Source organism: Cheilinus undulatus, linkage group 3, assembly GCF_018320785.1.
Source record: "Cheilinus undulatus linkage group 3, ASM1832078v1, whole genome shotgun sequence".
Classification (NCBI taxonomy): Eukaryota; Metazoa; Chordata; class Actinopteri; order Labriformes; family Labridae; genus Cheilinus; species Cheilinus undulatus.
In genome coordinates, this window is record NC_054867.1 from 33,136,395 (window position 1) to 33,258,290 (window position 121,896).

A 121,896-nucleotide genomic window follows, 5' to 3' on the forward strand; every position below is an offset into this window, starting at 1 on the left:
TAATAACAATGAATTAAACAATGTAATATATGCATCTTTTTGACATTTGAACTGTTTTTAAGCATTGAAAGGAATCATACATTTTCATTTTATTTTTAGACTATAGAATAGTGTCCATTGATTTGTCTACTCTAACCTTTCTTGTCACTCTTATAACTGGCAGAGATACCTTCTTCTGGAAGGTTCCTAATGCCCAAGCTACCTTTCATTATTCCCAGCTGACCACACGTCTTTAGAGCACTGAACTCCAGTCTTAGATAGAACAACACAACACTAAAAGTGCATCTTTTCACCTGCTCTATGGCTTTCAAAATAAATAATAATTAAGATCAGATGGAATTGTCCTCAGTTTGAGTCCGTCAAGGGAGCTCTTCAAATAAAGTAGATTCTGAAATTGACTCATTGAGTATTACAAGATAGCGTCATCCAAAAGTTGTCAAGAGATATTCGATTTATAGAGCACAAGAACTCCAGAAAGTCCAAACCCTAACTGGCAATACAGAGAGAGAGAGAGAGAGAGAGAGAGAGAGAGTAGTCTGCTAGAACTCAAACCAGACAGCTTCCTTCAGGAGGGGAGGGGGTTACTGACATCGGTCAGACACAGAGCTCGGCTGATGAGGGCTGCAGTGCTCTTAAGTTTCCAATGCAAGGTAAGTTGTCTTAGAATAACATCTTTTGACATTTTAATGAGGTATGACGTAACTCAGTTTAAAGTTTTGTTATCCAAAGGTTTCAGATCGCTGTGCAGTAACACTTGTTAAATTTTATTTCTTTGCAGCAAAGAACGCTGACTTTTGGATTATTATTATACCTGACGACGATTCAAAAGAAACACTGACGTTTTCAGCTTAACAGTCAGGCATCTGAACCATCACAGCTGTCCTCGATCTGTTTGTGATGTGACCGCTTGCTGCGCCAAAGCGGCGCTTTTACGCACAATGGATGAGCTTTTACGCGAGCCCAGTAGTTGGGCGCAGAATGTTTCCTTGGGTAACTCAACTCGTGGGGGTGTTAGCCAGCTCGGAAACAGCACGGTAAATCCTCTGAAACGAAATGAAGAAGTGGCTAAAGTGGAAGTTACCGTTCTGTTCCTCGTGCTGCTGCTCGCCCTGACCGGCAACCTGTGCGTCTTGTGGGCTATCCACGCCAGCAAACACAGCCAGTCCCGGATGTATTATTTCATGAAGCATCTGAGCATCGCGGATCTTGTGGTTGCAATCTTTCAGGTGTTACCACAACTCATTTGGGATATCACGTTTCGCTTCTACGGGCCGGATCTCCTCTGCAGGCTGGTGAAATACCTCCAGGTCGTGGGGATGTTCGCCTCTACCTACATGCTCGTCCTGATGTCCGTCGACAGGTGCTTAGCCATCTGCCAGCCGCTCCGCTCAGTGCATAAGAGGAAAGACCGCTACTGTGTGATCGCATCCTGGATGCTCAGCCTGGTCTTCAGCACTCCTCAAGCCTACATCTTTTCTTTAAAGGATGTTGGACATGGCGTGTATGACTGCTGGGGGGACTTTGTGCAGCCGTGGGGCGCCAAAGCATACATCACATGGATGAGCCTTAGCATTTACATTATCCCAGTGGCAATTTTAAGCATCTGCTATGGCTTAATATGCTTTAAGATATGGCAGAATTTCAATTTGAAAACCAGGAGGGAGCACTTCCTTTCTCTGACTCCTAGGCCTTCCAAAGGCGCGCATCCTCTCTCTCGTGTGAGCAGCGTGAGGCTCATTTCAAAGGCGAAGATCCGCACTGTGAAAATGACATTTGTGGTGGTCCTTGCGTACATTGTGTGCTGGACTCCCTTCTTCTTTGTCCAGATGTGGTCTGCGTGGGATCTTGCTGCACCGAGAGAAGGTAAAAACACACACACACACAAAAACAAAAACACATTGTGCATTAATCAAAGGAAGAAAATGTTCTATGTATTTACTGGGCAATTCCACTTTTGGCGTGGGGGAAGTGCTTAGAGACCTATCACAGAGCATTACTTCCTGTGCCATCCATAAACCCTGTCCTAAGCCTCTTGATAACAATATTTAAAGTATAAGTGGCCCCTGCACACATAGGTCATTCTTCTTTACTAAATATCTCAGGGAATGTTGAAGCAATCCACTTCACTTCCAAGGCAACACAATGGTGTTTAACTTCAGACTTCCCCTGAGTAGACACAGATGAATGGGAGTGTCATTTGCAGTTCTTATCAGCTCAGAGAAAGTCGCTTGCAGAGTAAATTGTACCAGGACATCAAAGAGTTTGCATCTCTGTTCCCAGTAGTGGTTTATATAATTTTCATGTAACTGTACAGCTTGTTCACATTTGATCTCTCATATCTTCTGAATTTGTCATCAAATACGTAGAAGAGCAGGGGAGCAGATGTGCTCTGTAACCTTTTGATTGTTGTTATTGGAGCTAAAAGACTGCAGAGCACTAAGAGATTCAGAGATATCTGACTGTAAATAGGTCTTGAGTAGGCACAGTAATCGTCTTCCTGTTTCTCGACCTCTTCCGAGCAGTTTTACACAAAATTAGGAAAACAAACACATTACAGGCAAGAATGCACGCCCTGTTTACAGATCTGAGAGTGTGTCGTAACAGGGGCCCCCATCATGTTTGGATGGATGAGCTTATCCATCGGAGTGTTTCTTATTACCTTACAGCTCTGTAAACAGATTGTGACCTTTAAGTGTTCTGTTTTGCAAAACATTGAGAAACTCATTGTTGACATTCATACGCTCAGATCAGCACTTTTACTGCTTTTTTGACTGCCTTTTGGCTTTTGATGGCAAACCTGTGAGGGCTTTTTAACAGGTTGTGAAAGAGATGTCCTGAGATCTGCACTTTTGTTTGGAATATATTTTTAGTTTCTCCCACTTATTTGGGATAAGTAAAACCTTTTAAGTTCAAAAACTCAGCCTTGTCTTGGAACAGGAATTAGATTTGACCAAAAATAACATCCACATATCTCCTGATGTTCCTGTTTCAGCAGAAAATACAATGTGCATCACTGGGGTTTTTACTCCATAAGAAATGGTGTCAGTCGTTGAGAGATGTATGGTGAGGTCATTCTTCTGTTTATTTTTAAGATGTACCACAAGGACATCTTAAGGCCAAGCATGAACAAAATTTCTACTTTAAAGTTCTGAAATTGTTGGAAATTTCTGGTTCCAAATCCACACAAATTCACTAAAATTTCAGAGAAATTACCAAAAATTTCAGTGAAAATTTGGAAACACTCTTTTTTAAAAGTATCCTATAAAAAGAACCCCAAAAATTCTTCAAATATTCCCAGTGGGTTTCAGTGAAACTTTGTCCCAAAGCCTAAACTTTCCAATGTAAAGCAAAAAGAAGAAAAAAATGACTTGCCAGATTACTTGCAGTCATAATGATGTCTGCTGTTGGGATTTATGCACAATGCCTTTTCAATGTTGACTTTTGTCATGTGATTTGGTCACATGACATTAAGTTTTTATTCAACGCCTGTTCTTTATCTGCCTTTTATGTCCTGATGAAGACCCGTTGGAGTCAAAAAGCGTAGCCTGTTCAATAAAGGAATTTATCACATGAGGTTGCCTCACATTTTCAGTTTTGAATGCCGTTTCTACCATGGACTTTATCTGCAAGTAATCTGGCAAGTCGTCATTTCTTCTTTTAACATTGTGTCCTTGTCCTCTCTTTTCTGGAAAAGCATCTGATCCTGGTTACCTATAGTTTAGACATTTTGACCCCATGTAGCATCCTCACTTTTTCAACATTCCAATATAAATCCCCCCCCCCCCCCCCAAATCCCATGTAGATTTCTGAAAATTTTCAAGAGAAACCCCAGTGTTCCATATCAAATTCCAACCATAATGGGACCCCCCCCCCCCCCCCCACACACACACACACAGAGTTCCCAATCATTTAGAAATATATTAACCTTGCAAAGCAGATGGATACACCCGTTTCCTTGTTTTTCACTGGCAAATCCATCTTGCAAAGCTCCCATCTGAACCGTTTGGGCCTGGTTAGAAAGTGACAGGACCAATCAGCGACGAGGGGCAGTACTTTCAGGCGCAGCAGAGTCCTGACGTAAACAAGCAGCAGCAAGAACTGGTGCAGTTATGGAGGAAGAGATTAGCGTGGATACTGTTAAAGCACCAGTTTTATCAGAACTTGATGACATTTCTTTGTTAAAAGAAGAACAAAGAACAGCACTGAGTTTTCTTTTCAAAACGACAAAAGTCGAGTACTGACATGTCTATAGTCGCCATTTTTTGCGTTATTCCTCAGCAGCTGCACACGCGCAGCTCAATAGCGGCTATGTCACGTGTTTTGTTGCTCTGGTTGGCCCGTAGAGATGTGACAAACAGAACGTCCACCCAGTCATACTCCTGAGTTTTTTTCAAAGCCTCTGCCTTTTCTCAGATGTTTCCTATTGAAGCTTTACCAGATGGATGTGTGAAACACATCCATCTGGCGTGTCAGGTTAGAAATATAAAGGGATGGGTCTGATTTGATCCAATATCGATATCGGGTCCGATATGGATGTAATTAATAGATTGGATATCTGACTGACAGCGCCGATCCAAGTGACCAATCCAAATCCATCCTACAGTTTGCGGTAGATCATGAATGCACCGCAATCTAACACAAGACAGTCTGTCTGTAACTGAGCTAGTATTAGGTAGGGATGTTCTTAGCTGTATAATTACCTAGTAAATTAAACGTAAATCTATATTTAGAATAGTCAAAACTAGTCTAAAGATGAGAGAACACAAAGAAGAGTGGGAGTTATATCAGCCTGATAATACTCTCTACAGTGTGGCTAGCATTGAAAGCTAGTGCTGCCCGCCTTCGTTCCTCTTTGCAGATTAATATCTTGCTTTGATATTTGGTCTCTTTTCACTTCGGGTGAGTAATCATACGTGAGCTTAACCCTCGACAGTCCACATACCACTTTATTTCTATTTACTACTTTGGAAAACTGTCGTACCGCGGTCTTCCTACTATACACTAACAGCTTAGCCACCGCAGAGCTTCTCCTTGTTTACATCCGCTGAAGGGTCAGAGAGGAAGACTGCAACCATTAACTGAAGCTACAGCGGTCTCTAGTGGTGGGAGGTTCATTAAAGAGGATTATAGACAGGGATTTCAAGCCCCTGTTCATAAAAGATGATAGGTAATTAGTTTACTAATAAATATTTATTTTTAGTCGTTGTTCAAAATTAGTTTGGAATACATTTAAAATTCAATACATTTTTATATTTTTTTTTCTCTTGCTTTTTAATAAGAGGAGCTGGGTGGTTTACTACAGCCTCATGTAACCTCACACATTATACCAACAAAAATAATACCCGTATCGGCACATATTTATCGGAATCAGATCGGAACTGAAAAAAAGTGGATTGGTGCATCCCTAGAAATATATTCCCCCAAATTTCCATGAAAATATGAGAAAAGTTTAAAGCAAATTAACCCCCCAAAAAGTCAGATCAAATTCCCTCAAATTACAATTCAAACCCTAACCCATGAAAATGGCAAAAAATTTCATAACAAATTCTCACAGAAATTCAAACAAATTATTTTTTTTAAATCAAGCGTATTTCTTGCAAAACTTCCGATAAAACTCAAAAATATACAAACATATCCCCTAAAATGACCATGAATATACTTGAAAATGTCCAAGCAAACCCTCCAAAATATCCAGATACTCTAAGATTGCCAAAGCAGATTCCCCCTAAAACATTGTACCAGATTCCCAATCATTTATAAATACATATCACCGAATTACATGGAAATTATGAAAATACCCCCAAATATCCAAACCAATTCCCCAAATTCCATTAAAAATTTAAAATTTAATCCTCTGGGCACACACAGTGGACAACTCAGTCAGACTGTGAGACCACTGGGACCACACAATTGCCAACATGCCAGCAATCCCGCATGATCATGTGTCTTCAGAAGAATAATGTCTATCAGTACCCATTTTGCTTGTCCTCACTGGTTGTTGTGGGTACTCCATGGAAAGTATTACTAGAATCATAAATATAAAACATGTTTGATAATTATGATTCAGGGTTTGGGAGGTAATAACGTGATTTGGAGCAGTAATCCAATCAGGCATAAAAAATCCTGTGGTGTGTGACCAGCCATATTCACATCTATGGGCAATTTAGAGTCACCGGTTAAGGAAACCAAAATGTTTTTAGACTTTGGGAGGAAGCTGGAGTACCTGGAGAGAAGCCACAGGTAGAACATGTAAAGTTAACACAGAAAGGCCCTGAAGCTTCTTAGTGTGAGGTACAGCGCTAACCACTGCTCCATGATGCAGCCCCTCATTATACTAAGGCTGCATTCACAATGAAGTTAAAAGTGACTCAAATAGATTTTTTTTGTGGTCTCATGTGATTCATATCAGATTTTTTTCTCTGACAGTATAAACAGCACAAGTCACATTGAATCTAATCTCATCATATCAGATTTGGGCCACTTTCATAAGTGGGAATAAGTCAGATACATATCTGATCCCTTGGAATTTGACTGCAGTCTGAACAGCCAAATGAAAAGAATTTGAACTGAGCCCATGAGACAAGCAAACTTCCCTTGTTGAGTTGAAATGATGTGTTCTACCTAATTAAGAAAGTACTTTTCATTTCAAGACACTTGACTAGCAAAATTTGCTTGCTTGATTGGTGGAATTTTTTTCCCAACAGGCTATCCAGGCTTAATGCTTTGCATTTATATCTTATAATAAGACGTTTGTTTGCAATTCTTAAGGGAATGTGGCTAAAAATAAATGTAATAAGATATTTCTTTGCAGAAATTAGGCAGATATACTTACTTAGATTTAAGTTTTTTGCTGTGCAAGATTAGGAAATATGATCAATTTGACTTATTTTGACTTATGACACTGGCAGAAATCCCTTTTCATGTTCATTTCAAAGAAAACTTTTCAAAGAAAGGCCTCTATCTTGATTTATCTTGACCTCCACATCTGGAAGTCAAGATAAATCCCTTTTTTTGCTCATGTTTCTCACTTTTTGCCTTCTCTTTAAAGTAAAAGTTAAAGTCAGCAGGTGAGTTCCTTGTTGCAGAAGTAATCACATTGTCACTCTTTGAAACCTGCTGCTCATCCACTGATAGTGAAGAGGAATCAGATTTTGTTAACTCTGAGTGTTTGTCTAACCTTAGCATTAACTCTGACAGGTTCACATTTCTTATTAAATATATGATGGCAGCACCATCACAGTCCTCCTTTTGATTCCTCCACCACATTCTCCCCTTTCTACTAACCCCAGCTTCAGAAAATCTGCAAATCATGACTTTACAGAAAAGCTGCCAAGCTTCATGTTTTTGTACGTTTCTGGCTATACAAGAAAGCAGTGAACTCACTGTGAGTCAAAAGATCTGCATCAGGGTGAAAAGAAAAGTCTGACTGCCTGTCATTTTATGGTGTTTTCCCTGAAGAGATCTGCACTCCCTGCAGCTATTGACAGGCTATTTGACTTATCTGTTGGACACGTCTCATAATTTTGTAGAGCTGTTTGCTTGACACAGCACACCTCTCACAATAAGCAGCTATAGAGAGTCAGTGCACCAGGAACAGAGCAGGTCAGCATTTTCATTTTCATTGCACTCAATCTTTCTCACCCCATTAAGGATTAAAAAAAAGATCTTGGAAGTCTTCCACTTTCCACTGTTTTGTGCTTCTTCAATGTGCTCTGTACCTCGAATGGTTGGAAATTCAATCACTCGAGTGAAAGACGAAATACGGTGTATTATCCATTCAGGTTGGCCTTTTTTAATTGAAGTCATTTGTTATGTTTGTGTCAAACAACTCAAAGTCCTGTTTGCTTCACATCCATCAGCGCTCCTCCAGCCCTAACCCCAGATGTTTTTGGGGTTGTCTAAAGTGCTTTAGGTCATGTATTTTTCTTTAAGTGATGTGTGAGATACTGTAAGTGCAGCAGGCTTAACAGGGTCTTAAATTATAAAGTAGGCATGAAATGGAAAATCCCATTCCAACCAGAGGTGGCTATAATGTGCGCAGTCTGTCACATGACTGGATGTGTGGCTCACAGGGGTGCTGCAAGGAATTATGCCCCCCCCCCAGATCTGGCCCCGCCACCACAGCCCAAACCAAACCTGCACAACAGCATTTCAAAACACATGGTATTTGGCGCGCCGGTAGTCGAGTGGTTAAGGCGCATGCCATATACGCAGGCGACACGGGTTCGAATCCAGCCCGTGGCACTATTTCCTGCATGTCTCTCCCCTGTTTCCGACTCAATCCACTGTCCTATCAAATAAAGGCAAAAAGGCCAAAAATAGATCTTAAAAAAAAACAACATGGTATTTCAGAGTACCAGATATTTAGGACAACTTTAGTAGATAGAAATGTTGCCAATGTTTTTGCACAATTAAGACAGTATTTAGAAGTTTGTATGCAGTTTTTGATCATTTCAAAAGGAAATCTAGCCCAGTTTTGGGTGTCTAAGTCTTTACTGTTTTTGCTGCAGTATGGAGCTACCACAACAAGGCAAAGTCAATGGATTTGGCAGATTCTCTGTCTGTCATCAGGCAGATCCATCTTGCAAAGCTCCAGTACCTAGTCTAAGGAGAACAAGACAGTAGCAACAGGTGTAGTTTAGGTGCACTGCAAACTGGTAAACAATGGCTGCTTTTGGAGCCATTAACTGAGCTACAGTAGCAATTCTATCAAAACTGGACAATGATTATTTGTTTAAAGATGAACAAAGAATCACAGTTAAATTTTTTCTTAATGGAAAAAATGTTCATCAATGTCCATCTTGCCGACTCTGGCAAACATATTCTACTGTGTGGACAAACATGTCTGCTGAGATAAGATAAAATGGCTCTCTGTGGCTCAAGGATTAAAGGTGTGTTATTCTCTAGATTCTCTACATGTGAGATGTGGGACTCACAGGCATTCTGAAATCCTTGTCTTGTTAACACAACTCTAATATTCAAATCAAAACATGATGCAGCTGTATGCAGCCACCACGCACCCAGTCTGAAATGACCATTAATATTTGCCCTTACAAGTCCACTGTACAGACAGCACTTCACTTCAACAGGGTTCTTTAGTGGGATCTTTCCTTTATTCCATTCCTCCATGCTTGCTCTCATCACCCACCATGCCAACACACAGAGATTCTTTGTCCTACCAAAACTAAGCCAATCTGAGGCTGGAACACATCTTAGATTTTCTTTACTGGTCAAAAAAATCCTATGAAAACACTTAAAAGTAACGTTTTATTGTGTTAGTTTATACTGCTCTCACACAGTACGGATGTGCATCACTGATATGTTTTGATAGAGTACAGATGTAAATTCTCTCTATGTCTCTCCCCAGATGTGGCTTTCATCATCACCATGTTGCTGGCCAGCCTCAACAGCTGCTGTAACCCATGGATCTACCTGTTCTTTGGCGGTCACCTCTTCCATGACCTGATGCAGTGCTTCTCCTGCTGCTGCCCTCAATATCTCAAATCCTCCTCCTGCAGCTGCGATCGGCAATGCATGCACAAAAGCAACTGCTCCACATTCGTCATCAAGAATACCAGCAGTCAGCGGAGCCTCTCACACACATCTAGCATGGGGGGACCGGGACGCTGAAGGGCCAGCTGAAAACCATCCAGACTTCCTGTAACTGAGAAATTCTGGCATTTTGGGCATTTAATCTTCTGTAGAAGCACTACAGAGGCCTTTGCATGGGTTTAAATAGAGCAGGCAAAGTAAACCTGCGCTGCAGAAAAACTACCTTATGACAACAAAAAGGAAGAAAAAAGTAATTTTTGTACAGCGTGTGATCAAAAGTTATTTAAGTTGAAGCTTTTACATATGCTTTATGTCTATATATGTGTGCCATCTGCTTTTCTACAGCAGAGTTGTCCTTCTTGGGCTCAATCACACCGGATTTCTGCACATGTCCCTTGCCTTGGCTTAAGTATTACAAACTCTATTGTCAGTCTGTGCATACAAATATGAAAAGTTTGTAACTCCTGTTATTCTGTCATGAGATTTGTTCTAATTTGACCTTAAGAGTGAAGCTATTAGTTACAATGGAAGGCCTGATTCTAAGATGTGATGTAAGATCTTAGATATGATGTTAGATATTTGCAGGCAACCTTAATCATGCATGCAGACGGAATTCAGAGGGATTTGGACGAAAGATTGTATGGGATAGTATAACTTCTTATTATTGCTTTTCTCCCCCCATGAAAGCGGAGGTAGAGCCTCAACCCAGTAATGTGGGATTGAGAGCTAGCTACAGTCAGAGTACCTCATCCTGGCTCTGCTTTCTCAGCCATCTTGCTAAGATCTTTCTCCTCACAGTTTTATCTGTCTGTTTTATCTGGATGTTATGGCCATACGGAAAAGTAAGCTACAGTGTATCCATGTTTGCATGGGGGGGGGGGGGTGATGAGAGCTAGCATGGAGGAAGGGGGCTCTGGGACACTGAGTTGTGATGTAATGTTTCTATTCATTTTGAAGTAGAATTCAAAACAATCAAATTTTTTGTTAATAAGTGGAGATCTGAGAGAATTTTAACGTAATGTTTGGAAAAACTTGTATTAAAAAAGCATTTTTTTAAATGAAATGTTGAAAGTTGTGAAACATTCAAAATCTTTTTGATGGAAAAACTACAAAAGTTTCTAAACATTTTTGATGAATTGTGGGATTTTTATGCTGATGAAAGGTTCAAATTGAAAAATAAAAAAGATCTGGAAAAAAGGTGATTAGATTTTCTCTTTTTTTCCAAAATGATGGAAAATAGTTTCGGAAAGGTTAAAAAGATTAACAAAATGTTGAATTTTGAATTCTCCATAAAATGTTGCCTTTTTTTTTTTTGGCAAGGCGATGAGTTCTTTTCTAGTTTTCACTTTAACATCATAAAAATATCAATGGTAATAAGTTGCTTAAACCTTTGATGGGAACTTCTTTCTTTGCCTTTTTTTCCCACAAAGTTGTAACTTATTTTTGTGTTTTAGGGACAAAGTTTGAAAAGTTTTCCTTATGGATAAAATAATCAACTTTGCAACAAACTCTTGCTTACCAATAAAAGAACACATTTACAAAAATATGCTTCCAGTATCTGTAATCAGTGATCAAATATGCCAGGCCCTAACTCTTTAGACATACCTTCTTCTTTCCTGACTTGTCAGTGTTGCAGAAAAACATCATGTGTAAGGTATGGAAAACGCAAAGAGGCCAGAAAATTACACAGAAAAGTCTAAATATCCCCAAATTCACCATTACTGCACAACTGTACCTCTTGTGTTTTTTCATTTGATTTTGTATAACTTTAAGGAGTTCCTGCCCACAGAATTGGCTGGGCCCCTGAAAAGCCCAGAGAATGGGCCCTCCACAGCTGTGATTTATTGGAATCAGATGCATGTTTGTTGGATCAGTATAGTGCTAGAGTCCTGGCTAAAAATTACTTAATTTTTAGAGCTGAAAAGTGTGTCAAGCTATCATGGGGTTCTGATGTTCAAAATTTTTGTGTTTTTTTAACCCCCTTTTCAACACTGTTATGGCAAATTTTTTCAAAATTTTTGTACTTTTAACCAATTTTTGCCTCTTATAACCAATTATCCACTTTTTAACTGCGTTTCACCATTTTCCTACCAATTTTGCCCCTTTCTTGCTAGATTTGCAGCTTTCATCCTAATTGTGCCTTTTTTTAACCCTTTTTTATTTTTATTTTTTTGCCATTTTTAAAAAACTGTCGCCCCCTGTAACCACTTTTCACCATTATTTTCCAAAGGGTGGCCTTGCTTCAAGGTATTTTTATTCTGTTCCATTAAATTAGTCCATTCATTCAAAAATTAATCAATTAATAAACTGTAATGAAAAACAGAAATGTTCAGAATAAAACCCCAAATATTTACAGAAACACAAAACCAGTAAATGTTTTTCAGTTACATGAAATGTGTTTGCACTTTGTGGAATATAAATTACAGATAGTTTTCTTCGCATTTTTTAAAGTATTTTCTGTGACATGTTTCATTAAATATATTCTAGTAGTTAATTACATCATTTCATTTGTGTGAAAAGAAATTTTTTTGTGATATGTTTTTGCATATTATCATATATTTTTGAGTTTCATTTTATGTTTTGGAATTTTGTGAATTTTTTTGTGTTTGTTAAATATTTTTAGAATATATAAATCTTTTTTAAAAGATTTATGAAATGCTTTTGCATGTTGTGGAGTATTTCTGCCTTAAGTGATATGTTTTATACTTTCAGAGATATATTCTTTATATTTCACCTTCAGGGCCACCATAGCTAGAGATTGAAAAACTATAAAAATGTCTTTGCATCATGCAAATAAGCTCTTAATCACATGCTGTAGTTTTGTTTAGCTCATTAAAACAACAAACCTTTATCCATCGGCATTTTATTATTTGGTCATGTTTTATACTCTACTGTTGCTCATTTGAAGGAAAATGTTGATCTGCATGGATGCTTTAGCTCACTGAGAAGTTAATCCAAATAGCTCCACTGTAACAACACAACAAAAAGTCAAAAACAAAGAACATCTAAGGAATCCATTTCCCATCAGTCAGTCTGCTTCCAGTGTTTCCTGCAGACTTCCCTGTCCTGCACATCAGACTAAGTTGTAGTGTGATGTAATACTGAAATCACTCCATAAATACTTTCCACAGCTCCTCGTGTTTGTGTCTACATGTCATGATTTTATCAGCTCCATCTCCTCTTTTCCAGGATGCTGCTGTTATTTTGTACTCCTCAAGGACAGATTTAAAGCCAGCTGAAGCACGTGTTATCCAGTTGAGATCAAACTAGAATAATGGCTCCCTCTTCTGGCCAAACTTTTATCCTCTGCTCTGTTTCTTCTCTGTATGATCACTGGCAACATGCCAATGGTCATACTCAACATATGGAGAATTTTAGTGTCAACATCAGATAACGTGCATTGGCTTAACATGTGTTGTTAAACTGTCTTTTCTTTTATGGGCTGGCATGTTATCAAATGAAACACTGAGGTACAAAATGATATCCACAGGGAGCAGCTTTATGAAGTAAAAGAAGTCCCATTCATATAAAGTTTCAGTACGTGTCATGACACACATAAATCACTGATCATTTAGTTTTCCATATGGCTTGTGGGAGAAATGACTAATGTCTAAATGCAATGGAAGAAGTCATGCTGCATTAAATTCATTATTAATTTAAACACTGTAGAAAATATATTTTATCATTCTAATTATCTATATTGAATAAAAAGGGATATCATTGAAATTCATTTCAATGCCAGATAAAAGATTATTTTGAAGTATACACTAAAAGCACAGATGACAGCCTTCTACCCTCAGAAAGAAGGGATGACTTCATGAAGAGGCTTTTAGTTCAGAGAACAGTTATGATAGAGGGTTACTTTGATTTCTGTGCGGGGTTATAGACGTAAGGAACAGTCCACAAACATGTTTTCTCTCACACAAGGCAGTTTCATGACTGTCTTTACGGTTCATACACAGACACCTCTGTAGAGTTAAATTAACATTCCAGTTCCAAAAAATTAGAATTTTCTGGCTATTATTTGTGTTTTCAGGTTTTAAGGGGTTAATCCATTTTCCAATCGTTTCTGCTGCTAACTTAGCATTAGCCACCATATTGGTTTCCTACATGGGTTGTCACATGGGCTGTTCTGCCATCATGCCATGCTTTGCCAAACTGTGCACGTCTTAACAGTGGAGATGTCCTGAACAGCTCATAATAGAGAGACAGAGAGCCTGTTCTGTGGCCCTTTGTGTCAATGCAGACAGGAACTGCTTTAAATGATGGCACAAATTCAGCAAATTCAAAAAAGTGCAAGTCCTTTTTTAAAAAAAAAAAAAAAAGTAAATATTTAAAGACTTTTGGTCTAAAAGTGATTTTTTTTTTTTTTTTTTTTTTTTTTTAATTCGTGGTCCCCAAAGAGATGGGAGAACAAGTTTGTGCAAAACAAGACTTAGTCCATTGCTACATTCTACGTTTCTTGTTTTGTGCATTTCCTTGTGCTCTACCCAGCAGCTTTATATATCTCACAAAGCTTCTACAATATAAATGTCTGTTTTAGGGGGCATTTCAATAGGACACACCAACATGCACCCTTATGAAACCAAATCCCAGCAATGGATTATATGCACCTTTAGCACTGTGATGCTTGAGGTCCATTCATCTGTTGCTGATTGTGGGCCTGAGCAGACTGTGGTCAAATGTGCCCATGGTGCTTCTCTCTGACTGGAGCAGGCTGAAGCTGAGCTAATGAAACTAGAGAGGTAGACTGGTGGAGGCGCAGATGTCTGACTAGAGTCAGAGTCGTGGACAGGCAGTGGAAGAGAGAGATTACAAAGTGAAACACCACTCTGGATGTTACTCTAATCCAGGAATCTTAGCAGACAGCTGCTGCCATGACTAGAGATAGAGAGGGCACTGCAGCCACCACTTCAAGTACACACATGAACACAGAGAAACAGACTTACAGCAACAATTCTTTATTCATTTGTACAATAGGACAACACCCACTAAATCATTTTGTCAAGAATGTTTTATTCTCTGCTATGCAAAAGAGGAAGAAATTTTTGTATTATGTACTCTACCTCTGAAGCTCTATCTGACCCTGCTGAAACCTTCTATAGTCATACATTAGTGGTATAACAACATTTATTTGAATAATGATGCTTAAATGGAGAGTTAATGAGTGATACCATGCCTCATTTGCACTTAATGCATCTGTTCTTGACTGTGAGATCCCGCTGCTTCCCAATGGCCCCTCTTCTATTTTAACAGGATAATTACATTTAAAACTAATCTCATTTCAAAGAGAAAATTTAAAAAGCTGTAGCTTTAATGACGTTAATTCACTCAAGAATTCACCCAGTGTAATTAATCTTTTTCAAAAGAGCTAATTATTCTTAGGTTTATGACCTTTGATAAAAATATTATCCTCTGCCATGCACTGGATGTTGCACATGCTCAAATTGTTAACTGCTATAAAACCACTAAAGTCTTATGTATAATCATGACTTTATAGTCTGACATTTATTTAAAAAAAAAATAACTGAAACATTCTCAGTTTGTATAAAAACATTGCAACCCCTCTATGCCTGGGAAAAACTTCAGTGTGTTGTGCAAAAAGAGACACTTTTCAGAATCCTATTTTAAATTTATCTATGCAACGTCATTCACCAACAACAACCCTAACTGTTGCAAACTCAGATTCTTAAAAAAAAACTGTATATTAATTACATTTCCAGTCCAAATTCTTGTTCAAAATCTTAATTGCTGAAATTTTGTGGGAACAGATGTCTGATTACATATCAAAAAGAGTCAAATAGTCTTGTCCACTTGAGATCAGTCCATCTGATTGACACCAGTGCAAAAAGTAAATATCCCTCTCTGGATGTGTTATTCTTTGGCCAGATGGATGCTGAAGCCTCCACAGCATCTTCCTGCACTCTTGAAGAAAGGACGCACAATGACGCCCAGCACGATGCTCCATAGACTCTGCAGCCAGCGTGTGCCGATGGAGACACACTGGATACAAGGACTTACCATCCTGTCAGTGAGACAATAAACACAATTACTACTGCCTTTTATATAAAAAGTACAGATATGCTCAGAAAATAATTAGATTCCCCAGGAGCTTTGTTAATTCCAGGCTCTCCAAGCTTCAGGTTTTCCTTTTTTTAAAATTTGGTCACATTTTTTCAAACATCTTTGCTTATAAATGGAATTATGTGGCAATATTACCAGGCCTGCCCACAGATTTGGCTGGGCCCCTGAGAAATCCATTAAATGGACCCTCCCCTGTTGTGATTTATTGATTATATAAATGCATGTGGTTTGGATCTGTAGCATTGGTGTTAACATCCTGGCTAACAGTTGCGACTTTTTGACTGCTTTAAACCATTTTCCCTTGCCCATTTTTACATTCCTTTGCCCGTTTCTGCATTTTCCCCGCCCGTTGTTGCTCCTTTTTGCTTTTCTCAGCTCATTTTTACTGCTGTTATCTCATTTTTCCCAGTTTGCCCATTTTTGCCACTTTTAACCAAGTTTGGCCTTTTATCCAATTTTGCCTCTTTTTACCCATTTTTGCCACTTTAAAGCATTTTTCACCATTTACCCCCCGCAGTTTTGCCCTTTTTCACCTTGATTAACAGTTTTGCTGCAACCCAATTTTAAACTCTTTAACCCAATTTGCCACTTTTTAACTGCTCTCCAGAACTTTTTTCTCTGCCACATTTTGCTTTTTCAAACCCCTAATGGCCATTTTTTTTTAGCTTTTTTTGCCTTGTTTTGCAATTAATATACTAATTTTCCCTTCAGTTATTCCAGTTCCTTCTACTTTATACTCTGACATCCTGACTTGACTGATCATGCTTAGCTGAAGTCTGACATCACTTTCCAAATGATTTAGTTCAAAGTGCCAATCAACATTGTGAACATTACCAAAAAAGGCCATTCTCTTTTATGAAATGGGATTTACATTTTGAAAAGGTTGTACTATACCAAAGCATAAATGAATACATAAAATTCATCTTTGTTGCTTTCATAAGAGTGGATAGTGTTTTTGTTAAATATAAAATATTGTTATCACAGATTAACTTAACAATGGATCATATTTTCCCATCCTCCATGGGCCCCAGAAAGCTCTCCCCATTATCCCCTTTTATGGGCCACCTTGGATATCATGGCAGATGAATCAGATGAATCTGACTTTGGTTTTACCCTGATGTACCTGAAGTGCCATCAGAAGAGTGATTTTTCATGCTGTCTGTGGGAAATTTAAACAAGAAAGTAGGGATTAGAAATTCTAAAATGTATTTAAAAAATGTGAATGATCTCCTAAATTTTCCTTATTTTTTTCCTTGGACTATTGTTCAGGATAAACAGATCAGAACTCCTGAATGGACAGCTATTAAATTGTGCACTGATATTCGTGTTGATTACCTTCACCAAGGAGGTTATCGTCATGGACGGATTTTGATGAAATTTTCAGGAAATTTCAGAAATGGCATAAGGAAGAACTTATTCGATTTTGGGACTGATCTGAATCACCATCTGGATCCAGGAATTTTTTAAAGGATTCTTTACTATTGGGAGATAGAACTAATGGCGGAGGTCTGCGCTATCCAAGTGCTTTTCTAGTTCCTCATGTCATCATTAGATCAGAAGTATCTTTGCATTCAATAATCTGGTTTGGAAAGCATATGTAATGGCATTTAGCGATGAAGTTGCAGATTCCAATAAACAGACATGAGCCTACTTAGATGGCTGAAAACTCAAGAATAGATCGGAAGGCCTACTTTAGATTCAGTTTTTGCCCTTTTTAGCTGTTGTGTAACCTGCAGTGTAACGCTTTATGAACCAACACATTACAGTAACTCCGTTACTTTTATGGTAATGCGTGGTGTAATGCATTTCTTTTTAAGATCACTAATGCAGTTGCAATTACTGAGAATTGAAATCACTCTTTACTCCATACATTCTAGATGCATCCCACACAAAGTGAAACATTTCAAGGCTTTTTTACCACATAACTAGTTACTTTTACAAAGCAGTAACTCAGTTACTAACTCAGTTACTTTTTGCAAACAGTAACCAGTAACTGTAACTAGTTTCTATTTTTCAGTAACTTGCCCAACACTGGTAACCAGACACACTAGATAGACTGTCTCGCATATCAGATATTATTACCAGCCTGTTGGTGAATCAGCCTGGCAGAAGAAGAGCTAAAACATCTTTTCTGCCAAGAAAAGCTTTCAGTACAGTTCTTTGCTCTTCTTTTAATAAAGAAATGCTGTCAGGTTCTAATAAAACTGCTGCTGTGGCTACATCCACATTGCTTCACTGGCACCCATTGTTTACTGGCTGGTTATCAAATGATGCTGAGCAATCCAGCCATTCTTAGCAGGCACAAAATTTTCAGATTGAAACTTTCCAAGCTGAATGAGACAGTCTGACTGCTGACCATAGATCTCAGACGCCCCCACCCCTTACAGACAACTATAGTGAGACGCTGCATGTATCAGAATGGAAATGCACACTAAAACTTACATATAAAAGGTTGGATTTAACTTCCAGTTAGGGTAAGGATATGAGTTAAGGTGAGGTTTAGTATACAAATAGGTTTAAGGTCAAAACTTGACCTGCAAAACCTAATTAAAACATTCAGTAAAGTCAAGTAAATTGTCACTTTCAGGAATAAAGCTTCTCCATTAAAACACTCCAACACAGACTACAGTAGGTGAGACTAAAGCTAACGAAGCTTCATTAGCTATATACATAAGATAGCCGATGTAGCAAATGTAGCTGAATTAAAGCAAGTGAGGCTATATTGTCTATGTTAGATATATAGCTTACACAGCTACATAACTAATGTAGATAAAGCCAAAGCAAATGAAAATTAATTTAATTATGCTACGTTTGCTACAGCTAGACCTGTTTGAGAAGTAGGTATGCTCGTAGCTACATTGGCTTACATAGTAGCGTTAACAACATAGCTAGCAAAGCTATGTTAGCTTTGGCTAAAGGTAATGAACTACTTCTAAAATGGGTCTCTAGATAATTTAACCCTGTAGTAGTAGGTGTGTCCTGAGAGAGAATTTGTTTAGCTCTGAAAATTGAGAGTTGCATAGTGATCCTTAAATATATGAAGAAATGCATAATCTAAACGTACCAAATATGAAGGCAGCTGAGGATGGCAAAGAGCAGACCCGAGAGAATGGACACAGGAATGGCCAGAATCACTGTTACAATCCTGTAGATCCAGACCCTTGACACCTCAAACAGGGCGTTACTCCAGATCCATACTCTGTCCCCGCTGCGTACTGACACTGGCTCAGCAATCACATCCTCAAACGTCACCTGGAGACATACAGAAACAAAGGTACAGCTGCTGCATGACCACCCACCCATCACTTCAATCACCTCAAATAATTCCATAGTGGGGCAGCACAGTCAGCCAAGCAGTGTTTTTGTTCTACGTGCGAAGTTTTTCTTTGTGATTTATGCAAACTGCATGTGACAAATGTGCATAAATGACCCACTGCAGAAGAATGCAATACCTTGAGGCAGTCATTGATACCTCGGGGGTCTCTGACATTGATCAGAGGCTTGGTGTCACTGATTTCCACCAGTGTAGATGTGTGTATGTTTTCATCTTCTTCCATTGCAGGAGGGGCCCTCCACAGTGTCTGAGGTTCATCTCCGTTATCATATTCCTCAGGGTCACTGGAGTCTCCTAAGTCGATCTCCACTTCCTCTGAGTCTTCCCCCTTCATCGTGTAGTCCATCCTGACATATAAAGAAATTAAAACCCAGAGAGCAGAGACTTCTTTTTCCCTGCAGTTCAGACTGACGCTGCTGACTGGACCCCTCAGCTGGCCGAGCACTGAGGTTATATTAGGAACGTTACGGTGCCCTGCATGGTATTTGCAGATGGTCTTTCAAGTCAAGATCATTTTCATGTGCAGTAGGTTATAAATACTCTCAGCATGGAGATACACTGATTCACTGTACTGGGAATGCAGTCACTTAGACACATACAAAACATAAGATAAACCTGCAGGGGGATATCAAGATGTCCAGTTTTAAATTGTATTTACTTTGATTCATTTAACCAGAAAAACCTCACTGAATATGAATCCAATCCAAGGTATTAATAAGACAAAATACACTCAATCACATCATCCTGAGACTTAATAAAGGCAGGTTTAGCTCCTTTTTTTAATTTAAAAACATATTGGTTTTTGGGGTTTTTTTTAGGAACATTTTAACTTGTTTCCTGAACAATATCAAAGGCTTCTCGTAAGTGACAGAGAGCCTGTTAGGAGAGGCACAATAAGTGACAGTGTTATCGGCATATGAATGAAAATTTCCATTGGGAACATCGTGACCAGTGCTGTTAATGTAAAGAGTAACGGCCCCAAGACTGAGCCCTGAGGCACTCCATTTTTAACTTCAAGATATTTGCAAGTAAAGCCTTCGGCTCACACACAGGTCTGTTTGCTACATAAGTTTCAACCAGTGGAGAGATTGTTCTGACAAACCAAAACAACCTGGCTAAATTAAGAGAAAGTTTGAGTTTCTGCTTCTTAAGTTGAATGGCCTTGATTTTTGCACTCTTACATTGCAAAAATACCCACAGTTCAACACAAGATTAGTCAGGGTTGATTTCAATCATTTGGAGGCCCCAGGCAAAGACCAACATGATGTTTTTTTCTCATTTTGCAAAAAAAGCAGATATAGCAAAAAAAATAGAAAATATAAGAAAATAAAAATAAAACAAAAACAGCTGTTTTGTACCAGAAAAGACATCTTACTATGGGACATGTCTTAATCTGAAATGTCAATACCCTACAGCAGGGGTCATCAACTCCATTTGCACGAAGGCCAGATTTTTCTTAATAGACACTGTGGGGGGTGGACATTGAAACTAACTACCATAAAATCAATGTTTTGGTCTGATTAACATATTCTTGTAAAAATACCTCCTTTAACAGAACTTTTAGCCATTTTAGATCAGCCCATGTCACCTATACTGCAGCAAGCCACAAGGGGGCAATTGAAATATTTAGCTACATATTTCTGGATCCTTCATGATGTCCATGACTGAGTATGACACTAATATGATATGTCATCATTAGCCAAAAACACATAGAAGAAACATCTTTTGTGTAGATTCTCAGAAAGGGAAACTGCACCCTCGAAGAGACGTGTGTGGAACATTGATGTGAAAAATAACAGCTTTAATCAAGACAAGACTGTTAAGTATATGTTTACCATGCCAACTACAGTCTATCAATAAAGGCAATTTTCCAATATAAAGATATTTTGGGGTTCTAGCCCTGCTGGTGGGGCCAGGGTCTCCTCCTGAGACTCTTTAAGATAATCAGTATCAGTGTTGATAGCGTTTCATTCATTTAAACCGTTTTAAAACCCAAAATAAACATATTTATCATTGAAAATAATATCAGCTGTGTTACACCACATTATTTGGTGCAGACAAATCCTGAGGCCCCTTTTGATGCCACAGGCAGTTACTATTATCTTTGCCTAATGGTGAAGTGTTTCAGTGTTTCTCCCCAGCTTCTCTAAAAGAGGCACTATGCTCTTATTAAAGGGCAGCTAAGACCATTTTGTCTAAAAATGAGAGCAATGTTTGAAAATGTTTGGGTTATTTTGTTCTCAGTGCTCACCCGCATGTCAAACAATGATTCTGAGGCCAGAGGCTGGCTTTGAGAAAGCCAAGCAAAAGATTGCTCTGCCTGATCTGACTGTATGGAGCAGATCAGAGTGTCCTTGAGTTAGGTTTAAGTCACTTTCTAATTTGTTGTCCCACATGTATGGGTTTTTCAGTTTGTACAGCTCATATAAATTGCCCCCTCAGTCCTCTTACTGTTTGGACCTTTAATAAAAGGGAAATTGATTCAGCTAGGTCAATGACAGATAAACAACTCTGGTACATTAAATAAGTAAACTATAAATCTTTTGCTTATATACCCAAACCTGGCCTTCTTCATGACTTTATATTACACATTAACCTATCTTTACCTCTTCCCTGAGATCTTTTAGACCACCTCTACCACTAAACCGACACCATCCTCTGTTCCTGTCATAACCACTACAGCCTCTAGAGGTCACTGCCTAACAACTAAAACTACTGCCTGGACCCATTCAAGCTGCTTGAGCATCACTATGGTCTTGTAGAGCTGGATAAGACCTGCTGTATGCTTTTTATCCTCTCATGATTTCTCGGAAGGGAAAAGTTTTATCTAACAGCACAAAAAGCTGCAGTAACTATATCGAAAATGTTTCCAACCAAACAGTATACATAGTGAATAGTATTGTGTTTGCTTAGTTACCCATGTAAAGCTCCAACAGATATAAAACAATAGAAGCTTTTATTTTGACCTTTTCTTGGTAATAAGAGGATTCTAATGTTTACCAAGTATTTACCTGCTTTTGACTGATTTTACTCTTTATATGTCTACTACTAATAGAAGTAGAGGTAGAAAAAAAGACTAAATACAAATACACTGTAAAACAAATCTGGTTGCTTTTAGTTTCTCCCTCCCTTATTTGTGGTAAGTGGTGCCTTATAAGTATGAAACCTAAGCCCTGTCTTTGAACAGGAAGTTGATTTCATCAAAATATTATGTTTTCATATGACAATGATGGACATAGACTGTCTTACTACACAGCATAAAACAAATTTATTTCTCTTTACTTGTATGTAGTCATTTTGTCAAAACATGTTCCCCAGTAAAAGCTCTTCAATTATTGGGAAATTTTCTTTTAAAACATTAGATTTCCAAAAAATGAAAAACCCTCAAATTTCCCAGGTATTACCAAACATTTCTGAGAAAATTCTTAAATATATTTCTACAAAAAATATCCTTAAAAATTCCCTAAATGTTTTATTAAAACTTCCAAAGTATTTCAATAAAAATTTTCCCCAATTAAAGAAAAGTGTTCTTGCAAATGAAGCTCAGCATTAGTTCTTGCAGGACATGGAAGTCATACACCCAGCAGTGATCAGCTGATAGTCAGCTGATAGCGATGATCTCCTCCCACCTCTTGCAGCCAATCACAGCTTTTTTTCTCAGTAATCCCTGCTTGCATCAGTGCTGATGAACTGAGCTGCTGCTGCTGGCAAGCTTCACCTCCTCCACCCCAGCCTCCTCCTTTATAGCATAAAGCTTGTTGAACCTTCATATTCAGATTCATGCTTCTATGAATTAATTGAATTAAAAACTGAATTAATTATTTTCAATACACATTGTGATAAACGTATCTATCCATATGGGGGTTACTAGTCATGCGCTCCCTGGAAAATCAAAGCATGCTGCAGAGAACTCCCTTTGGGCAGAGCTCTCTCCACCTAGTAAAACTGTATATCACTTTTGCAATAAAATAGTTAAATGCATGACGAGTGTTCTTCCTGACTGAAATTTCCCAAAATTCAAAAGCAAATTCCCAATCAAATTTACAAAAAATTACAAATAAATTTCCACAAAATCCATGAAAAATTATGAACAATTTCCAAACATACAACAAATTACCTTACATTTTTTATTAAAATTTAAGAAAAATTTGGAAATGTACCCCTAAATTTCCAATCATATTTAAGAAATAACAGATAAATTCCCCAAATTTCTATGAAAATACCTAAAGGTTTCAGAGTAACCTCCCAAAGCTTAAAATCAAACACTCCAAAGTATACAATCATGTACCCCAAAATTTCATGAAAAGTTCCTAAAAGTTTAAAGCAAATCCATCCAACACTCAAAGCAAATTACTTGAAAAAAATAATTTTAGATATATTTTTGAGGCTTTTAATTGCATTATTCATAGTGTGACAAGGAGAGCCAGAAACAGGGATAAGAGAGTGGGGGGGCGGGGGGGCATATGGGGAAGTAGCCACAGGCCAGACGTTAACCTGTGCCGCCTGTGTACATGGGGTGAACCACTAAACCACTAGGCCATCTGCGCCCCATGACTCAAACTTTTATGGACATAACAGACTATTATCTAAAAAGTTTTAATATCAGAAATTATAACTATGTTGTAGGCAATCCAAATGCGTCCTCATTTGCGCGTGCAGGGTCTCAAGAAAATGTGACTGAATTTATATGAACATAAATTCATAATTTTCTGTAAGTTTTTAAAGAAAAACAGCACAATTTAGTGACCATTAAAAGGCCAAGAAATGGATGAAGGACTCTTGTTTAAGTTACATAGTTGAAAATCACTCTTGTGTTCACTTTGTGGTCATTCTAATAAAGACTTTTCTCTTTAAATATAAAGACAAAAACTGATCTAAAAGGAAACTTCAGGAGTTGTATTTTATACAGTGCTTAACAAATTTATTAGACCACCAACCCAAGGTAAGGTTTATGCCACAGCTGCCCTGAATTAACAGCATTGGTAATTACCAAAATCATTTTTTATGTTTCTGCAATGGTTAATACACCAATATGTAGAAGCTCTTTTTTTTGTTAAGTTTTATTTTTGGCCTTTTTGCCTTTATTTGATAGGACAGTGGATAGAGTTGGAAACAGGGGAGAGAGCGGGGAGAGACATGCAGGAAATAGTGCCACGGGCCGGATTCGAACCCGGGTCGCCTGCATATATGGCATGCGCCTTAACCACTCGACTACCGGCGCGCCCATGTAGAAGCTCTTTAACTGAAATGATATTTTTAATGCTAAAATATAATTATTATTGTTCTCCATGAATTTTCAAATTTACTGATTTACAAAAAAACTGAAAAAATAGTAAAACACATTATTATTTCTTGATTAATATGTCAAATTATAGTTATTTATTTGCATTTATGCTTCATTTATGCTTGATTCATTTCTGACTTCTCAGAGAAGCCCAGTGAGCCGGCTCAAATTTGGGTAGAAAAAGGTGAATTCAGTTTGAAATTCCTCATTCCTGTTCAAAATGGTAAAACTTGGAGAGCTGACTGAAACTGAAAGAGTCTGCATTAAAGCACTTAATGATCCTGGATGGTCTCTGAGACAAATATGACAGGTGGTCTAATAAATTTGTTAAGCACTGTACATGTGTTATCATGTCATCCTTTGCGATACAAATGTATCATGAAGATCATTCTCCAGTCTCTGCAGTCTGCCTGATGTAAACTGGTTTCACAACATGCTTTTAAGACTAAAACCCTCTCACCTTTGTCAACCTTTGGACCCATTACCCAGCCATCCCCACTGCTATTAATAGGTCAGCTCTAAACCTATAAGTGAGACCTTATCAGACTTTTCTCAGCAGACCTTAACACAACACTGATGTGTCATCATCAAATAATGAGCAGCTATCAGCTTGCAAATTTACCATGTAATTACATAAAGGAAGGCCTGCAGAAAGATCTGCCACATATTTTAAGAGTGACAAGTTTGACAGCTGCACTAGAAACTTGAATGCAGATGGTCAAAATAAAAACCAGAGATGGTAGTTTACAGACAGAAAAAACTTAACAGACCATACATCTGTTAGCTGCTCTGCAATGACCCCTTCACTGTCACCATGGTAATGACAGTTTCTGTCAGCTTGTTGAAGACCAAGAGAACAAAGTGTTTTGATGACAGAGAGTTTCCTGTGTCAGTGCCGGTGACGGCGGTATGCTAATGGACTGAAGACCTCGCCAGATGGAGTTTGTTTGTGTCCATAGACGTATGGCTGAGGTCAGCGGACAGTGTGAGTGTGTGTTTAAGAGAACGTGGCAAAGAGAGGAGAGAGGTGAAAGTGATAAAAAGAGAATGCCTGTATCCAGTAGTTCTCAATATCACACCCAAGGTCTTCAGGATTTGCCACAAAAACAGTTTACAGCTAGAAAAGTTACTTTTCTGTTGTGAAATTCATGTTCAATTTAAGCTTTGATTACATGGAAAACAATTCAGATTAGCTATTCAGGTCTTAGAAGTAAATTTACAATCTACCTATGAGATGAGTTGGATTTCCATTATTCAGGGTCTTTTTTCAAGATTAAACATAACTTCAATATTCAGTGAACATATCAAAATCATGAGTATTTCTTTGTAACATTAAGTGGTCATGCCTAAATATGCAAAAACAAAAAGCAAAGATAAATTCTGTCAAGTATCCTCCATGAGAGCCTTGCTTGCAGTTTCCACAGGCTTCATGTCTGCGACATTATGTTCAAGCCATGGTTATAATCAAAGCTGTCCATAAGGGGGGATAAAGGGGAGTGCTTTCTGGGGCCCAGTCAAATTGAGGGCCCATGGAGGCCGGCAAAATCATGGTCCATTGCAAGGTTAAGCTGTGATAACCATATTTTATATTTATTTATTCACCAAAATAAGAATTGCTCCTATCAAAATTGAATCATGGCGCAAAAGTGGGAAAACCGAGGCAAAAAAAAGCAGAAAGTGGCAAAAGATGGGTTAAAATGTGGCAAAAATCGGCAGAAAAAAATGATGAAATATAGTATAATTGGAAAAAGTGGACATAAAAAAGTGGTGAAGTGGTGGGGGAGTTTAGTGGCAAGATTGGTCAATAGGGGGAAAAAAATAGGCAGTAAATGGCAAAAATTGATTACAAGTTGCAAAAAAGGGCATAAAAAGTTGTGGAAAGGGATGAAAAGTGAAAATATGGCTTTGAAGTGGCAGGAATTCTTGGAAAAGGTGGTGAAATGAGATTAAAAAGGCAAAACTGGTTTTAAAGAGGACAAATGGGATTAAAAGTCAAAGGTGGCAAAAAAGGCAACAAAAGGTTATAATGGAAAAAACTGTTTAAAGCAGAAAAAATGAGAAAAAAAAGGAAAAAATGAAATAAAATAATGCAAAATTGATGAAAAGGGGCAAATATTAGTGACAGAAAACCAGCAGAAAAGTGGTTAAAGGGGTTAGAAGGTGGCACATATATAAAATTTCAACATCAGAACCTGAGGCTTCTCTTTTGTCCAGGCCTTTTAACCTCTGATAATTCACATGCAGACTACCAGCAGTTTATTGGCCCTTGTGGACATCCAGGAGCTTATGGCAACCCTATATCTGCCCAGACAATGCCCTAGGCCACTCTTACTCGCCACATCCACCTCTTACTCCACCCTAAAGTTGTGGACTTTGTTTTTTATTCATCTGATTATTTTTCCATGCCCCTGGTAATATGCAAGGACATCCAGAGCTTGACCTGGGTTGTGTCAGTCTTCCTACTTGCCTGATGGTGTGCTTATTCGCCACATCTACTCTTTACTCCAGCTTCAATATTGGGCCCAAACATTGCTAAAATTTTGCACAGTCTATCAGGTTTCAGGACTGAGGTTGATAGATGAGGGCTTAGATTAAGGAAAATAAAGTACCCATACAAGACTCACTGACTTGTTCATGCATAATTTGATTTTGTTTTCATAAGCTGTAGTTGGAGTCAGTTAGAGCTACAGACATTTGTGAACTCCAGATAGAGACAGATACTTTAATAATCCAGAGGGAAATCAAGAAATTTAATTCTGACGTCAGACTGACAAATCTGATAAAAGTCCAAATTCTTATGTCATATAAACTGCATATATCATTACATGTATGTATTCTGATGCTGGTTTGTGTGTGTCCAGTGCTGGCTGTCAGAACAGGTGACATCTGTATCTTGAGTCCTGACAGCTGACTTCGTCATTTTCTTCATATCATTGTAAGTGACATAGCTGTAACTTTACCTCAGTCCAGGGTTCACACACTGTTCCCGACATCGGCAGCTTATCCAGGCCGTGAGGGATGTAGACAGTGTTTTTGTTCAGCACCTGTCTGTCCAGCTGTTTCCAGTACAATAGGTCAGACTGATTATCTGTCATGTCTGATTTACAGAACAACCACTTATTCAGAGCTCCCTCTCTCACCACAACAGAAAGAGGCAGATAAATTAGAGTCCCCTCTGTCCTGTTGTAGTTGGAGAATTTCAGGTAAACCTTCGATGGAAGAGTCCATTAATATTTATTGTATGGATGTCTGTATATTTGTAAGGACTAAGAGTCAAACATACGCTTAGATAAGGCTTCAAGATTTAGTACTTGCTGCTTCTACTTAAAAATATTACCCACATTTATATCATTTGGTCAATTTATGGGCAACAGTTTAACCTCAAGGCATTTCAACACAACTTATTATGCAACTTTAGTTAACTTTTCAGCTGTTGTGAAAGTACAGCACACTACTGAGAAAATCATTGAAACTGATCCACAGTTCCACATACAGACTGAAAATATCACCTGACAGCTGGATTGTTTTTTCTTGTAATGATGAAATAACTCTTTGTCACACAGTTAAAAGTGAGCTATAAACAAAATTAAAGGGAAATCAAGAATAGAAAGCTGTACAGGAATTTCATATCAAGGCAGTTTTTGGCATAAATGAGCAAATGTATACACTAAACCTTTCAAAGCAAATCTGGCTTAAATTTAGGCTTGGGGATAAGTTGTAGGTTACGATACCAAAAGGTAACAAAAACCTAAGCTAATGATTGCAGGTCTGTAAATTATGTTTAATAAAGCAAAGTAATCAATCTTCTTCAAGCAATCTTCAACAATAAAAAATCTTGTACTCCATTGAAACACACTCATTCAGCTAATGTAGCTAGACTAAAGCTAATGAGACTGTTAGCTATATAAGCTATGTAGATCACATAGGTAATGTAGCTAAAAACCTAAAGTAGCTAAAAACCTAGCATAGCAAAACCTAGCAAAGCTATGCTAGCTACATATGTGATGTTGCTTCAAACCTAGCATTTTGAAAGATATTGAAGCTACATTGGCGACATAGCTACATTACCTATGCTGATTATGTAGCCATGTTAGCTGTAGCTTGGTAGCAAAAGCTCATGGTTATGCTTAAGCTAACGTAGCTACACAGTCTGACATAGTAAAGTTAACTGTGTAGCTTGCATAGCTAATGAAGAAAACCACTGTTGGCATAACCACTGCTAAAATCAGGTCTTTACATAATTTAATCCCAGATTAGACCTTTGACCTTTTTTCCGTTTTATTTTAGAAATGTTGCTTCTTCTGTAATGTTTGCAATGCTAGATTCTCAGGTTATTTCAGATTGGCAAAAATAACAAACAAACAAAACCCATTTTTACTGGTTAAATGTATTCCTGTTCTGTACTTGATGCTGTGCTCAATTGTAAAACTGTTGGACCTGAATGTTTTGAGGAAAGTTTTGCAGTGAATAATAGAATAATATTTCACCCAGACAGATAGCACCATGGATCAGACCTCCTCTAGCAGTGGTTCTCTCACCATCACTGTCTGTGTGTTCATCAGGTTTACAGTAAACAGACAGAGGAAGCTTCAGCTCTCAGAGATGAAAATTTCCAGACTGACTGTGACAGCCAAACACCAAACCTCACTCAGCTAGCACAAATCCTTATTTTCTGCCGAGAGCACATTTGTGTTTGATCTCCAAAGCATACACTTTACACAGAATATGTGATTGTCTTGATTAAATAGAAGCTGAGGAGGGAGGTCCTTCACATTGATTAGCACCTTAAATAGACTGCACAGACTGAAATATTCATCAGAGTGAATCACTCACTTTAAAGCGGGCTGATGAAACAGGTCTTTGAACTGTACTGTGATCAGCCTGATTGTCCCCCTTTCATATCAGTCTATTACATAACAAATACAATATTTAAAAGACTAGTTACTTAATTGTCAGGCTTAACTCAATGAAAAAGTAAATAAAACAGCAGATGTAATGGCGTTTATTTGTAGTTTACCTTTTCAGCTGCTTTGTAAGTACAAGATGTTCTTTATAATAATATCTTATTTAATCCCTTATCATTGTGTTTCCATATATTTACCCCTTTTTGGCTCCCAATGGTGGAGAAATACCCTTACTCGGACTCAAATATATGAACCCATGCCTGTTTGTTTTTTTAATATCTGTGATCTTTGGCATCCTCCCATGGGATCCTAGATCCTGTTCTCTGCATGTATGGAGTGCAAGAGAGAGACAGCATGAATTTCTCTTAGTATAAAAGTTTATTTTTTGTTTTGTGTTTGTTTGTGTATCTCCAAGCAAGTGTCATATCATATATCCAGTTCTGTACATTACAGATAATTCCTGACTGCATTTTAGTACATGCCATAAAACTTAGAATAAAAGCCCATCCCGGCTTATGCTGGCTATAAAGACAGAAGTTACAATAAAATCAAATACTCTTTTTATCACTCAAGTAAAATGTTACCAGTGTGTGGCATACATATAACCTTACAAGGCAGATGGATTTGCCCATTTTCGTGTTTCTCATTGGCGAATCTGTAAACGAAGAAATGTCATCAAGTTCTGATAAAAGTGATGCTTTAGCTAATGTCTTCCACCACATCTGCACAGGCCTGTTGCTGCCTGCTTACATCATGACTCTACCGCACCGAAAAGCACTGCCCCTCATCGCTGATTGGTCCTGTCACTTTCTAACCAGGCCCAAGCGGTTCAGACAGGAGCTTTGAAAGATGGATCCGCCAGTGAGAAACACGGAAACAGGCGTATCTATCTGCTTTGCAAGGTTAGCATTGAGTTGTTTTCTTTTCAAAAACAACAGAAGTCATGTGCTGACATCTCCAGAGTCGCCATGGTTCGCATTATATAGTTCTCCATGGAGTTTACTCCTTCGGTAGGGGCACAGCTCGGGAGCGGCTACATCATGTGTGCTGTTGCTCTGATTGGCCAATAAAGATGTGACAGACAGAACGTTCATGCAGTCACCCTCCGAGTTTTTATCAAAGGCTCTGCCCTTTCCAAAACGCAGTCTATGAGTGGTTTATGAGTGGTTTGCCAGGTTAGCATACGTAGCCTAGTGGTTAGGTTGCGCCCTATGTATGTGGGCAGCTAGGGTTCAAGTCCATGCAACACTTGTGAGTCAAGGACAAATCTCCCCCATTGTATTGTAACATACTGCATTGTACCATACCGTATCATACCGTACCTTATATCGTATTGTATCAAACTGTATCCTGCCATGTTGTGTTGTATTGTACCAAACCATACTGTACCGAATCATACTGTATTGTATTGTATTGTATCATATTGTACTATATCATATCATACTGTATCGTATTGTATCAAATTGCATTGTACCATACTGTATTGTATCATATCATATTGTATTGTATCATCCCCTATCTTTCTTTATTGTATCGAACCGTATGATATTGTGTCTTGTCATATCGTATTGTAACAAATCATGTTGTATGGTAAGATATGGCATGTATTGGTTTGACCGTGTTGTATCATATTGGTCATGTATTATTTTATTGTATTGCATTTATTTGTATCCCATGGTATGGTATTATATCCTCTAATGATTAATCGTATTGCATGCCATGGCAAGTTTTGGTACGATATCATTTAAACATTTCATCATATCTTGATTTATTAGATGGAAACCTATTTTATTGCATCATCTGCATCATATCGTACCATATCCAATTTATCTTAAAGTATTGAATATTCTCATGTCATATTGTATCCTAGCGTAATGCATCATGTTGTATGGTGTTGTGTTATAAGGTATGACACTGAATCATGTTATACTTTATTGTAACACATCATATTGGTTATAAATTGTATTGTATCATATAGTTTAGTATTGATCTTATCATACAGTATTGAATCATATTGTATCGTATTGTAAGGTATCAAATTGTATCATATCGTATCATATCCTATTGTATCCTATTGTATCCTATCATATCATGCCGTACTGTATCGTATCATTAAACATTGCATACTATGGTATAAAATGGTATCAAATTGTATTGTATCAATTGTATTTAATTGTCTGATATTGTATATATCATATTTTATGTGCAAATTAACTGAAGACATTCTGGTATAATTACACAGCTTGTCAAGATCAGTTTAATTATTGGAAATTTGCCTTATGTATTGATATCCAAATTTTGTACATGTTAAAATATCCTCTCTACAGTTATACTGTGCACAAGCTTTGTTTGAAAACAACAACATGCCCGTTTTGTATGGACACCTATCCCAAAGGAAGTCAGGGTCATTTTAATGACTGAATAAGAGCCCAGGCTATTAATTCAGGCTTTAATCAATAAAGGCTGTATTGCAGCACTGAGTGCAAATGACAGCTAGTTGACAGCTAGCGACTTTAAAATGACAGTGTAATCTCCTTTTTTAAACCAGGACATGCATAAAAGCCTTTTAGTCATGCTGCTGGATTTCAGTGTCAGTTGTGTATAGGATGTCCTCTCTTCCGCAAGTTCTATACAACTGTCACTCCTGCTTTTGTTTGCTCTGTTGTCGATGATTGATCGTGACTTGACCGTAGCCCGATTAACTTTCCACACATTTCCTAAATTGTGTTAATATCTCTGAATGGGGTCAGTGAAATGTTTGCTGACTGTCTGTCTTCAGTTGCCACTATGAGGAGTACTAATGATGAAGGGAGAAGAACAAACTGTCCATAAATGTGGTGGCGGTATTAAACAAGTAGGTCATGCTCTAAAATAAATGGTTTAAAGTATAAATTATATGTTGTTTATGTGCCGGTATATTGAGAGGATACTGGAATCAACCACTTTTTCTGTTATGAAATGGTATTTTGTCCTTATATAATCATGTGTTAAACTGGGTGTAGCCTTAGTCACAGGCTTTTTATAAATGGACATAAGGACAACATTGAGGTCAGAGAGCCAGAGATGTCGGCACAATAAGCCAAAATGTCATATTGAACAGGTGCACATGCAGGTATACGGTGCCACTGCAACAGATGGCTTGATTTGTGATTGGGTAAGGATAAGAAAGTTTCATGTTTGAGCATTTGTGTATATTTAAAGGCACAGATATTTTTACAGAGCATGCGATTGACTTTGATGAGTCCGATGTTGATCTCGTGGTTACTGGGCAGTTTCTCCACCCTGTTGCCCCTTTGGTGCTGGAGGTTTATCCAGTAGGATTAATAGTTCTAAAAGGACAGAACATACAGTGCTTAACAAATTTATTAGACCACCCTAACCCTAACCAAAGTAAGGTTTATGCCACAGCTGCCCTAAATTAACAGCATTGGTAATTACCAAAATCATTTTTTATGTTTCTGCAATGGTTAATACATCAATATTTAGAAGCTCTTTAACCCAAATGATATTTTTGATGCTAAAATATAATCATTGTTGTTATCCATGAATTTTCAAATTTACTGATTTACAAAAAAAACCCTGGAAAATAGTAAAGCACATTAATATTTCTTGATTAATATGTCAAATTATAGTTATTTACTTGCATTCCTGAACAGAAAAATGAGTTTAAGTGTTTGAATGTTATGCTTGATTCATTTCTGACTTCTCAGAGAAGCCCAGTGAGCCGGCTCAGATTTGGGTGAATTCAGTTTGAAATTCCTCATTCCTGGTCAAAATGGTAAAACATGGAGAGCTGACTGAAAATGAAAGAGTCCGCATTAAAGCACTTCATGATGCTGGATGGTCTTTGACACAAATATGACAGGTGGTCTAATAAATTTGTTAAGCACTGTATAGTTAATCAGTCTCTATGTACAGACTTATTGATGGAGAAAAATATACCCATTAGAGGAGTTCAAATGGTCATAAATGTAATGTCTAACTTATAGGATTGAACATGTTATATAACCACTGTATTCAGCAAACATGTACAGGTTTCACGCTGGTAATAAACATAAGGATTACATGCTGGCTCATTCAAAGTGACCAGTCTTTATTTGCACATTTAAAGTAATAAGAAAAATATCTGAGAAAAGTGGCATGTCTCTTAAGTGCAATAAATAAATAAATAAAACCTGGAAAAAATCATACAAAGAACATTGATTCCTCATATAAAAACATATATGAATTTACAAGAAAAGAAAATGTACTCCCATTTTCAGTCATAATCCATTATTTCTGAGATTTCTCACATTTTATCAACTTACTATTCAGGAACTACAATTCATGTTTTTAAAGCTCCTGTACGTTATTTTTTGTACATCATATGCACAAAGTCTCACCTCTTATCTGTTAGCTAATTTTGTCCTTTCAATGTACAGAATATTTTCTTCATATTCTTCTTACTTTTAACACTTTTAATCATTGCTGTCAAAAATCTTAACAAAGACTGTTTCTGCATGCTATGACTCACATGATCTGACACTAGCCCTGTGGCTGCTTTGGATACAAGCATGACAGGCTACCACAAAGACTTTATGAATCACCCACTGGTAGCCTTGTTTGATTTTATAGTTTACGACCTTCAGTATTCATTTCATATCCAGCTAACCCCTGATAGGATCTCTGAAAATAGATGTATTTATTCATTTTATTTAGTTAACATTTATTTAACATGGACACAAAGTAACATTGATGCTGTGAAATGTATTTATGCCCAGGTTCATGATGCACTGCTTAAGTGTTTATAGAAGTGTTGCTTGAGATTATTGTGAGACAAAAATAAGCAGAAATATATTTATTTTACACTAAGATTCCCATGCACAGCCCAGGTTGTAAGGTGCCAGTTGGCAGCAGGTTCGTAATGTCAAATACATTTATTTTATTTAACTTTTTTTCCAAACTTTATTTAACCAGGAGAACAAATAATTTCAATGAAAAAAATCTCTTTTTCAGGAGTGTCTTGGCCAAAATAGGCAGCAGCAAGATCAAATAATACAGTAAAAGATGAGAGTTATCTTATAAGCCACACAGTGGTGCAATGGTTAGTGCTATTACCTCTCAACAAGAAGGCTATGGGTTTGCTTCCCACTCAGGGAAGATAAAACTTTATTAATGTGTATTTAAATTGACGAATAAAGTTTATGCGAAAGATCAATTTAAGTTTACTTTAGTAACTAAATTAACACTTAACCTTTATGCTAAAGTTTGCATAACTCTAATTCAATGAAATATAACCCAAGATACTTAATTATTTCACGCTGTCTCACCAGGGTTTTAAGCATGACTTTAATATAGTATTTTACCTTCAAGTAATGTAATAAAAATACATGGAAAATTTACATGTAATTTTGTCAATTAAAGTCCAGGTTTTTGGTTAAAAAAAAAAAAAAAAAGTGTAGCAAAGAGCTAATTTTAATTGATGGAAGGAACAGCATTGCCCTTTTTAGTGTAAAAAAATACATTGTACTGCCACAGGTTTTACCACAAACTCTAGAATAATAGAGAGAAATGATGTCCAGTGTGTAATCTTTCATTTACCGCGTACAAATACATTACAGTTAATTAGATCACACTTTTTAGGTTATCTGAAGTACGTGTCAATAGTCCCCTTTTTGAAAAAAACAATCCCTCTTGGCCAAGGGTCAGTTTTGTGTATCAGCCACAGTGAGACAGTGGTTGGACAATTGGCATTAAGGCAAGGCTATACATTGCTACAGACAGGGCCACTGATAAGAGCAATCTGTTTAGGTACTCTACCCAAACAATGTCGGCCCATTACCTTTCTAGGTGACAAATCACAGCAAAATAAATGGCAGTAATGGGAAACAGAAAGTCTTTAGGATTTATACACTTAAATTACAAAAATGGAAAGTTTGATAGTTATTATGGGTCCATATCCAATGTCCAGTGAGTTAACATAAAAAAGCCAACTTTTCTGAACAGGGGCAGAAATTATGACATAAAATTATAGCTGTACGTGAGCATTGCAAGACAGTCTGGCAAGACAATGTATTCTCAGTTTTAGATTTTTTTAAAATTCAAATGTATTCATAAACAAAGTGTGGCAGTTACATTCATTAAATAATCACATTGCAAAAATTACAGACTATGCAACATTTCAGAAATAATACAAGGATAAAGGTCAGAGGTCTAACATCAAAGTAAAATTATGAATAGACCAGTTTTAGAAGTAGATAAGCAAACGGTAGGTTGCTTTAGCTTCATTAGCTTTAGCTGAAGTTGACATAGCTTTGCTAGCTACCAAGTAAACCTTACCACGTAAGCCAAAGTAGCAAAGTTAGCTTTAGCAATGAGAGCTTTAGCAAAGGTAGCTAAAGCTAACATAGCTATACAAGCTACATAGATAACCAAGCTACATAGCTCACATAGCCTAGCTAACATTAGTTGCGTAGCTTCATTCGTATTAGTAGGTCCTTGATCTTTGTGAGCATTAGCTTTTGCTTTATTAGCTATGTATTTTGTTATATAGGTAGCTTATGCAGCTAACAGAGCTACGTGAGCTACATTTGCTTTGTAATTTTTTTCATGAAGGATGCACTTTTTCCATTAAGAAGCCTGTTTAGTCGGCTTTAACAAACATTTTATATTTAGGCTTTGCAGGCCAAGTTTTTAACTTTTAACTTTTGGCATCCTATTGTTACCTTAACCTGCCAGTCTTGGTCAGGTCTCCCTTGAAAAAGATATCTTTGATCTCAGTGGGACTAGCCTGGTTAAATAAAGGTTAAAAAAAAAAAAGTTTAAACCAAGTTTGTAAGTTTTAGCATGTATTTCCATTCTGGCAGATGCGGTGTCTCACAGAAATGGTCTGTAAGAGGGGGTGTTTGAGAGCTACAGTCTGCAGTCAGAGCCCTCTTAAATGTTCAGACTCACTCTGTTAAACTGAACCAATGCTCTCCTGTGACTGAAGATATCATAAACTGACATCACATACCTTATTTGTGTATTTTTAACCATTTTATCTTATTTGGATCTCAATTTTTTAATGTTGTTTATACACTGGTGAATGTGCAAGGCATCTGGTACCAGGCTGGCAAACTACAGGTCCTGCTGTCACAACCCCAGTCCCACATTTAATCACTTTACTCCTCAACAGTTTCAGCCTAAAGCCAGAGGGCTCTTCTTTTAAACTCCTTCACCAATTGAGGGTAAAAACATGTCATATGTATGGCTTCTTAATTGTTTTTTGGTACAAAACCCAACACATTAGCATTTAATCACCATTGTTCTCTAATCTACAGCCATTCATTCTCCAGGCCTGTTTTCACCTGCATAAAGGTCACTTTGAAATGTGGGAAGCAGTGTTTGTCCTCACCAAGTGATCTACGGTGCAAATAACCCCATCTGTAGTAGTGTAAAGCCGAGCTTCTAGGTCAGGCCCTCTCCTAGAAAATAATCTAACACTGAATGGCAGTGAGAGTGTTAACCCCTGTGAATCACTTAAACATGCTGCTGTAATAGTCAACCCCATGGCACAACAGTGAGGTGTATCTAACTGAACTCCTCTGGGATCTGTCCTGGTATCCTGAAACCAGTCTGTCCGCTCTGATCCAGAGTACTCCTGGGACTGGATGCTGCAAAGCTTGCCCGTGTCTCTATGCTGCAGCTCGTCCTGTGGAGGAACTGCAGGAAGTTCTCGTGACCTGAGCCGTCGTGGCTTGAGACCGCCAGCTCCACGGGACGAGCCGAGTAGCATCGCCTGAGCTTGCTCAGCTCCTCTCTGATCTGCCTGTTCAGAAGCCCATAAAAAAATGGGTTGATAGCAAAGGAGGAATACGCCAGCCAGGTGACTGCCTCCTCCAAGTCGTCTGGAATCTTGGGTTTTGCATCAAGTGTCAGGTGAAAGTGAAAGGCAAAGTAAGGCAACCAGCAGATCAGAAACTGGCCGACAATGACCACTAGAGTTAGGGCGGCTTTGCCTCCTCCAAAAGGTCGATCACGGATGACCCTACGGGGTGCATTGCGGGTTGTGATGATAGTAGTCTGGCTGTTTATAGAGTCAGAGCGATGCTTTAGTTGATTATTTGTCCACAATGGTAGAGGTCCATGCTGGCGGGCAGCCACACGGGCCACCTTGTAAACGTTACAGTAAACAGCAAAAATCACCACAGCAGGTAAGAGGAAACAGGTGACACTAAAGAGCAAGGAGAAGACTCGTCTGTGGTCACTGTGGCTCCAGTGTAGATAGCAGTGTGCAGCACTGATAGAGCTCAGACTTCTGTGTGAAGGCCAGCCAAACACTGTGGACAGCCCCAGCACCACAGAGGCCACCCACACCATCACTATCACAGCTGCAGTCAACTTCAGCGTCATCTTGACCTCATAGCGCATAGGATGGACTATATAATAGTACCGCTCCACGCTGATGGCTGTGATGGTGAAGATGGAGGCAGCGATGAGGACCACATTGAGAAATACATAGATCTGGCACTCCAGGACCGTGAATGTAACACCGGCGAAGTAAGAAGAGCTGGAGACTATCCCAAGAGGCATGAGCAGGATGGCACACAGCAGGTCCACAGCACACAGGTGGCACACAAAGGCAAACTTCCTGAGGTGTGGAGCTTTAATGACAACGACCAGGACAGCAGTGTTGGCCACAAGCGCCAGAGCGTTGAGGGTCACCATGAAAAATATCCCTGTCAGGTCCTTGAAGCGTGTCTGCGGGTTTGGGAGAGTGCCCAGCTGCCTGCTGGGATATGAGGGCAGAGGTATCCAAATGGTTCTGCTGTCATTGTGCTCAGAGGTTAGAAGTGAGCTGTTCTCCATGATTCATTGTAAGGGTTTCAAAAAACACATCTCTGGTCCACACACCCCCATGGTTCAGTGAAGGGACCAAAGGATCCTTTAGGCACTGAACAAAACTCCTTGTTTCTGTGATGGAAAAAATAAAGAATATTATAAGGAGGATATTATATTTAATAGTCTCTATCAATGCAAGCTGCTAACACAATCATAGCCTTTCACCTCTTACACATACACCACCAACATGTCAGTAAACAGATTACTATTTACACATCAAGCTGATTCTAAGCAACATGAGCATTCTTTTGCAAGTCCTGTGTTTGTTCTCCTGATGAATCAAAGTCCAATAATCATCTCTGTTAAATTAGTGTAGAGAAATAGAATCTATTGTTTTGTTTTACTGTTTTGTTTTATATGCATAGAGCTGTTGTAGAAAAACAGTATCACACTTGTGCTTGACTTGTACTGAATATTAGCATTGTTATAATTATTTCTAGCACTACTGATATTGCAAAATAATCACATCAGAGGGAAAGATGTTGTACTGGATATCAGCACTGCTGTGATTCAGGCATGAGGCCGAAGGGCTGTAATGTTAACTTTCTGCATTTCATAACAGCTGACTGAGGCAGAGTGATAGTATGTGTAATAGTGTAGTGAAGTAATGTTATACTCTGTATCAGCACCAGGGACGTAGCTCAGGATATTGAAGAAAGAATATTACACACACCCCCCCCATGCTATGCCCAGGATCAGCACTCATGAAATGTCTCATATCCAATCAGAATGCTTGGTTGAATCTCACATTTTTTTATTCAGCAATATCACAAGAAGTAGTAATGTTTAACTGAATTTCAGTCATATAGGCACAGACTCACAGACTGAGTGCCAGGGATACTCACAGTGCTGATATTCTCAACCTCAAGTGTTATGTTAATCTTTAACAATAGTTCAATAACTATTTTAACAGAAAATGATTAAAAAAAAAAAAGCAACACAATAAAAAAGGTCTATGTCCCGAGCTGGATCCTGCACTTTCTGTGATTAAACTGATATCACTGTTTTCCCCTTCCCTGCCTGATAGTCTTCAGCCACTAAGCGCTGTACCTCCACTTTCTAATGCCGGCTTTATGGAGGCTGAGATTACCCTGATGACATCATTATGGCACCATCATAGTTGACAAAGCTACCCCGAGCCGGAAAAAAACATGATGCTGAGTTGGACTTAAAAGATAAAATAGATTATTTTTAGGGGTTAAACTGGTAAAGCTTCCCTTACAGACCAAAGGGGATGAAAAAGAACCATTTCCTTACATTCATTCTATACTATACATTAATATTTAATCAATTAATATGAGTAAATCTAAACATCTAGATTCATACAGGCACCTGCGAGAGAACACACTCACACTGTACATACATTAAACATGAAAATAAGTTAACCCCTACACCATAATCAATATTAGCTCACATGTGTGGGATTATTTAAAAGGGATGCTCTATATCTTTTAGTGTGGCAGAGGGATGATCAATAGGAATAATTCATGGAGGACACCCTGTCTCTCCTCCATCCGTCCCCATCTTTTTGAAATGAAAGATAATGAGTGTGCTTGTTTAAGCCCAGCTGCAGGGAAGTGGCCGCATTGATTAATATGTGTTCAGTGTCACCCTGCACGACACCATCAAAGCAGAAACCCCTCACCATGACCCCTGATCAGAGTGTCACTCCTTATACTTTCAATCACCCAGAAAGATTTGACTGGATGTTTGGGCTTTCTAGAGATTTTAATTGAACTATATGCTGCATTAAAAATGTGTTCTTCAGATTTTTCTTTTCTCTGTATTGGCCTTTCTATGACTTTTTAAAAAATGTATTTCTATCATAATCATGTTGCCATGCATGACTGTGGAGGATGCTGTGCCCTAAATACATGTGCTCACTTGCTGCCAGAGATCTGCTGATGCTCTCCCCTGCTGTAATCTTCTCCAGTGGAAAAGCTATTGGCATGCCACGTTTGCACTGAGATTTATCCCCAGGAAGGACTAGTAGTACATGTACATTTTTAATGCATATTATATAAGTGTGTCCTCATTTTCATCATGTTCCAGTTGCAGCATAGCAGCATATGCTGAGTCCACGTTTTACCTTTGAGGAAGATAATCATTTTGAGCCTTCGCACTGTTTATTTATTTCTGCTGAAGCCTTTTCGGTTTTAAACTTCAGCAAAGACACCAGAAGTGAGTGGTTCTGCTGCTGTTTCTTCTTTGTTGCTACCTCTTTTAAAGGAAGAAATCACCATTAATGTATAATATTTCTGCATTATAATGAGGATTATGGAATTATGCAGGTTATTTAATCCCTCACAAAGCTGTACAGAGTATTTACTCTGGTCAGGGAAACCCCTTAATCCCACCCATTGTGATGACATTCTTAATTATGTTAATACCCAATTTAAATGCATTTTATTATTTTATCATAATTGCCATTTATGTTAAGCAAATGTAAGAGTGATAATAATGGCAGAATATCTCAATTTCGTGAATATATATGAAATAGTCAGTGTAGCTCTCTAGATTGTTTAATGAGAAAAACCACATTTATTAAGTCACATAATGATTATATACATCAAAAAGACCAATAATTGACATTATAAATGATCAATAACAAATATATCTTGGAGTGCAAGATCCAAGAGTCAGGGTGGTGATAAAATTTTGTCAATTCTCAGGTTTGTTTCTTTTTTAATCTCACATACAACAAAATTACTTTATCATGTTTGGGCAAAAAATTGAGACTGTAATAATAATACGGTGTGTCAGCCACCTGAGGGAACCATGGGGCTGAAGAAAGATTGACACAACTCTGATGATGTTTTGGATGTTTCTGCATATAAGTAGGAGCAGATAACAATGTCCAACCTTTAGGTGGAGTGAGGGGTGGATGTAAATGGACTCTAACTCTAGTTATCAGACTACTCAAAGCATTTTTACACAGCAGGCCACACCTACCCATTTATACTCATCACCATTCACTCCTCATTCACACACTAGTAGCAGAGGTTGCTATGGAGAATTGGCCATCAGTATTAGCTAATCTCATTCAATCGCATCCATACCCGTTAACATGCCACTGATGAAGCAGTGGGATCAAACTGGGGTTAAGTGTCTTGCCCAAGTGCACATTGAAATGTGACGGCAGGAGCTGGGGATCAAACCAACAACCTTCTGACTGAGGGGCGACTGACTCTACCAATTGAGCCACAGTCGCCCATCCAGTTGGGTAGTAGGGCTGCCTAGAGCCCTTTGTCGTGCTGTGGATGTCCAAAGGGCCCAAAAACTGCCAGCAGTCTCCAGGTGTATTATCAGGGGTGAAAAGGCCCGGACAAAAGAGAAGCCAGTGAGCTCGACCTTAGCTACTGACACACGTGTGTGTTAGCGTGTACTGAGCTTGACTCTGCCCAGCCCAAGTTTGTGGCACACCAGGCTCCATCCTTAGCACCCTATATGCCTCAAACTCATGCACATGACTGAATGTAAAGATGCTCCTTGGATTACTGGTTAAAAAACCTCACAATGCACCAAAATTCCCATCGGTCCAGAAACTTACAGTTTACATTGATTTTGTCACCTCAAAGCTCTAAAGCTCTAATCTTTTCACTGATGTTGTCCAGTGGTTCCCTAAGGGGGATCATGAGACACTGAGAGGGTAACAGATATTTTAAAATGGTTTTAAATTGTACATTTTTGTCAAAATATATACATAAAATTAGTTCATTTTAAAATGTAGTGATATTTATGCCAACATTAAAGTAATGTTTGAGAAAACCTTTAAAATGATATTCACAGGGGTGACAGGCTGAAATGTTTGTGAACCCATACTGAATGTGTGCATTGTATTTTGCTCTTTACATGTGTAAGTAGTGTTTCATGACTAAAAATCTCATCCTGTTGTCTCACACTGAATTCTTGCAGTGGAATATGTCAATAAAAGCTGTTATTGTCTGACACCTATGCCTGCCCTGAAATGGTTGCAGACATAAAAAAGACTATTGTGATAACAGTGTTATCACAGATGGGCTTTTTTTGTAGCTTATTTAAGGGTATCAGTATTCATTACAGTCTGTTTCATAAACAGCTGATAACTCCCAATGGGAGCTTTAACCCATTACTCTAAATCTTACTAATTGTTGTTGAGTCATGTGTCAGGACTTTAAAAATCTGAGTATGTGGCAATATTTCCCAATATGACAAAAATATCCCAGCTAAAGTCAAACCCAATTTCTCTAGCACATTTATCTTAGTATGATACTCCTTTTGTTAAAATTCAGTGACATATAAACTTGATATAAAAGTAAATGGTACTGATTTGGCCCCTGTGGAATATGGAGTAGTAACATCACATGGAGGAAAACCTTCAAAGTACTTCCTGTTTTTCTTTCTTGTAATTAGATTAACCACATCTTTTTGAAGCATTTATATAAATTAGCATTAATCATGAATGAGCATTGATATACTTACTTCTTGTTGCAGTTCCCCCAGAAAGTTTAAAAAGTTAAGTTCTTCAAAATAATGACAAGGATCCTTTAAAGTTCCTCCAAGTTCAGAGGAAGTTTTCAGGTAAATCACAATAGCGGTCCACCTTAAAGTGATCTGCCAACAGCTGAGAGACGGTCCCCAGAGAGAGCTGAGACTGACAGATAAAGAGAAGTGATGGGTGTCTGACTGTGAGTCCACTGAGACTCCACAGCTGGCTGAGTGAAAGCAGAGGGGAGGAGCCAGTATGTTCAAATCACATCTTTGAAGAGAGGGTGACTCTATCAAACCGCCACCCGCTGACTTAAAGCATGTCCCACACTCACACTCACTCTTTGAAGCATCAGTATGAGGCACTGACTGTCACACGCTGTCTGCTCTGCTGCTGTCTTTACACACACTCCTTTATTCAGCTTCACAGAGAGCGAACAGACGCAGAAGGATTTGTTCAGTGTGTTCACCAGTTTACACAGAGTATTTTCTTACTTACACTGAGTTCTTTGTATTTTTTGAAGTAACACTAACCTTCCTTACTCAACAGATCTGAAAATTGATGATTGCTTCCAGGAGCAGAGACATAGCTCAGTGCTGACATCTGTTGGTGCTTGTAAAAACAAAAAAACGATTCTCGTGAGAGCAAAGAGTAAATTCTGATATAATAAAGATTTTCAAAAACAGACTACCCTGACTGACCTGCCTGAGGAGGTATGGCCAGCATAGTCATGACTTCTTACAAGTCACCTCTTAAAACTGACTCTTACTTTTACAAACGTGTATGGCTTCAATTACACTTTGGGTGTATTGTATTCCAGTGAAAGTATCATTACTCTGGTTAAAACTTACTCAAATAGAAGTTAAAGTACTGATTTAAAAAGTTTATTAGCTCTTACACTGGCAAACACAACAGACAGATATGTGAAGTCACAAATTTTGTGGAAGCAGAAAGACTGATTTTCATTTGCAGCATATTTTGCAACCACAAGACACTACTCTAGTATCTACACAGTATCATGGCATAATGCACAGTTGTCCTTTGAAACATATAATCGAAAAAGTATCAAAGTATTGAACATTTAGACAAATTACTTTAACACATGAAAGGAATGCTGCTGTAAAAGTTAATCCAGTATGGACATTCAACAGACTAGACATCTACTACCTCAAATAAAATAAGACACTTAGTTGTTTCACCACTCATGATTACACATGACATTTGTAGTGCTCTTTGACCTTAACTGTGTGGTCGCCAGCTTTTTCAGACAGACAATAAGATGAGGGTACTGTCAAAGTACAAAAGGAAGAGTTATAAAAATGTGAACAAACTAGTTTGCTTCAAGCACTAGATCAGTGATGTATGGTTAAAAAAAAAGGCAACCTGCCACACATTTCTATAAGATATGAAATCCTGGTGACCAACACGTGAAGGCAGAGTCAAAAGGCTATAACTGAGAGTCACTTGTCATGGCTCCGTTTTCAGGCAGGAGTGAGGCATCTTGGCGGAAGCTCTGATCGATAACAGCCTTGTGTTCAGCTTTATTCAAACCCAGTCTTTTCTTTAACAGTTTGTCCTCATTGTTCAACTTTGTGCGGATTGCAGTTTTGATTTGGCTCCCATCAACACCGAACTTAGCCGCCACATGATCTGTAGGAACAAAGAATAAAAATCTCAATCTTTCTCACCTGTTTCATAAATATTAAGATGGTATGTGTGCTAAAATTCAATGATGATAATACCGACCAATTAAACTGCTCAGGATCTCAGGTGGGAGCTGAGGCTTATGGCAATCTTCTCCAGTAAAAGTGTTCCTGCGGCCCTGCAGAGAGTGTGTGGCCAGAGTTTCTCTGTCGAATAGGATCATAAGTAGTGCTGATGTGTACTTCTTGTAGTCTCCAATCTCTGCAATACGCTCATAAAGATTTTTTGGCACTCGGATGTTCTCAGCGAGATACAGAAAGTTGTGATCATCCTGAGGGCAAAAGAGAAATTATTTAACCATAAACAGTAAAATGCACCATAGGCTAAAATCTGACAGTAATATTTTTTTAATTAACAAATTAATCTGAACTTTATTAAATCTTGTAACAAAACTGACAAAACTCCTCTTACAATAAGAAAATATCAAGTGTGAGCGCAATCTGTGACACTTTTGCTGTTATAAGATAATGTGAAGTATACGAGCACTGACCTCTGGGATGTTATGAACCGCTCTCATCTCTGCCTCAGGCTCTGCCAGGAAAGACATGGTTTCATCTTGAGAGTTTTGTGGTGTGACAGCTGCTTCACCTCCCTGGAGAACGTGGTCCAGAGTGACTCGCAGTTCATGTGCCGTGTGCCTCATCTGCATCATGAGAGTGTTCATCTCTGTAAAAAGGGATCAGATCATTTTAGAAATGATGGAATAATAGGAAGAGTTTGCATGCTGACATATTATAGCAAGTAAATGGTATTTTTACAGTCTCAGAGCATCATCCTGTCAATATCTGATCCACACATCTATACATTCATTTCTACTCTGATTTATTTTATTCCATTCAACATTTATTGTGCTTTCATTGTTCATTTTACTCGTATTTCTAATTTCATCTGATACGTTGTTTTAAGCTAACATTGGTTAATGTGATTGTTTGAAATGTCTTATCTTACACAAATGGAGCTCAGCGAAAGTTCAAGCAGCTTCCATTATTCCTCTCTTCACACTTCGGCGATCAGCTGATTATGGGCATTCACTCTACTATGCTAGTACTATGCTTATCAGATTCTGCCACAACCTTGTTTGACCAATCATCATAGACCAGCCATATTTTAAATCTGTCATTCTTTCACAGTCAGCCTGTCATTTCAGTGTGGAAACAACCCTCCTCCACCCCAGCCACCACCATTCAGTTCATCAGCATCTAGTCCAGATCCTCACAGGTCTTCTGCTCATCTCAAACGGCATACCTCAGTCTCCTCCTCCAAGCCACCTCATTGGTTCCAGGTCCAGCTTCTCAGAAGTCTAATCCTCATCTGATCTCCATAGGGGGGTATCCTATTCCTGCTGTTTGCCTCACTACCCCTTTAAGTACATGAAGTCTTCATGATGGAGCCTTATCGCCAAAGACTCTGCACACTTCTCTTTCATTAAAATTTGTCAAATATATTATTGTTAAACTTTTATTAAAGCTCTCCTGATTGAAATAAAGTTTGACGTGACTTTAATTGACAGTTAGGGTCAAACAACAACAAAGACGTTTGTTATATTCCAATAAATTCCTTAAAAATTGTGTTTTTGTTGCAGTTGTAAAAAAATGCAATCTATGCATTGTATTTGCTTGATTCTAATCCAAGGAAATAACTTTTCTATTTCATTTTGTATTACCTAAACTTAATTCTTGTGGTCTGTTATATATATTTCTGCATTATTAGTTGACCTGCTGTCCACTGATTTAAGTTTCTCTGTGTAACACTCACAATTACAGGTACTTTCATCATGTTAAATTGATTTTCATATTAAATTTATAGCTGATTAATTAAACTTTAACAAATCAAAATTAATAATTTCAGGAAACTGTTTGACAACTTTCCAAATTGAGAGAGAGGAAATAGAATACTATGACCTTTATCATATAAATATCCGTCAACAGAGTATCCGAGTCAAACAGAGATGGGGCAGAGAGGGCAAATGCCCCCCAACTGCCCTAAAGGTAGAAAAAAAAGCAGGGAAAGTGTCCTCTTTAGTGCCCCTATGGTAGATAAAACAAGATGAAATGCCCTCTAGGGTGTCCTTCTAATGCAAGAAACCTGACATATGCATCCTTTTCTATCTTTGTAAAATGAATGGTTTAATATTAAATAATTAATTGTGTGTTTCATTTAAGAGATGCATTAGCTAATCCCAGCTGCCATTAGATGAGAGACAGCATACTCCCTGGACTGTCACTCACAGTCACTCACAGGACTCTCATTCAGAGACAAACAAGTAGTTGGTCTCACACTGGCACCTTGGGCCAGTTTAGAGTATGCATCGATACCTTAATCTCACTCTGATGCCATTAAACAACCAGATAAAATAACTTTGTAACTTTTATTGGAACATATGTGAATATTCTTTGTGTCCTTGATTTTTATAATTTTATTTTATAATCAACATTCCAGATTAACATTATCAGAGATTGACTAGTAAGTAGATCATCTGTCCTTGGTCTCTCAGCTTCTCCTGTATCAAAAGCTAGAAGAAAGTTTTGATGCCACTGACAGCACTGAAGCATTTCCTTTCAGATATTTGTGTTACTATTATCTTTAAATCTACCATTCAACATATGTTTTTAATTATGATTAATTAAACACAAGACCTAAAATTAAATTGATTGTTTTAATCGACTGACAGCAGTAAACAGAAAGTTTCCTTGTTTCAAATAAATATCTAGAAGACCATCACCTAAGATCTTTTTTAGACAAAATCTGCCATGTTTTATTATTAACTTTACAACCTCAAAATAAATATTCATAAATGATCAGAAAAAGGGTGCTTTGCTTTTCTGTTGTCAGAACATTGAAAACATAGTAATATTTATTTATAAATTAATTTCAATCCAATTTCATCATCAAATATAATAACTGTAGAAAGTTGTGATAAGAAGGCTTCCTGTGGTAAAATGCTTCACTTCATATGCATATTTGCACTAATTAACCTACTTACCATAATAACTACTAATTAAATTCAATCTGTTTACCATACTTAAATGCTGCAAGTAACAAGTCTATTTACGGTAACTCAAATGCTGTGAACAGTCTCCCTGTGGTAAAATGCCTCACTTCATGTGCACATTTGTACTAATCAACTATCTTAAATTCTCTTATCTACCTCATGTAAATCTGCCCACTTCCTTGCATTTTTTTGTACATCTGATCATCAACATTCTTGCACTCTTTGCACATCTTGCAACAACACTATTTATGCACCGTACTTGTATAAACAAACAAACAAACAAAAAATACCCACAAGAGCTTGTACAGATGTTTATTCGTTATATTCTTTTCAGTTTATTTTTTGTGTTTAATTTTTCATTCCCCTACACTGAGACCAAAGCTAACCAGAGTCAAATTCCTTGTTGTATAAGCATACTAGGCAAATAAAGCTGATTCTGATTCTAAAATCGTATCATTGGTTTGGTATTGTATTGTGAGTTGAATGGATCATTACATCCACATGACCTGGCTTGTATGTCTCCCTGCTCTGCCTGTGTTAACAGTGAGTCACCAACAATAGTTTCAGCGTGGTCTTCCTAGGAACTCCATAAAAACATCGTTAACAAAAGTAAATTAGTCAGCTTTTCCTCCCACCTTTCAGCTCCCTTAGCTCTCTCTCGGCCAAAATCCGACATCTGCGCTCGTACTTGAGTTGTGCCTGCAGTTGCTCTATTTTCATGAGGAGGCTGATGGTGTCTGTTCTGATGCCTGGACTTGAAATGTTTTCTTCATCAAATTCAAGGTTTTCGTGCTGCAGGATGAGAAACCAAAACAAATTTCAGTCATGTGCGTATACATTTGTGGGTTTTAAGCTCATTTAAAGTGTAGGCTATTTCTCACCTCGTTGTTAGGGAAAGGTGAGTAGCTGGACTCCTCAGCCATCCTGTACTTATCCTCCATTGAATCACAGCCAAACTCCTGCGTGTCAGAGCCAATTTTGATCATCTTCACTGGCGGATGTGTCAGAAGCGCTCCAGCGTCCCTCTTAGGTGGCATGAGGATGGAAATAAACCTGAGAAGATAAAACATTTGAGTTTGGACACCATCCATTGCTTGTAATGCGCAAGCTGAAATTAAACTTTAAGAGAAACTTTTTCAGTAGCTGTGTTTACCTTACATTCATTCATGCGAGACAATAATGGAAAGTTTGCTCACATTGCATCCCCTCCCCCCGCCTCTTCAACCCCTCCTACTAGCCTCCAGCTGGACCCCTGACCGCTAAAATATCTCACAATAATGACCCTAAATGTGTTAAAATTAATGTTGCACGGCTCAGGAGAGGCTCACCTGACTGTTCAGCTCGGTTTCAGTGATATACTGCAAGCACAGTCACTGAGGACAAAGACAGCACAGTAAATGAAAATACTGCGTAGTAGAGGAAGTAGTAGTACTACTGCAGTAATACAGCAAATAGATCCTCATACAATTATCGCTCATTTTAAACACCCGTGCAAATTGTTTCCGGTTCAATATCTGTGAAATACTGCTCCTACACTTCTCTTTTGCTGTGTGTAAAAGTCAAGTGTTAATGATACCTGTGTAGTAAAATATATATTTTTACAATAATATCCGGAACAAAGGTGCGAAAACTTATTCCCCGAGGGAAGTATTTTGCCCCAGTACAGTTTCCTGCTCATCATATCTCACAGTCTAACCAATGAGAATTAAGAATTTTCAGGAAAGGCGGGACAAATGGAGCACATGTGTATTTCAGCCAACCAGCATCCGCGTTCTAAACGTGCCTTCAACGGCCTGGTTGGGTTGCCTTGTACACATGTGGGTCCAATGTTGACTTGCTGTCTGTAGAAAGCTAACTATAGTAATATTTATAACATTAGCCTAAACTCTGCTTCTGGCGTTACACCATGTCTTCGTCTTTCTTTATAAAGAAAAAAGAAAAGCCAAATTTAATTAAAAAGGGTAATAACACAGTGGGACCAAAACGAAAGGTAAGGGAATTAGCCTGTTAGCAACTGAGCTAAACCTGAGGCAGCAGGTTTAGCAGTGATACATGCCGTGTAAGGCACTATTTCAATAACCAGTCATCTTCTCTCCTCTTAGGCTGATGCGAACTCGGGTGGAAAGAGTAAAATACCAGCGAAGAAGCCTTCAAAATACAACGAAGAGATTTCCAGTGACTCTGAGACAGAGAGGTTCATTTTCTTGATGCAAACCTGCAGCTATTTCAGGATGTAAACCTGATGTAAACACACCATCTGTTTGCTTTATTTTAATATGTGTGATTTTCTTCGCTGTCCCACAGTCCTGTAGTCCCCAAAAAGAGACAGTCAAATGAAGAAAATGAGTATGAGGAAACACCACAGGAGAAGAAGCTAAGATTAGCCAAACTTTACCTCGAGCAGCTGAAGGAAGAAGGTGAGCTCTTTTAAATATACATAGACAAGAGTTAATATTAAACCATATGCCTGTTTTTCTTATTATTGTGATTTGATGTAATCAGAGGAAAAGAAAGCAGAAGACGACTCCTTTGAGACTGATCTGATTGCTGGGAGACTTCAAGAAGAAGTGGTGAGGTTTCAACTCTTTTGTGGCAAATTGTACACTATTCATAAACTCTCTTCTGTTCACCATCATCAAATCACCTGAATATTAAAATCTCAGCAAAGTAACGCGCTCTGGCTACTTTTAGACCGCCAAAATTAGATTCACTTGTACTAAAATCATGATAAAACACTTATGAATAGTTCATGCAAAGGTCTCTTGATAAGAAACCCTTTGTGTGGGGCTGTTTTCTTATATAGATTTGAACAATGAAAACTTTTAAATTTGATGTTCATTTTTGACATCCATGTATCACCTTTTGTTTGTGGGGGTCCTCAGTCTTCTACGATACAAGTAGCGGGGGCTCATAGGACAACAGGTTGGGAACCAGTGCATCATGGGACTAATCCCTCCTCTTTAACTTTCAGTGTTGCATGTTGCTGTTTACTTTACCAACAAATTACCCTATGGATTGACACTGGTTGTAATTTGTCATTGGCATTCTTAAAGCTTTTGTCTAAACCTAGGTAACCACTGAGGTTAGGATGAAATATCACAGAATTTCATTTTGTCTGTTGCAAACTACTTGTTGACCTTGCCTTCATAAGTGATTTTCTAAGTAATGTTGGTATTTTGCTCTAGAATGTGTAAAAGGCCAGTTTTAAAGAAAGAGCACCATTTTCAAAAACTTGGAAAATCCCATTCATAGCAGCACATTAGCTTTAACTAAGAAGAATGAGTTGATTTTATGTGGTCTTTTCACCTGTGATTTGTTGTAATATGGGCATGAATTGTTTTGCTGGTACTGTTTGGAGACGCTAGATTCAACTTTAGACTTTAGCCTGGGTGCTTTCTCTTTTTTTTTTTTTTTTTTTTACATAAACTAGACCCATGTCTCTGCTGGTAAAGACAGTAATCCTACATAAAATCAGATGTCTTAGATGAAGTGACACATATGAGTATGTTACTGATAACACCGTGTCTGTGATTTTCAGCTTGAACAAAAAGGAAAGCTTCAGCGACTTATTGCCAAAGACGTATGTATTTTTTTTCCTTCTCTCTCCTGTCTAGTATTTAAGGATAAATGCTTCTTAAAAAAACAGTTGGACATTGATTGAAATTCATTTTGTCTTTAGCTCGTGCCTCCAGATGCTTCAGAGATCAGACTGTTAAGAGGACACAAACTCCCAATCACTTGTCTGGTCATCTCCTCTGATGACAAGTACATCTTTTCTGCTGCTAAAGACTGCTCCATCATCAAATGTTAGTAACTCCTTCAACCCTTAAAAACCCTCTGTTTTGTGTTTCACAAAAACATGCATATGAATAAGTCAAAGTATGTTTGAAAATGAATCTGTCCTGTCTGTCCTGTTAGGGGATTTTGAGAGTGGAAAGAAACTGCGCACAATACCTGGCGGGAGGAAAGGCACAGAAGATCGACATGTTGGACATACAGCACATATTTTGTGTATGACCATTTCATCCGATGGAAAATACTTGGTGAGTTGTTCTCTCTTCAGTATGTGAATTTTATGTTTTAGGAAACCTTTACATTTATATTCTAACAATAACGTCTTTCCTAACATTTGTAGGCAACTGGAGACATGAACAAACTCATCATGATCTGGGAGGCAGAAACATGCAAACATCTCTATAAATTCACAGGACACAAAGGCCCTGTGTCGGTTTGTACTCCCTCATGTTCTCCTACTTGAAAAGAGTAGTTGTGTTATGGTTCTTAAAAGTTTTCTGCAGTTCTGAGGTCCTCCTGTGAACCATGATGTGCCTCTTCTCTCTCAGGGTCTTTCATTCAGGAGGGGAACTCATGATCTGTACAGCGCCTCTCATGATCGCTCAGTAAAGGTGTGGAACGTGGACGAGAATGCTTATGTGGAAACTCTGTGAGTTCATGATTAAAAATCATTCAATCTTCTGTAAAATACAGACTTGTCTTAATTGTGCCACTGAAATTGTGACATATTTGTTGTAGATTTGGGCATCAGGATGCCATCACAGGACTGGACAGCCTGAGCCGGGAGCGCTGTGTGACTGCAGGTGGAAGGGACCGTTCGGTGAGGGTGTGGAAGATAGCTGAGGAATCTCAGTTGGTGTTTCACGGACATGAGTAAGTATCTAACTGAATCTGGTATTTTGTTTCTGTGATGCTGTTTGTGCAGCTTGAGGTTCAGATGTGTGGTCGGATACACACTAAACATCAAGGTGTAAATTAATTAAATAATAGTGCAGGAGCATAAGTTCGATTAACTTTCAAAGAAAGCATCAAAGATTGATGTAAGATAAAACAAAATTTACAAAGTAAATATGAGGTTAACAGTTCAAAAACCCTGGAGTTGGTGTGTAGAGATTAGACTAAAGGCTGTCCCAGACTACACAATTTTTTTGCTTGTTCACGACAGTGCCATGTCAGACTATGCAACAAAAATCTTGTCTTGTCTTGGCTGACAGCCTGGCCACTACAAAAGTGATCCTGACTGCTCACCGTATGCTGACGTCACCACTGTCTCTGCGACTGAGTGTGAGTTCACAGGGGGCGGGTCAAAGAGTGTCTGTCACTCTACAACAGAAGCGCTCTAAATAATTGTAGTGGTCTTTTGCTCATAACGAAGGAAAATAAGAAACAATTATGGATTGAATTATGGATAATTAGTATGGATGTGTGAAGAGGAGGACAATATGGACTGACTGTCCTTCAGATAGGACTTAAGCTATGCATGTAAAATTTACACATTAGTTTTAGGTAATAACAGGGGATAGAACATGGTAAATCTTGTAAATGATGATACAAAGATAAGGAGCAAATGTTCTCCTGTTATTAGATGTTAGATTCACGTCATTAATGTCAGGTCTGGGTGTCAAAGTAGACAACGATGTAAGAAAAACTCTGACATGCTAGTCTTTTTGAATCGTGGTTGGGGGCTTCGTTAATTATGTCACACTACAAGATCATTTGTCGTCCCCTGACGCTTTAAATTGGACCTGAGTTTTGACGATGAGCTGCGATGTTGCGGTCGGGCTAAAATCTGGCTGAATTTTTGTGGTCTGAGACGGCCTTTAGTCCATTTCTTTTCAAACAGCTATGGTCCTAATCTGAAATCACGTTTTCTTCCACAACTTTTATGCCACTCTTAACCTGGCACTCTGATTGGTAGGCTCCTGTCGCTTTCTCAAAGGGTCTCCCAAACTTCGTTTTTCACCTCAATGGTATGGCACAGAGGCACTCACAGATGTTGTTGAAGTTCAATGTTAGTATACAGGTGCATCTCCAAAAATTATAATATCATCTAAAAGTTCATTTTTTTTCTTGTGGTTCACTTAAAAAGTTAAACTTCCATATATTCTAGATTCATCCCATACAAAGGGAAATATTCCAAAACTATTTTATTTTGTTTTAATCTAGATTTTAATGGCTTACAGCTCAGAAAAATCTAGAACCATCTGAAAATATTAGAATAATCTGGAAAAAGTCAAATTTGCAAAGGTTTCCTTAGTCTTTATTCACTTACTCTGGTTCAGTACACACAAATACAATCATTAAGAAGACTGCTTACCTGTCAAATGTCCAGAATACATTCAACAACACCCTTCACAAGGAGGGTAATCAACAGAAGGTCACTGCTGAAAGAGCTAGCTGTTCTCAGAGTCTGTATCAAAGCATATTCTTGGGAAATAGACTGGAAGAGAAAGCTGTGGTTAAAAAAAGGTGCACAAGCAACAGGAATGAGCCCAACCTTCAGAGGACTGTCGAAAAAAGCAGATTCAAGAACTTAGGGGGACCCACTGTGCTTTATCAAGTCCAGATACTGATTTCCTTTTTCCAGAAGGACTTAGCACCTGCTCACAGTGAAGCCAAAACTACCAGAAATTGGTTTGCTGACCATTTTATTAATGTGATTGATTGTCCAGCCAACCTGCCTAGCCTGAACCCCATAGAGAATCTCTGGAGTATTGTCAAGAGGAAGATGAGACACCAGACTAAACAACACAGATGAGCTGAAGGCTGCTATCAGAGCAACCTGGGCTTCATAACACCTCAGCAGTGCCACAGACTGATTGACACACCACATTGATCCAGCAATTTGTGCAAAAAGAGCTTTAACCAGTTACTGAGTGAATAAATGAGCATAATTATCCAGAAGGTCAATATTTCTGTTATAAATCCTTTTTAGGGACCATTGTTGTGATATTCTAATATTTTGAAATAGGGGATTCTTGTGAGCTGTAAGCCATAATCATCAACACTGAAACAAAAAAGTCTTGAAATATTTTACTTCTTATAAGATGAATCTAGAATATATGGAAGTTTAACTTTTTGAATTAAAACAGGAAATACAAACTTTTTCATGATTTTCTGTTTCTTTGCACCTGTCACTGTTGGCATCCTGAAGTTGTTGAGGAGATAAGTTTCTTTTAATACACAATATATAAATTCCACCACAAGGGAGCTCTCAATCAAAACAATAACAAAAGATAAAACCGTAAACCACCATTTTCATTTCATGGATTGATTTCACGTAATGAGAGAGAAGCTGGAGGAGCAGACATGAAAGACAAGTCGCAAGTAAGCAGCACAAAACATGAATGAGATACAGCAGCCTAGTAGAAGTTCATACTTCCTCGTTGAATCGCTTTTGACGTAACATCAATCATTTCCATTTCAGTGACAAAAAAGTCATGTCTGTCTCTGCGGCCCTGATTTGGAGGCTTCTGTGACAACACAACTACTTACAACAGTAAATGTTGATATTTCTCTGGCTTTTAAATATTTGTCATAATGAAGGTATTCTACTAAAATTATATGCAACATCAGAGTAGTCATGTTTTTATTAATGTGGACGTTTCAGTGCTAAAATAGTACCTTTTGTACCCTTGACTCTTCACTCTGACCTCGTATCCACTTCTGTTTTGAAGTATCAGCTACAGCTGCACAAAACACCATCATTAAAATATTTGGCCGTTCTCCTTTTTTATTTTTCATCCTCTGCCAAAGAATTTGCTGACTTCCACGGCACACCAACTTAAAAATGTAGCAGTAAGCACTGACTTCTGTGGCCTTTTTGTTGCCTTATGAAAACTTTTATGTGTGAAGTCTTGCTCATGGAGGTGATTTTAGGGCAGATATCTAAAATCTCCCACATTTAAAGAACTCCACACAGTGCGTACAAATCAAAAGTTTTAGCAGTAAATTAATCACATAAAAAGCCATTCTAAAAGCAATAGAGGAGAACAGACAGTTAAATAAGTATTTGTGACCCTTACAGCTGGTGGCACAGTGTAAATAACAGAAGTTTAGAAAGGGCAGGTATTCTTTGTTTTACAGTTTCAGTCTAAATAACACCACACAGACAGACTAACATATTTTGTCCTTTGCCTCTATCCTGTCTTAATACAGAGGTTCTATTGACTGTATCCAGCTTATCAACGAAGAGCACATGATAACAGGAGCTGATGACGGGTGAGTCGCTGTCACACTTCAGTCTTGTTCCTATCAAATTTACATTTTGTTTTCATTTATTCTTTTTTGTTTCCTCTCTTCTAATCGGCCTAAGCTCTGTGTGTCTGTGGAGTGTCAACAAGAAGAAGCCTCTCAGCACAGTGAAGCAGGCTCATGGTTGCCATGGTGACACAGGGCTCGAACAGCCTCACTGGGTCGCCTCAGTAGCGGCGCTTCAGAACTCCGATACCGTAGCCTCAGGTGCCTCCGGCTGTGAGAGTCCTCCTTACCAGCTTTCTAATAACACTCGCACACTCACTCTACCAGATATGCAGGACATTTTCATTTGAAAAATTCAGTTTTCCTGCATAAATGCTAATTTTATTGATAATATTAATAAATCCCTCCTGATGAGAAGTCCCACACACTCATGAGTAGAGAAGTCTGAGCTCTTGTTTTTCTTGAAGCTTAACGTTTTCTGCCATTTGTGCTAATTTGAAGTTTCTTCTGTTCAGGTTCACATAACTCCCAGCTGCAGCTGTGGAAGTGTGGTCAGAATTACCGTGGGCTGGAGCCTCTTTTCAGCGTACCGATGGTGAGTTCTTACCCTCCCTCTCTCTGGGTTTTGAAAAGGTCACATTAACATAAACCGTTGTTTTTCATCTGATGATAAACTTAATTTACAACAACAAAATGCCTGTCATAAATTATCTTCATCTCATTCCTATTCCTGCCTCCTCTCTCAGTGCGGCTTCATCAACAGTCTCAAGTTTTCCAGCTCTGGTCAGTTCTTGGTGGCAGGAGTTGGACAGGAGCACAGGTAACTGAACTAATGAGTATGTTTCCATAGAAACTGCCTGGAGGCATCCTATCAACTACTTAATGTCAGAGCAGGTTCATACGTGGTGATTTAAGTGTCCACTAGATGGCAGTGTTCTCTCTTGCTCTGAGTTCTCTGGAAGAAGTGAGAGAAACTTTAGTTGGTTAGAAGCAATACTTATGAATGCTTATTGGTCGTCTCAAATATATTTGAATAAATATTTCCAATCCAAATTTATTTATCATCTCCATCTGCTGAAAAGTTTTGTGGAGATACTGATTTCACCAATAAGAAAAGAAAAGGGGTTGAAAAGGCACCTCAGGCAGAAAAGAAAGCTAAGGAATAGAAGTGTATCTGGAAGTTGGATTTAAACTGGCCAGCTGTGGGGGGCAGCAGTGCATAGGGCGTTCCACAGCTTTAGAACTGCCACTGAGGTGGCTGAGTCACATGTGAGCTTTATTTAGACCTTGAGACAGGTCCATGTTTTTAAAGATCAGACAGATAAGTTTGAGCAAGCCCATTTAACGGTTTAAATCAGACCTAAATCACACAGGGAGCCAGTGAAGGGACCAGCTAAAAGACAAGCCGCACCATTATGACCAAGCAGGAGAGGAGGAGGCCTGACAAACTCTGGCACAAAGTGCATTACAACAATCAGGATGTGTGGAGATAAAAGCATTTTTTAAAATCATTCAAAAATAAAGATTCAACTCTGGATAAAAGCAGCAGTTGGAAAAAGCTTATAGCTGAGTAAATCTGTTTGCCCACTTTGAAATCACAGTTTGATTTAACACCAGATTGTCTACCAAGGGTTTCAGAAAGGCTCCAGGGGGAAGAGGTCGTATTGGGATGATTGCAGCTCTCGCTGGGTCCATTAAAGAAATCTTCTGTCTTGCTGTCTTTCAGTTTAAAAAGGTGTCAGGTTATCTCAGATTTGATGTCTCTGACAAACTGATTTACTGTTAGGTTTTGTTTGACATTGAAAAATGAGATAGTGACTTTATGTTTAGTGGCATACTGTGGATTCATAAAATACCACAACATACATTGAAAGCAGTTTACAGAGGTTTGCTGCTTTGTCAGTAGATTTTTGTGAATTTTTATCAGATTGCCTGATGTTAGTCAATTTTTAAAGGACAGGCAATTCAAAAAAGTATTTAGAATAATAAAATAGTTTTGGCTCTACAAACAGAATTATAATCTGTAGTTTTTCTGTATTAGGGATGCACAGTATTGGGTTATTAAATTGGGTTTTAAATTTAAATGGTCCAGAGCTTAACCTTAAAGGGATATTTCTTTTTTTTTAAGTCCTGACAAAGCCTGCAGACTCAAACAGTTGAGGCTCATTTATTCTCAACATTTTAACCACATACACATCCGTACTCTTTGTTCATATCGTCTGTTCTCTTGAAGCTCACAGATATGGATCAAATGTTGTCATATTGCCGCCAATCATTTCGCAGTGTTGAGCAATGCGGCCAACAGTTCAACACAGGGTATCAAACACAACTAAGAAAAATCATTTAAAAGAACTTAATCGAGTTTTCTGAGGAAATTTAAATGGATAATGAGTTGGTTATTTGAAAAAACAAACATATGAATGATGTTGGCTCACCTTGGCACAAAGACAGCTAAAAGAGCACAGCTGAGCAGAGGACAGACTGGTCTTTCTTCACTCTACGGGACGGATGGAGCATTAATAAAGTAGCTTGGTGAGAGAGGACGACCTCTAACGGATCAGTTTTTCACTTTTCACTCCATAGATAGATATAAGGGTATTAAAAGTTATGAAGTTCGAAACTCAAAGATCTATAGAGCATGTAGCTGGTAGCCGAAGCTCACATTGCAAAATAGTGCCAAACTCAAAGGCTTTGTGGTTGAAAAATATAAGGCTTCTAAATTTTTCAAGTAAACTCATCTGCTATGCTGTTTTGCCTGGCTTCTTTATTGCACCTTTTGTTTGAAGGGACAATCCTCACTGAAACCACTGGAGGCCAATGCCACTACCAAGTCCTTGATACAGCCCAACTTCAAAAATACTGAAATCTCCTTTCAAGTACTTAGAGCACACTTTAGAGGTCAATGAATGATGATGTAGAAATTTCAATATCTGCTAAAACTGATATTTAACATTATAACCTATTTGCTAAAAACACTATTATGCTGATTAGATTGTGCATCCCTATTCTGTATTAACAAATACCAGTGTCTAATAAAGAGCTGCTGCAGTATGTGACCAGTGGACTGCAAACCACAAAGGAGAGTTCTGTTATTGCACAACTGTAATGCAAAACTCTTTTTTTTTTCACCAAACAATAAGATAGAAGATATAAAGCTATACTTCATGTTACAGATTTGATCACCTCCTTAGTCTGAATCAAACCTCAGTGGATTAACCCATGGACACTGACCTTCTGGACATTTCTTATCTGATTTAGTAACCACACTGCGACACCCACATATATAGTAGTTTGACCTTAAATAGATTTCAAATGGATCCCAATTTAAAAGGTTTTTTTTTATGAGGTGAGGTTTCTTCTGCTCCCTGAAGTCAATAAAAGCACTAACCATCACAGCTGACAGTCTGATCATAACCTGAAGTTTATTGTGCCTCCAGCAATTTCCAGAAACTTCTCTAACATCAAGCCTCATCACACCAAGGCTTAGGAGCTTCACAAGCCAATACAACTTTTCTTCTTAGATCAGTTTGCAATTTTATGATTCCATCATACATTTTCAAAACAATGTGGCTGATAGGAAAAGTGTTTACTAAGAAACAAGACAGAAGAGTTTTGGTCAGATACAAACAACATTAAAGCAGCTGTTTTTGGTCCATCAGTGTAAAACGTAACTGTGATGACATGATTATCTAAAGACAACAGAGGAGAGGTGATTATGAAGAAGCTTTCATCTCTGTTGTCCTGTGTTTGTTTCTGTTCGAATTCTCTCAGCCTGGCAAAGACTGTTTTTATCCCTTTCCTCTGATCCTGAGTTTGTTTCTCTGCAGGTTGGGTCGCTGGTGGAGAATAAAAGAGGCCAAGAACGGGATATATATTATTCCTCTGAAAAGAAAACCACCTAATCCAGAGGAAGCAAAGACAGATGAATAGTGGACTGTTAAGTGTCTTTTATTTTGTAAATTAAAGGTTTAAAATGGCAGTATATCATGTTTTTGTTCATCCTTCTTTGTAAGAAAATATTCTTCATGTGTCAAATAAAAAAAGTCAGTGGCATTTGACAAAGGACTTTAAAGCAAGTGTCTCTGCTGTGATTTTCTATTTTTATAGTTTAACAGCTTCAGGGAGGATTCTGCAGCGTGTGCATGTTGGGTGTGATATGGATTAGCACATAGCCGAAGCCGTTTATACACTCTGCCCAAGCTGACAAAAACCCACGTGTGAAAATCCAAACCTGTGCATTTAATTATTGGACTTGTTCTCTCTTTAGAAGTGTAGCAAGTTTTCTCTCAAAGTAAGAACACAGTAACCTGACACACCAGATGGATTTGTTTCACATATCCATCTGGAAAACCTTCAATACTAAGCATTTGGGAAAGAGCAGAGCCTTTGAAAACAACTTGGAGTGTGATTGGATGAACGTTCTGTCTGTCATATCTTTACGGGCCAATCAGAGCAACAAAACATGTGATGTAGCCATGGCCGAGGTGCACGTGCACAGCTACCGAGGAATAATGCGAACCATGGTGACTGTAGACATGTCAGCACACAACTTTTGTCGTTTTTAAAAAGAAAACAACTCACTGCTGTTCCTTGTTCTTCCTTTAATGAAGAAAAATATCAAGTTTTGATAAAACTGGCGCTCTAGCAGCATCCGCGCTAAGGCCGGCCACACACTAGATGATTTTTTAAATCTGAAACGATTTTAAAACCGTGGGAGACCACAGACTTCAGGACAATTTTCAAAGATTTTTCATCTTTAATCATCTGAAAGCACACACTAGACGACTCAGCCAGATTGTCAGATCACTGGAGACCACACACCTGCCAACCTGCCTACGACCTCGCGTGATCAATTGACTTCAGAATAAAAAAAAAAAAATGGATGTCTGTCGATACCGTCTTGCTGTCTCTCCACAACAGGCTGTCCTGGCATGCGTTACAGGTGCAGCGACTATCATAAAACAAGGGAAAGACTCAGGACAAAATCCTGGCTGGAATTAAGGTACCATTGTGTTTATGGTTGTGAACGGTGAAAGTACGTATGATTCGTCTGGTGACGCTACCCGGTGTGCTCGCTCTCATTGGTTGTTGTGGGTACTCCGTCAGTGGCACTACAACCTAAAATCGTAAATAACAAACATGTTTGATATTTACGATTCAGGGTTTGGGAGGCTACGACGCAATTTGGAGCAGTAAATTAATCGTGTTGACACTACACACATGCAGACTACTCAGACAAATAATCATTTGCAACGAGGCTCCACTCAGAATATGCCCCCACGATCGTCGGGGAAGGCAAACCTTACCCTAAATAGGGCTTAAATTCCTGTAGTGTTTGGCCAGCCTAAGCCATAATTGCAATGGCCTCTTGTTGGTGCTTGCTAACGTCACAACTCCGCCGTGCCTCAAAGTACTGCCCCTCGTTGCTGATTGGTCCTGTCACTTTCTAACCGGGCCCAAACGGTTCAGACACGAGCTTTGCAAGATGGATTCACCTGTGAGAAACAGAAGAATACCTTGATGCAGACAAGATGGTCGACATACATCCAATCCATACCGAAAGTCTCAGCTGGAAGTCCGCACGTCTAAGGTTAGGCTTAGGCATTAAAACCCGAGTGATTAGGTTCAGGGTAAGCAAGTGGGGAAGGCAATATATTTGACATCCAGCACCAAGGGTTAGGCTTAGGTGTGAAAAAGACTGACAAACACTGGCAGCTAAGTCCATCACGAAGAAGAAACTTCTGCTTGGGACTTCCGGCATGGATTGGATGTTATAGCGCCACCCATGTCGGCCATCTTGACTGCAGTTGGGTCCCTCTCGAGAAACAAGGACACAGGTGTATACATCTGCTTTGCAAGGTTAAGAACACAGCATCACTTTTGAAATCACAAAGAGCTCTTGATGAAACCAGATAACTGAGGTTTGTTTGTGCACCAACATAGGAACCGCCACAGCTCTGGTAGTTATCAATAACTCTTAACATTTAAAGGACAAAATATTTTTTTCAAGAGAAAACTAATGCTTACTAACAATCACCTTGCAATAGTTACCAATAAATATAACACTAATCTTTTAATTACATGTGAAATATTTCTGCATAAATATTACCACGGTGATCAGATGCTGTCATCTGACAATGGTATATTACAGGTGGGGAGGAAGTTGACATTAACATTAACAGTGCCTTTAAAAAGTATTCACCACCTTGGATGTTTAACCACTCAAAACGATCTCTTCCTAAAGGAGACATGATATCTTCTATGGCTAATTTACTCAGTATTGACTCTAAGAAGAAGCATTTGCTGGAACAGAGTCAGTAACTTCAAGTATGAAAAAAGCACAATGATATTTAATCTTTTAATATTAAAAAACATTTTATTTACATAAATTACAGAAAAGCACGCATTGTTATACCACAAAACATGTCCTTTATATTGTCTAGTTGTCTACTTTTCATCACGTTCACTATAATTAGTCACACATTTTATTTAACAGAAGGGCTAACTTTATTTCATAGCATTTTTATGTCAATGTCTACAACATCTGAATATATTCACAGCACTGTAAGGACAAGATAAGAACAGCTGTTTTTGTTTAACACTATTGCTTCACAAGCACCCATTTGACAACAAGACTCTTCATAGGACAAGGCACAGTGCATTTAATCACATCTATCTTTAAACCAAGGAGATCACAGCATATTAAATCTATACAAAAAAGGCTTTACAATTGATACACACTGCTCGCAGTGGGAACATCATTTAGCTTTCACAGTTAGACTTAGCCTTGCTGCTGTCAGTCAGTCTACACACACAGAGTTATCTCTCTGCAGCATGTTGGGTGGCAGGGGGGCTCCAGCACACACAGCCTTGTTTCATGGAGGGATGACTGAAGATGAGGACGGTCTCTTGTGCTTTGAGTGAAAACCTTTTTTCACAAAGACGATGTTGTTGAGTCCACCACCTCGCGGCCGTTACAAACTGCTGGCACGTAGTTAGAGGCCGATCCTGGGAGAGTAAATACAGAAAAGTTAGCCGAGCCAGAAGTTTTTCACTGTTGGAAAATACAACTGAAAAGTAGAGATAATAAAGGGACATGGGTGGTTTAAAAGATGCAGGTTTAAATCTCTACAATGTCCTCTGATGAGTAACTACACTTGTTTGTTTTAACTGACTTTAGAGCCTTTATTATGATTGCCTCAGTTTTTTATTTTATTATTCTAGTTCTTTCAAATTATACACTTTCTATTTAAAACTTCATTAGTGGTTAAAACTCCAAAACAAACAATAAGATTATAAGATATGATTAACTGCTGTGGATTTAATACTTACTAGTTTGTTAAACGCTGATTGTTTAAATAATGGACAGCGTCCCACCTTTCCTATAGTGGGGCCAAAAGAGTTAACTACTGGCTGGCTGCAGTTTAGATCGTAAACCTTGACAGGGGTCTGGCTGCAGACCATTCATTTCTCACAACCACTCCCACAGACCATTTATCTGAGATGCCGTCTCTTTCAGAATGAAACACACTAAAACCTTTGAAATAAAACTGTATTACATTTAGGGTAAGGGTTAGAATACTAAAAGGAATAAGTAAAAAGCCTGACCTGCAAAACCTAATTACTTAACATTTTGTAAAGTCGAGTAAACAGTCTGCTCGTCCTCAATAAAAACATCACAGCAGCAAGTGTTAGAATGTTCAGATGCTTAAGCTATGTAAATGATGAAGCGACTTAGCTAACGTAGCTATGTAGCTAAAGTTAAGCTCACAAAGCTGCTACCTAAGCAAATTCTCTACACAACTAAGTAAGCATTAGCTACATTTACTTAGGCCAATGTAGCAAAGGTAACTTAGCTACATTGGCCTAGGTAGTTACCTTTATGTAGCCAATATGTAGCCTGCATAGCTATGTTAGTTTTAGCTTAAGCTAATGTAGCTAAAGCCAAGCTCACAAAGCTGCTACCTAAGCACATTCTCTACATAGCTAAGTAAGTTTTAGCTATGTTTGCTAAAGCTCGTTCTACTATGCATTCGTATAACCCTTTTATAATCTTTGCAATGTGGTTATTTCATGAATGTAGCTGCTAGACTACTGTATGTTTAAGAATAAAGTGGAATTTAGAAAATTCAGACATTGTACTGGCAAATCATGGCACTTCCATTCTGAAATAGATGCTGTCTGTGAGAGAGGCCATCAGAGATGTAGCCTACAAGACAGTCTGTAGACCCCAACCCTAACCCTGACAGATGGAAAATGGGACTTACTGTGGTATCAAAATAGGCGCCTCATACTATACATAATTCTCAAATCAGCATGAAAGCCATTACTATTATGATGGTGTTCAAATCATAGTTTTTTCAGTTTTTGACAGTAAAAAAATGTATACAATGCTAGGACTAACACTAGGCTCCTGTGACATTTAACCTGAACATCATGGGGCTGTGTTAGGGGTATAAAACAGAGGGGAAAACAGGATTAGAAAGGCTTGTTACTTCCTCAGAAGCTAACAGGGAGGGGGATCACTTGGTTCGATTTATACAAGTTCAATTCAAATTTAAAAACAACTGTATAAAGAGTTTTCATCACAAACTGGCTCCACTGATCCACTGGCTGCGTATGCCTACTATGTCATCTGTCTTGTCTCTCTGATTGGCCCATAATGAATGCAGCATACACCCTTTCCAAACACAGACTATGCGAAGTTGCAGGATGTGAAATATTTTGGATGTTTGAAACAGTCAAGTTAGCTGAGTGGACTGTCCTGTCGCAGTTAAATGCTTATTTTTGTTGGTGCAACATCAATATTGTGGCATTGTAAAGTGATCCTTATTGAGCAGACTAGCTTCAAGTGCGTAATATGTCAGTGTACTCAAGGAGGTATTTTGACTTCACCTGTGTACGATTGGAGGAAGTAGAAGTGTGTTGCCCATCTTTATATACTGCTACTGTATAATGCATTTATAGTTACCTTAAATGAGGAAAGCAAACACTGTTTTATCATATTTACATGAATGCATCAGTCATAATAATCCAAAAGAAACTATTGGCAGAATAATTAGGACTGTGGAATTTCCACTCACATGTAGGCACATAATAATAAATCTAAATCATGGTACAGTAATAACTGATAATTAACATTTATTTAGTCCTGCTGAAGCTGTGCTGGTTAAATGGGTGTTAATCCTTGAAAGCAGAGTGGTAGTTTGACTTAAAGCTGTTCGAACTTTTCAGACCCTTAAAATGTAAGAGCAAAAGTTATTTGCACTGGACAAACTTTATGTGTTTGTGTTTATTTCTGAAGTTTGTTTCTGTGAATTAGCTGTCAGTTAATTAAGAAGCTTAAGATAAGACTTGCTGACATGAAAAGAAACTTAATGACTGGATTTTAATTGCTTGGCCACTCTAAAGCAAACCATAGGAGGAAAATACACAAAATTCAGTACATATATTATTTTTTATTCTCTTTGGTTCTCTGCTTATAGGAGATAGTGCTTCCATCCATTATTATCCATGCTGCTTATCCTGTTAAAAGTTTAGGAGTGGCTGGAGCAGATCCCAGCTGTTACTTGACAAGAGGTGGGGTCAACACCCTGGACAGGTGCTTATAGATTTGTTTCACCAAATAGTTATAAGCACTGCTTTGTTAAATACTCAGTGTTGATTGGCCAATTAGGCAAAGCAAACAAACAGTTACTGTGAAGAGCAGACAGCTGCTAGGGACGCAGCTCCCATCACAGAATCTGGAGGACTTACTGTAATCATAACAATTTGCATGAGGAGTCTGGTTGCATTGACGTTGGTTTGTTTACTTTGGAGACAAAATACAGTCATAGAGGAGCAAAGAGCAAAGATTCCAAAACTGTAGGCTGACAGAGAAATCTACAAAACTGTGCACAGTTGGATGAAGTAAATAACGGAAAATGTAAGGGAACGACCTTGTTTAAAAACTGCTGTCACACGCTCAGACAGTGACATGACAGGAAAATGCAATAAGGAGCTGCACTGATCGTGTGCTACTATTCTCTTTGTCTTACTTAAGCATCCATGCAAATGTTCAGGTTAAGAGCCTGTGTTTATAGCCACCGTTTCTTACACTGACCGCACACATTTTTAATTCAAAACCTATGAAGTCCAGCGTTCACAGCACTCGGGGTCCTGAGTGTGCTCACAATGCTCACAGCCTAAGATAGTTCAGCTTTTGGAAAAAGGCAGCACTGGTCAGTATCACTTCACCCTCACTGACCACACTAACTTACTAAGTGGCGAGATTTACGACAACCGCTTTGTCAACACCAATGGCGGTGCAAGGCTGTTCCCAGAATGCTACAGGTATTTCCTTATTTGGCTAAACTCACATTTAAATTATGTTTAACGGACTAGCCTAAAGTGGAGGAAGTGTTCAAAAATCAAATTTATCACTAGGTCATTGTGCCAGTAGGTATATGGTGTAAGGCTGGTATCCCGGTTAGAGCGTGGCTAAAGTTAGCACTTACCTCGCCAGACTTAGTTCCTCTTTGCAGATTATAATTGTGCTTAACATAGTTACTTATTGTTTTGGTTGAGTAGTTATATATGAGTATAACCCTCAACACCCTGCGTCCAACTTTATTTCCATTTTCTAGTTTAAAATATTGCCAGACTGATATTCCTACGACACACTAAATGCTAAGCTCCTCATGTTTATTTCCAGAAAAGTGCCAGGGGGTAGCTCTGGCAAGAAGGTAGCTGCCATTAACTGTAGCTACAGTGGCTACTAGTGGGGGAAGGCTTTATTACAGTTTTAAAAGACTAGAATTTAAGACTCCTGTTTATAAGAAATGATAGAAGTTTAACAGACTCAGAAATCTTGCACCAGCTTATTTGAAGGATTTCATTGTTAAGCCGGCTAAGCATGCACATCCCTTGTAGAAACCAATCTGACTCATCTTTTCAAGTGTTTATTTTTCAGGTCTAATGCTGCTGCTTATGTCAATGGTTCCTTTACATTGTTATCATGTTTTCTTGGTGACATTTTCTTTGATAATGGAACATACTTGGCACACAGAGATACCTAAAGTTGACCTCCCAGACAATACAGTAGAAAGCAGAAGTCAAACTTAGCAGTAATTGAGCTAGTGAAAAGACTCTAAAACTGGGACACAGGCCCTAATGTAAGAATAACAGCTAGCTTAGTTGATTTCATGAAACGACACTTTCCTCATTCAACAGAGCTTGCTAGCTTGCTTTTCAATGTGAAGATAGTTGTGCATGAATAAAAGCCATATCTATGTTTGAAATCTAATAGTCTGACTTGTGCCAACATGGAGGCAAAAGCATCCCACTTTTCTTTTAGGGATGTGTGCGGTTAGCTGGCTAAATGGTTAAATTTGCAAGAATTACAAGTCGATTAAACTTATTACCCATCACCACACGGGCCTGAAATCCCAGTCAAACGGTAATGGAGCCTCCTGCCACAATTAGCTGGTCTAGGTTACGTTAATGACCGCTGCCTTCCTGTGAGAGCTTTCCCTGGAACTTTGCCGGACGTAAACATGAGAAACTTAGCGTTTAGCATGTTATAGGAACAGGACGTTTTTTTCTTTTACTAGAAAACTGAAATAATGTTGTATGTAGACAGCTGAGGGTTAAATTCATGTACAACTACTCAACTTAAGTGTTGAATAACCACGATCTGCAAAGAGGAACATAGCCTGGCAGGGCTAGCTACTATTGTTAGCCTGCTCTACACAGCATATCAGGCTCACATCATAGCCACTGGTTCAATGAGCCTGTGATGAATTTGACTGTTTTCTAAGCATTTTTCCTCATAGACAAGTTGGTTAAACACTATTTACATGGGCGCTTAGCCAAATAAGAAAAAAACCACCTGGAAACATCCTTACTTTGTTTTGTTTGTGGATGTGGTGTGGACAGCAAGTCTGCAATATACCGCAATGCAGCAGACGATTTCTAACACTAGCACCCTTTTAGGACATGTTGGTGTAGATTCAGAGAGACTCAACGTTTAGCTACTAGAAAATCATTCTTAGATCAAAGAAATAATTTCCAAATTGACGTTTTGTTCAAAACTACCTATTTCTAATAAAAGAAGCCATGTTATCAGCAGAATCATGTAAAGTGAGCGTTGTGGAGGAACTCTTTCAGGGTGAGTGACCCACTCACTTCATTTCATCCCCTAATATAGATATCTTAAACTTGTGTTACATGTGACATACTGCACAGCATTTAAGCGTATATAAGTAGTCTTTCATGTACACGTATGTGAAGCTGCAGTTCTCCCTCTGGCCTGATTTGTAGAAACTTTTGCATATTTCAAAAATGAATTTGTTAGAATAATGTTGCTGCCAAAGTGATTATTTTTAGATATCTATAGTATGAATCAAAGTGGAATGAAAGTAAATAATCATTACATTTGATGTCTGAGCATTCATGGGTCTCAGCAGTACTACACAGAAAATAAGAATAAGCAACAGAAGGCGTTTGTACCTTTAGAGTAGCTGGAGCTGGGGGCGGAGGCTGAAGCAGACACTGTGGCACTAAAGCGATTGGCTGTGACTCTGAGCGAGGCCACGTTTTTCTGGGGTTGAAACAGGATGATGTGAATCTTGGGGGCGAAGAGGCAGCCGAGGACCACGGAGCCGCTCAGACTGACGGAGATACACATGGTGGTGGTCTGCACCTGTGAGGGCCACAGAGAGTAGGTGGGTGGGCGATGAATCCATCAGCCTGCACTTAGATTTTCTCCTTTTGTCTTCAAACGGACTAATGAAGTTTGTTCAAAGACCATCTGCAACCCACCCACACACGGACACACACACACACTCGTATACACACCTGTTAGAGTCTTTGATCACACACAGTTTATATTCACTCAAACTGGAACAAAACCTTTAATCCAATAAGGGGAATTTCCTCTTGCATTTTTTTGTTTTTTGGTTATCCCTGTTCTTTCCCCGTTTTCCAAATTATCCCTCTCAGTATCACGCTCTTTTTATCAAACCATTGTCTTTCAGCCAACACAACACCTCTGCTCCTACTTCTCTCACCCTGCCTGGCTTTAACAATACTCTTAATGCTTTTCTGCTCCTCTAAAATCTCAGAGAACTCAACCATGCCACCTAATTTTCCTGTTTTACAGCTAAATAAGTATTCACAGTTATCTATTTGAGTTTCCCTAACATTTTTTAAAGAACACATTTAGTTGGTTTCTTTTTTAAGTAATCACATTAAAGCCTAAAGCAGACACAAACACCTCATATGACTCTGCTTTCCTATGATAATATGAAATATACGCCTCACAGATGTAAATGTAAAGGGTAACTGAAAACATTTTAATTCAAACCTTTATTTAAGCCCTGCGTATCCACTTTTTTAACATGATGACAAAATTAGGTTTTTCCAGCTGTATGTACTACTTTAAAGCTAATGAAAGCCTTAAAAGGTGCAAGCTGTTCAGAATAATGAAAATAGTATAGTATCATCTGCATAAAGATGAATATTATGATGAAAAAAGGCTATTAATGATAGCAAATGAGACAGGACCCAGGTCCTATCCTTGTGGTTCCTTGGTTATTTTTTTTAAATCCCGATGAATTTGTTTTGTTATCTTACCAGTTTTTCCCATCTTTTTCCCTTGAGATCTCAACGTATCTATCATTATCTCAAGATCTTAACTTATTTCGTTATCCTATGATAACAATACTGTTTTCTCATGGTAGCAAGTTAATTTCTCAGGCCTTTCTGCAAAAAAAGGGCATAAGGCATTAAAAGGAACTTGTTGCAACAAGTAATCCATCTTTAGTTACTTTTGCTCATTAAAGTGATTCATTTCTGAAACAAAACTACCCTGTTTCTTTCTACCTTTTAGCTCTGATCCTCTGCTGGATGCCAGTACCAAAGGTAAGAACAGCCATGTCAGTGTACATGTGTTGCTAGCTGATTAAGCTAGCAATTTGAAGGGATGGCATTACGCTATGGAATTATCCCAATTGCATTGAATTTTTCATTGAATAGGACAAGAACATCATCAAAGCGAAAAAAATTTAAATGTGTCAGCTGTCCTGCACAGCTGTTTTAGTATGGCAGCCTATGTGTAATGCTGCATGCCTGTGTCTAGTTTGTTGTCAGATTATGAGCATATTAAAGAGCTCTAAAGATTATTATATGTTAATTTTTCAGGCTGCAGTGTTGTAGATTATTGGTTGTAAACTAAGCTGTTGAATGATGATAGAGTTGAGACATTCAGAGGCAGATATATAGTGGGCTGTGTGCAGGTTTTATATCTGACATGTAGAATGAATAGTTAAAGAGTTTTAAAGGGTTTAGAGGGTTTTAAAAAGGGCTGTCAAATGATTAAAAATCTTTAGTCACCATTCATCACAGAATCTCTGAAGTTAATTGTGATCAATCTTCCCTTTATGACATTTTGAAATTCCCCTTTTTTGCATTTAAAATTGCTTTTGTTTCATTTTGGATTTTTATACTGCCTTACACTTACTGACTTTTGTTTGTATAATCACCTGCTTTTACTTTGAAAGACAATAAGGAACTTTGGATTGATCAGAGATTATGGAAGACATCGAACCACAGACTTTTTATGGATTGAACAGGAAAAAAACAGGGAACTATAAAGATTGTAATGTTTGAAACACAAAGGGGCAAACGACTTCAAGATAGTCTGGCTGCAGACCGTATATCTGACGGCCTCTTTCACAGGCTGTTAATCTGAGACGCCGTCTCTTTCAGAATGGAAGTTCCGTAATTGGCTGGTACAACATTTACATTATTTTTCAAATTTAATTTTATTCATAGGCACGGTCTGGCAGTTAAATTAATGAAATAACCACATTGCTAACATTACAGACTGAGCAACATTTCATGAGTAAAACAGAGTAAAATGTCAGAGGTCTAATCTAGGATTAAATCATAGACCCTGTTAGAAGTAGTAGTACCAATGGTAGCTAGCTTTTGCTTCTTTTGCTTTAGCTAAATCTAACATAGCTATGCTAGCTAAGTAATTAATGTTAAGCCAATTTAGCTAAGTTAGCTTTAGCAATGTGAACTTAAGCAAATGTAGCTTTAGAAAATGTAGCTACATAGAAAACAAAGCTACATAGCTTACCTAGCCACTTTGTGGGCTTAGCTGTAGTAATTTTAGCTACGTAGCTTACAAAGTTACTTTGCCAGTTTACTTTTAGCTACATTATCTGCCTGGTTTACACAGCAAATGCAGCTACATAAAAGCTACACTTGCTGCATTAGCATGTTTTCATGGAGAACAAGCTTTTTTCCTGTTAGTAGACTGTTCACTTGGTTTCATTAAAGGCCAGGTTTTTAACTTTTAACTTTGGTATCTGACCATTTCCTTAACCCTTACCCTAACCCTAAATAGAAGTTGAGCATGACTGTTTTGAAAGTTGCAGCATGTAAAACCAGCTATTAGAGATGTACTGTCTGCAGCCAGACCCCTCTCAACGACTTTAAAGCTTCTACTGAGCTTCTGTGATTTTATTTTAGTGACTGAGACATTAAGGAGCAGTGGTGGATTTATTTCACATCACTGTAGCTGCAGAGAAAAGCAGTCTCACAGTAGCGTAACCAAAGCATTCTGAAAGGGACAATAAAGGATGCAATTAATTGGTATTTAAAAGAATGATACACTAATTGATGACTTTAAATAACCCCAATTAATCCATTAATGCTGGCAGCCCTAATTCTAATTTTTTGGTAAAGCAAGATACTTTTAATAGTAACACAACCAAACACTGATTGTTAACTTAAGGGACCAGTTATAAGTAAGTAAGTGAGATATAAGTAAGTCAAGATTGCAAGTAAACAACCAGAATTTGCAGGTTATCACGGGAAAACAAAGATAAGTGGATGCACGTCCCCCCCAGGCTTCTGTAGTATTCAGTTACTTTAAAACAAACCAGATTTGCTGAACTCACCCTAAGTAGTATCCAACAGGCATTAGTAAACAATCACGTCATGCCCTGATGTTGAATAAGGAACTATTCAACACTTAACATCTCCATGTTAAAATATTTATGTATTTATGTATGTGTGAAGATTTTGATGATGTTTGTTAGCAATTCTAACGGTGTGTCTGGATGTGCATGAGAAGGAGGTGGAGAATAAGGAGAGGAAGAATGTGGAATAAGCTCAGCTTGCTCTCCTGGAAAGCCCACACTTTGTTAGTCATATTTCAGCTGCTAATGTGAGCTGACTGCTGGGGTCATCTTCCTGAGTACCACTACCCTTCCCACCCCACTGGTCACCCCTGCAGTCGGGGAACTTCTATTTGCAGAACCACAGCATGAAGTGAAATCCCTCCTAAACATTCTGCACAACAACAAGGCTGCAGAAATATGAGAAGTCCTCACACATTCAAGCTTTAGCCTGAAGAAAAAAGCGGTGGAAACGCTGCAATGAGTGCTGGAAATATTACTGCACTTGTCTGCAGCTCCTGATCTCTTTCAGTCATAGATGTATTTCTGGCAGCTATTTCCATTCAACTGTTCTTTTTACAAATAATTTAACACTGTAAGGATGTGATGGCTTTCTTTGTAAATAATAGTGCATCAAAACAGGGCAGAAAAGAAAACTAGAATGCAGTTTTTTCTTTATTTAGAGGCTCTGATGGGCTTTTCTGGCCTGTAATGAATCAGACAGTTAATATTAATGCCTCCATATACCAGAATGTTAGAAGGAACACTGGTCATTTCCATGTCTGTAGTGTGGTTTCCATCCAAATCTATCATCAAATTGTAACATTTCTTTTTTGATTTGGCAAAATAATTATTGGTCGATAGCCTGTATTTTTGAACCCAGTGAAGAGATAACAGAATGAAGTAGGATTTCATCTGTGGAGAGGAAGAGTTTTGAGCTTATGTGTTCTTGGAAGAGTTTAAATAACAGCCCCTGTTTCTTAAGGGTGTTCTTCCAAAAAAGTTCCTTAAAGTAGTTTGAATGTCAGGCACATAAGAATTTAGTAATGCCCTGCTTTCCAAAATGTGCATTTTTCTAGAAAATCATTGAGAAATTGTTGGTCTAATAGGGCTTTTAAATGATCATGAGACTATACAGAGCTGAGATTATCCTCCTAAGACCCTGCATGTACATATGAGGAAATTACATTACAGCTTCTAACAACAACGTAGTAATTTAGTTAAGTATTAGAAATTTAAATCTATGGGAACTACAAGAGTCCATGTTTCTCTAAGGTTGTCAAATTTAGATCTGCACACATTAATTTATGAAGAAACACTTATTAAATAGTTTATACAAAGGTCTTTCAGCAAGAACAACTTGTGCTGACAGAATTTCTTAGGGCTTTTTTAAAGGAAACAAATAAAACTGATGTTTATTTTTGACTACAACCTATCGTTACGGGTTATGGAGGGGTCTTGGCTTTTCCTAGTTACAACTGATGGGGCACTCTGAGGAAAAAAAGGCTGATCTAGCTGACAAGATCATAGCAGATCCACAGCACGCCCTCTGGCCTCAGTGTGAACTCCTAACCTCGGGGTGCAGGTGCAGAATGGGCAGACTGAGGGCAAAAAGAAAGCCCAGGTAATTAACAGGAACTCACAGTCCTTGCAAGCATTCATGCAGTAGTTTAATGATACATTTTAGTGATGTGTGTACTCATTTTCTTTCACGTTATGTGCTGTTTTGTAAAGATGTTGACGTCTTTTTGTCTTTTGTCATTTTCTTTGCTAGACAGGGACAACAAAGTTTTCAATCATTTGTAAATTAAAATTTGTATCTGAAGTTTAGTAAAAGTTTCAAGAATATGAAGCAATGACAAATGAAGTGCATGGTTTTGAAATTGCACTGCCAGGGGCCCTAAATCAGAAGAATAACAAAAGTGAGTAGAGATGCACCACTTAGCTCCAGCCAGCACTGCTTCCTTCTTGTTTTGAACTGAGGACTTTATTCAGAATGCTCCATAAGATGTATTTACTAAACACACCATATAAAATCACATTTTCCTTTCGTGGATGAATCTCTCATAATGAGGAAGACAAGCTGTTAAAAAGTGCCCTTACTTATTTGAGCAGCAAGACACTCATGAAGCTAGAATCACTCGCAGCATTAACCAGGAAATCCACTTTTAACAGCTTTTCTCCCTCATGCCTTACGTGCAGTTTTTATTGAACAGATTATACAATAAAAAAAAAAAAGAATTAAGTGATGATGGAAGGAAAACTATGTTTGGTGCCTCTGCTTGACCTGGAAATGTGTGGGGCAGTCGCTACAGGGGTGGGGGCTTGGCCAGTGCCTCATGTGACCCTCACTAGCCTTGTGGAGAAATGCTCCTGAACTTTGGAACCCACTGCCTCTTGACGTGAAAATGGTGAGCTCTCTTTATGTTTTATATAATCTGGCTTTAATATGAGGTAAATTCATGGCCTTATTTATGGATTTTACCTTTCTTTTAATCGTTGTTTTATCTCTGGTTTTCATTTCGTCTTACTTTCACTTATTTCATCTATCTAGTTTACTCACATTTGTTTCTTAATGTTTCTAAATTTCACAATTTTATTTCTTTTATCTATCAACTCATTTTTAAGTATTTTCTTGCCTTATTTCTACTTTTGCTTTTTTTCTGTCTACATGCATTGGGTTGCACGTTTTTATGCCTGAAATGTGCTATACATATGCAGCTGAACTTAGAAGAGGGTAAGAGGGATGGAGTTACATATTACAGGAGGAGCTTGGGTGACAAGAAGCGTAGCCAGGGGCAAAGAAAATCTCAGTTCATCACAAAAAAGCAGCACAAAACATGAATGAGTTACATCAGCAGTTAAAACTTTCTGAAGGACTTTATTTTGGGGGCCTCCAATTCCCTGGTAATTTTATAATATGAGTGATAATTGCCTAGTCACTTCTCAAGAATAAGGTGGTAATTTACAAACATCTGCTGTGATTCTGAGGGTTTTATTTGAAGCACTTGCCTCTTTTGCCTGTTTTAAAGCACTTTGAATCCATAGGACAAAGCATTTCTTCATAAATTGTTTTTTATAGTCTATAATTTTTAAAAATTTATCTAGAGTCCTTGACATAGAGAGAGCCCCTTGAACCACTTTTATCAAAAACATATTAATAAAATACCTGAGGCTGATTTTGTAATGATTTACAGCACTTACTGAATAAATTATGATTTATTTAAGTAGTTAAAGGTCTCATCTTTTTAAAAATTAATCTCCTATATTTATTATTTATATATAAATAAATATAAAGACCTTTTAGTTTTTTTAATGATTGTGTTTTAACATTGTTTTTTTTTTTTTCCAAGCACTTATCCTATCTTACATTTTTGTTTCCAAATATTTTAGCTCTTACCATTTTTATGAGTCTATAATATGTATCAAATTTAAAAAATATATTTTTTAGTTTCACACACCAATTTTAGGCACTTATGATAAGGACATCTTTTATTCAACATTTTCTATGAATTAAACTACTTTATATTTAATTATTATACTCAATTTATTTATTTCAAAATCATTCATGAAAGTCCTTGGGTAATTTCTTCCAAGACCCTGGGTAGCTGGAGTATTTTGATAACAGAATAATAGAATAGAATAGATAGTTCCTTTTCCCCTGTTCATAATATATTTGTGGGAAAAGGCATATGAAATAACTTACACCAACGGAAAAGCTGTCTTCATCTGTGAATTCTTGTGTTCATCATTATTCTCTGGGCAACACGACCAGCCTCTCATTAGAATATTTCTGTGCTATCCAACCCTAATTTGAAATGTGGCGACTGAACCCAAAGCCATTATTATTGGTGTCACATGGAACTAAAGCACCAAGGTCTCTGATGCAGCTCCAGCCCTCTCATTCTTTAAATTAGTGTGAGTGCTGCCTCTCCAGCATGAAGCCTCATATTCTACAATGTTCATCTAGCTCCATTTATCCTGCTGAGGATCAGGAAAGGTGAAGGTTTTTTCGGATTCATCGTTCGGCTGCCAGAAAGAGTGATCACTACAGACATGAAAAGCCTGAGGTACCTCATGATGATACAAAGCTTGTGTGATCTTGGACCTCTCCCCATCTGTTTGCACAACAAAGGCCTTGTTGCATATCCCGGACCAAACACAGTGGCAGTACCCTTGAGTGTGCCTACGGGAACAGCACTCATAATTTACATGGTCTGTCAGCTTTATGCCCCTTGTTTTGTCTTCTCTGTCTTATTCTAAACTATGTGGAGAAATGCATGTATTCATCCTTGCAGCAATGAAATTTTTTATTAAAACAGGTAGACATTTAGATTCATGCCTGTTTAGTAATCTATGCAGATCTAATCCATTTATTCATCGTCTTCTGTGTGATGCAGGGCAAATGCTAAATTTGAGTTGAGGCTAAAGGCTGCAAAACTTTATCCCCATGGGACAAGTCTACAGCAGAAATGTCACAGTCGATTCAGCTATTAGGAAGGTTATGCCCCTAAATACACCATCACTCCATACTGCTTACTATTATCCTTACCACAGGCCCTTATAGCAGTTTGTGTATCATTATTCAAGGGATTTAACTTTTGTTTTCTGCAATAAAACCTTTAATTAATCTCAAGAAAATATGAATCTTTCCCTCTTAAATGTGCCATTAAGCATTTACTAATGCTGTGATTCAATGAATCAGCTTGACTGTCATTAATTATTTGCGTCTGTATATTCAAACTTGATCTGTCTCTGGTGTCTTTGTTCTCGCCTTGAAAGATCCTTCAACTGACATAAAAGGAAAGCTCGCTCTTTCATGGCTTTGGGTAACAGTGATCAAATGGAATCTTAAAGTGACACCTTCTTCAGGAATGCTGAACACACTAGGGATAGTCATTTATAGACTTTGTTTATATTATTCTTCCACTGTGGGCCGAAACAGTTTCTAGAAATATTACATAACTGACTATTAATAACATTTTCTTAGTATTTACCCTGTAGTCGCTGGCAGTGACATAGAAGATGGGCTGGAAAGCGAGCCAGATGATGCAGGTGGTGTACATGGTGAATCCGATGAACTTGGCCTCGTTGAAGTTTTCGGGACACTTTCGTGTCTTGAAGGCGTAGACAGTGCAGAGGACAATTAGGATGCAATTGTAGGTGAGGGACATGAGCATGCTCGAGTCCTTGCTGTTGCACTTAAGGGTGACCACGTTTCTCCTCTCAGGGCTCACCTCTTTACGAACTCCTGGCACCTCTACAAGCAGCCAAATCACAGCCACAAGCAACTGGCAGGAGATGAGAGCACCGCAGATTGCTACCTGGGAGGCAGGGCTGATGAAACGTGGCCTCTGGGCTCCGTCTTTCACCCCGCTGAAGATTCGAGCGATTCGATTGGTCTTGGTTAGAAGAGCTGAGTAGCACACTGCAAATGAGCTGCCCAGGCCTAGTCGTCGTAACGTGCAAACAACCGTAGAAGGTTTGGCAATGTAGATGAAGGTCATGAGGTAGCACATCAGCACACCCAGCAACAGGATATAAGAGAGTTCACGTCCACTTGCTTTGACCACAGGGGTGTCGTTGTGCTTAAAGAAGAGGCCAATGACTGACAGAGTGCAGAGGATTCCAAGGCAGGAGATGGTGACGGGGCCAATCGCCCATGCGTCTTCCCATCGGATGAATTCTTCAGGCAGGTCGTAGCATCCAGTCAGGTTCTCCAGTGGCCACTGACCAAAGCTGCAGTCAGCGCAGGTAAACTCATCATGCAGGTACTGGTAGGGCTGACAGGGGATACAGATCCAGCAGCAAACATCCCCAGGCTGCATACTCTTCACCTCGTTCTTCCTGCAAGGGTCACTGCACTGGGAAGTTGGTGGTACTTGATCTCGCCAGGGTACCAAAGAGGTGTTCAGGGTCAGATTCTGGTCCCAGTAGCCAACTTTCCTATAAATGAACTTTCCATCTTCTTGGTGGTAATGAAAGATGTTGTAACGACTGATGCTGTCGCCAAAAGAGTCGAAGCGAACCATGCTCTCTGTGTCTGCAGGTCTGAAGGGAGCTGGTAGGAGAAAACATGCAGCAATGTTTACTTAAAGCTGTAATACAGCCATATATAAACATTAGATTTGAAGTTCTTACCTTCAAACTTAGTCTTTAAGATGAACTCTTTGTAGAACCTTTTGCCATTACCTGGTTTCATGGCATCACAGACCTTGGATGTGTTGGAGCAAACAGCTTGCCTCATGTTGTGCAGAGCATAGGCCATGGCATAGACTGCATTCACCACAAACATGATCTTGGACTCCTGCTCAAAAGTTCCATCCCGTAGGCTGTGCTCACTACAGCCAGGTTCTTGTAGGCTACAGCCAAACCGATGCTCCCAGAACTCTTTGAACCATGGGTTCCTCATGTTGGTGTAGGGGTTCAGCTTGGTGAAGTAGTCTTCAAACTCTCTGATTGGGTAGGAAGCTAGCTCAAGGGTGAAAGCCTGGTCTGCTGCTGCCTCGCTCCCCCTAACCACGCTCTCCTGCGCTCCCCAACCATCGCTGGCGACCCAGGTAAAGTTGACGTTCATACGAGTAGCAGCCACCAGCAGCTCACGGGCATCCTCACTGCGGGTGAACAGGATAACCACCTTGGCATTGGACTTCTGTTGCAGAGAGCGGATCACGTTGTCATAGCCCTGCCGGTTCATGGAGCGGCTCACCTTGGCTGAGGTGGCGATGCAGATTTGGCGAGTTCGGGCCTCCTGCTGGAAGGCATCAATGCCAGTCTCTCCATAGTCGCCCTCTGATGCTACCGTTGACACATAGGTCCAGTTGAAGTAGCGAAGGATCTCAGCCATGGCCTTGGCCTGGTAGAAGTCAGGGGGCACAGTGCGGGCAAAGTAATCATAGCGGGATTTATCGCTGAGCTTTGCGCTGGTGGAGGCATAGCTGATCTGAGGGATTTGGAACAATCGCAGGAGGTTGGCCACCTGGAAATAAAGGAAAAAATCATGAAGTTTCAAGGCTCAGTGTTCTTTATTAGTACTTAAAAGGGTACATTTATTGTGCAGACAGGATTTTATTGCTCCTAAGACAGCCAAAGAGTGGCTTTGATATCTCAAAATATTTTGAGGCAATACCTGCTAACTTACACTTAAGAGACATGCATTTCCTCAGCATCAGACTTAGACTGTGCAAAACGTAGGTGTGGTGTCAGTGACATAACCCATCGGTTTCTGGAGTTGAATTTTAAAGCCCTGGGATGATGGATGCCTCTTTGGAAATGCTCTATCCCAACCAAGCAACAGGCAAAGAATTGGAGAAGCTAATACAAGCCTTAAACTCACTGGCAAATTACTACGACTTGAGGACTCACCTGTCTGCTCTACTGAATATTACAGCTTTATTTGAGCCACCAGAGAAACAATCACATTTACTGTATGTCATGACAGACAGTTTAGAGCTAAAAAAAAATCTTGGTTTCATTTTCCCATCCTGCATTTTTCACTTTCGGAATCCCTAATATCTAATTTTCTGAGTGATGTGAAGTGATGTTTCTCTCTCATTCATGAGACATCTGAGTTGTTAAGTTGCTGCTGAGAACACTCCACTTGCTGTTGTTGCTCTTCAAAAATAAATGTCTTTAATGATGGTTAGAAATGGAGACTTTTATCATGACAAACTTGGCAGGAATAAAATGTGTCTATCATTGGATTCTTTAATGGAACTTAAGCATTGCAACACTATCAAAGTAGAGGGATTTACTGTTTCTGCTTTGAGAGAGACAAAGCCACAGCTCACATCTTTAAATAATCCAAGAATAAAGACAAGTGAAATATGGATTAAAAAACATCTTTATCAAGTAAGATGTTTGTTCCTGCTGCCCTTGGTTCAAGTGAACCCCCTGATCTTAACGTGCACTATGGCCAGCGTGACTGCCTGGCTCTGAAGTTGGGGATTAATATTTCTGTTTTCTGTCACAAATTTCTCGGTTATGACACTTTTATTTATCTGTAGGCCACTGGAACTGGTAGATTTGGCAAATTTGCCTCACACTGAACAAAAACACAGAATTTAGCTGGCCGTTAATTTATCAGGGAAGGCAGGGACAATGGCTAATGACAGACTGTATTAGGATCATATGCTCTGTGATTGTAGTGTTAGAAGGATGGGATAACTCGCTTGATGTCCGGTGACATCATGGGCGCGCTACTTTTGTCCTGCCAAAAATAAATCTAGCCATGAAAGTGGTGAAAAACTTTCTGATGGTCTAAATCTAAAATTCAGTCACACATCTCACTGTTTTCGCATTTGCAGCAACCATATTCAAATATCTAGAGTGCTTTGACGCACATTTTTGGATTTTACTTTACAGGGACTTTAATGACAATGATAGCCATAAAGCTACCGTGTGTCTTGTTCCAGTGATTAGTTGCAAATTAATAGGGTCATTTTAGTGACAAACATCATAACAAATTGGATGTAGTTACAAGTTACAAGTGTGACTGCATACATTCAATTCAAACTCTTAGCCAGGAATATTTTCTGACACATTTTGGCCATGAATTTAAAGTGATTTCTAAAACTTTTTTCAATGCTTACTGTTCTGCATATAAACTGTTCATGAAATAGTTGGAAAGCTTTGGTTGATCTTGGTTTCCAGGGGTTTTTTAAAGGGCAAAGCTGCTGTTAAGTGTGATTCAGCTCTGTGGTACTGACAGACAGGCACTGAAAGCAACAACAATTCACTGTTCCTCCATTTCAAACTGTTTACTCTGTCAGCCATCCACACCAACAGCAGCTTTTTGTCACAAATCCTTTCACAGATAGAGCCAGATAAACACAGCAGCAGAGAGACAGAGGGTTTTATCTTTGTGTTTTTCTGTTTTCTCTTAAGGAAAAATTAAAGCCATGCTGCCAAGTCATTCAAGTCTCCTGACAGATGGTGCCAGGCATCATGATGCCCACCTAACCAAGAGAAACACATCGATTTCCTTGTTGAGATGATAGCTTGTGGTGCTGTGTCCAACATGGATGATCATGTTTGACTGATAAACATAGAGAAGCATCCATGCTGGGGGAAAAAAGCCTCCTGAAACAATAGTGTCAGAGTTATAGAATCACTGCGATTTTTTTCTCTCACTGAATTTCAAAGATTTAGTGTGACAGAGAGCTGGCAAAAACTTGTCGATTTGCAGGATTCCTCAGGGGACTCAGTGGTGATTAATGAATTCCCATGAGCTTCAATAGGACTTGCCAGCCTCCTCCCTCTGGCATCATTGTATGCCCGCAGGCTTTCCAAGCAATGGCGTCCCTATGGATATAAAAGGAACCCTTCACACTCACAGTAAGTCCAATTACAGTAATAATTCTCTTTTTCCGCTCACTTATCCCAGTACACACAGCTATTGATACTGTCTTAGGCATTGAATACTATACTTGCATAACAGCCGCAGTTTCTGTATGTGCTGCATGCCATGAACATGCTACTCAAGAATTTATTTTTAGTCATGCTAACGGCATGGCTGTAGGGTTACAGGGCCGCTATGTCAGTTTAATCCATCACTTTGGTCATGTTTGAATTATAATTCTACTGTGTCAAAATTTGATACACAGATTCATGACTCCAGGGTGACCTTACAACTATTGCCTCATTAGGTCTATGTCCTTTGGCAGGGAGATATTAACTTAATGGAGGTGATAACATAAGTTATGAACCAAATCGAACACTAACACAGAGCAGCACAGCAGCTTTCTCCAAGGTCTTCCTGAATAGCAACAGGATTTATCTTAACTTTCCTTGTTATTCACTCTTGACGGCACAGGGTATTCCTGGTATTGCCCTGCCCCTTAACACTCCAATGTATAAGATCACAGAGCGGTTAAGCCTGAAAGTACTGCCCCTCGTCACTGGTTGGTCCTGTCACTTTCTAACTAGGCCCAAAAGGTTCAGACTGGAGTTTTGCAAGATGGATTCGCCAGTGAACAACAAGGAATTGGGCGTATCCATTTGCTTTGCAAGGTTAGCAAAGAGCCAGACAGCCACACTCCGGCAATAATTTCACCTAAGGTCAGGGGGACGGCTAATTGCTGGAGTGCTTGTCTATTTTTCTCTTGAACCAGACGGAGCAGAAACAAACATCATACCTGCTGAAAGTGTGTTTTAATCCATGTTTCACTTTTCTTTAGTCCTGGATGATTAAAAGAGGCAGACTGTGGCTTTGTCTCTCTCAAAGCAATTCAATCCCGCCTGTCTGTTCGTGTTGTGATGCTAAATTTAGTACAGTATCTGATGACAGACATTGACTTTTCCTGCCATATCTCCCATAATAAGTCTCCAATACTAATCATCATTACTTTTATTTTGATGGAGAACAATAGGAAATTGACCTATTTAAGCAGCATCGTAACCATAAAGACACCTCATGAAAGGAGGGTAGAAGCATAACTTCACATAACTCAAAAAATGAGATATTAGGAATTGATTGATCTTGAAGCTTAATTTGCTGGTTCTCTGTTTTTCAGGTCTGAAATGTGGCCTAGTGGTCCATAACACAATGGCCTGTCATACAACGAACCTGAAATACAGATTTTTCTTCATCACTTTACAAGGACTTTAAGAGTCTTGTGATATTAAAGATGTTTAGTGAAGTATTCAGAGTAGGTAAAAAAAACAGATAAATATCTTCAGAACTGGCCAATCAACCTGGTGTGCAAATAACATATGCTCAAGCCTCTCAAGACTGAAGCTGGACTCTCTGCATCTGCCCACCACTCGCTGCTGACAAGTCAGAATCAGCCCTAAGGTTAACTTCAACTTTGGCTGCAGCAGACCAACGAGTTTCCCCTGTGCTTCATGGCAGAGGTCAGAACATTGAGGCAGGAAAGATTTTCACCATCCTCAGCAATATTTTTAAAATCAGAAACCAGTAAGGATTGGTGTATCTTCATGTTAGGATAAGAGGTTTAAGCTCATTAAAAGGCACCCCCTTCTACACATTATCACCGTTATTAAACAGTGTGGCTTATTCTTTATAAAGAAACATAATTCATTTACTATGTAAATATTTACTGTTTTATAACTATTTTTATTCTTGTGTTATTTTGTTGCCAATTGTTATTGTGCTCCAAAGACAGGCATTACGCGTATTAGGTGTGATTACCCACTTTCAACACAAGATGGATTATACTACGTAGTGAGCTCTTCTACACGGTATCGACAGTTGCTCAGAGCTCTAGTAGGAAGCTGTGCAGAAGCTTGATTACAGCAATGTGCTTTTCTGCCCTAATCAGACTCTGGTATGAGGCCCCCCAATGGCTGGATGTGCAGAGAGAAAAAAAAAAAAAAATGCTCAAAGTGAGTCCAGCCCTGGGTGATGAGGCCCTACGTGCTATGGGTAGTCTGGGTATAGGCAGGGACAGGCCTGACCTGACTGCATTGTTTTATTTTCTATCAATCAAAGCTCTGACTGCTATTTTTTTAATATATTGCTACCAATATCAATAAAGTTATAGGAATTTGTAACAAAAAAGGAGATAAGCTTATGATCACAGCCGGCATAAATTTGTCTTTTATTTGTTGTTTTGTTGTTTCGCTTGTCCCTCAACTCTTCCTGCTTTAGTCCACCTCTACCCTTCCTTCTAGCCCTTTCCAACCCCAGTGCAGCTTTGGCAGAGAGCTGTCAACATGAGTCTGGTCTGCTCGACAGTCTTGCCTGTTAGAGGGAAGGTTTTTGTCACCACCTGCCTGAGGAAATAAGGCTGGCAGATTCAGTAACATCTTTAAATCACTCCTTAAAACTCACTTCTACAGAATTGCTTTTATGTGACACTTCCTTTAATTTACTTTTTTAATCACTCTTGTACTCATTTTGCTGTTTTTAATCCTTTTTTCCTCAACCTTTCCTTACATTGCACTCTCAGTATCCTCTATTTTCAATATTTTAATAATAGCCCAAGTAATTTCTTTGTTTTGGCCCATGAAGTTACAGCAAGTCCTTCCTGAACAATTTTCCTTTTTTTTCTATTCAACCTTTATTTAACCATGATAAACCTTATTGAGATTAAAAATCTCATTTTCAACAGTGTTCTGGCCAAGACAGACAGAGTTCCAGACAAACAAAAAGCAGTCATAGATAACATAATTCAAGATATGTAGTCCAAATGCATTAAACACACACAATAACAATTTAAGAAGCAAATATCTACCAGAATCAGCCATATTTGTGAATAAATCAAAACATCTGCAGCCAGATGTGTCTGCCTCCAAGTCCTTCAACTTTCTCTTAAAAGTGACCAATGAGATCCGTTCATGGAGTTTCGACTCTTTTTTGTAAATCATTCCAGGCAGAGGGAGCAGCAAATTTGTTACTGCCTTTATCATTCATTCCCTTATGAATCAATAATGGTTTAAACGTTTGGATCCAAACATCCAAAACATACACATAAGTTATTTGATACCAAGTTATGACATCTCTGGTAACAATATGGTTTCATTTGTCCAGTTTAAAGGAGATAGTCTGACCAGACACTAACACACTAACTTTGTCATGCTAATCCTTATTTAGAAATGTCATATTTTTATGTTTTACACACTTGCCATTGGATTGCAGCTCTCAATAACCATTAAACCGTATGATTTTTGTAAGTTTAGCTTTGAAATCCCTAAAAGATCCTTATTTACCCTGTTTATTTTGATGGCCCCCAGGAAGGTACGGGGCTGGCACTGGGCAGAGTACTCGGATGGATTGCTCCAATCAGCATGAGGAAGTGTGAGCTGTAGGAGCTTCCTCATGTTGCTGTATCTCATTCATGTTTGTTTCATATGCTGCTTGTAATGAACTGCGATTCTTCTCTTCCATCGCCTATGTGCTCTGTTGCCCAGTCTGGCCCAATACAATGCTGCAAGTGAAACAATGCAAAACCAGCATCATGAGCATACAGCCTATCTTGATAATATTAGCTTCTAATAGGTGCTGATTGACACGGCATGGCTATGTTTCTGAATTTTCCCTCCAAGACACATTCACCTTTTTACAGCTGTCTTCAGCCTTAATACAAAGTGAATAATTGGTAAATACAACTTAATGGACTGAGACATTAACCCTTACCTACAAGCAACTGTGAGCTTAACCTCCTTTAGTGAAACGCCCCAAAGACAGCAAGCAAGTAGAAACACAGGCACACTGTCAGCTCTAGAGGGTATGAATGGAGTTAATGTGATGTACTGAGACAAGAGCACTTCAGCCAGCAGGAGCCCTCTCCACTGTAGGATATAGGCCACAGGTCTCATCACATTAACCACCATGAGATGTGATTTCTGTTGTTAACCTATAGAAGAGCTTGATTAGATCCCTGAGTCTACTGATTTATATATATTCATTGGTATATACGGTATTTTGTATGCAGTATGCTAACGTAGGAGCTGCCACACAGTCAGACAGTCAGTCACACTTGCATGGTAATAAGGTGGTTTCCTCTTGCAGGCTTTTCAGACAGGCAGTTGGCCTTCATCAATAGACTGTGGGAGAAGCTTGACAGCACACCTTTCAGGGCGGCACTGGAGTGTGTGACAGTAACCGTCTGTTTGTCCTCATGTGGTGTTTCCCTTCACTCTCTCTGACGACCATGCAGATAAGAACAGCACTGGCTCTGGGGTAAATACAGTAAATGAGCCTGCACTGCATGAGTTTATTTCTTATTTCTACCTTCCACTTTCACAGACTTAGACTTAATCAACCACTGCATACCTATAAACACAGAATTTAACCTTCCAGATAGTAAAGGCGTAGGAACCTTTAGCTTTAGCAGCAGTTTGAGGCTCCAATTAGGACCTCTTCATGGTCCACTGAGTCAAAATCCCAAAGTGGTCCCCAAATGTGATAAAAACTAACTCCTGACAGAAACATTTTCCACCACAGCCCTCCTCTATGAGGCTGTGATGAGTTTGTAAAGCACCCTATGGAGTACACTGTCATAGCAGAGCAATCTATTTAAAATTACCTCTGGATTCAGGAACACATCACCTGTTTTTTAATGTGGAGACTTATAAACACAATAAACTGCCAAATGCAAATGACTGCATTAATTAGACGGATGACCTGGTTACCTTTACAGCGCTATATACATCATAGTAAGTATGGCGCTGTGTTTCACAGAACCCCTTGTTTGAGTTTAATTTTAAGTAGGTCAATGTGCAACACTGATTGTTTTCCATAATGTCATTTATCAAAAAGAAGTTGTTTTTACTGCCTTCCCTATGAGATCTTTTACCCAGTGTGTCCCAGTGGAGGTTTATGCAGTATGGCAGTGACAAAGAACACCATCCTTCATATGTGCGCTGTTATTTCATCATGTTTTATACCAAGATGAATGCTACACAGCATATTTCACATGTAGGCATGAAGGAAAATGAGTCCTGCATTTATTTCCATATATTTCAGAGGCATGCTGGGTAGACTCATATTTAAAGTCTAGACTGAGATACAAAACAAAGTAGCCAATAAATTATGCCCACAGATTACAACATTTATTTGCATTTATTTGTTCCATATATTTACCTTTTAGTGGATCTGAACACCACAAGGGGGCCTCATAGGGCTTAGGCCCCTCAGATACATTTTCTGCCCCCTCAGTTTAAGTTAGATCCCATTATGGAGTGTAATAACATCCATGATTCCCTTAAGTTTCCCCTATAATTCATGATCAACTTGTGATCAGGTCTCCTTCCTTCATTACAGGGTCAGTGGGACAGCTCTGTCTGTTCTGCACTGTCATGAGCCTTGACCTTCAACGTGCACTATAGATTGGCATTATAAAAAGAGAAAAGACACTCTAGTTAGTCTGTCTAGTCTATTGATTTGTTGCTAAAAATAGTTTTAAAATGGATATAAGAATGTGGTTCTGTTGAAAACAACAACAATGGGACTCAGGTAAGTGCTAAAGCTCTAGAGGTAGCAATGATGTTGCTGAACTTTACATGCTCACATTAAGGTATGGAGGTTTAATGAAATGATTCAAGAAGAGTGAGAGGAGTGCTTGTGTAACAGGCACTAAAAAAGCAGGCCAGCATTCAGCTGGTTTATTTAGGTTTAGCATGTTGGACACAGACATTAAGGGCTCTTTTGCCAAAACAATTTTCTTCATCATAATTTATATGCAGTGAGCAGACTACCAAGCACACAACAGGTTTTGTGGCAGGGTTGGAAAGTAACCAGTTACAGTTACTCAAATTACAGTAACTGAGCAGTGTTTTTTGGTACTTGTTTAGTGAGTACTTTCTGAAATCAGTATTTCTATTTTTGCTTAAGTAAGTAAGGTACTTGAGTACAAAAGTTGTGTACTTTTTGAAAGTGATGCTGCGACTTCTTTTTTCCGCTTTTGGCAACATTTTTTTGCCATTTGAACTTATTTTTATCGCCACTTTAACCCATTTTCACCACTTTTTACCACTCAGATTGTGGCTTTTGCAAAGGTATTTTTCAAGAATTTGTCTCTTTGGTTGAGCAGGGTTGAGTAACACTCATCTATACAAAGTAGTTTCTGTGCAAGGTTTAAATCTGGAAACGTTTTTGCATATTTAGCAATGTTTTTCTCTGTGCACATTAAATCTTACTTTAAATCTAAATTAAATGCCACTTAAATCGAAATATTCTGCTAATTCATATATTTAGGATTCTTTAGTAAAATGGGGAGATGAGGCTTTAAGGATTTCTACTTTGCTGACTGAGGTTTTCTGTGGAAAATCAATGAGGCTTTATTTTAATCAAAGAAATGTATTTTTTAATGTATTTCGCAACACAAAAAATAATTCCTCATATGTTCCTTTTGTTTGCTTTTAAAAAATCTATTAAAAATACTTGACACAGCACACACCCCATGACCGATATCCTACATGTCCCAAAGCTGAGAAGTGGGGAGTTGTCTTCTCCCCTCTCACTTTGTCACAATGCTTTTCTGTGAACCTTCACTGCCAAAGTGAGTCACACTGATGCAGCTGTAAACTCAGTAAAATATAACAAGTCAGATTAAATGTAATGGGTTTTTGTGTCCCAGTGCCAATGTGTTTCCAGTAACTATCATAAATACTGAGACTATAATGCTTGGTATTGTGTTTGAGGCGCTCTATGTGGAGCGGTGTAGTGGGATTCCAGGCCAATGCCGAGGCACTGAGGGAATAAATGAGACAGCTGGAACGCAGGGCAGCCTCTTACTCATGCGTCTGTCATCAATTTTTTTTTTTTCAACATGGAAAGTCCATCTGTGTGTCCCCAAGGTCCTTGTCAAGCTGAGCCCTACAGTAGCTACAGTAGATGGCATGCAGAGGGAACCTTCAGGATGTACAGTTCACCAGCACTGTTACTTACCAAGTCCTGAAACACATGTGATGCATTATGGATTTAATGCATAGTGCATCTAAGTTTAGAATGAGGTGTGCTAGTGAATGTGACATTTGCTATTAATGTCAAAACCTTGAAAGCAAAAGATAAATGTAGAGGGTGAGACATAGATGTGTATTTCAGGAGAATTGGTCCAATACAGAAACCAGGAGGCTTGAACATCCATCCAGTAGTGAGTAGGGGCTTTTGGTTAATGGACTTGAGTTATCACATGTCTTGTATTTGGTACTGGCTATCAGTTATCACCTATCATGTATCTTATTAGGTTTTGGCTGTTACTATTTGATATAGGTATCCAGTAGCTAGTTCTCCTGTGTCATGACCTAAGTATTGCCTGCACTGGGTAGTTAATCATGTATTAGGTATTGCTTTGAGAATTAGTTGTGTGAACACCAGAACATTAACAGGATTTTCTCAGTCACTTTTGCAGTTTGTGGGGCAAAATGCATCAATTTTAGTTTCTACAGATTCTAGAGTGAGCAGAAAAACAAAGAAAGTACACCCATGACTGTTCAAAGTTTAGATTTCCCTGGATTAGATGATGCTCCACGACCACAGTATTTAATTTGCAAAGAGTTGCGAGCTACTGACAGCATAAGACTGTAGAAACACCAGCCTAATGAGACTAAGTACCCATGTTTGGTGACCCAGCCATGGGAGTTTTTGGACAGGAAGGACTTACAGTCACAGAAAAGAGCAACTGAGACATTGAACACTGTTATTATTCTTTGTGAGTGCAGGTTTTTGGCATCGACAATGAAAAGGAAATAACAGGATAGGCTGCAGGTAGAGGATGATCTGCATGTTTTTCTTCCCACAGCATAACCCTGCATCAACCACATCGACACAGACTCATTCTTTCAGAGGGGAGAATAATAGATTAACATTGGAATTTACTTTATTGCTGAAACTGCTGAACTAACTGCCTCAGAAAGAGGGATATTTCAAGAAATGTGCAGAGAAAAGTAAAATCAAAATAAAAATAGTGAAAAATGAGACATAAATGTCAAATACAAAGTTGTTTACTGTTTTAAAACATTTTTACAGAGATTGGGATAGGGTTAGGTCACCTAAAATCATTTATTAGTTGTCCTGTATTCTGAATTAAGTACTGGCTGTTGGGTAAGTAATCATGCACAAGTGCATCAAGACTTTTTTGTTTTTTTTCTTGATGATTATGACTTACAGCTTACAAAAATTCCACAATTTCAAAATATTAAAATATAGCAAAACACTGAAAAAGGATTTATAATACAGAAATGTTGACCTTGTGGAAAATTAAGCTCATTTATTCACTCAGTAATTAATTAGAGCTCCTTTTGCACCAATACTACATCCATGTACAGTCATGGATGAATGTATTGGCACCCCTGGAAATTTTCCAGAAAATACACCATTTCTCCCAGAAATTGTTGCAATTACAAATGTTTTTGGGATCCACATGTTTATTTCCTTTATGTGCATTGGAACAACACAAATAATCCGAAGAAAAAAGACAAAATTGACATAATTTTACACAAAACTCAAAAAATGGGCCAGACAAAATTATTGGCACCCTTTTAAAACTGTGGGTAAATCATTTTATTTCAAGCATGTGATGCTCATTTAAACTCACCTGTGGCAGTAACAGGTGCTGGCAATATAAAAATCACACCTAAAGCCTGTTAGAATGTATAAAAGTTGACTCAACCTTTGTGTTGCGTGCCTGTGTGTGTCATACCAAGCATGGAGAAGAGACAGTAGGGCTGAGAATTGTCTGAGGACTTAGGAAGCAAAATTGTGGAAAAAATATGAACAATCTCAAGGTTTCATCTCCAAAGATCATGAAATTCCTTTGTCCACTGTGTGTAATATAAACAAGAAGTTTATAACTCATGGGGCTGTGGCTAATCTCCCTGGATGTGGACAAAGGAGAACAACTGACAAAAGAACACAATGCAGGATAGTTGGAATGGTGGATAAACATCCTCAGTCAACTTCCACATAAATTCAGGCTGTCCTGCAGACTCAGGGTGCAAACGTGTCAGCTTGGACCATACGTCGTCATCTGAATGAGATGAAGTGCTATGGCAGGAGACTGAGGAGAACCCCACTGCTGACAAAGAGACATAAAAAAGCCAGACTGGAGTTTGCAAAAATGTACCTGAGTAAGCCTCAATCCTTTTGGGAGAACATTTTGTGGACAGATGACACTAAGGTAGAGCTTTTTGGAAAAGCACGTCATTCTACCGTTTACAGAAAACAGAATGAGGCCTACAAAGAAAAGAACACAGTACCTACAGTCAAACATAGTGGAGGTTTAAGGATGTTTTGGGGTTGTTTTGCTGCCTCTGGCACTGGGTGCCTTGACTGTGTGCAAGGAATCTTGAAATCTGAGACTATCAAAAATTTTTGGGCCGCAATGTAGGGCCTAGTGTCAGAAAGCTGGGTCTGCATCAGAGGTCATGGGTGTTCCAGCGGGACAATGACCCCAAACACACCTCAAAAAGCACCAAGAAATGGTTGGAGACAAAGCACTGGAGAGTTCTGAAGTGGCCAGCAATGAGTTTGGATCTAAATCCTATTGAACACCTATGGAGAGATCTTTAAACTGCTGTTGCAAGAAGCACCCTTCAAATCTGAGAGACCTGGAGCAGTTTTCAAAAGAAGAGTGGTCCAAAATCCAATTGAGAGGTTTACGAAGCTTGTTGATGGTTATAGGAAGTGATTGGTTTCAGTTATTTTTTTTTTTCCAAGGGTGTGCAACCAGATATTAAGTTGAGGGTGCCAACAATTTTGTCTGGCCCAGTTTTTGAGTTTTGTGTAACATTATGTCAAAACCACTGTTAGCACAAAATAGAAGTTACAAATTAGCATAAAGCCTAACAAAGAAATATCATTCAAGCTAAATTCAGCAATTCTTAATTCTGAAACAAGGGAGTATATCCATTTGGTTACTCACTGTAGTCATTCATGCATGTAATCACCAGTGATGAAGGAAAAGGTATTACATGCTCCTGTTGTTGCTTCTCACTCACGGAGAATTAAGCTCCTCCTTTGGACTTTGGACAACTGAGCAACAGTCCAGATTTTTATCTCCTTAGCCCAGATGAGACACGTATGACATCTGGGGTGCAGGATTGGCTCAGCACTAAGAACATGACACTTGTAGCCCATTTCCTGGGCTTGTCTGTGTGGTGGCTCTTTATCCACTGACTCCAGCCTCAGTCCACTCCTTGTGAAGCTCTTCTAAATTCTTGAATCTGCTTTGTTTGACAATCCTCTGAAGGCTGAGCTCATCCCTGTTGCTTGTGCATATTTTCTTACCACACTTCTCTTGGAGTCAACTTTCTATGAATATGATTTAAAACAGCCTCTGAGAACAGCCTGCACTTTCAGCAGTGACCTTCTGTGGCTTACCCTCCTTGTGAATCAATGATTGTCTTCTGGATAAGATTCAAGTCAGCAGTCTTCCAAATGATTGTGGTTGTGTGCACTGAACCAGAATAAAGGAATGAAGACTCAGGAAACCTTTGCAAATTTGGGCTTTTCCTCAATATTCTTATATTTTGAGACAAAGATTTTTTTTATTTTTATGAACTATAATCATCAAGATTAAAACAAAAAAGTCCTGAAATGTTTCACTTTGTATGAGATGAATCTAATAGGCCTATATCTGGCCTTCTGGCATCACCAAAATCCTTCTCCTGCCTCCAACTGGTCCAAAACACAGCATCTTGGCTCTTAACTGGTTTTAACAGAAGACATCCCATTACACCTATCCTTGCTTCCCTCCACTGGCTTCCTGTCACTTTAAGAATTGGTTTTAAGATTTTACTTATCACTTTTAAGGCTCTTCTGAGTTTAGCCCCAGGTTATATCACTGAGATGCTGACCCCTTATGAGCCTTCATGCAGCCTTAGATCCTTTGGTGGGGGATTTCTGGTCGTTCCAAAGTCAAGACTCAAATCTAAAGGAGACAGGGCTTTTGCTGTCAGGGTCCCTCAACTTTGGAACTACCTGCCCGAGGAGATAAGGCTTGCAGACTCGGTAACATCTTTTAAATCATTCCTTAAAACTCACTTTTACAGGATTGCTTAGATGTAACACTTCCTTTAACTTATTTTTTATAATCACTCTTTCATTTGTTTTGCTTCTCTTACTCCTTTTGTCCTTGACTTTTCCTTCCATTGCCATCTTAATATCCTCTGTTTTCAATTTATTACCTGTTCCTTCTTTGTTTATCTACTATTAAAACTGCTTATTTTTGTTTTATTGCTAATGCTGTGATGTTGTCTTATATGTGTGTTTATGGTTGTACTTTCATACTGTCTTTTCATAGATATTTTCATATTTTACTGTTTTAACTGCCTTCAAGATCATCTATATCATTTCCATTCCTTTCAATTATGCTAATTTAGGAGACATCTGTGTCTCAGTTTGGTTTGATTTTCTCTTTGATTATCAAGACTTTCTCTGTTTGGTCTATTGCTAATTTGTTTATCTTGTGAATCTCTGAGTTCTTGCCCTTGCTATGTCTGTTAAAGCACTTTGTAAACATCTGTTTGTAAAGGTGCTATATAAATAAAGTTACTCTTATCATTATTATTATATATGGAAATCTAATTTTCTTAAGTAAATCAATGGAAAAAACTTTTACTTAACATTCTATTTTTTAGATATTCTTGTATTAGGTTTTGGCCATTGAGGTATCGTTTATCATGTCTCCTTAATTAAGTATAAACTATTTCTGACGGGTATTGGAAATTATCTATCTTATACTGTATCTGTTGAATGAATTGTTGGCCATCAAGTATCAGTTATAATTAATCATGTATTAGGCATTAGATATTTTGGGATCAGGTAATGGTATTGGTTAAAATGTATAATACTGTATACTGGATATTGACTCTTGATGATCAGGTATTGGGTATGTGTAATCAATGGGAAGTATAATTAATGCAATACAGAGATTATTCCTGTCCCACTCCCCTCAGTAATGTATTATTTTGACAATAATGAGTATGTTTTGAAGCGTGTGGGGGATTGAACACCCAGGAACACCCTTGTTGGTGTCAACAGTTCTGCACTGTGTTCTCTGGCTGGTCTTTCCTCATCCCAAGTTCCTTGCAAGTGTTCATGAAGTTAGCACCGCAATCAGATCGTAGTTGTTTTGCAGATCCTCTTAATGCAAGGAAACACCTTAAAGCGTTGATGCAGCTTGAAGTATCCATCGAGTCAAATACTTCGATGTGCACTGCTCTTGAGCTCATACAGCAGAAGACTATGGCCCAACGCTTGCTTTCAGCCTCTCTGCGTCTCATATGTCTGGTGGTTACAGACCAAGGTCCAAAGAGGTCTAACGCCCACATACGTGAAGGGAGGGAAAGCCTTGAGGCGTTCCGGAGGTAAGTCTGCCATTCTTTGTTCTCGTATTTTTCCTCTTGGTCTACGACAGGTTACAAACTTATGTAACACCGAGTTGATGAGTCTTTTTCCACCCAAGAACCAGATTCCTGCTGCTCTGATAGCACCTTCAGTCAGATGCCAGCCTTGGTGTTTAACTTTGGCATAATGATGTCTAACCAGTAACAAGGAAACATGGTCATCTTGGGGGAGGATAACTGGGTTTCTATCTCCAATAACCAGGTTGGTATTTTCTAGTCTGCCTCCGATGCAGATGAGGTTGTTCTGTAAGCCTGGACAAAGTCTTAAAGCTTGCTGTTCAGAGGAACTGTTTGCTTCAAAAGCTTCAAACTCCTTTGCTTTCTTTTGGACAGCTTTTAGAATAACCTCCTTAGCCTTGGATAGTTCATCTGTGGTGCGAGGTAGATCACACTTATGACATCTTTCACATTTGTCTGTGCTGTTGGAAGACTTGTGAGATCTTGCAATGTGAATCAGCAATGAAATGGCTTTGACAAGAGTATCAAAGCTGCAGAACCTTTGGAAGCGTTCGATGCTGAGGCTTTTCTCTTGAACCTGCACAGCATAGCTGCTCACCTGCGTACGGATCTCAATATCTGCACCTGGTTTAACTAAGTCGAATGGCTGAAATGGTTCTTGTTCTGTTGGTTTGCATAGGAAAGCAGGTCCTGTAAACCATGTTGTCTGTGCCAGGCATGAAGCAGGTACTGACCTCGATGCATGGTCAGCAGGGTTATCTTCTGTGCACACGTAGTGCCATTGTTCAGCGTTTGTGCTTTGGAGGATACGCTGGACACGGTTGTGAACATAAACGTAGAGACATTTGGACTTGTTGGATTTCCCTCAGAAGGGATCTGTATTGGATAAAAACAGGGGCCAACAACCCCAAGGGGTCAAAGATACTATTCACAGTGGAGAGGATCCCACGGTGAGTGAAATGATTTGAGTCGGCTGACACAGAGAAAGTGAAAGTGTCACTTATAGTCTCCCACAAGAGACCCAGGCTCTGCTGAGTGCATGTAGGTTCTCCACTGAGGTCTATCCCTTTTCTTATCCCTTTTTGAACTGTTTGAAGCAAACTTGTGAAGCTGAAGGTTAGACTTAGCTGCTCTTTTGGGCCCTGAGGCCTTGTTTTGAGTCTCTCTACCATCCTTTCTTTTATAGGGAAGAAACTTCACTACAGCATAGCAGCTGAAGCTATACAACCAGTTAAACTCTTCTTTGATTAGATGACTTGAGTCATAGTTAGTGTTACTTTGCTTTTTACTGTGGCTCTTAACATCTTCGTACAAAGACAGAGTGAAAACTATAACACAAAATACAATACTTTACTTCAAATACTGCAAATACATGTAAATAAACGTTTTTAACCACATGAAATGAAGTGCTTTCAAATTTACATTAGGTTTTTAACCTTTAAATCATAACTACAAACATAAAATATTGATGTAGTTACTCACGACATAGCCTCTTTGATCTATACAGAATTGCACTAAGTCTCATCCAGCTGGCTTCATCAAAAATGGCTGACAGGAAATGACATATGCCTCTAAGCATGCAAAACAGACTTCAAAATAAAATACCTCTTTTTAAAATAAAAGTCTAACTTAGATTAAGCCGATTAGACGGCACAAAGAGTATTATTTTAACTGCTAGAGTTTCAGAAATGCACTTGGTATCTCCAAATTGTCTTAGATAGATAGATATTATAATCAGTATTGGGAAGGGAAAAACAGTATCAAAACAACAAAAATCACGTGTGATGGACTGCAAGCAAGCTAAAAACCTACAAGTGTGAGGCATCCTGGTGTTTGGAGTTATAGATCTGGTTTTCTAGGAATAAAAGGTTTTCATCTCACAGAAGAGAATAATAAGAATTCACAGGCATCGTCTTTATAACCAACATAACTCGTCTTCTCAGTGAAGTACTTTCAACAAGTCATCCAGTTCCAAAAAGAAACACAGATGCTGCTCAAAGGGTAGCCCAAATAGTCTGTGCCAAGCCTGGAGAAGATCCAATTTTGAAATGATCTAGTTCAGTTTATGAAGATGAGAAATTACTGCTGTAGAGGGGAGTCACGCCTAAATGCAACAAGGAGAGAATTCACAGAGAAGCAGAGCACTTGCTTTGAGAGAAAAAAGCATGGAGCCTTAATCTTGGTGAATCTGAATGTGGAGAGATGGCTGAAACACCATAGACCACGGTGACTTTACCGACCCTGCTACATGTCAAACATACTTTCTAAATATGCCATTCTGGAGATTTCTATCTCACACTCATCCACTCAGGTTGTTTGTTTTATGCCAGTCTGAGCCAGACAAAAGTGCCAGTTATAAAGTTCCTCTTGGTTATAACTGCTCTGCCTCTCTATCTCAGGTTGATTCTTTAAAATAGGAACAGAAACTTCAGTTCTGAACATCTCAGATGAATTTGCTTGTTTACATTTGTTTATGAACAGTGAAACCTAAGCCTAAAGTTTATCTTGAATTTTCTTGTTTGTACTTACTGCTAGTAAAGGAAAAATAAAGCTAGATCTGTGTCGGCTGTTTGATTGCTGTGCTGTTTGATGGTATATTTAACGGCTCAGCCACCCATCTGTTCTTCAGCTGATGAGGATTATTTCAGATCTGAAGACGCTTTGTTGGATCCTGGAGCCCAGCTTGAATCCTCCACTTTTAAAGAGGGAGTAAAGTTTTAATTATTTGCTAGTATATTTGTTGACTGTAAAACTAAAGTTTATCAATCTGCTCCATACATGTTACGCACTTAGAAGTAAAAACACAGAAGCTGACAAGCTGCCATTGCTAAGGTGGTTTCTCACTATAATATTCACATTTGGATGAAAGCTGACCATCGAAATGAACTGTCTTTACTTGTGACGTCACTTTCTATGCAACTTTATATCTTTTAATGATGTATAGGAAAACAAGAAGAGCCTGTGGAGCTCTCAGCTGCATTCAGTCATGACAAATCTTAATTCTGGGAAAAAAGAGATGTGCTCCGCAGAGTGTACTTCATGAAGAATCCTCGTATGAGTGCAGACACAGATTCACTGGCCGCACAGAAGACTGAGATATTCTTAAGAAGTTGATTAAAAATATTGATATATAACTATTTTGACCTCTTAGACCTCTTTATTGTTCATTTCTAGCCAGCTCATTACACATTCTTATATGACAGTTTTCTACTAACTTGCAAGCTTAGTCAAGTTAGACTTATGTTATCATTAGATTACAGAGCTGGTCCATAATAACCCGACATGTCAGACAGAATTTTTCATATACAGTATCTATTTCACGGGACATATTTCCCATTGATCCGGGAAACCTCTCTACAGCAGAAAATCGGTGTACAGTCATTTCTATGCACAGATTGGGATTTTCCAATCTGGATGTGAGTGGAGGATAGGGTCAGATCAGATCTCAGCTTATGTTCCCACGTTTTCTGACATTTGATAATTATTTAACACGACACCCAACCTCTGACAATCCATGTAAGATAGCCAGCGTTTCTTAAAATAAGGCATCATTCCTCGTTTGGAAGCAAACGTGTTCCTTACGGATTTAATGAGGAACACTTCTTGTTCTTTATTTTTACCTACTGTGTTTGAAAATCACTCTCTTTATAGTGTTTATTCTAATGAAATAATCACAGCTGCTGCTCTCTCTGCTTGGAACATGCAGTCCTTTCACTGACCAATCAGAAGCATCAAGTTTCCACCACGCCTGTTCTCATTGACCAATGAAAAACATTCTTAATGTCATTGCCCCGTGGTTGCTAAGATACTGCAGAGATGCAACTTTTGGAAAACATGGATGACAGGGAGACCTCCACCAGTAGCTAAGAAGAAAAGGCTGCAAAACCACCACAATGACTGAAAAAAGACACTAAATGGCTACAAAATGTGAGAGAGAATCTTTAAATATTTTTTGCACTTATGATTTTCATTCCAAAAGAAATTTAATGAGATCTTTTAGTTCATTTATATTATGTTGTTACTTTGCACTTTAAGTTATGTACATATGCATGTTAAAAGTGTTATTTTCAGGGATTAAATAAAATTCAGTAAATGCTAATGCTGAGCAATGAGCAATATTGTGTTTTAGACGATCATTGCAAGCTTTCAGCTGATTTTCTCTTAATTTGTTGTCATAAAATAAACAAATGTTTCTTTATCAATATACTCTAAAAAGTGGGAAAAGGGTAGACAGAGGCATAAATTGGATAAAGGTGGCAAAATGTGTTTTTAAAAATCCATGGGGCAAAAAGGGAAGAAAAAGTTGCTTAAAAAGGGGGTTAAAAGTGTCACAGATATGTAAAGAGCGGCAAAAAATGGATGGAAAAAATGGTGAAAAGCAATTGAAGTGGAAAAGTATTGAAAAGAGGTTCAAAGATACAAGATTGGGATAAAACTAAAATACAAAAATACAAAATTGCACAAAAAAAGGGCAAAATGGATGGAAAAGTGGTGAAAAGCAGTTAAAAGTGGAAAAAATGTGTTAAAGAGACTAAGTTGGACAAAAAGTGCCAAAACATTGCAACAAATGAGCAGAAGCAGTGGTGAAAAGGGGTTAAGAAGTGGCAAAATAAATAATTCCAACAGTAGAACCCAATAGTAGCTTCCCACTATTCAGGGAACTGTTTGCCAGGATGCTACTATCAATACTACTGATCCAACACACATGCACTGATATCATCAATAAATCACTATCCATTCTCTCTGGGTTTTTCAGGGGCTCAGCCAAATCTGTGGGCAGGTCTGTGTAGCACAAAGACACCAGTCAGTCAAGTATCTTTGAGCATAATTCAGGCAGAAATGACAAAAACAATTAAGTATTACATACATAATGATAATTTCCAGGACACATGGCTGACAGAGCAGGCGCTTGTGATCAAACTTGGATTTGAAGTTACAGACAACAAAATCAAAGTTTCAAAAATAAAAGAATTTGATGAGATCTGTGTTGTTTAGTAAAAATGGAGGGTCAGAGTATTTATATAGAGCATTTCTTTAAACCCACAGAAGCACATGCACAACAAATGTGTAAGCTAATATTAGATATACAGCAGCCAAAGCACATGTATACAGCTATGTTTCATACATTTCATGTATTTGAGGCTGCAGGCCCAAACTTGGATTTAATATTAGCTCTTGTGAGCTGCAGGAAGAAACGTGCGTTGGTCTGCTTGCATGTGCTATTTCAGTAGAAGACAATTCTTCACATTAAGCTTACATCTACATCACCCTTATTTCCTCCCACCAGCAAAACAATGCTCACCACTAGAGAGACCTTTTGAACTGCTTCTCAAGTACAAGGATACATCTGTGAGAGAAATGTTGCTCTTCATCATCTGCTGAGCTTAAAGCAGTGAAAAAGTCCCTTCAGATACAAAGTCTAGTAGTTTTCAGTTATTGATGAGGATGTGCAGCTCTCCTGTCACAATCTAAATAACATGAAGTGGTTCAGAGCAGAGATGGGAATTCATTCTTGTAACACCGTGTGAAAAAAGGCAGACAAGATGAAGGGAAGTGCATCTGGAAATCAATAAACAAGCAATATTATTGACCTCCGGGGTCTTGACTCGAACCGGCCCTCCAGTCATTACATGTTTCCCTTCACTCTGAATGACATTCTGATGTGCTAATTAGGGAGGCGAGCTGTTTCCTCAGAAAGTGCTAAAACATCCAGCTCAAAAATAACAGTCTCTTACTGAGGAGACAAGGGGGGGGTTTGAGTCAAGCAAAGGAGGGGCTGCTGGGTTCAGCTACAATATCACAAGATAAACAAGACCCTTTTTGAAGTTAACACCAAAGCAGGCTTTTTTTCTACACTCGAAGCGTTCTGTGAAGACAGAAACACAATAAAGACCGAGCACTCTCCAGTTGCTCCGCACGACACAACAACAGATTTAATAAAGCACTGCAAACCGACAATATTACACATCAATATACTGTATACAGGACAAATATGAATTCTTATAACCTCAAATTATTGAGGGCCATCCCTGGAGTTGCAGCAGTGATATGACAGCTTGTGTAATGGTCACGAAGGATGTGGTGGGTGTTGTTATTCATTGCAGGGTATTCAATTTCAGAGCCGGGAAGAAGGGAAATAAACATGTTCTGTAGTCTTTTCACACATGCAGAAAACTTCTGAAAATGTCCGCATGTGTGAATGCAAAATAATCTGTTTTTCAACCGACATTATCCAGACTTCTCCTGTCAGCTTCCTAATGAAATATCTATGAGTAGTTGTGTGAAGACAGCAGGTTTAATCCAGAAAGATCAATCCTAAGAGAGTGGGCAGGGTTGACTACATTCTCATAAAGAAGCTGCCAGTGTATAGAGGGCTGCTTTAATGAGACCTATGTCTAGTTCCCTCATCTTGACGTCAAAGGTTTTTTTCTTTAACAAGTTTTCAGTTGGATTCCGGATAAAGGTCTGTGGTAACCACAGGCGAAAAAGGTATTAATGTTTTTTCCCCTTTAAGAGCTCTTGGCATTAATGCATTAACTGGGTTCAATAAAGGTCCAAAATGAGTGCTTTAATTTTTAACATCCTGAAAAAATATCCTTGTTTTTAGGTGTCTACATCTGCTCTGTAAAGACTGTTATTTCTCTTCTCTTTGCCAGAGGTGTGCTGTTGATCTGATGAGTCTCAGGCCCAGTCCACACGTAAGTGATTCAGGAGTAAGCGCCAAATTTTTTTTTGTCATATCGGCTTTCATCCACATGGAAACTGTGCTGTAGGAGGCCGTAAACGCTACTTTTTGAAACCAGGTCTGAGAGTGAACAAATCTGTAAACGCTTACCATTTCATCTCCATGTGGACAGCAAACCGCATCCTTCTTAAAACGGTTACGTCATACATAGTGTAGCCCACTTATGCCGCATAAGATTGGAGTTTAATGCACTAAACCATGATCAAACTGTGCTGAACCAAACAGGACCACTTTGTGGAAATGGACCAGACATGAACGTTGAGTGACACTGCTCATCCAGGCATTAGACAGAGGCTTTTTTGACGTTTCTCTGCAAGTTTTTTTCAACTACTTTTGTTGCCTGATTATTTCACTACATTCAGGACACAAATTAGCTTAAGAATTAAGAACCTTATAATTTTCACACTTTGAACGACTGGCAGAGTCATAAACAGCTTCAAACATGGCCTCACTTGCCCCACAAGGGGTGTTCACCCCTGCTGCGTAACGTGATCTGCAAAGAAACTATACTCTCGCTTTACACATGCTCACTTTAGGTACATAAGTCTGCAAAAGAAGCTGATTTTATTGTGAATTTCTTACAAATAAGGGGAACACCTTGCCAAAATAACATCATGATGCAGATTTGGAAAAAGTAACAAGTCAAACTTTGTCAGTTCTCTCCTTTGGAGAGGAAATTAACAACTTTGAAATGGAATTTTTAGTTGGAGTTTGGGTTGATCATTTCTGACTCATTTCAGGTAGTGAGGAAGTTTGACCACTGATTGGCTTTTTACTCAGTTGAAAATGAAAATGAGCCAAAAAATAAATTACCCGAGTGCTAATACTGCTCACTACTGCTCTCAGATTACAAAATAAAATTTGGCTAGCAGCCACTTCTGGGTTATGCTGAAATGAATTACAAAAATAAAATGCAGTTGACACTTCTGGTTTAGAAATGAAAAAAATCTAAAATAATTCAAAATCTTTGGTTTGTCTACCCAATTTTATTTTGTATTTGTTTCACAAATCAGAAGTGTCCACCCTACCAGTTTAATTTTTTTAATGCAAGAGCTGTAGTGTAAATAAGCTTCTTCTTCTGTGGTTTAACAGTATAAGCTTCACTTCAGGCCTGATAGTGGAGACAGCCTGAACAGCGAAAGTCTGCAGCTAGGCTGTCTTAGGAAAGATTTCAAGCACATGATGTCCTAGTTTTTGTTTCATATTTTTAAAAGATTGAGCAATTATGCATTTTTGCAGCTGCAGGGAATGTCAGTCTGCAGGGGGCATGAATAGTAACCTAAGTGAGTAGATTGGGACTGATTTACATTGGAGAAAATAATGTTCAACATGTTCATAAAGTTGATTTAAACTGAACTCTTTGTCCAAAACTACGAGGTGAGGTTTGCTTTGCACAGTCACAGGCAAAGAGATGTCCTTGACAGGGAAACGACTGCTTCTGGAGTGTGAAAACATTTCATTTCCTGGCCTTTTCACAACTAAACGTCAAAAAGGAAGTTCACTTTTCACACTCTGTAACGTGTGCATCTTTGTTTTAATTCAAGACACCAAATTCTAAATGAGGATATTCTGAGAAGACAAAAGTCCAAACAATGCTGTTTTAAGAGGGGCTTAATGTACAGAGATAAACTGATGACCTATCCTGCAAGGGTTTTCAAGTAAGAGGTAAAACAAAGTGATATCTTCTTTCTTGCTGACATGCATAAGTGATGATTTCTGACCAAAAAAAAAAAAAAATAAAACACACCCCTCTTTTCTCCATTCTTATTTTAAAAATCTACAGTGCAAATCCCAATGACACTCAAACATCATCACCTAGAGCAGAGATGACAGGCGTATAAAATAACTACCAAAAGCAGTCTTCTCTTTGATGCTCTTTTTTGCTTTTAAGAGGCTTCAGTATTAATTTCAGGCTGTGTCAGTACCAGCTAAAAACTCCTCACTGGAGCTTAAAGATTATTAATCTTATTTCACTTGTGCTTTTTCAGGAAGAGTGTTTTTCCTTGTGATTTCATTGATCTTCCACCATTATATCTCCATATGGGTACCGCTGAGCTACATTCTTAAAAATATGTAGGTTGATAGGACTGAGTCATCTCTCATATGGTTGCTTCTATACCACTAACAGGCCAGATGGCGATGAATTCTGCAGCGAGGAGACATAGCAAGGATAACCAGGATCAGTACAAAGATGATGAAAGCTTCCAAAATATTGCTGTGCTAATTATGAAAGAATTCTTTTGAGGCTGAGGAGAAACTGGCTCATCTCCCACCGTCTCTCCCACATCTCATTCTTGGCCAATGTCACAGGCAGCAGCAGCCTCCTCTCCAAAAAGCAGGTGGATCTACCGCTGCCAGCCAGTGGAGATGCACCCCACAGATGGGAAAAACAGAGTTTCTCGCGACCGTCCCTGGCACTTGTCCTCCACAGTTTTATAACGCTCTTCATCGCCACAAAGTGCTCCTCTGGGATAAATAGGGGCTGTGTAAATCAGCGACCTCTCAAAAAAGTCCCACTATGGGCTGGTCTTGGCTCTCACGGCTCGATTCATTAAAGCAGCCAGGCTCTGACTGAAGGCGCCAGCAGAGACACTGTTGAGTGCGGTGACAGTAGAGGTATGTATTCAGATTCAAACAACTCTCAAAGAGAGGAGGTTTCTTTTTGAATCTCTATGACTGTGTGGTCGTTCATTCACAGAGAGATACACAACCACACAGTCCTTTAGACGCTGCTTAAAAACATGCTGTTCTTTTGTCAAAGCATCACCAACAACACAGGAAAAGAAAATCCATATTATCCTCTTTTTCTGGGTAAAGAAGCTCTGAGTGTAATTGGGGCTTAAAAATGATTCCAACTAGGGAGCATGGAAATCCCCTGTCCAGTCTACCCGGTGGTCTATTAACTTACTTTCCACTCCCCATTGTGGACATTGAAGACAGATCACTAAAGACTCTGGAGAGAAACTAAGTATGCCATGCCCTATTCTGATGTCTCAGACCACAAAGAGGCAGCAGTTTCACTACCATGCTGATGTATTGAGATGCTATAAGTCAAATATCAATTCAATTTCCCCTTTTAAATGAGAACCAGAAGAAAAATCTGGTTAGAAGGTCTCTATGTATAGCGCAGTATGTATAGAAGTGAAATATTTTAAAACCTCCACAGATTACTTGCTGTCCTCATAGAGATAGCTGACATTCAGATACTTGTGCCCTCATAAAAAGACAAATGTCATCCCAGTTATGTCCCTTCCCTACTGTTAGGTTACACAAGCTAACACATGGCCATGAGTTGCCACCACAACTAAAACAGCACTGCCATCTTCAACAGATCCAGGCTACACTAGTGAGCCAGCAAAATAGTGACCATGCCAAGGCTATCTACCGTACACTACGGCCCTATTCGTCCCAACTGATAGGCACCAAAAGCCAGGACACCACTGGGGTTATAAAGTGGGAACCTCCCTTCATCAGTGCTTCATCCAGTAAGTCCCATAATGCTTCAGGAAGGCTGCACAGTGAGATCAAGCGTCAGGGCACACCCATTTGCAGAATATGGTAAGAAATGTTTAAAAGCAAAAGATATAAAAGAGTGTAACTGAGTGACAGTACATTGTTTAATTCTTGTTTTCAATCATTTAAAAGTGACTCTCAAGTTAATCTGTATTATTAGCTGATATCTCAGTTAGTATCACAAAAGGCAGTAATGACTTTAACTAAACTAGAGCCCTGAGCAGGATTCTTTTCTTAATCCCACTGGATTTCTGCCCATTAGGCAACGTGTTTCGCCCGCTTCCGCAGCCATGCCATCCACTCCTGCCCACACACTCGCAAAAGGTGTGTCAAATTCAGCCTGACAATCCATGTTACCTGCTCAGACTAAGAGACAGCGCATTTACTTAAAGGAATGGCAATATTAATGTGTTCATGTCAGCACCAACTTGACAACATTTCCTCCCTAAAGGAAGGAAAACTCTGAGAAAACAACCACAAAACTCACATCGTCGTCACGCGTAACGCTGCCACACATGGATAAAAAAACAACTGGGAGCCTCGGACTGACTAAACAACTGTGGCTTAGTAATATCAGTGCCAAAGTAATATTTACTGAGCTCATTTACACATCATTTATTTCTAAGTCATGCAGAGGTGAAATTGTTCCCTCAACTCTCTGGAAAGTTAGTGCGTCATAAAAACTGTTCTCAGCTCTCACAGACAGTCGACTAATATTTCTTTTTATGCCATGCTATTACTGTCCTCATTATTAGATGATTAATGCAATAAGGCCAATTTTCACAGAAAGAGGTGTAACTGCATAATGGCTCAGCGTCTTTGCACGCCGGTCAATATTTGGAGTGACAGACCAACAATATAATAAGGTTAGCATTAAAGCTGTGCTTTTCGACTTATTTACAACATTTAAGGGTGCACACTTTATTATGGAGCTATATTGTAAAGTGAAGGCCATCTCATCTTTGATATTGTGGCGGAGTGGTGGTGCATTCCATTTAACCTCAAAAGTTCGCCAGTCGGATACATCTTCAAAAATGCTCCCCAAACTCAGAATTCTGACTCAGACAGCCAGAGCAACACAGAGTTCCCATGTTTATGAACTCCTAGCAAATGGAAAGCATTCAACTTGGGTGTGAAGTTATTCCCAGCTCCAACATTCAACATCCGAGGTAAATGGAGCGTATTTGAGCATGAGTGTCATACAGGGAAAGTGACGTAATTGGGTTAGGGATGGGGGCAAATTTAGGTGAAATTTTATATAACATCTGGCATATTCATGATTTTGTTATGTCACCAGTTTCAACCCTGTACAGCCAAGAAGTCTTCTGAGCGATATAAATGACAACTGGAGCAACAGTGTTGCGTGCAAATGAAGACAGACAGACACACCAGCAACTATATTAAGTAGTAGTAGGAAGATGTGACTTTCTTTTCCTTCAACAATATTTTATTTAAATAATGTTGCTTCAGCCGATGTGGTCATGTTTTTCGATCATGTGTTGTCTAATTTCTTGTCTGTTTTTATTTTTCTTATTTGGATAAACTAAGTAGTGATCTTTGGTTTTAAAAAATTAAGCTAGTGTAATGGGTCAAAGTCATGTGAGGCAGGCTGCACATGCTGAGGAATCCTGATTAGTTCTCATCTTTAAATGTAGCCTACTTTTTTCAAAATGAGAATTCAACACGTGAGGTTATTTTCCTAAAACACCTGTTTAGATAGTGAATTATTTCATGTACCTTTAGGTTATTTATTCATTTGCAGCATTAGTTGGTGGCTGAGTTGATGCACACTTGTAAGCAATGGAGGGTGTCACGGACACTTTATCTTTGTTTTTACAGTCTTAATCTTATTAACTGGACTTCCATAGTTACCCTACATTTTTACCCACGCCGATGAAATCGGCAAGGGGTTATGTAAAGGGTTCCGTATCTTTGTTTGTTTGTTTGTTTGTTTGTATGTGTACAAGATAACTTGAAAACGGAAAGTCGGATCTTCACCAAATTTTCAGGGAATATTGGGATAGTGACAGGGAAGAATCGAATACATTTTAGTGATGATCCACGCACCCGTTCGGTTTTCCTCGGACTTTGAAATTTTGAACACCATAATAAGCAATGGGAGCGCAAGTTCCTCGGTGGCGCTGCTTAGGCGTGGGTCTGCCGCCTCAGACAGCTATTTTAGTTTGCACTGTGATATTGATGAAGTAAAAATTAATTTCCTCAGCTACAACTAGATTCATCAACACCACCGTCACATCTTTACAATCAACCCTGATAGTCATTGCCCAACATCTACAGCTGAACTTTTAAAATGCATTCATCAACTGCATGTTTCCAGCCCCCTATACTCAGGGTTACAATCTCCATACAGCCGCATCAATGCTGATGAGACTGTTTCAACACCGCTGCATATTCATTAGCAGTGATTCAGTCATCAGCACTTTCAGGTGTAATATGAAATATTCATGTTTGCACAGTGTTTGTCATGTGTGAAAATGTCCACCATTAGTCATACTGTATGTGTAACTGTTGCACGCAGCACATTATTATTAGCTTTGACCTTTAGGGGCTGCGTTTCCCATCATAATAATGGCTAGGATGAACAACATGATATCACTGAGTTGTTAGAGGGTTACTGTAGAAGAGGAAGATTTTGTTTCTGTGGGATGAGTTTGGCCATGGGGGTGTTATTTAATACAGTTAAATGGTAAAGATGGGGATCCTTTGTGTTGGAGTAACTTTTTTAATGGATAAAATTGCAACAAAACAATAAGTTGGTCTGAAGTATTCTGCAAGTTTGTTGGAGATAATAAGCTAGTGGTTGTGGCCAGTGGCAAAACAAGCCAATTATGGCTTATTGGATGTGGGTGTGAAGAACTTGGAAACAGATACTTTTTTTCATTCAAACACTGTTAATAAACAAAAATCTGATGCCTAATCAGACCGACTTATGATATGAAAAAAAAACTAACCAAATAAAAGCACACCATAATTAGCAAATTAAATGTCTTGAATAACAAGATCTAATAGATAAGAATGTCTATAGCATCTTTTTCTCATATTTTCATTTATTTATTTGTTTTGTTTTTTGGTTTAAAAAAAAAAAAACTAAAACAAAAGGGGGTAAAAAAGTACCTTTAAATGCACATAAGCTTCCCTATAACTTAAGCCAGTGATAACCTGTGTGTGTTTATGTGTAATATCAATGTGTTATGTATTGAAACAAAATAGGAATTGTTTCCAAGTCAAACATACACACTCTGTCCCAGTAAGACTCAGTGCATCATGGCAATAATAGCATGAGAGGGCAATCGGAATTACCTCATTAATGTGCTTATGCATCGCTGCTGGCAACCTCTCATCTGTGTGTGAAAGGTCAGCTTTCTTTACGAGGCAGAAATAAAGCGTCTGACAGAGTGATAGATGTCTTTGTGGATATTCAAACACATTCATCCCTGGTGTTTTTTTATTCCAACCAACAGAAATTTCTCCTCTGTTAAAGGCTCAGTCTTGCTCAGTCACGATGGAGATGTCAAATATTTTTGGTAATTATCTACATTTTTTTGGATGTGTGTGGGGGATGTGGTGTTTACTATTGAATTAGGTGAGGATATTATTTATAAGATGGGAAAATTACAGCTGGAATTACCCTTAAACAAAACCACATAGAGATTTAAATCTAAAGTTGCTGCGGTTGAAAAGTTTGATCTCAAGGTTAAACTTGTGGTCCATCGTGAGGAGAGCTACCATCTTTCCCAGCCCCTGCCTCTCAGCAACCCCTCAGCGGTCTAAGCAGAGTATCTCATGGGGTCTGAAGCATTGACTTTGAAAATATTAGGCCTGGTACCACGGCTAAGTCCATTTAATGGGGTTTCTTTCTGAACAGGGGTCATGATCAAAAAGAGAAGTGGGGAATTCATATTGAGCTCCTAGAGGGAAAAGTCTTGGACAAAAGCGAAAGCATTTGCCAAGAATATTTTCATCAATGCAAGACAAAAAGTGCTGCATGGTACAGATAAAGCATCTAAATTGAGTCAGGTTCATTCCATATTTTGCTAGGTGTTGCTTGTCTTAATAATACCAGTGGCATGACATTTTTTATACCTTAAACTTCGCTTTTTGAAAAATGTATAGCTCTGGAATAGGGGCATTGCTTTACTGAAAAACACTGTTTTCTATGAGTTATGGTGGCCCACTTTAACTGTTAGAATGGCTTTAATGTTGCTTTGCTTCATTATTTACCATGGCACTGGCTGCATAGATGAATGATGCACATTGATGTGGCGCACACTGATGACACTTATTTCTTGCACATCAGTGTGTGTCAAAGCCTGTGATTTAGCAGCCTTTAGTAGGGGGTGGTCGTCGTACAGTTTGCACACATCAATTTTGATGTTGTATGAGATTTATGTCTCACATAGCAGCATGCCAGAAACATATGAAACTGCTAAAAAGCACAGTCCGTAGGAGGCTTAAGACCTCAAATCAGAACCATTCTAGGTCGCAGTGCCTCCGATGGAATACCCGCAACAATCAATGAGAGTGGGTAGACCAGGTAGCACCAACAGCCATATGTTATGTACTTTCACCGCTCAGAAACATAAACGCAACTGTACCTTCATTTCAGCCAAGTTTTCTTCCAGATTGGGATATGTAGGTTAAGTTCCCCATCATGCCCTTGGGGAAAACTCTTCAGGTGTGTTTTATATGTGTTTAGCTGTGTTTAGATGTTGCCTTTTCAACCATTGTTCCTGCTGGAGGTTCTTTTGGTCATGTTCTCAGTGAACTGTTGTTGATTTTTGATGTGAGACACATTCACTCTGTGAGTAAAGTTATCGACTGAATTAGAGTTCATTCCTGTGACTATAGGTGTTCCTCAAGATCCATAGTGCATATTCTTCATCAGCATGCATTGCCTTACTCTGAGGTTGACTCTCTGCTTTGTTCTTGCTAGAGGAGACATGCCTTTTATTATTTCAAATTCAAAAAGATCTCCTGATGTAATAAATGCATCTCTGTACTGGGCATCTATCATTGCAGAGTTTTTAGTCTAGCAGTCAAAATGTCCTCTCCAGCTCCAGTCCATTTGCAACTCTGGCCTTTCTACTAAATCAAAACCTGCATGAACACGATAAGAAGATGTAAATTTAAAATGAAAGCTGCAAGTTCACTTTTTAGTTATCTAGAACACATCTGAAGAGTTAATTGTGTGTTTGATCCGACTGTTCATGATACATTAATATGAAAATTTGATTTATTTTGGGGAGAAATTATGCAAATATGGTAATACTAGAAATGGGGTGCTGTTTCTCTCAGTATTTAATGGCACATTATGTTTCCATGTGAAGTGTGATGTCATGATAGTGTGTCCCATTACTCATATTTTATGCCATCACTCATGCTCTCAAACTGCCCATTTGAAGCCAATAAAGTTCATGAGGGTTCAATGCTTAGGTCTGAGGGTGGAGATCGGGACTGGGCCCAAGTCCACAGGGGTAAAATATCATCACTACTGAAGTTCTCCAGGCCTGTAAACCTTGTCCTTTCAACAGCCCAAAAATTCTTTGTATGATTTTTTTCTCCAGATAAAATATTATATTTTCTCCAAATATAAATTGGCACCCTCTTCAGGCCTGGAGAACCTTTAATAGGATGCCTTTCAGTGTTTTTCTATCACAGTTGTTTTCTGTGTTTGTGTTTTTCACTTTGCCTTTTTCTTCTTCGGGTCTTCATAATTTGTTTTTATTTTCATTTGCAACATGTTCCCGTTGTTGTATTTGTTTTGGACTTTTGCTGTGTGTTATTCAATTTTCCTCATTTCTAAATTTACAGCCCATTTCTCCTAATGGAAATCTCCTTGCAGCGTGTTTGCCCTTGTTAGCCACCACTGTTACTGAATACTAATACAATAAATAAACAAACTTAAGAGATAAAAGAAGCTGCCTGTTTACTTGAATGGAAACATCACTGTAGGATCCCCCGATGACCCCAGAGATGGCCAATGGAACCTCGTTCTGGATCGGTCTGGAGCCGTCAGGGCAAATGAAGCCTGGATCGTGCACCTTGGTGAGCGAGGCCCTGACGAAATCTAGAGACTGCTCCAGAGCGTATGTGTCCTTGGAGCAAGTGTCCAGGATGTGGGCTCCCAGCTGGAGTCCGGGGAGGATGCGATCACTGGAATTAATCTCATCAAGCGCCAGCAACATGGCTTCCAGTCTCTGGATCCCTCTCTCCTCATTGATCTTCCCACAGTCCTCTGTCCCTTCACCTTTGTGGTGCACTGGGAACAGACCTCCGATTACTAAGTCCCCGTCTAGGATGATCTCACGTTTGGCTGTGGGTGGTAATCTGGAGATGCTGGGCAGGACTCCTAGTATAAGGAGCTCCAGTAAGAGCATGTGGAGAGGCCAGTAATGGGCAGAGAAGCCCAGCCACCTGGGGCACAATGTTAGGCTCAGCATGGCAGGACCGGTAAGGGGGAGCAGGGTTGGTTGAAGTAGAATGGAGCAGAGGTTCACAGGGTCTGCAGGCAGATCACTTTCAAGTCTTCATTCGGTGGGTGCAGCATGTTTGATACTTCCTGAGAGAATAAAAGGAAAAAGTATTAGCAGTTAATATTGCATGAAGCCTGTTTCTCTGCACCAACAATCTTCTGAGCCTTTTCTGTCCACCTTTCTTTGTCTCAATGTCTTTGTATATGAATGTATGCATCACAGTATCTATATCTATATCTATATCAGTGTACCATTGTGTCAAATTATAAACATGTTACAATTTATGTTTGTAGTTATGGATCTTAGTATCAATATAAAGATGCATCTTTAAATAACTATCTACATTTGTATCAATAGAAGTTATTAGTATCTTTGTGGTAATGTATTTTGATATCAGTATTTCTTAATGCATTGATGTTTCTTTTAAATGATGTGTCTTTGTACCAAATTATTTATGTATTAATGCATTTTTAGATCTTTGGATTGATGTGTCTTTCTAAAATGATAGATGGACTTGAGCTTGTTTAGTGCTCTTCTAGTTGTGTGACAAATCAAAGTGCTTTTACATCTCAGGTCACACTTACCCATTCACACCCACTCACAGCACAGTCACAAACTGATGGCAAAGATTGCTATGCAGAGTGGTCAAAAATATTAAGTAGTCACATGGATCAGCCATATGGATCCACACACACCACTGACGCAGCAGTGGGAGCAAAGTCGAGGTTAAGTGTCTTTTTCACATCAACTTATGACTGTGGATCAAACCCGCAACCTGGTTGAGAGACGACCGACTCTACCTATGGAGACATGATCACTTTTATTGCTGTTTCTTTGTCTAAAAGCATCTTTATATCAATTTGTCTTTGAATCAGTGTATCTTTGTGATAATACATCTTTGTCCCAAAGTACAGATGTATCTTTTAATTTATGTATCAGTGTTATCTATGTATCAATTAGCTGGTATTTATCAGTTTTGGCTGGTTTCACAGACAGATGTTTGGCAGATAAGAGTATTAATGTCCAAATAACATAATAGATGATATGTTGCAGTGTTAATTTTGTCGACTAAAACTATGACTAAAAATACTTGTTTTTCCATGAGAAAGATTAGACTAAGACTAGCCAAAAATAGATCTTTGATGACTAAAACTGACTAAAAGCAGTTATGTTTTCATCAAAATGACTAATACTAGACTGGAATGTAATTGAGTTCTCGTCTGGCATTCAAAATCCATGGTATTTCTCCATTGTAGGTAAATCTGTTCAAATGCAATGCATCTGAAGCTATTCTTCCTCTCAGCTGTAGAAGGCAGAGACTCCAGGTTTAGCAGGGACCCCAGATTTGGCAGGGTGCATATAACACACTACCATGATTTGGTACCAGATTCAGACAAGAGAATAAATGCTAGAACTAAAAATAGACTAAAATGTTTTTGCATTTATGTTGACTAAGAAAACTATAAATGGTAGAAATGACTAAAATGTGACTAAAATAATAAGACATTTGATCTAAAGACTAAGACTGAGACTAAAATTAAAAATAGCTGTCAAAATTAACACTGATATGATTCAAAACTCTTTTTATATAAACTCAAAGTAATTTTACTACAACCGACTTCCAATGTGGTGCTGAGGTTATTTATGTAGGAAAAGTCAAACAAAGCCTAAGCATAAACACAGATGCAGCGTCCGGGACAAGGACGGGCCTGGGCCGAGCAGAGAGTTGCAATGGACTTTGATGAGTGTGTAAATCTACATACCTATGGCTAATTCTCTGATGAAGTGGAAGTGTTTCCAACACATCATGTCATGCAGAAAGGCATGGATTGTTAGGATTGATGGCAAGAGCACCATCTCACTTCCCCAAAACTGGGAGTAGCTGTTCAGGGCATCCCAGCTAATCAGCAATAATGAACGTGACTTCAGCTGTGGGAAGAGCCATCAATGAGAGGGGGACATCAATGAGAACAATCCACAGTGAATGTTTTTGTCTTTCTTCAGAACTACTCCAAAAGAAACCACGATGGTTGGATTTTGCTGTTTTAGCAAGGGTTACAGTTGAGATCATCAGTATATGAGGACAGATATGGGACAATTGACAGCAAGACTCAATTTTCATGAGTGTAATGAGTTTTAATATAGTGTCTAGTTAACAGAGAACTAGTTAATTATTTGTATGTAAAATTACTTTGATAAAGGGGGCACATACTTTTTCACAGCACTGTCTCAGTGTATCTTTGAATTAATATATTTTGTATTGGTGTATCTTTGTACCTATGTACCTCAAATCCATATATCGTCATATCCTTCTCTCAAAGTATATATCAGTGTGTCCTTGAATGAACTGATCAGTTTATCAGTCTATATATGTATAAAACTATATGTATAAAACTATAAATATATATAAAACTAGCTATGAACAATGATGCATTCAAACTTATGTATGTTTGTTTATCGGTTAATGACTTTGTGAGAAACAATCTTTTGCATCAAAGTATCTTTGTATTTGCGGTAAATAATCTTTCCCATAATTTATCTGTGTATTGAAGCACTCTTACTTCCTGACGCCTGTATGTTTTAATGATATGAAACAGCAACAATAAGGCTCAAACACTTTAACACCTTGGCAGTGTTGTTTCTTATCTAAGTCACGTTAAATCAAACTTTCTTCAGCAAGTTTCCTATACAGTATTCTTATCGATTTTTGCCTGAGCTGCTTTTCTCTCGCCATAACACAATCTACAGAAAAATAATACTGTTATTGGACCATCCGAGGCCAAGGCTGCTCTGTTTTGAGACTTAAACGTGTCCACACATCTTATGGTTTACTTTCTGAAGCCAAACACCAGTAGAGATAAGTTCAGTCAGGCTCTCACGGGTTCCAGTGTGAAATATAATCACTGCAGTTTTATCTCAAAGACAAACTTGGAGTTATCGCTGCTAAGTGACCACATCAAACATTTACAGATATTTAAGACATCTCTCAAGTGAAGCGTAATTTCCAAGCTTACAACCGAGATATCACATAAATGGTGGGTCTCTTCAATGGCTGTGGTTGCCATGGAAACATAGCCCAGTAAGAAAAAAATCAGGGTTGGACTGCAGGGGCAGTGGGCAGTGAGACATGTATGCTAATATGGATTCCTATCATGTGGAGGTTACAGGTTTTGGGATCACAAGGAGTTGTTATGATGTCTGATTAGGGAGGAGGGCTGGTTCAATCACAGAGCTCACACAGAGGGGGAACCAATCCTGTTTCTTTCAAACACACTCACTCGTCACATTCATCAAAAACACACACATATGCACACAGGAGTCCTACAAACAGATTGATCTATCTTTACACACAGGCGTGGACTATAATGACTCATGATTCCTGACTTTTATCTATGATTCTGTTTCATGAAAAATATCTGCAGCATTGATCACATCATTTAAAAATCAGAGGGATGCATGGATGTTCTGTGTGTCTGGTTTTTAAAATTCAGGTTTGGAGGAGTCACACCAGCACACACACAGAGCTTGGCTGTAGTTTTGTTGGATAAGCAGATCCCCTCCTCTCCATTAACAAGCAGCAGGGAGCTTATTACTGATTCCTCCTATTTGATACCCTGTATTGTTACCAATATTATCACACAACATTTAGATGTAACCCTCGAAAACCCAAATATAGATGCAATATCTCTGTATTCCTAGATTAAGTCCTGGTAGTGCTCACAGAGGCAGAACAGAGGGTATAAAAACACCAGCTGAAGAAGCTACACCCAGACAAGTTCATCCAGCATATGTTTGTGTTCTTGTTCGGGAGTATGCTTTTGCAGAGACATTTGAAGAATACCCCATGACATCCCAGGAGCAGTGCAAGATACAAACAACCGAAACACCAGGAGGAAAAAGTTTAATGAATGCTGACTATCCCTCCTGATAAATATTACATCAGGTTGTGGGTGGAAACCGTATGGTGCATTTATGAAAATGTAAAGCAAAAACTGTCTGGGATTGTTAAATACTTTCAAAGATCTGATGAAAAACAGACAAAATAGTCAGTACGATCTTGCCTTCTTTTCTAATTTTTCTAATCATTTTTAAAGTCCATGATAAGAAAAATTAGGAAATTCTCCCTGCTGCTTTGATGGATGCCACCTTTGCAACATGATGGATACGTGAAATATCATCCCTGCAGGATATTCTGCAGCCAACTGTTAGTGATATTATTAGAAAGTGGAAGCATTTAGGAACAACAGTAACTCAGTCATGTAAAATCACAGAGCAGGGTCAACAACTGCTAAGGTGCATGCTGCATAAAAGTAACCAATGCTCCGCTGATTCCATAGCTTAAGAGTTCTAAAACTTCCACTGGCATTAATGTGAGCAGAAAAACTGTGCAGCAGGAGTTTCATGGAATAGGTTTCCATGGCATGCAAGCCTCACATCACTAAGCCCAATGCTAAGCCTCAAATGGATTGTTATACAGCATGCACTGGACCGTGGAGCCATGAAAATATGCTCTGTGGAGTGACAAATCATGCTTGTCTGTTTGGCTGACACTTGCATTGTGCCAGCTGTGATGTTTTGTGAATGAGCGATAATAGTATGGGGCTGTTTTTCAGGGTTTGGGCTAGGCTCCTTATCCAGTGAAGGGCAATATTAATGCATCAGCAAACCAAGACATTTTGGACAATGCTATGCCTCCAACTATGTGGCAGCAGTTTGGGGAAGGCCCTTCTCTATCCCTGTGTGTCCAAGTGCACAAAGCAAGGACTGTAAAGACAGCTTGATGAGTTTGCTGTGGAAGAACTTGACTTGCCTGCACAACCCCATCTAGCACTTTTCATGCCAGTTCCTGAAGCTGTCACCACATTTCCTGCACAGGAAACCTTGGAAATTAAAACCAAGCCTATTATGTTGGAGTTTAATCTGATAAAAAAAAACTGAGCGACGTTTTTTTACGGAGCAGTCATAAAGCAAGAAGAAAAGAGAGGTGTCATCAGAGAAAACTGGAAGTGCGGCTGTTTAGGGGAACTTTTCCTCACTTTAATAATGATCCGAAAAAGAAAAAAGAACATGTGAAAACTAGAGTGATTAAATTGGGGGACGTTTGGGTTCTCTCTGGGTACTCTGGCTTCCTCCCACCACCAAAAACATGCTCATTAACTGGTGAATCTAATTGGCCTTAGGTGAGAATGTGAGCGTGCCTGGTTGTCTGTCTCTATGTGTCAGCCCTTTGATAGACTGGCGACCAGTCCAGGGTGTACCCCGCATCCTGCCCAATGACAGCTGGGATAGGCTCCAGCCCCCCCGTGAAACCCCGGGATAAGCAGTATTGAAAATGGATGGATGGACATTTGTCTCAAATTTGTCTTACAGTTTAAACACTCACATTGTGAACTGTAATCGTCCAAACGTGTTCTAAACAAAGCTCAAAATTTTAGTTTCATGACCCTGGGAAACTTGACTTGTAACGGATGGCAGAGAATAATCATGGTCCATTACAAGTAAGTAGCACAAAACATGAATAGAAGAGCAGCAGTCATTCATCCAGCATTTCCACAGCAACAATGAACAAGTCATTGTCTGCTATGGTGACTCCTTAATGACAGCCACCATGACAAGAAACTTCTTGTTGTAATTCTGTATGCAATTTCCAAAAAATCTGGACATTTTTGTGCAAAAATACATATTGTACCTTTAAAATACATACTTTGAATTTTCTTGATGTGATTTAAATGATGGCATGCTTTCTTTGAGATATGGTGTTTAATAGATAAGAAAAAAAAACAGAAAAAGCATGTCTTACTTTTGCTTTTTTGTCAATTTCACACAGTCTACCTGCAATGTGATCTGCAGCATACGCTTAAATTAAGGGAGCAGACACATCAAAGTCTTAAATTTCTAGAATGAAAAAACACAGGTCAATTGTATTGAGTTTGAAAACACAAAAAATGCTCTTAATTACTAGTAACAACCAGGCTGGGAGTGTAAAAAAACAGTCAGTGGTGGACTCAGGCAGTGTGAGGGGCAGGGGCAAGAATTAAAAAGAAACACCAGTTAGTAGCAGGCAGAGTATTTTCTAGCATTTTCTTAGACAACCTAATTCCTTAAGGGCTTTTTTGGTTTCATTTTTTATGGCCGCTTGGAGAGCCCTTTTTTTATAGTTCTCCTCAATTGGCTGAGCTCCTGCTGTGCACTTAATAATGTTTTATCTATCATGCGAGCATTCAGGAAGCCATTTTTGCTGTGTTTCTTTTCTAACCAGCGGAAATGAATTAGAGGCCATTACATTTATGTCAGCATTCAACCTTTTTGTTCATCAGCTTCATTTGAACTGTTTCATGGTAAAAGAAATCAGAATAAAAGGGGGAAAAACTTTGAAATGTTTCTGAAATTCATCAGAGAGACAGAGAAAAACAAAGTGATTTCTTTTCTTTTAGAAATAGTATTTCAACTGTTTTTGGACGATCCCCAGACTAGGGTCAGTGCTGGAAAAGCTTCACAACATTTGTCCTTTTATCAGCGCCAAGGTGAGAAAGCAACTGTGAGAATTCAGCATAAAAAGTCTAATTGCTTCCCTGCGCTGTCTGCTGGAGCAGATGGGGGCTTTCTGGTTGCAAAGAGGAGGTCACACTGTGGATTAATGGTCCAATAAGGAACAGCCAATTAGGCAGGCCTATAGGTCAAAGAGAGGCTGGGGGTCCAGCAGAGCCTTTTTCACCCCCTTAAGAAGTACAAAGGCTCAAAATGCTTATAAGATACAGCTAAAACAAAATTAGAATCACATTTCCAAGTGAAATCTCAGACAGGGGGCAGAGTTATCAGCCTTCAAGAGTGTTAAATCTAAGCCTCTGATTAGTTGTAAGTAGCTCCTATCATCCTCGGATCACATCATTAAAAGTATCTTGATGTAGAAACGGCTGTCACGCTCACACTCAGCCACTCGCCCCCCAGATGTCTGCGCACAATATTCCCTCTGAAAGGAGAGTTCAAAAAGAAAAGGCAGTGTGCTTTACTCAGCTTTGAACCAGCAGCTAGTACACAACTGCTCCCACCCAGGACAGTATTTCAACAACATTAGCATAAAGGAGCTTTGAGAGCATCTTTCCTTATGGCGGCTGTGTAATGTATGACTCACTGCACAGTCGCTCACAGCTACCACACAGATCGGCACGTTCAGGCATAGTACTATGTATGTATGCATGTATGGAGAAATGTGCTATTCATGTCTGGAGACCGGGCTGAGGAGATGAGGGACTAACCACCTGTTTGAAGATAAAATCCACAGTGAATTAGCAGAACAGTCTCAGTGATGTGTGCTGTTTACACCAGGGGGTTTAATCACTATGTTAATTATCATTTCAACATCACCTCAACTGTTAGGCTTTGCTGTTGGGCTTGTTCGGCAAGCCTTTTGTTAAATACATGACATGACATTAAATTTTATTGTTTAATCTGCCACACATGAATCATTAAGCTGACTAATAACAGCCTAAGCGCAGCATTTGTCCCATGAGATACATCTAAAACATAGCTTTGTGTTGTTTACATGAACGGAGAATCATTTACATGAGGTTTTTGGAGCTTAATATTATTGCAGAACACAAGATGGATTAGAGACAAGCTGAAATGAGCCTTTCTTAAAATGTTCTTACTTTTAGATGTTCTTCGTATGCTCTTAATGGTGTTTCATGCTCTTGTTTGTACACCGGAACACTTTGAGATTCGCTTAAACTCTCTGTGTCAAAAGTTGAAATTATATCAATGACTAACCATTACTGCAGGTACAAGATAATACTATACTAGATAACCACAGATAATTCACATAGTGTAGAAAACTGAACTAATAGAAATGATAATATGGCTATATGTTATAAAGGTCACAAAGTGTTTGTATATGCAGTGTTTCAGGTATATTTACAGCCTTCCAAGTATATTTTTTGACCCTGTTTAGTTTGTTTTTAAATTTGTATCATAATGCCATATGTACCTCTATAGAGGGACATTCACAAGTACTTCCTTTCAGTAAATGCATTACTTGAGGTATCACATTCATGTTAGAAATGAAGATTTTGATGCTGTCAACAGTCATCAGCCTCTTGCTGCTGATATTATCTCACACTCTTGCACTCTAGTATGACGGTTGCAATACGCTTTCTTGTCAACAGAAAGATCAGCTCACCTGCGATGATTATGGAGTACTGAAAGGGAGTAATTTTATGTGAGCATCTAAATACAACATACAGCTGATAAAACCTATCAAAGCGCAGAAACACGGGCACTACTTTAGCTCAGTGGGTACAGCAGTCATCCATTTACAGAGGCTGGTTGTGGGATCAGTTCCCAGTCTCGGCGCATGTTTCCCCCTTTCTCTCTCACCATGTGCCCTGTCTCTTCTTAGCTTTCCTATCTAAATGAAGCATTTAACAGAACTAGGCGAGCTCAACTCCACAAAATCCAGGCATATCAGTGCTGACAAAAAAAGCACAAATTAAAAAAAAAAATAAAAATCACAAATAGAGGAACTTGTTATGGATTGCAAAATTAATAGGGGAACAGTACAAAGGTAAACGTCTGGTAACACAAAGGATAGAGGACTGTTGACTTGTCCACTGAGCTGCCTGTGAAATGAGTGAAATAAGACATTAAGGAGCAAAAGTTTACTTGTTTTTCGGGTCGTCGTTTATAGTGTTTTTAAGAGCATGCTTTATGCACTTTTCAGCACCATTTGGTCAAGCCACTGAATTTTCTTTCCGCAACAACAGTGATGTAAAACAATTACACCGCTGTTCCTAATAGTCTTATTTCACTTTAAAAAAAAAAGAAAAAAAAAACCTTACCAACCTCACAATGGACAAGTCAAAAGTCATTTGCACATTGTGTTACCAGACATTTACCTTATTACGGCCCCCTTATTCACTTTCAATCCATTACAAGTTCCTTATGCCATGGTTAACTTCATGTCTTTGGTTTATCCAGAGCTCCTTATTTTCTTTAAAAATAAAAGCAGTTCTGTATCACCTTCGGTCTTCAGACACTGGCCTGCTTTCCATACCCAAAACCAAACTCTGAACCTTTGTAGACAGAGCCTTCATCTGCAGCCCCGACCCTCTGGAACATTCTGCCTGCAGACATCGGTAGCGCTCTGTCTTTGGATATTTTCAAAAAACATCTTAAGCACCCCCTGTTCACCACAGCCTACAGTCTTCACTAAACTACCCCTTACACTCATCCTACCCCTCACATAGTCTGTCCATGTCTTATGTGTTCTTGTAAAGCGTCCTTGGATTCCTTGAGAGGTGCGATATAAATCCAAGATATGATTATTATTATTATTATTAAAATAGTAAGTCAATTACCTTTAGACAATACAAAAATAACACAAAAACAGTTTTTAAAGATAAGATAAGATAAGATGTAATTTGCCTTGGTTGAAAGCGCACCAGCACACAGCTTAAACATACACTGACATGTGAAAGGAGAAGAAGCAACAGTCCATTAAACAAGATCTAAAACATTTGTGTATCTTCACTATTTTTATTTGCTATTTTGATAGTTTTTATCAGCAGTACGCTATATAAAGATGCTCACATAACATCAGTCCCTCTCAGTAGTCTGTAATCATCGCAGGTGAGCTGCATGTTTGATCTTACTGCTGAGGAGAAAGCGAATCACAACCATCATCCTTCTGTAGAGCGCAGGAGTCTGGGATAATATCGGCAGCAAGAGACTGATGAAAATGTTGACATGAGCAGCATTCATAGCTTCATTTCTAACTTTGGATGTGGCACCTTGATGTTTTTATGGGAGACGCACACTCGTGAATGTCTCTTTATAGCGGGTCAATAAGGCAATTTCATTCAAATTTATAAAAAAAAACATAAAAAGGGTCAAAAATATACTGTAAACAAACCCGATAGTCTGCTGAAGTATTATGATACATTAACCTTTATACTGTACTATAGTTTGCCTTTTGATAATTCATAAGTTCCTTTTCCTGTGGTTAACCGCAAATCCTGTTTTATCTTCTGAAAGTTCCTTTTTATTTCAGAATAAAAGCAGGTCACTATTTACTCTTAGTTTAAGACTGTACTAAAACCAAAAACTGATCAAAAACATTTCAAATGCAGAATAATGGAATTTCAATATGGGAAGATTAATTGTGATTGACAACAGAAATCCTTAGATTAATTGCAATTAAGATGATTAATGATTAATTACTTATTTTACATCACTATGGCTGCAAGGCTTAACCAAAGGTTACTGAAAGGACAATATAAATGCGATTTTAAAAAAAATCATGCACTAGTAGTGGAACCTACTTACTCAAAATTAATAGATTAAAACAGGCTTTAAGAATAAAAGTTCACGCAACATGCCGAGCCTCAGTACCTTGAAAATGAGAGCAAACAATTAAACCTAAGCAGCTTGAACTTCACCTGACCTGTAATATCAAGCACCAAGTTGTTCCCTAAAGAAAATAAATGTTTGTTTTGAAGCCAAAAGACCCCAAAAAATCAGCTGAATCCTTTAAAACTGTGACCTATGATGGTCCTTCAAGTAGGATCCAGCTCTTCGAAAGAAAAGTCCCTGACTGAAGAGAAAACTGCGCCCTCCATCACTTCTGGAATGATCTCCATCATTCTATCATCTCCAGCCGGGGCTCAGTTTATCCCTCCACCTGGACTTGTCAGCTGAAGGAATTAAGAAGCCTCTGTGGTGGATAGCAGCCAGCTGATTGAGAATTTGAACATAGATCAAATGTATGATTTCATCAGAAAAAAGCACAAGGGAATGTGGCTGTTGGGCTGCTTGACTCCAAAACAGCAGATAGTGTTAAAATCTCCTGTAGATATTAATGCAGAGCTAAAGTTAATGAGTGTAAAGAGCAGCTTTGAAAAGAGAAAGATAGAGTATCTGAAAATAACACAATAATAACGTCCATGGGGATAGGTGGAGGTGTTTCAGGAGCCCATGACCAATCCATCACTGTCACCTTCTTCACTTCCAGAGAAATCCCACCGCTACATCACACCTTCCACCAACAACAATTTGATTCATAAAATTATCTGTCCAAGCTTAAATATATTTACATTTCCTCTCACCTGCACATCCTCTCAGCCTCACACAGCAGGGGGGCTACGCTGTAGTAGGGTGTGAGTGATAATTTCATTTTTAGTGTGGATTAATGTGACCTGTGCTGCAGAGAGAGAAAACAGCACCTCACTTTTATCAGACAGGTGTTGAAGACTCTGATGATGTAGGGATGTGCAGTGTTTGTCAAGTATAGGTGCTGTTTCCTTCTGTTTTGAGGTGAGAGACTGACAGAACATTTCCATCTATAGTAAACCCTGTGATTAATAATAAAAAAAGGGAAAACTACTTCTATTTCAAAATAAAAGTTTGACATGTTCATTTCTTACCTTGAAGGAGCCGGTTTTCTCTTATATATCCGCAGGTCTTTTTTCTCCACCAGCCTCGCGACAACCTCACAGCGCAGATCTTCACGTGACGAGCGGAGTCCAGATGTGGTTCACTTTGAGCATGTTTGCCAGGCAGCGGTTTGGATCTGTCCTTGGTTCTGAAGTCTACTGGCAAGTGTGCCAAACTCCTCTCCCCAACTCCTGCCTGCAGTCACAAACGCTGGGTCGTAAAAGCCCAGACAGTAGTGATAACAGAAGCTACCTACCGCCCTGTAGAGCTCATGTGTCCATTAGCAGCAACAGCAGAGATCTTCGAGAAGGATTCTCCTCCTGAATGAAACGCTACCGGGCTGCACTGAGTAGCTACGAATAAAACCTACCCTAGCTACATTCATTTAAACCGTTACATTTCATAATAATAGCACTGTCTCGTCGGAAAGTTCCCCGAATAAAGTTGAAAAGCAGATCTGTTGACAAATCCCGCGGTAGCAGCGCGCGTGCAGCCTCTGTGAGCAGCTCCAGCTCTAATGAGCGCTGCGCTCGCGCCTCTCATAAACCTGACTGAGCTTCACAAAGCGCCTGTGAGTTAGAGCACAGATACAGGAGGGACTCAAAAAATAATGAAACCTATCATTCCAAAGGAGGGGAGCTCTCTTTAGTAGGAATGTAATATATGTTTTAAAAAAATGCGCATTGAATCCTTTTTCCAACTTAGAACATGAGTGACTCACCCCATCTCACTCCCAGAGGAGCTGCCTGAGTGGTGCCAGTCTAACTTTTAATAAGACCCCCCCCCCAAAAAAAAAAAAATCAAAAATCTTTCTACA

The 121,896-nt window shown here is 38.7% G+C and overlaps 6 protein-coding genes across 11 annotated transcripts; 2 read left to right on the plus strand and 4 right to left on the minus strand.

Moving 5' to 3' along the window:
* Window positions 1-599: 599 nt before the first annotated feature.
* On the plus strand, window positions 600-10,399 carry oxtrl (oxytocin receptor like). 2 transcript variants are annotated; one of them, XM_041817172.1, is made up of 3 exons: window positions 600-650; window positions 779-1,863; window positions 9,368-10,399. In XM_041817172.1, the coding sequence occupies exons 2-3, from the start codon at window positions 939-941 to the stop codon at window positions 9,628-9,630; spliced, it is 1,188 nt and encodes a 395-aa protein (XP_041673106.1). In that variant the 5' UTR covers window positions 600-650; window positions 779-938; the 3' UTR covers window positions 9,631-10,399. The 2 variants fall into 2 exon arrangements, with proteins under 2 accessions (XP_041673106.1, XP_041673115.1); XM_041817181.1 differs by lacking the exon at window positions 600-650 and adding an exon at window positions 670-691.
* Window positions 10,400-14,512: 4,113 nt separating this feature from the next.
* On the minus strand, window positions 14,513-19,376 carry zgc:172270 (uncharacterized protein LOC100136849 homolog). The gene is made up of 3 exons (XM_041783676.1): window positions 19,089-19,376; window positions 18,701-18,888; window positions 14,513-15,577 (listed from the first exon to the last, which is right to left on the minus strand). The coding sequence occupies exons 1-3, from the start codon at window positions 19,314-19,316 to the stop codon at window positions 15,427-15,429; spliced, it is 567 nt and encodes a 188-aa protein (XP_041639610.1). The 5' UTR covers window positions 19,317-19,376; the 3' UTR covers window positions 14,513-15,426.
* A 17,333-nt stretch (window positions 19,377-36,709) lies between these two features.
* si:ch211-213o11.11 (probable G-protein coupled receptor) lies at window positions 36,710-37,987 on the minus strand. Its single transcript, XM_041816678.1, has one exon. The coding sequence runs from the start codon at window positions 37,985-37,987 to the stop codon at window positions 36,710-36,712; it is 1,278 nt and encodes a 425-aa protein (XP_041672612.1).
* A 5,369-nt stretch (window positions 37,988-43,356) lies between these two features.
* Window positions 43,357-48,801, minus strand: LOC121503738. Of its 3 annotated transcripts, XM_041778297.1 has the most exons (7): window positions 48,761-48,801; window positions 48,513-48,557; window positions 48,066-48,237; window positions 47,820-47,976; window positions 44,683-44,858; window positions 44,235-44,463; window positions 43,357-44,138 (listed from the first exon to the last, which is right to left on the minus strand). In XM_041778297.1, exons 3-7 carry the CDS (start codon window positions 48,219-48,221, stop codon window positions 43,936-43,938), a joined length of 921 nt encoding a protein of 306 aa, XP_041634231.1. In that variant the 5' UTR covers window positions 48,222-48,237; window positions 48,513-48,557; window positions 48,761-48,801; the 3' UTR covers window positions 43,357-43,935. The 3 variants fall into 3 exon arrangements, with proteins under 3 accessions (XP_041634231.1, XP_041634223.1, XP_041634217.1); XM_041778289.1 differs by lacking the exon at window positions 48,761-48,801 and having other exon boundaries at window positions 48,513-48,649; XM_041778283.1 differs by lacking the exons at window positions 48,513-48,557; window positions 48,761-48,801 and adding an exon at window positions 48,338-48,463.
* Window positions 48,802-48,972: 171 nt separating this feature from the next.
* Window positions 48,973-59,244, plus strand: rrp9 (ribosomal RNA processing 9, U3 small nucleolar RNA binding protein). 2 transcript variants are annotated; one of them, XM_041783106.1, is made up of 15 exons: window positions 48,973-49,174; window positions 49,287-49,378; window positions 49,489-49,601; window positions 49,687-49,754; window positions 50,723-50,764; window positions 50,864-50,990; window positions 51,103-51,227; window positions 51,320-51,412; window positions 51,528-51,628; window positions 51,718-51,852; window positions 55,138-55,200; window positions 55,295-55,452; window positions 55,695-55,774; window positions 55,926-55,999; window positions 59,007-59,244. In XM_041783106.1, the coding sequence occupies exons 1-15, from the start codon at window positions 49,091-49,093 to the stop codon at window positions 59,107-59,109; spliced, it is 1,458 nt and encodes a 485-aa protein (XP_041639040.1). In that variant the 5' UTR covers window positions 48,973-49,090; the 3' UTR covers window positions 59,110-59,244. The 2 variants fall into 2 exon arrangements, with proteins under 2 accessions (XP_041639040.1, XP_041639042.1); XM_041783108.1 differs by having other exon boundaries at window positions 55,295-55,440.
* Window positions 59,245-61,629: 2,385 nt separating this feature from the next.
* grm2b (glutamate receptor, metabotropic 2b) lies at window positions 61,630-121,566 on the minus strand. Of its 2 annotated transcripts, none has more exons than XM_041783104.1 (6): window positions 121,070-121,566; window positions 109,110-109,738; window positions 77,271-78,108; window positions 76,127-77,190; window positions 67,669-67,861; window positions 61,630-62,187 (listed from the first exon to the last, which is right to left on the minus strand). In XM_041783104.1, the coding sequence occupies exons 2-6, from the start codon at window positions 109,617-109,619 to the stop codon at window positions 62,114-62,116; spliced, it is 2,679 nt and encodes an 892-aa protein (XP_041639038.1). In that variant the 5' UTR covers window positions 109,620-109,738; window positions 121,070-121,566; the 3' UTR covers window positions 61,630-62,113. The 2 variants fall into 2 exon arrangements, with proteins under 2 accessions (XP_041639038.1, XP_041639039.1); XM_041783105.1 differs by lacking the exon at window positions 121,070-121,566 and adding an exon at window positions 120,039-120,136.
* Between the last annotated feature and the right edge of the window lie 330 nt (window positions 121,567-121,896).

Excerpts from the sequence above, each read along its gene's own strand:
- oxtrl (XM_041817172.1), top strand. The coding sequence starts at position 939 with ATGGATGAGCTTTTACGCGAGCCCAGTAGTTGGGCGCAGAATGTTTCC. Across the intron at positions 1,864-9,367 it reads TCTTGCTGCACCGAGAGAAG|ATGTGGCTTTCATCATCACC; the intron begins GTAAAAACACAC and ends GTCTCTCCCCAG.
- zgc:172270 (XM_041783676.1), bottom strand. The coding sequence starts at position 19,316 with ATGGACTACACGATGAAGGGGGAAGACTCAGAGGAAGTGGAGATCGAC. Across the intron at positions 18,889-19,088 it reads GTATCAATGACTGCCTCAAG|GTGACGTTTGAGGATGTGAT; the intron begins GTATTGCATTCT and ends GTATGTCTCCAG. Across the intron at positions 15,578-18,700 it reads CTCAGCTGCCTTCATATTTG|GATGGTAAGTCCTTGTATCC; the intron begins GTACGTTTAGAT and ends TCTCACTGACAG.
- si:ch211-213o11.11 (XM_041816678.1), bottom strand. The coding sequence starts at position 37,987 with ATGGAGAACAGCTCACTTCTAACCTCTGAGCACAATGACAGCAGAACC.
- LOC121503738 (XM_041778283.1), bottom strand. Across the intron at positions 47,977-48,065 it reads CACCTTTCCCTAACAACGAG|CACGAAAACCTTGAATTTGA; the intron begins GTGAGAAATAGC and ends CTCATCCTGCAG. Across the intron at positions 44,859-47,819 it reads AGAGCTAAGGGAGCTGAAAG|AGATGAACACTCTCATGATG; the intron begins GTGGGAGGAAAA and ends CCCTTTTTACAG.
- rrp9 (XM_041783106.1), top strand. The coding sequence starts at position 49,091 with ATGTCTTCGTCTTTCTTTATAAAGAAAAAAGAAAAGCCAAATTTAATT. Across the intron at positions 49,755-50,722 it reads GGAGACTTCAAGAAGAAGTG|CTTGAACAAAAAGGAAAGCT; the intron begins GTGAGGTTTCAA and ends TGTGATTTTCAG. Across the intron at positions 50,991-51,102 it reads AGACTGCTCCATCATCAAAT|GGGATTTTGAGAGTGGAAAG; the intron begins GTTAGTAACTCC and ends CTGTCCTGTTAG.
- grm2b (XM_041783104.1), bottom strand. The coding sequence starts at position 109,619 with ATGCTGAGCCTAACATTGTGCCCCAGGTGGCTGGGCTTCTCTGCCCAT. Across the intron at positions 78,109-109,109 it reads ACAGTGATGTTTCCATTCAA|GTGGCCAACCTCCTGCGATT; the intron begins GTAAACAGGCAG and ends CTTTATTTCCAG. Across the intron at positions 62,188-67,668 it reads CAGCTCCAGCTACTCTAAAG|GATCGGCCTCTAACTACGTG; the intron begins GTACAAACGCCT and ends TTACTCTCCCAG.